Source organism: Parasteatoda tepidariorum, chromosome 7 (genome assembly GCF_043381705.1).
Source record: "Parasteatoda tepidariorum isolate YZ-2023 chromosome 7, CAS_Ptep_4.0, whole genome shotgun sequence".
Classification (NCBI taxonomy): domain Eukaryota; kingdom Metazoa; phylum Arthropoda; class Arachnida; order Araneae; family Theridiidae; genus Parasteatoda; species Parasteatoda tepidariorum.
The window spans coordinates 52,579,613-52,723,791 of NC_092210.1; the positions used below are offsets into that span (position 1 = coordinate 52,579,613).

At 29.3% G+C, this 144,179-nt stretch overlaps 3 protein-coding genes across 14 annotated transcripts in view; 2 read left to right on the forward strand and 1 right to left on the reverse strand.

Annotated features, from left to right (window-relative positions):
* Positions 1–7,362, forward strand: part of LOC107456524 (nucleolin) — a gene marked incomplete at its 5' end in the record, with an annotated part of 22,893 nt that extends 15,531 nt beyond the window's left edge. The window contains 3 exon segments of the mRNA XM_071183437.1: positions 1,906–2,163; positions 4,310–4,437; positions 7,164–7,362. Coding sequence (XP_071039538.1) covers positions 1,906–2,163; positions 4,310–4,437; positions 7,164–7,255 — 478 coding nt within the window.
* An 11,972-nt stretch (positions 7,363–19,334) lies between these two features.
* Positions 19,335–78,646, forward strand: LOC107456523 (uncharacterized). Of its 11 annotated transcripts, none has more exons than XM_071183439.1 (7): positions 19,335–19,531; positions 55,722–55,919; positions 56,901–58,624; positions 67,809–67,993; positions 71,659–71,784; positions 75,421–75,568; positions 78,196–78,646. In XM_071183439.1, the coding sequence occupies exons 2-7, from the start codon at positions 55,891–55,893 to the stop codon at positions 78,555–78,557; spliced, it is 2,574 nt and encodes an 857-aa protein (XP_071039540.1). In that variant the 5' UTR covers positions 19,335–19,531; positions 55,722–55,890; the 3' UTR covers positions 78,558–78,646. The 11 variants fall into 11 exon arrangements, 7 of the variants coding, with proteins under 7 accessions (XP_071039540.1, XP_071039543.1, XP_042901571.1 ...); XM_071183442.1 differs by having other exon boundaries at positions 19,349–19,531; positions 78,199–78,646; XR_011637283.1 differs by having other exon boundaries at positions 19,359–19,531; positions 71,663–71,784.
* Positions 78,647–79,890: 1,244 nt separating this feature from the next.
* LOC107456521 (ephrin-A4) overlaps positions 79,891–144,179 on the reverse strand; it is a 394,958-nt gene continuing 330,669 nt past the window's right edge. For both annotated transcript variants that reach the window (XM_071183445.1, XM_016074397.4), the window contains exons 2-6: positions 92,339–92,480; positions 91,386–91,554; positions 89,615–89,710; positions 88,326–88,553; positions 79,891–85,225 (exon numbers count right to left, since the gene is read on the reverse strand). In XM_071183445.1, coding sequence (XP_071039546.1) covers positions 85,080–85,225; positions 88,326–88,553; positions 89,615–89,710; positions 91,386–91,554; positions 92,339–92,480 — 781 coding nt within the window. In that variant the 3' untranslated portion in view covers positions 79,891–85,079. The remainder of the gene's footprint in view (positions 85,226–88,325; positions 88,554–89,614; positions 89,711–91,385; positions 91,555–92,338; positions 92,481–144,179) is intronic.

Consider the following 144,179-nt stretch of genomic DNA (forward strand, 5'->3'; position numbering starts at 1 on the left):
TTAAAATCCAATATCGTGATTCGTTTTTGTGGTTGTAATATCGCGCGATTTAAAAATTATGCATCGTGATCAAAAAATTAAAAAATCATGATTTGTATTTTCGCATTTTTTAAATTCGATGTAGAGTTTCATATTTACGTGATTTAAAAGTCTCATATCGGGATTTATATTCACATGGTTTACAAGTTTAAAAATCGCACTTTTTTGTCAAATTTTTGTTTATATATATAATTTTTTTTTGTTTTTTGGTTTTCCTCTTTTTTACTTTCTGACTACTCTCATCCCTGACATCAGCCCCATGTTTTGAAATGAAAGAAATGCTCAAAAGCTGACTACCTACAGTTTCCCCAGATGGTCAACTCACAAAAGAGTTTAGATTAGCTTTTTACACTATTTCACCCAACAAGTGAAATTTTAACATACATTGCAAAATGACAAAATTTTCTGAAATTTTTTTCTGGTCAACTTATGAGGGGTTTATAATAGAATTTCATAATATAGAATTTCCTAGACAAAATTTACTAATGATCTTCTTCCCCTGATGGGGGCCCCTGCAAGGGTGGTCAACTTGGCAGGTTTCACTGTAGTAGTTATGTTATGCTATACCTTTTAAAAAGCAAGCAAAAATAGTCAAATACTTGCAAAATTTAGTTTTTAGTTGTTTACTGTTTTTTTTGTGGAGTGTCCAGAGCAAGTGATAACACAAGTGCCTTGAAAATGGTAAAATGGGTTTATTTTATTCCACTTTCAATAATGACACAATTTTATCCCGTTTTTCAAGTTTTAATTCGCTCTGGCTTTTACACCACCCTAGTTTTTAATAAATTATAAGCTATAAGGGAATTGTGAAATTTTAATTGTTTTGTGGTGTGTAATAAATGTGATTTAAAATTAGAATGTAATGTAATAAATGTGATATATTTCTTATTAATGTCTCTACCCAATCGCTTTCAAACTTTCTATTTTTAACTTATGTTAGTCCTATGTCTGTTTAAAGTTAAATATTACAAGGGCTTTTTTATTTCTGAAATCGTCATTTGTTGAATTTTTTATTGACAGTGCGTCTCAGATTTTAAATAAATGAGATTTTAGCATTCTCTGGAAATACAATTTAACTATGCAATATTAGTTGTTAAATTGCTCTGCAAAAGTCCATGCATGAATTTGTCTTAATTCTGCCAATGTCAGTTTTTGGTCTTGTGTCAGAATTGCGGGGACAGAATGTTAGAGTTTTTGTAGAGAAATTTTTATTCGAAGAGAATTTGATTTTCCTTTCTGCATAAATGTTTGGAAGATTTTTTCTTTTCTCTGCATTATTTTTTTCTAAGTTGTCTTTCTTGCACATCAGTGAAGGAAAAAATAGTCGTGATTTTTCTATTTTTGTTTGGTATATTAAAAGTACAAAAACGACTGGCTTCAACTAGAATTTAAGGTTAATAGTATAAAATGAGAAATTCAGAAAACGCAAAAGTTTAAGAGATAGTTCGTTCTAAAAAAGTAGTTCGTTCTAAAAAAGGTTTAATACATTTTTCAGCCTACAAAAGGCGAGAGAGTGCATATAATATTAGAATTAAAGAAATATTACTTTTACAATTAAAATTTTTTGTAATTTATTATTCTATATTTTCTTTTGTAAACACGTTTCTGTTACTTTAACTTAGTATTTGTTATAATTAAAAGTGACTTAAAGAAAAATATTAATGCTTGGGAAGTTTGGCTCAGGAAGCCAGAAAAAAAAAACTGTCACAGGTGTTTTGGGTTGCATTATATTCTAGAATTATTCTACAATAGTATCAATTAGATAGTAAATAGTGTCTAAAATTGTGCCTATGTAATTGGAATTTTTTGTTGCCTTTTCTGTTTTTGTCATTTTATACTCTGCTAAAGGCTATTTCTTAATTTTAGTTTTGCATTCCTTCAATTTGCTTCAGAAGAAAAAGCAGAAGAGAATTTAAAGACCCTTAAATCTAAACTCTTCAAAGGTGCGACTCTGAATGTTGATTATGCTGGGCATAAGAGCTCTAAACCGTCTCCTCAGCAGCTTACATACGATCTTAAGAGACTATTTGTGCCTGGATTACCCCTTGATGTTACAGTTCACCAAGTCTCTAAATTTTTTCCAAAATCCCATACAGTTTCACTGGGTCATGGCAATTCATTTAGGTAAGAAAAACTTCTAATTTTTTCGATTTTCAATTAAGATGTTATGTTTTCTGTTTATAATTGTAATAGCTTGTACAGCAGGTTGACCTATAACTAGCCGCACGTTCGTGTATTTAAACAGAATAATGTGTTGGATACTTGTTTTTCAGTCACCTAAGTAGTATATTTACAAAAAATTAAATGCATTTAAATATTAAACTTTATTCAAACCTGAAGAATTCTAAACTGATTTTAAAAAAAAGTCATATCGAAAATAAAGGTAAAGTAGTGATTATTTTCTATTTTTGTAGGATCTAAACATTATATATGCTAATTAAATATTTAAAAATTAGAATGAGAAGCATAGCTCAAAATAAGCACTTTGATTAACAATTTTGGAAAAATAACTTTAGGACATTTATATTTAGAGAATTATTAAAGATTTTATGAATGTTAAATTTTAGACTACAAAAAATCAGACATGGTTTTAAGAATTTTTTTTCTTCACAGTTACGTTGGTTTTTTACTTACGTTATAATTATAATGTAATATTGCAGAGTTTTTCAAAAAACCATGTGTAGATGAGTATTAATAATTGATAAACATTTTACGTTAGATTGTCGAAATCCACACGAGTAAAGCAAGTACTATTAAGAGTATTTATTAAATTGTGCTGTTCGAGACACAAAAGTTTAATTAAAGAAGTTGGGATTTTCAGAACAACTTAGAAAATTAACTACCAAAAAAAAATAAAAAATCCAAGGTTAAATAACTAGGTTTAACGTTGGAATATACGTTATACCACTTCCAAGTGATAATAAAAATGTACGATTTGAAACTGAAAAGTGATTTGAAGTCATGAAAACTAGTTTTAAAAATATCAGTGTTTTAAAATTTTTATTTGAACTAAAGTTTGGAACTGACGAAAAACCATGTTTTGAAGTACATGATTCTAAAATTTGTATTTCAGACCAATATATTAGTAAAATTGAAAATCTGCAGCAATAAAAAAAAAAATTATTTTTATTATGTTTAAGTGCTGCTGCAGGCTCACTTCAAACTTTTTGGCCGCAGGTTTTGTACCTCTGCATTTGTTTTTTTATTTGATTGATTTGGCTAAGTTCACTAATCTTTCTTGACATTTTAAGTACAAAAATGCAATATTGGGATATTTTGCTATTAGTTAATGCTATTTCTTTTTCTAAAGCATTTATCTTGTTTAAATAGTTGTTTATTGTTTAAATTTTATTGCTTAAATAGTTGATCAGGCCTAATTAAAATGTACAGAGCTAAGAGAACAGATGATTTCTTTTTTCATTCATGCTAAGATAGCTTTATGCATTTCGTTCATGATTGGCCAATACATTGGTTCAGTTGTTGGCCAGCAGTGCAACCTGTTAAAGAAAGTTGCATTTAAGAGGGGGGTTTTATGATTGTTTTGCTTATTGCGCTAAGTAGTTGTCACCATTAGTGTCAAATTTCTGAAGTTGGCATGTTTGCAGTAAGAGTGTGTTGCATGTCTGCTAGAATAAAAATTTTAAATAGTTATTTTTATTAAAATTAAGTAATGCAAGATCAAGTAGTTACTAAATTTTTCATTGACACTTGTCATTTTCGGAAGGTTAGATGTAGGAGTTCAAAAGTACGAAGATTTTGTGCATGAAATTTTTCATGCTTCTAGGACTTAAACTTTAAAAAGTGCTTTGAGTATAAATTCTTCGATCATCTTCATTAGTTTTTTGCCTGTTATGTAACTTAATCCCAAATTTATTGCTATGTCCTCCTTATGAGGATGGTAGTTATGCATTTGGGCAAAATAATGCTTGCTGTTTGACGATAAGATGTAAATATTAGTCTTATCAAGAATATAAGCAACAATTGATGTTTAATTTTTTTTTCATCTTCGTTATTTTGTATAAAATACATTATGTAATTTAAATGAATTATAAGAGTATAGAAATTAACATTTGATGCTAGAGGCGTAAATGCTTTTATGTGAGGATATAATTTTGTAAAGATTGCAAGAATGTACTTTTGTGTATGAAGACGTGCATATAATCTTTTTTTTTCTAAACTGTGTTTACTTATGTTAAAAAATATAAAGTTGTAAATAATATAAAGTAACTAAGGTATGTTTTAGTTAATCTTGTTAATAAATTTTCTTTAGGGCAGCAACTATTTCTTTCTCTACTGAAGAAGATGCAACTGCAGCATTTAATGAGTCTAAGGATTTAAAGATAAATGGTGTTAAAGTGTCCGTATTGCATTCCACTAATTCAAGACTGTCCAACAAGAGTAAGTTTAGTATTTATTGGAGAAATATTGAAAAGTTAGGCATGGACAGTTATGCTTCAGAAAGAATTGTAAATTCAGAATTTTTGGCATTTTCAAAAGTTATAGAGCAAACAGTGATCATTAATGCTAATAAAGTGACTAGTATTGACCTCACTTATATCCTTAATTACCTCAAGTATGTGTTTAATTTAGTTTTTGATTCTTGAGTTTGTTTTAAAACCAGGTAAAATATGTGTAGCAACGTAAAATTTTGTTTGTAATTTATTGTTCGTTAAATTTATTAACCATCAGTTTCTAGTTTTGCTACTTATTTTGACCATATTTTGTGGCAGTGGAGGTGTAACTTCACATTAAAGTTAGGAGGGTATAGAGTCTGAAATCTTTGAAGGCCACTGTCCTAGTGTGTTGACAACTTTTTAAGCCTGAGAATGTATAAGACTACGAAAGTTTCATGATCTAGGACTGTCCATTTCGTGGAATATAAGATATTTCTTAAGAAGTATCAATCAACTATGTACTGTTTTCATCTTGTAAACATGCAAACAGTATAGTTTTAGGATTATCTCTTTATCGTGAATTATTTCTCCTCAGTGAGAGGAAATTTGAAGATGAATTTAAAAAATGTTGGATTTTGCAGTTGAAAATGGTTTTTGTTCATTTTAAAGAATTCCTAAATTTGGGTTTTTTCCCAAATAAGAAAAGAAAAATAAGGTTGAAATAGAATTTTTGCTAAATGCATAATGAGCAGAGCTTCATTTAGAGAAGTTGGTTTAAAGCCTTTTCTCACCTCTAAGGATATTAGTGATGTAACGAATAGTGATGGGGCCGAATACCCGGCCAAATTTTAGGCCGAATACCGAATATTCGGTGGCCGAATACTTACTTTTTAAAAATTTCTCTTTTGATTGTAATTAAAGTAATTTTCAAATTTTAAATTAAAAATGAAATAAATATTAACAAAATTGCTTTTTTAATCTTTGTATATTTAAAAAAATTTTAACAACTTGATTTATTTTTTGTAATAATTTAAATATCTTGATGCCAATAACAAGGCAATATGGCTTTTATAAATCTAAATAATTAATAATAGCATATTTTAGTTATAGTTATACTTGTAATTTATATGCTATTTTATTTAAAATAAGAACTCATTACTACTGTTAAATGTATTCTTAACTTTCTTTTTTGTCAGAAAAATTATTAAAACTCAGAAAATTAAGAACTTTTTAAAAAGTTTCACTTTTGAAATTTTAATTTTGTAATTAAAAAAAATTCAAATTTTAAATTAAAAATGAAATAAATATTAACAAATTTGTTTTTTAAACTTTCTATATTTTGAAAAAAATTTCACAACTTGATGTATTTTTTGTAATATTTTAAATATCTTGATGCCAACCATAAGGCTTTTACAAATCTAAATAATAATTGATAGCATATTTTAACTAATTATACTTGCAATTTATATATTTTATTTCAAATAAGAACTCATTACTACTGTTAAATATATTTTTTAATTTATTTTTTTTCTGCAAGAAAAATTATTAAAACCCAGAAAACTAAAAACTTATATGCCAATTTTTTAAAATCATTTAACAGATTAATTTTCTTTAATTCAGGATGTTAAGTTATTTACATTAAAATATAAATATTCAGTATTCGGCCGAATAACTTCAGTATTCGGCTAGGCCGAAAACATTGACTAAATAAAAAAACATTGATCCTATCATAATTAATGACATTGATGTCTATCATAAATGGAAAATGTTGCTGGCCATTTATAGCTATTAGTTTCATCTAGTAGTTTTTGTATTTTTCTGACTACGAAATTCGTCTGTGTGTGGGGTAATTATGAAACAGTTTTCGTGAAATTAATATTTCGGGACGATTAGTATGCCTTTGTTTTTGCTTTAAAAAAATAAAATTGAAAGGCAGCTTGGATTAATTTACTGTAGCGTATCAAGCTATATTAAAGGACTGTTCAGTTTTTTTTTTATAAACTTTTATTTACAAACAACACAAACAGTAACAAATATGAATTACCTGTAACGGGATAGTGAAAAGATCATAAAACAGCAAGAAAAACCTGTAACGTGATATTAGGAAACTCACCCGTAACAGGATAGATAAAATATTAAATTAATTTCTATACTTCGAAGCATCTTAAGATTTCATTAATTTTGTTATAAGACTAAGAAACTTCAAGGATTTGTAATTAAAAAATATTATATCATTAAACTTTTTTAATATATTTTCCTCTTTCATGTTAAGAAAACATAAAACAACTAGATAAAGTGCCCGTAACGGGATAATATATGAAAACTCAAATTCCACACAAAACTAATTCAAAAAAATCAACTTTCTGGTGTTCTAATTTTATCGTCTGCTTTTATTATTTAAATTTATCTTTCTTATATTTTTAGACTTTGTAATACTAACACTGAGTATTTGAATCTTTCTTATTAGTTGTTACTTTTAATTCGAGTGTAGCTTAGTAATAACTTAATACTTAGAGGTTTCGATTCTAAGAGGTCAGGACCAACAGAATTGTACCTTATTTATTTTTTGCTCTGGGGACAGTAGAATTTTCGATTTTTGCTGCTGGGTTTAGTCCTTATCATCTTATACATTCACTTTTATGTATTTATGTGTTTTAACGTAAATAAAATGTGTTCATCTGTTTATAGTGTTGTGGATTTAATTTTTATTAATGTATCTCAATTTATCAGGAAAAAGAGGTTCCAACAAGAGGAAAAGGAATGATGGCAATCCTGGCAAGAAAATGAAGGTTATGAAACAGGAAGACAGTGATGAAGAATAAAAATGGTTCTAAGCAATTATGATCGCGTCTATCCATGTTAGCAGTTATGATCATTCTGAGTTTGTATGTAAAAAGTCCATAATGCATTAAAGTGTTTTGTTTTATTCTTTTTTGTGTGGTTATTGACCTATAGGTGTGTAGTTCACAGATAAAGAGTTCCTGTTTTATTGATGCTAAATTTCTCGGAAAGGTTTTTTTTTGGGAGGGAGGGATTAGGACAAATTGGGGAACAAATTTTAGTAGGAGGTACTTGCTTAAATTATGTAGAAGTGGGTTTCCAACTTACATGAGGCTGGGGGCCACAATTAAAAACACAAATCAAATGGCAGGGCTGCTACTTTATCAAAATTTTATGTTTGAAGGAACATTAAATATTACTGTCAGATTTTTACCAAGTTGTTCAAAACAAAAGGATTAAATTACAAATTAAAATAAGTAGATTTTTAAAAGTATTTGATTGCCTATTCAGGCTGCAATAACATTAATGTGCACCTATGCATTAAACGATTAATGTGCAACAGATACCCAATTGTTAAGATATAAAACTATAAAAAGATTGGTATTAAAACTTACATAGTAGCACACAAAATGTTTAATGAGGAAATTGAGGTTTGTCTGCTGCAACCACCGGAGAAAAGATATTTACATTTAAAATTAACAAATGTGTGTGTGTAGATATTTTCGCCCAAAATAAGTGGTTTCAAAAAGTTAGATCGGAGAATTTCTTCGAAGATTTTTGATGCACACGTGCTACATTATATTCACAAAACACACACACAAAAAAATTAAATAGCAACATACACAATTATTTTGTATTTGAGTGAATATTTTCTTGGATGCAAAACCTAAGGAATAATTTTTTCATTTTGACCTTTTATAACATTCTATTTATAAGAAAAAGGTTCTTATACGAACAAACTAGATATTAACATTAAATTTTACTGTTTTGAACTTAATGTTAAGTAAACTAGCTATTTACAAGGTGAAACTTATAAATATCAGTTGAATGAAGGGCCGTGGCATTTGAATTTTTTACCCTGGTAAGTGAATCTCCAACAAAGTACAGTTTTTTGGGACAAATACAAAAGAAAAATAAAGTGAACTGTAACATAATAGGTTATGTACAGTGCTGCCACTCCCCAAGGAAAACCTGGAGAATACAAGGAATTAAAAAATCACCTGAAATGGCAGGGAAGTTTGAATTTTTTTTTTCTTTACAAACTGGGAAAATACAGGGAATTATGTTACTTATTTTTGTCTTTTCAAAATGCTGACCACTCAAAGCGTAATCTATGAGATATTTAACCATGATATTTCAGCTATACTATATTTAATTTACTTAACCATTATTTAAATATGTTCAGCTATTTTTCCAGCAATTAAAACTAACGATCTCATCGTAAGCGGTGGAGCTTACAATCTGCTAGCATTTTAAAACTTTATGCGACTATCGCTTTATAACGAAAAGAAACTATTGCTGTTAGGAAAGCTTTTAATATAATTTCGTTTGGAACGAAATTATTATTACATGATACTAATATTACTTGTAGATATGATAATTACTTTGTACGAATGTACTTCTATGTAAAACTATAAATTTTTGTCAAGAAAAAAAAATTAAATAGTTAACTTTTTGTATATTTAATAAAAGTATTCTATTATCATAAAGTTTTATGAGCTTGCAGATACCTTACTATGCTTGCGACATCAAAATACATAATTGTACTGTGCCCCTAGGATTTATCTTTTTTTTATTTCATTGATCACATTTATGTATAAAAATTCTTGTATATTTTATTTCAAAATATAACTAGAAATTTATACTTGCAGGGGTCGCATTCCCCCTAAAATTCCTAAAACTATGTGCAGACCCTAAAAATCTGATAAAATTTTGTTGGTGTTCCTAAGAGTTACAGGCTAAATATAAATAAAAAAGCAATAATCTAAAATATAAGAATTTAACTACATTAATTAAAACTGTTTTAATTTTGCCACATGGGAATTCTGATCCTGAGAGAGGTTTTTCGATAAATAAAGCAATGCTTAATGTGAGTCACCATGAGAATACTATTATGTCTCTTAGACTAATCAAAGATACCATTCGAAATTATGGAGGAGTGTTGAAGATCACCACAACACTATTGAGGGCAGTAAAAGAATCTCACAAATCATATCAAGAATATATTAGAAAAATGATCATGATTAATTTGTTTTTCTCTAACTTCTAATATAAATTGCTGATTTGAAATCTAATAATATCACACAATAGTTTTTCTTAATAAAGTAAGGTAAAGGGTAATAATAAAGTTTTGATTAAGAAGGTAAAAATTAAATAAAAATCCAAGTTGGTGTTAATTTATTTTTTCTCTTGATTTATTCTCACTTTTGCCTGTTCCTGAATTATGCACTTAATTTCTGATAGGTAATATGTAAAGTTGAAATTTCATTTTTACACTTTAGAGATTTCATTCTTGACTTAATAAATTTCAGAGCTTTATTTTATGGCTTGCAATTATTTATGATATGTGTGGATGAATTGTAATAATCTTCTGTTATGTAATAAACTACCGTGTGATCTGTTTTTATCCTAGCAAAATCATATATTACCCCTAAAATTTACCTAAAATTTTTTGAAAAAAGTTCCTAAAATTTTAAGAAACTTTGCTGCTATGGCATCACTTTTATTTGAAAATATTTTTCTGGTAGAATAATAAATATGATTAGAGATAAAAGTACATAATTATTAATTTAAATTATGCTGCGTATAATTAATTTAGAATTTCTAAAAATATAAATTATTTAAATTTATAAAGGAATTAATATTTTGAAATACGTCATTAATGATTTTATTCGAGCAATTTTTAGGATTTTGACTCACAATCACCCCTAGTAACTAGTAAAATTATGCTGTGTTTTAAGTTATTTTTTTAATTGAGATAGGCAACTCAGTTTTAATTTTATAAGATTTTTGTGCATCACTAATGCTACAACCAGGGACATATACTCTTTCTTTTTCATTGCTTGCTATGCCACTAAATACAAGTAAAAGGTATATCAGTGAAAACGTCAAATGCATTTAAAATTAGTTATGCTTCGAAACATCAAATACAATAGATTGTAAGAACTGTACGAAACGATTCCTTAATTTTATGCAGACAATAAATAAAGCTATTGAATTATCCTTTTTCCCAGAAAATTCTTTTTTCTTTTCTTTTAATTTAAAGTGAAATTTTTTTTTCAATAGATTTTTTTTTTATTGTACATAAGAATGATGAAACTTTTCAAAAACATTTTCCCGTATATTCGAAAATAGTATAATAAGAGACAGTTTTTTTACACCAGGATTTTTAAAATAATTAAATTTATGGAATTATTGCTTTGTTATGAGTAAAGTAATTTTGAGTCTTAATGATTATTAAATTTATATTCAACTTAACTTATTATTTTAACTTAATTTTATATTAATTTCAAGATTCTATATCATATTTTATAAGTTAAGAACTGCATAGAATTTTATTTCAAATGTCAGCTTCATAATTAATTCAAGTTTACATTTAAATTACAAACTCGCTGTGTTAGCTGTATTTTTTGCTTCCTGATTTGCATCAGATGCCAACAATTTAATTTGAATAAATTATCAGTTTTTATAAAACAAATTGTTGTAAAGAATTTTATCTAGAATATGCAACAAGAAATCTGCATTTGCAATTACTGAATATCTCTTAAAATAGTGCTTATTCCAAACAAACATTTATTTTAACATTTGATATTAGTTTGAAGCAAATTATATTAATGATTTTTATAAAGAGCACTATTTGAATAAAATACAGTATGAAATGGCTATATTGATATGTCCATGTCTATTTTGAAATTTTTTTTTGAAGGCCTCTTTCTCGAATTTCTAATAATCGAGTTGCAAATGCCCAAAAAACTTAACAAACAATGAAGGTAAGTCGTCAAAAATCTAAAAAAATTTTTTAATGATTTTCAGTGTTAAAGGTATGTTAAATTTTTTTAAAAAATCTAAATAGATATATGTGGTATAGTTAATTTACGGAAATGCCTGTATTTTTTTTAATAAAAAATATTAAAGCACTTTTAATCGAATTTCTTAATTAAATTTAATTTTTAAAGTACTTGTGCTACTCGAAACTTCTTCATCTCAAATTTTTCGCATTTCCCATGAGATTCGAGATAAACAGGTTCGACTGTATTAAAAATATAACATTTTAAATAAAATACTTTATAATATTGACACTTTTTTTGTACCTACCTATACTTCATGAAAAAAAAGACTCAGACCCGGAAGGGCACTCCACAGGGAAAACCTGGAAAGTTCAGGGAATTTAAAAATCACCTAAAATAACAGTGAAAATGCAGGGAATTTTGATTGTTTTTTTCTTTACAAACTGAGAAAATACAGGGAATTTTATTTCTTATTTTTGTCTTTTAAAAAATGTTGACCACTCAAAGCGTAATCTATGGGATATTTGACCATGATATTTCATGGTCAAATATCCCATAGATTACGCTAAACTGTGTCATTTATTATAGCATTACTAATTACTTACATATTACTTAAGTATGTTCAACTGTTTTTCCAGCATTTAAAACTAATATATATTGTTAGCCCAATATAGCACAGTAATTGTTGTTTCCTCTTAATATATTGTGTATAATATGTACAGGAAATTTTTTTTTTCTCCAGATTTGAGTGGCCACTTCGTTAATTTGACGTGTATTGATTGTTAGCTTGATAAGAAAACACTGTTTTGCTGTTAAGAGCTCTTTAAAGGCTTATTTTTTACTTAACCTTACTCAGACATGACAGAACAGCTGTCTTTTAGATATTAATTATATTATACCATAGATCTGCTTTCGCAATGGAAGAATATAAACTGCTGTCTTATTAGTTATTAAATATTTCATTTATGCAATAAAAAAGAATTTTAATTTTTAAAATCTTAATTGTAAAGATAAAATTAGTCTTAAGAAAAAGTCTTTAATGAGGAAATAATTGAATCATATTCCATTTATATCTCAATTTTGTCAATGGGATTTTATTTTTACTTCAATATATTTTCAATATTAAAAAGTCTCACAGTGCAACTGATTGTAAAGTCAAGGTTCCCAATAGAACCCCGAAGTCAAGCATCACTGACTGCGGTTGGGTGCCCACTTTGATCAGCCTGCGTAGGGACAGAGGGTGCGCTGCTCAGTTGACCAATAGATTTCCTCATTCCTATCAAAACACATTTTTGTGAAATATTGTATAAACCATCTAAGAAAAATTATAAATGGTTCTTTCGATATAAATAGTTGGTATATTGAATAAATTTTTTTTTGAACTATACGTAAATATTGTATTACTTATACCCCCCCCACACACACTTTCTTCCTGCGCAATTGTGATGTATNATATTGTATAAACCATCTAAGAAAAAGTATAAATGGTTCTTTCGATATAAATAGTTGGAATATTGAATTAATTTTTTTTTGAACTATACGTAAATATTGTATTACTTATACCCCCCCCACACACACTTTCTTCCTGCGCAATTGTGATGTATTAAACACCCTTTTACTGCTTTAAATGTGTTACTAACGTAAAAATCTTAATATTCCGCTTTTACATCTATCTGAACTAACCCCCTTCTCGTTACGTTAAATATATTTCGTAAGTGAAGCAGAAAATTTTTTACATTTTGTTATTAAGTGACTGAAAAATGCTTTTTTTATGATCTGAAACAAAGTCTTAATCCTTCAAAAAAAAAATTTGTGTTCGAAAACATGTTTTTTGTTCTTGAAAACCCTTATATTAGTGTATGAAAGTCCATTCATTTAGACCAGAGGTCGCCAAAGTGGTCTATATAGACCCCCAGGGGTCTATTTAACAAAAGCGAGGGTCGATCTGAGACAGGGGGGCGAATGGGGGTCGATCCGAATCGGAAGGGTCGATTGTGGGTCGAAAAAAAAACAGATCTCAATACGCAAATCACACATACCTAATTAAGTATGTAAAATTTGTGAATTTTTTTTTATAATTGACTCAATATCAGTTTCTTTATAAAACATAAATTAATAAACATATATTTATTGGGGTGAAACAAGTATTTACGTACCACCGCGCAGTGGCACGAACTCAGCGCAGTCATGCATATTTGCGCTTGTCCAAATGTCACGTGTGACGAGCATCGACGTTACAAATGCAAATATCATACGCAGTTTCAGCTATCTTTGCAAACTGTGTTGAATATTTGCAGTGTCATTATTATAACTTTTATAGTTTTGGATAATTAGTTATTGTTTCGATAAAACCATTCGTTTGGTTTGGATATCAATTTTAATTATCAATGCACAAAAGAGAAGGTAAGCATTAGTAATATGGATAAGTACAGCCCGCGACAAAACTAGAGCACACTTTGTATTTTTTTACGAAAATTACAAAATTGACCAATTTTGACGAAAATTAAAATTGACCAATTTTGAACCTTGCAAAAAAAAACACCAGGCACACCCATCTCATTGATCAAGAAGCAGTAAATCTTTAGTTACTTTACTTATTATATCTACTTATGCATAATTACTTATTATTTAATAATAAGGTATTTAAATTTCAATATTAATATATTTTTCATAAAACTATTGTTACACAATGTACTATTACTTTAATAAATGTTTAAAATCATAAAATAAATGCACAAACACAGTATCTAATAGAGTTTTATTTTAATTAGCAGAAAATTACTTTTGTGGGGGTCGATGGAGATTTCGAAAAATTATATAGGGGTCGATGATCAAAAAAGTTTGGCGACCCCTGATTTAGACAAATGTAATATAGAGTGTTCAATGTTTTCTCTTCGCATTTTACTTGAGACTTTTTCTACAATTAGTACCAAAAATGATATAAAGCAATATAAGAAGGAGTCAATTCACCATGAGCACAATTTCTTTAAACTTGAGCATTGATCTGCAAATGCTATCTAAATGTTTAATTAGTGGCAGTTCAAATAATACGAATGCACCTGAGGGAGAAGGATTCGCTCATTGCAAGAGGAAGGTGTGGTATGAGCAATGCGTGTGTGAGATACTGGAATTCCCATGCTTTTTTCTTTTCTTTTTTAAATACGAAAAATAACAAAATATTTGGAGGAAGTAAAAGCTGAAAAAATAAGTTTTAGAGGTAAAGACTTTTTACCACCGAAGGGAGAAAAAAATTAAATAAAGACCTAGAAAGTGTTCTCTCAATTAATAAAAATTATAAAATAAATTAAAATTTTGTATAATAAATTAAAACGTAAATTTAGTTCTATGCAAAATTCTTTTTTATTTCTAATATTAAGTTACAGCAAAAAACAAGGAGAGGGTATTTAATTTTAATTTATAGCCGCCTACCCAATTTTAGGGTTTACGACTACCAATATTCAACTATGTAGTCTTGTAATTTTGATCCCAATCCAGAAGACAAGGGAACTCCTGGATCAAGTATTGGGAGAAATTTGCTTTCATGGTGAACTTTTTGATGGAACTAAACCGCATTTGAGTTACATGTAACTACTACGAGGGTTGCTATTTATATTTCTGGCCTAATAATGAAAAAACAGGCATGTAGGATCGAAATTGGTTTTATTGTTTTTCAAAATATTCTCCATGATGATCAATACACTTTTGCATGCGTTTGAACCAATTTTTAAAGCACTTTTTCCAGTCCGATTGAGGTAACTCCAAAACATGCGTTTTGAATGCATCAACCGCTTCTTCGGGGGACGAAAATCGTTGTCCACGTAATTTATTTTTGATGTGTGGGAATAAGAAAAAGTCATCGGGTGCCAAATCAGGGCTGTACGGCGGATGACCGTCCTGCGTTGCTCTAACGCCACTGTTGCCACATGACCGTTAATGCCGAAGAAACAGGCAATCATTTGTTTCGATGTGCTTCTTCCTCGAACAACTTTTGTTGGTTTTGCCTCGTCTTAGAAGACCGATACAGTTGATTGCTGTTTTGTTGTTTCCGGCTCATATGCATAGATCCATGATTCGTCACCTGTGTGGATGTTATACAATAATAAAGACACCAGTTGAACGTATTTTTCCAACATTTCCTTGCACCAATCGACACGAGCCTTTTTTTGAGCGTTTGTCAGATTATGCGGGATCCAACGCGAACAAATTTTTTTTACGCTCAAATGTTCATGCAATATTTTATTGATGCTAGTCATACTAATGTCCAAAGACGCCTCTATCTCACGGTATGTCACATGACGATCTTGCTTTATCAGTTCACGCACAGCATCGATCTTTTCCGGCACAACAATGGATTTTGGACGACCTGCACGGGATTCGTGTTGGATCGAACATCGATCACGATTAAATTCGTTATACCAATTTTTTACAATGCTGTAGGATGGCGCTTTATCGCTGAATAAAGAATTAAGTTCATCGAAGCACTCTTGTCTTGACAATCCACGTCGAAAGTNTGTGAGATACTGGAATTCCCATGCTTTTTTCTTTTCTTTTTTAAATACGAAAAATAACAAAATATTTGGAGGAAGTAAAAGCTGAAAAAATAAGTTTTAGAGGTAAAGACTTTTTACCACCGAAGGGAGAAAAAATTAAATAAAGACCTAGAAAGTGTTCTCTCAATTAATAAAAATTATAAAATAAATTAAAATTTTGTATAATAAATTAAGACGTAAATTTAGTTCTATGCAAAGTTCTTTTTTATTTCTAAAATTAAGTTAATTACAATTAGAATTATTACAATTTAATTTTATTTTATAGCCGTCTACCCAATTTTTGGGTTTACGACTACCAATATTCAACTATGAAGTCTTGTAATTTTGAACCCAATCCAGAAGACAAGGGAACTCCTGGATCAAGTATTGGGAGAAATTTGCCTTCATGGTGAACTTTTTGATGGAACTAAACCACATTTGAGTTACATGTACTAGAGGATGTACTAGAGGAAGACCACGAGAACCTCCCACGATTAGCACTGTGGTCGGTGCATACTGGATGCGGAATTCGTATTGACCAAGCATCGCTGGGATTTGAATCAAAGAACCATGCAATAATAATTTTTGAAAATATTTATTATTTTATTCAAAAAAATTTTGAATTGTAAGGTATACAAATTTTTGCATCATTTTAAAGAATATAATTTTATATGGCAAAATACAAAATTTGAGCAAAATTGGTCGAATATTTCTTGAGAAATTGAATTCCCAAAAGGTCAGATATTTGAAATTAAATTTCTCAGGAACTATTCGACGGATTTTGCTCAAATTTTGTATCTTGCCTTGTAAAATTATATTCTTTAAAACGAGGCAACATTTTATAGACTTTACGACTCAAAATATTTTAGATCTTTATTAGGTAAAATAATAAATATTTACTAAAAATTATTTTTTCCAGGGAATGATCTTAGGATAAATGAATTTTATAATTGTGTGCTGAAATTTCTCAATCGCTTAAAAAATTCTCGAGCTATCGAGAAATACTCAAGAAGTAAAATTAACATTAAGGGGTCGAAACTTTGGAGCGCCCTCCTTCCCATCATATTTTCCAGCTGGCGGTATTTTGGGGATCAAAAATCCGAATCCGTCACAAAAAAAAGGAGAAAAAGGTATGTTTATTAGGAGAAAATACGTTTTTGTATCTGAATTCGTAATATAAAATATAGTCTGCACTTATTAATTAGTATATTTAAGATCACCCCATCGAAGATTGCGTTCTAGAATGTGACGATCCAATCATTAGATCAAAAGATACTTAGTGTGGTCCGTTTTTTTTTGTTTCTTTTTTGCTTATTGTACTGTATATTAAGGATGAACGAAATAAATTAAGTTTGATTAAATTAATTTAATACTTAATTAATAACTGGTATCTTCAAAAGTGTAGTAATGTTGTGAATTAGAAATATTTAAGCATAGTTGACAACTCTTATGCAGTCGGCAAATTTTTTTATTTACACTCCATTTTCTAATGTCTCTCAAATCTTCTGCATTTTGAAAATGTAAATTTTATTTTTTTTATAACCGGCGTTGAACAGCCCATCCAATTCTGAGTTAACATCTTTCAACAACTCCATAACCTTGTAATTTTGAACTCAACCTAGAAGACAAGGGAACTCCTCGATCAAGCAGTGGAGAAACTTGCCTTCGTAGTGAAGTTTTTGATGGAACTAATTCGCATTTGCGTTATATGGGAGAGAAGAACCTTCCACAGGGTTTCTGACCCATGATTCTTCTACCATTGTCTACTCTATTTTACGTCAGTACAGTGGCCGAGTGCAGAATTTGTATCGAATCTTAGTCACCTCATTGGGATGCAAGCGCTCTATTCCCTGAGCCACCACGGCTCAAATAGAAATTACAATTTTGTACCTACTTAGAACGACGTGCGTAAGAATAGGCTCTCCTGTCTTGCACGGACAATGACGTCTTGAACTTTCGCTGGGTTTCAGCCTGATTAGCATTGTAGGTTATTAAGTAATGCAAAATAAAAGATGTTAAATATTAGATAGTACAAAGAAGACCAATTTTCCATTGAGTTCAGTTTTATTTGAGGTGATTGTGTAAAAACGCTAAATTCTACTTGTGAACACTATATTCCAGTGATGATTTTTTGAATAAGGAATAAAAATTGAAAACGCGTAAAACATTTTGCGTAATAAGTAATTTCTTCTGCAATTTTTTATTTGAATCTTCTGCATTTTTTTTTTTTTTAAATGAGGGTTGTCAGTAAACCTGAATTTTTTTATTTTCAGTTAGTAGTAAGGCCCGGATTTTGATGACATTTGCATTTTTTGCATTTTTCGAAATTTTTTGTCCTTTAGAGCCTTTTTTTAGATTTATAGGGCATTTTTCTTTAAATTTTGGTGCGTATTTTGCATTTTAAAGCAGTTTTTAAGTTTTTTGTAAATTTTTTCCAATTTTTATTATTTTTTTTATCAATTTTTATTATTACACTGGCTTCCAAACAATGAAGAAAATCTCTAGGATTTTAACAGGGAAAGCAACATCTTTTCAAATTTAAGAAGAATTGTCAGTAAGTGAGACCGTCTTTTTCAAGTACGCACCAATAACATCAGTAGACGTTGAAAGAAGCTTCTGCAGGAATGAAAATTTACTTTCAGACAAGAGACGCTCGTTTACATTTCAAATTATCAAAAAACATTTAATAAGCCAATGTAATTCTGACATTTAGAAATATTAGGAGGTGGAAGTTATTATATTCATTAAAGTTTCTATACAAAATGAAAATGCTTTGGTGTCAATATATTTTCCTTTTTTTGTTATTTTAGGATATAAGACACATTTTTCAAACTTTAATGAAAGCAGAATAAGTATTGCATTGCTTTATATTTTTTAAATGACTCGCAATAATTTTAAAGAGTAAAACATTGTTTTAGTTCAATATTTTTACTTTATTTAAGGCATTTTAAGCACAATTTTCGCATTTTTAGAGTATTTTTAAGGGCATTTTTTGCACTTTTTAAAGGCATTTTTTGCACTTTTTAGGGGCATTAGTTGAGATTTTTTAGGTCATCAAATTCCGGGCTCTAGTTAGTAGCCAGTGGCTGGTAGACTCTAATAGCTCAGTAGCCACTTTTTTTGCCCGGTTTAAATTATATATATAAATATATTTCTACGGTTATAAAAAGTTAATTCAACAATAAAAATAGTGTTAATATGTGACAAAATTTAGTTAAGTATACTGATTTGACGTCACCGTGCAAGAAAATTAGTTGCACATTAGAAAGAAAAAAAAGCGTGGTGAAAATGTGACCGGTTGTTTATTTAACTCTCGCCGCTTCTTCTTGTTGACTTGCCACGTGGCGAGTGGTTATTTTCATGTCTAGTTAACAGTTATGTCTTTGCAATTAAACATAATTATTAAAAAAGTAATTTCAGTCTGTTCATGTAAGAAAGCGGATATTTCATCTGCGCCGACTTCCTCACTCGCTGCATCCGTAGTATTTTCTTCCCTCGATCAATTTTCTAAATTTCTAACTGATTAATAATTTTGTGAGAGAAAGGAAGAAAAAAAAAGTAAATAGAAACAGTCCAAGACTTTCGAACTTTGAACTGTGTAGTCCAGCAAAGAGAAGTTCTGTTCTACTTGGTGCGTTGCAGAAAGCGACAGAGGAAGTCGATTTTGGGAAGCGGAAACAAAATGCCTCCTCCAGAAAGTTTAGGCTGAGTGTGCTGGTCATTTTGTTCTTCCGCAATCATACTTAAACCATTCGAGAACGCAAAAAACATCTTCTCATAGGTGAGGATGCATTTTCTTTTAATCCATTATAACGTTCTTATTTGTTTTTTTAAAAATATTGTATGTATATTGTGAGGAAGAAACCGCTATGCTTCTTGTTTTGTTTACTTAACGTGCATACTTTTGAATGTAAACAATAATCTTTGGCAGTGTCTGGCAACAATCACACTTCGAAAGTGTTGTGCAAAATTAACGGTCCTCATCGGTGACAAAATATAACAAATGGCAATTAAAACATTACCGGCCGCTCGCCAATTTTTTCTTCGAAAATGAAATCCATGAGTATTTCATTATTATTTAATAAATGTTGAATTTTTATGAATATATTACTTTATTTATGATAGAATGAAAATTATTTCACGCTTATTTCTTGAAATTTTTCTTAATTTTACGAATGAACTTAGTAATGTATACTACATTTTGAGAAATGCATTACCTTATTAATATCAACATTTATTTTATTTAGATATTAAAATTTTCTTTTTTTTTAATGTGTCTACATATTAAAACAATCAGCACAAGGAATACCGGGAAAGTGTATGCCAGGTAATGGCTCGTTACCTTAAATAAAAATAGTAAATAAATTAAAAACGGTGTGAGAAATACCGAGCAAGTGTGCACATTTCTTTCTGATTATTAACCTGATCGATCCAGTTATTTTTAATTATAAACAGATCTTCTGGTGATGCGATCACATTCCTTTCACTAATTTTGTAAGTTGAAGGGCTATTGACCGGTATTCCTTACACTAGTATTTTTTTTCCAAGTTAAGGGAAATCGCCACATCGCTTGATATTCATTTCCCGTCTCCTGGAACTATTTGCCCATTTTCATATAGCCTTGCTCTCTTTTTAGCATCAGTCTCGTTTAAGAAAGATTTTAAAGTTTATACGTATTTCTTTTGTACTTTTAAAATATAAAGGCTAAGCACCTACTCGTTAACCGTCATAGCTGATGCTTGAGCAGTTTTTTTCAGATCTGTGCTTGTCTTCTTGCTCGCTCATTTCTCCTTTCTCGCTTATTTAGGCCATCTCGGCCTCAGGCACCCCGACCAACCGACAAGACCAGACCTTTCTCGCTCATTTCTTGCGCAAACCACGGATAAAGCGGGAAAAAAATATTTTCATTGGAGCAAATTTATATTCATTGCTTGTGCACAAATTTAAAAGTTTTAAATTGAAAATCCTTAAATATTCAGTTACTAATGTCAGCTTATGTGGTTTGATTTTTATATATTAAATAACAAATGTACTTTTGAGAAGAAATTGGCATTTTGCAAAACAGAAAAATACTTTACAATTATTAGTATATTTTTGGTATAATATTTATTGCTCTTAATGTAAAATCATAATATTTAAATTATAATAACTTCAATGATTTTAAGACGGATAATTGGAAGGCTTTAATGGTTTAAAAAAGGGGGGGAAATCAAAAATAAATTGAATGAAAAAAAAATGGAAAGATTTCTATAGAATAATCCACATGCTATGCTTCATTAAATAATATTTATATATGATGAGCACTTAGCAGTTATAGGTAAAAACGGTTTTAGTTGTAATAGGGATTAACTTTTAAAATCGTTTTCTACTTTTTTAATTTTAAGCTTTTGTTTTGAATGCATACATTAAAAAATAACATGCATTACATGGATAAATTAAAGAAATGTTCATACATTAAAAAGTTCGTAAATTGTGCTGAATTTTAAGAAAATTTTAGTACGTTTGTGTCCATATAGAATTTGATAGATTTTAATTTTAAAACATACCCTTTTTTCCTAATTGCATGAAACTGTATATGAAAATTGTTTCAAAATATTTGAAATTGTTAATTTTCACGTCAAGAAATCGTAAATATAAAAATAGTTTACCTTTTTTGTACCTATTTTTTACTCAGCATTCATGTTTTCTTTAAAAAAAATTTTTTTTTTAATTTTTCTTTTAACTATTTATTTTAAATATCTAATTATTTTAAATTTTTTAGAAAGTAAAAAAATATCGATTAGAAAATTTTTATTAAAAAAAGAATTTTATAACAAAATATAAACAAAATTTAACATATTTTTTCGATAAGAAGTGTATAAATTTTTTTAAAAAAAAAAGAGTACCTTGTATAAAATTTTTTAAAAAATTTTTTAATAAAAACTTTAAGACATGTACTTCAAAAATTTTTTTTTGAAAAAATTAAATATCTGCTGAGAAATCTTTTTTCTTCATATGGCTATATTCATTAAAAATAAATTTTGAAATGAGAAAAAACATTTCCATAAATAACAAAATTTTAAGATCGTTTTCTAAACAGAAATAGCAAAAATTTGAAAATAAGTTTCAATACATTTCTTACCGAAAATATGCATGCTAAGTCTGCATTTTCTGTACACTAGAAATTGAAAATCTTGAGGACTTACAAATGAAGTTAAACTTAATAATAAAATAAAATAAATAATAGCAACGTTTCTTATGTAAATTAAAACGGAAAAAAAAGTTCGATTTTTGTTACAACTAAAGCAAAGAATTTTCGCTTTCGAAGTGGGGGTAATTTTCTGGTGGTGATAGAAGTTTGTTACGAAAGCTATGCGCCCTACGTTATATGTTTTAGGTCTGATAAAATCAGAGTATTTTCTTCTTTTTAAACTACTGAAGAAACATAGCTTTGACATTTTTATTTTGTATTATTATTTTTTTATTTTTGTCTTTGTTAATTTAATTTGCCTGAAAAAGTCATTGGTGATGAATTTTGATTAGAAATAAATTAAAGGGAGATAAAATTTGCTAGCAATATTTCGGAAACAGTTTTGGAGAGGACACAACTTGAAAAATTCACTTAGGAGTGAAACATAGTTGTATAACTTTAAAGTTTGCTCGCCTCAAAATGACAAAGCACACCAGAAGGCCGATTTCGAGAAAAAAGTGTTTGAAAATTTAGACATACTTTACATACTACTAGTTAAATCTTCTCCGATAACAGCTCAGTGGTCTAATTCCTGGAAACCTGACTAACAATGAGACGGAGCCGGCAGTCTTAGGGGATAGAGCATTCACCTTCCATTGAGGTGAACCGGGTTCGAATCCCAGAGATGGCTGGTCGATACGAATTTTGTACCCTGCTTGCACCGACTAAAATATCTTTAAAAGTAGAGGGATCATGAGTTAGAGTCCCCTTGTTGTCAGGCTAACCGTGGGAGGATTTTGTGCTTTTCCTCTCTATGTAACGTAAATGCCGGTTAGTTTCATCAAAAAGTCCTCCACGAAGGCAATTTTCTCACAATATTTGATCAAGAAATTCCCTGGCCTTCGGGATCGGGTTTAAAATTACTATATACACTGAAGAGCCATTACATTATGACCACCCTCCATCTATAACAATGGGCTCTCCCTGGTTTTCATGGTTTCTCACGCAGGAACAATGTTTTCACGGGACACATTATGACCCATAATCCTCATCGAACAATCCCTGACGTCTGTAAGCTACTTGAACATAGTTGCAGACCAGGTTCACCCATTCATGGCAACAGTTTTTCCTGCGGGGGATGGTGTTTACCAACAGGATAATGCACCATGTCCTAAGGGTCGAATCGTCATNAACAACGAGACGCTTAGGATTTCAATCAAGCACTTGACTGTGTTTTCTATAGAATTTTTTTATAATTAAATTTTTACTCTTTACAAATAGTATTAATTTTATTTTATTTTGTTTACTGAATTTTTAATTCTTAAATATTACTTGACATTTAAATTACAGTAGTTTTCTTTTGCTTTTTTTAAATGAATATCTTTATGTTCACAAATGGTAATAAATTGTTTTATTATTATTATTTTTTTGTTATTAGATATTACTTGACATTTAAATTCCAGTTATTGTTAAATCCGTTGATGAAAATAATGCAAACAGTGGTTATAATACTTAAAAAGTTAGGTTTTCCTCCTCCAAAATGTACTAATATGGTGTAACTTTGTGGCTTTTTTTTTTTTCGTAAGCAGTTAAACATATCTAATGCAGTGTTTACGGAACTCTGCATAGTCAATTGAGCAAAATAGAGAAATAATCCTTGTGATGACTATTTTAAAATAAAAACTACAACTCGTCAATTTTTATTAAATTGATAAGATATGATTTGTGCAGATCTAAACTCTTAAAATATCGAGAAATATTTTTGAATGTTAATGAAGTATGTTTTTAAGTAGATCTACTTCAAAAACATTCTTCAAGTTATTTTTTATCAACTGCGTAAGGTGCCAAATAATTTTTTGTTTTCAATTGTTTCATGATGATTACAATTCAGGTTATAGTAACAAAATACATAGTATTGACAGAGCTCATTCTAGACAGAAAAAAGGGCAGGGTGCAAAAGTTTAAAAAAAGGGCATTATTATTCTAAAAAGGCAATAATTTCTTTCTATGGGCTTTACACGTTCTATTAAAAAACATTGTCAGTTAGTAAAAGAAAAAATAATATTTTTATTTTACAAAAAGTAGCAAAGCAATCATATTAATTACTAATTTTTATTAATAAATTAACATATATATCGAGTTAATGAGCTAATTTGATTAGTAATTTGCTTAAAATTCATGCATATATTAATAAAATAATAAATGTATGTTTTTAAGTGTCTCTAGTTATGATTTAATAATTAAAAGATTAATAATAATTATGATTTAATGATAGTGGAAGTAACTGCAAACTTTCAAAGACAAGTGCAACAATGGGGTGTGATTGCTATTTTTCCTTTCCCATATAAATCTATGTATTGACAGCAATGACAAACTAAATAAAAAGAGTTGAAAATAACAAAAGTATAAGAAATCCATTGTAGAGTTTGGGGGACAAATAAAGAAAGGTTGAGGAAAGAAAGGGCAAAAAGGGTATGGAGTGTATTACATCAGGGCACTAATTTACATTAGGGGCAACAGGGTGGATTCTTTTGACTAAAAGGGCAGCAGAATGCTGCGCCCTGTTTACCCTGCCTAGAAAGAGCTCTGGTATTAGTTAATAAAAAATTAACTATTTAATTATTGCAAACACTATAACTATATAAATATTATTACCTGAATCAATATTATTAAATCGAAAGATTAGATCATTTCTGCAGTGTATACATCAAGCAATGTGTAATGATTTGAAAAGTACAATAAATAAAACAAAAATAAAATTTTTACTATTTGTTAACAACAACAAAAAATGGAAAGAAAAACAGTCCACCGCATGGTTCGAACCCCAGTCGACTCCTTCACACTGACATTATCAAGGTGAATATTTAATAGTATAAGTATGCTTGATATTTCGAATGTATTTCTCTTAAAATTAGCTGGATAATGCACTACAATATTTTAAGGGGTTAACACCCTTCATGAATACTAAAGGAAGAAAACAACGTGGATAAAGAACAAATAAAGTACAGAAATAGAAATAGTATAGTTTTGGTTATTTAAACTAGAACCTTCCTCAGTGCTTAAGAACCAAATGATGATCATCACATGGTAATTATCATTTTGTGTTTAGACACTGCGTCCATGCAGCACAAGGAATATCCTATTTTTTTTCTTGAGGCTTTACTGCTGTAGAAACTTTTCGTGACAAATTTTGTTTTTCCTCCAGTGATATTTAAAATTAAAAGTTCAGAGAAGAGACAAACCTAGTGCGCGAACCGTAAAGCTTAAGATTCTGAATATATTTTTTTTAATGAAAACAAATTATTGCTCGATTACTTCTTCTCTGTGTAATCTTGAGTTATATTGGTATTTCGAAACTCCCCCCCCCGTATTTGAAACTTCATGGTTTACCTGAATTCACTTTTTATATTCTTTAAATTCTATGTTCTTTATTGTAGACGAAAAAGAATTTGCTATGAAGGTATTCGCCTGCGTCCTCTTAATGTAAACTACTCATTAAAAAGTGCTATGTCCTTAGGCGTACTCTCTCCCTCTCAGTTACAAGCGCTCCGGAAGAAATATGAGTAGTTTGCCTGGTTATAAAATAGAAAATAAAATTATATTTGGCGAAGTAAATTCTGCTTGTGGCAGTCTGGAAAATATTGAAATTGCAATCCAGCACAAAGCTGCAATTAAATTTCAAGTTCTCTAATCATTCAGAAATAGGACAAAATTTCTATTGGCGATAAATGTTTTGTGATAATGTCCCGATAAATTCTGCGTGTGGAGTTAAAAAAACATTCATAACTTATATTGTCGACTCCCGGTGGCTGAGTGGTAACGCTTCGCGCTTCCGTGCCACAGGTCCTGACTTCCATCCTCGGGCCGGGCAAGGTTGACTTAGCCTTTCATCCCTTCAGTGGATCGATAAATGAGTACCAAGCATGCTTGGGAACTAAACACTGGGAGTTCCACGTTCGGCTGACCACCTAACCAGAACATCTGCTTTTACACCCCAGAGCCCACGGTCAAGAAAATTGAGATGCGCAGAGTAGACCTTGGCCCTCTATGGGCTGTCGCGCCACTGAGTTTAGTTTAACTTATATTGTCATCCAAGGCAAATCTCGAAATAAGATAAATAAGAGTGCTCTAACTACTTGGAAGGTTACATGAATTCTAGTTGACGATAAATTTCTTTTTGACGATAATATCGTGATAAATTTTACTCCGGAAACGATCGAAATTTACAATATCTTTTAGTCAGAAGTTTCCAGAATTCCCATAGAGATTTGAGCTTTCAAGCTAGTCGGAAAGTGATCGAAATTTCGATTACAAGATTCCATCGTTGCAGACATGAAAGCAAGTTATTGAAAACGCATTAATAACAAAGTGGGCAAATTTTTTTTAAACAAAAGGAATCTACTTGAAATTTAAATAATTTATTGATGGATTCCATATATTCCTTAGAAAGTGAGAAAGATAAATAAACTAATTATAAAATAAATCCTTTGTATATTCAGGAAACTTTACATTCACATATTCCGTTTTCATAACTTTGTGAGTTATGTTAAAACATTGAAAGATAGCTATCTTAGCCGATTTTAACATTCTTCATTTTCAGTTTAAATATTTGAATAAAATATTAAAAGAAATATCTGAAGTATGAATGGAAGGGAAATAACTTTTAAAAAGTAAAAGTAACTTTTAAAAAGTAATACCTTGAATTTAGAAAAACAAGAACTGCCTGAAGGGTGTCGAAAAATTCATGCAAAATAGGCAGCCTAGGATTATTAAAAATGGAATGCTATAAGAAAGTACAGCTGATTTTTATTGTTGAGAAAATATTTTGAGCATTGCTGTGTTATTTCACGTTTTGCTGATCAAAATTGACGGTCCAGTTCATATGATTTAACACTGTTTAGACTTGTGGATTTTTCAAAGTCTAAGACTAAAAATCCCAACGTCACCTACGCTTTAACCCCTTAACGATCAGTTAATTTTCAAGAAAACGTTTATAACAGTGCCTATTTTTTTAAATTTGGATTTGTATTACATATTTGATTAGTTCTAACATCTGGTTTAAAATACTCTATCTACAATTACCTTAAAAATATCCTGGTACTGCCATCTGGTTTGTAAAAGGAGAAATGAAATGTTTTCCGGACAAAAGAAATGAATTAGTTTAATTCTTATTGGCGCGTTACTACTGAACACTCCAGCCCGTCAATATCAGGGGAGTGAGAAATAGAGGGCGAAACCTCACCCAGTCATTTTCACGGGAGCGAGAAGGAAGGAGTTAAAGAATGATATTGAGTATTGTATTAATAAAACTGAACCACATTTAATTAAAATCGCATTATGTTTCACATTATTCAGCCACATTTATGTAAAACTACATTGCCTTTTATTATTCAGCCACATTTATTTAAAACCATATTATGCCTCATATTATTCAGTCACATTTATGAAAATCAAAATTATGTTTCATATTATTTAGCCACATTAATGTAAAACTACATAATGTCTCATTGAGAAATGCGAAAAGATTTTAAATTCCAGAGTCCTTGTTTAGTACCCCTTTGTTGCCCTTCTGCTTTTTCTCAAAAAAGTATCTAAAACTTTATTCCTGTAATGAAACGTCAAAAATGTGTCAAAATTTTTCAAAAGCTTTTCATTTAGTACCAAAATGATTTCCAAAGATTTTTCTGTCCGCATTAACACTTATTACCGTTCATAACTTATATTTTTCGGGGTTTGAAAAAGTCCTTGAAAGAGGATATTTTGCACTCCGTGTGTTAGAATGTACTAATATTAACTAAAATACAAAGCGTGTTATCTTCAAGTAAACATATATTATTTTTTTTTTATCAATGGAATTGGATATTTGACTGTCAAGAAATAGATAATTGTTGCAATCTGAAAAATGTGTCCCCAAGAGTTTCGTTAGGAAAATGGACAAAAATGTGAATCATTTACTCTTATTAATATTTATTTTGTGTTTTCGCTCCATTTCTGGATGTAAACTGTAAACTTTTTGTACAGTTATTCTAGAGAAATCACTTAGGCTACAGAAATCAGTTAATCTATAAATTATTTAGCTAATTTGCAGATTAACTAGGGTGATCCGGGAAAATGATAATTTTCTTTTCCTTTTTGAAATTACTTAGGTAACCCGCAAACTACCTAGATAATCTGCACATTACCAATTAGAAACTAATTATTAATTAGGGTGTTCCTTTGAAATGCCATTTTTTTTCCTTTTTGAAATTACTTAGGTAACCTGCAAACTACCTAAATAATATGCACATTACCTATTAGAAACTAATTATTAATTAGGGTGTTCCTTTGAAATGCCATTTTTTTTCCTTTTTGAAATTACTTAGGTAACCAGCAAACTACCTAAATAATCTGCAAATTACCTATTAGAAACTAATTATTATTTAGGGTGTTCATTTGAAATGCCATTTTTTTTCCTTTTTGAAATTACTTAGGTAACCAGGAAACTACCTAGATAATCTGAACATTACCTATTAGAAACTAATTATTAAGTAAAGTGATCAGTTGAAATGCCATTTTTTTCCTTTTGAAATTTCTTAGGTAACCTGAAAACTACTCAGATAATCAGCACATTACCTATTAGAAACTAATTATTAACTAGGGTGATCCGTGAAAATGTCAATTTTTTTCTTTCTTTTTGAAATGACTTAGGTAACCTGCAAACTACCTAGATAATCTGCACATTACCTACTCGAAACTAATTATTAATTAGGGTGTTCCTTTGAAATGCCATTTTTTCCCCCTTTTTGAAATTACTAAGGTAACCTGCAAACTACCTAGATGAACTGCACATTACCTATTCGAAACTAATTATGAGTAAGCATAAGATCTATGTTCGAACATCAGCAACGTTTCTGCATCCCTAAATCAACATAACTTTATTTATTTTATGCTTTTTTAGAAAATCAGTTACTACAACAAAACAATCATTACAATTGATGGAATCAGTCATCAAACACTTTAAAAATATATAACAACGAATCAAGAGTATAAAATCTTATTACAATTAAGGAAATTAATATAAGATCATTTATTTATTTTATGTACTGTGGCGTAACTACCACTAAGAAAGTTTAACATCATTCACTAGTATATAAAGCATGCTAACTTGATTCTATCATGGGGTACCTTTTCATAGATGACGGTTGACATGGTCGCCAGAATGAGAGAAACAAGACTTTGATCTTTAACGATTCGAGGACCATTAGGAGCATATTACACAGGTAAATTGCAAAAAACTCGTGATTTTCCTCAATTTACTTAGGTAATGTGCTGGTTAATGCACTATACTTTACAGCGCTTACCGTATGTTCTAGATTAATGCACTATACGATATTTTAATCCACATTATTCTTCAAGTTTCAATTTTAAATTTCGAAGCATTAAATGATATATTTATATTTTGCCAAGAATGGTACAATCTAAAAAAATTATTATTTAGCATGAACACAATACAAGTTATCAATATTTTTTGATAGATATTAGCCTGAAAAAGATTTTCATAGTCTTCGACATTTAAGTTCATAATTTTTTTTTTGCTTGTCACATTCTGGATAATCAGAGTTAAAATTTCCTTTGACAGTAATTATAACGAAATATGGAATAAACTTGGAGGTCCCGTTCCCAGCTCACTGCCGCCCACCAACTTCCATGATTACTTCATATTAATTTTTGTTTTTTGGCCATAGAAAAATTAAACTACAAATAAAGCGTATTTATTTCAGAGATCTCAAAATGTTATATTCTATTAACACAGATTTAGTTCTCAATTCTGTTGGAATCATGGGCGTATCGTCGGAGGGGGGGAGGGGGCACGTGCCCTCTCAATAATTTTGTAAACAATTTTTTCTGAATTTGCTTATTACTTTAAAAAAAACACAGAAAAAATATTTTTCATTTAATAAAAAAATTAGAGTTTTTGACAGTTTAGATAGTTTGTTAATAATTTAACGAAATATTAACGTTTCATAGCGTTAAACAACTTTGTGGACTTTTATATTCCTATAAAGTATAATTTTTTAGATAAAATGTGATAATATACATATGATCAAATTTTAGTAAAAACTACTGGCAATTAGGGTGCCGGTACTTTTTACCAGAACATGTTACTGAAAAAAAAACTGATATATCGTAATTTTTACTGTAAATATTACCATAAAATCACTGCATCAATCTTCATTAAATAAATATTGCTATACAAATTATGACATAAATTATTTATGTAAAAATTGATTTTACGGATGATACACCCAAAGCGCCGGTACTTTACATCGCAATTTTTTACCGTGCAGGGAAAAACCGTTATAGCTTATATAGATTTTAAGCTGATGACAGCAAAATTTCTGGATCTTCCTTGTTAACTACCATATGATTTATCTGACCAATAAGAATGCACCGACTATAATTAGACATGGTTTTAGACTATTTTTGTTTTATGTCACATAAACTCGAAAAAATGCTTTTATAGATAGCACTCACTTACCCGGCATATGGATAGTAACGATTAGGATATTGATTCCTTTATAGTAATTCAAACTTAAATAAGGAGTTGTTACTGCGAATTCGTAATTTCCTTGGGAAATTCTACTAACATTTTAAGACGCATTCTATCAACAGGAATTCGCAGTATCTGTATTAAAGTTTGATTGATATTGCTACAAAAATTGAATTATTTTAGTTTGATAACACGATTTATCTTTCGACTTCAAAGACCAGGTTGGGTTTCTTATCATGCCAAAGCTATAGGCTCACTATATATTCAGCATTTAACTTAGTACTAGTTAGAATATTTCACCTAGTTAGTTGTTTTTGGAATGCGATAAGTTTTAGAATTTTAAACTAAGGGCATTTGAATGCTAGTGAAAGAGAAGCACTCGCGCAGCAAAATTATTAACTTTAATGTGTCATCAAATTAGACCTGGATTTTTATGACATATACATTTTGTTTTTTAATTTCACAGCATTTTTGTGGGTTTTAATAATATTTTTTTTTTCATTTTAGGCTTTTTTTTTAAGTTCTAGGATATGGGTTATATTTTAAGAGTTTTTCTACATTGAGTAAATGTCGGTTTTATAAAATGTTTATGATATTTTTTCCTTTTATCATGAAATCCTCAAAATCCCCTACGATCTTGATTACTCTATGTGTTGTTTTTCACCCCACTTAACATTTATATCTATACATGCTGCCACTGATAACATTGGATATAATTTATACAAACTTTATATCAAAAAATAGTTTCTGATTTTTATCGTGCCAGTTCGTAAATAAAATTCAAGGGTTTTATTTTAGGCATTTCTTTCACCAAGTTCCAAGTAAACGGACTTACAGTTATAATTGAAATAGACTTAAAGCTTGAAAGTCCTTTTTTTTAAAATAATTAAAAAATAGAGGAAAAAACGGCTGTATTGTAAAACGCATGTTTTTTCTTTTACAAGAATATTTTTTTTCTAAAGTTTCAGACGGTCAAAACTAAAGCTCATCACATATCAATTTAAATATGGCAATTATTTTTGCGTCAAGCGAGAACCACGGCTTTAACCATATTTTTTATTCTTCCTCCATGTAAGCTATTTAGAGATCACTTATGGTTGACCTTTTCATACAAAGCCAAAATTTCTTTACGATGTAAATTAATAAGTTACAGCTTTAGTATGGGGAAAAACTAATAATAGATTTAGAATTTTTTTTAAAATTTGATTAAAAAAAAATAATACAAAAATTTTTACATTATGAAATTTTCTTTTTTTTTTTTACTACATTCAAGCACGTGCTTATAAAGTAAACAACTCGAAAGAAATCAATACATTTTTCAACAATAATGAATAAATAGTTAATATTTAAAGCAAAATAAGTGAGAAAAGTGGCATTGCAATAGCTTTAGAACAAATTGGAATTTTGGAAAAAAGATTTGTGTTAAATTGCCATCTCCAGCACATCGAATTTCAACTTTGCAGTTGCTTTTCTGCAGGCTGAAGTAAAGATACGCATGCTATTTTTTGTTACAAGTTCAGCAGCTAAAAACTCTCGAAATAACTAAAAAAAATTTATTCCATCGTATTTTTCTATTTCCCATCATAATTTTAAGCTCATACTTCTAATAGTTTTTTCTCAGAAAAATAAAATGTAATGTAAAGTTAAGTAAAACGAAAAAAGAATTTGTGAAAAAGAAGTCTTAATTGCAATAACTTTCGAACAAATTATAATTTTTTTTAAAAAGAAAAACCTCATGTTAATTTCATAAATAAATATGGATTTTTCAGAGCGTTTAAGTTTTTAATTAAAGTTTAACAGTTTTTATTCCAACTTAAAGTTGCAACCCTTTAATGATTTTTTAAATTACTATAACATTTTTGTTACATATCATTAAAAAAGAATTCTCATTGTCAGAAAAATCATATGATGTAACTAAAGTGATAGACAAACAAGATCCAAATATCAGCCTAAAATTTTTGACTGTTTCCAGCTGCCACGACATTTAAATTTAAGTCCATTTTAATTGCAACTAATGAACTAGTAATTTTTTTAAAAATTATTATTATTTAAATCTGGTTTTTAGACCGTCTGATATCTTGTGAGATTCAATTGTTTTTTGCTTCTTCTTCCTCTTGTAAAAATTAAGGCTGGGTAATGAATTTGGACACGAGTAGTTTAATTTCAGACTAATATTGCAGTAAATGTTTCACGATTCCCAGAGTCTTACTCAAAATTTTCAGTTAAAGTTACAGTGAGAAGTCGTGAAATAGAGAGTTAGATTGAGATGGTGAGCAAACTAGTCTTAATATCAATTAATATTATGTCCTACAAAATAATATTTGAATTGTGAGTATGTGTGTATCAAGCTCGTCTGTGTCAAATGTGAAAAAGTTCCCTATATCTTTAAAGAATTTCAGGCATGTAGATAGCTGTCTCTCCTTTGGGTCAAATGTGAAAAGAATTCCCTAAATCTTTACAGAATTTTCGACATGTAGATAGCTGTCTCACCTTTGGGTCAAATGTGAGAAGAATTCCCTAAATCTTTACAGAATTTTCGGCATGTAGATAGCTGTCTCTCCTTTGGGTCAAATGTGAAAAGAATTTCCTAAATCTTTACAGAATTTCAGGCATGTAGATAGCTGTCTTTCCTTTGGGTCAAATGTGAAAAGAATTCCCTAAATCTTTACAGAATTTTAGGCATGTAAATAGCTGTCCCTAGTCTGGGTCAAATGTGAAAAGAATTTCCTAAATCTTTATAGAATTTTAGGCATGTAGATAGCTGTCCCTCCTTTGGGTCAAATGTGAAAAAGTTCCCTAAATCTTTACAGAATTTCAGGCATGTAGATAGCTGTCCCTAGTCTGGGTCAAACGTGAAAAAGTTCACTAAATCTTTAAAAATTGCAGCCATGTAAATAGCTGTCCCTCCTCTGAATCAATTGTGAAAAAAATCCCTAAACTTTTAAAATTATGATATAACTTAAATACTGTTAACGGATCCGCTAATTTTATGTGAAATTCAAAAGTGATGTTATAGAAAAGAAAATTTGACCATGCAAGACATGACCAGTTAATCTGTTTAACGTTTTGTTTATTCATCAAGTTCAGTATAACCCAATTAAATGTTAGTCTAATAAACAAAGTTCAGCAGGCAAAGTTGCTTGTTCAAACGCTTTAGTTTGGATTAAGATAAGAGCTCAGTCAAATGATGGCATCTTTTTGCAAAACTAAAATTATTTCCACCCCTCTTGACCTTATCGGAATTCTTATCTGTTCCCAGGGAATCTAATTTCATATCGCAAACACATCGAGCAATATCGTCACATTACTCGTCGTGAGAGATCGTTAAAAGAGAGTTGTTTCGATTTAAGAGTAAATTTTTTTATTCAGTATAAGAGATGGACTTTTTAAAAGAGGATGAAAAGAGGGAATTTGTAAACTTAGCGCAAACTGTTTTATGATCTAAAAAGAAAAATAATAATAAAAAGCTATGTGTAGACTCCCTTTAATATTGTTGTATTTTTTAAAAATAAAATACGAGTAGCACATATTGAAAAAATAGTTGAAAATGAAATTTCAAATGATAAAAAAGCATCGAAAAATGGAACTGTAACTGAGGGGAAAAAACGGGACAAAATTAATTTCGAAAATGCATTAAAAAATAAATCCGAAAAGAATTGAAAAAAGGCAAAAAATTTAAGTCACATAAAAAAAATTAGCATTGGCAAATTTAACATAAAATTAGGTTGAATAACTGAAAGAATAAAAAAAAGCGTTGAAAAATTGAAGTAAAAAAATGTCAAAAACTTGAAATTCTTATCGTTGAAAAATTGAAGTAAAAAAATGTCAAAAACTTGAAATTCTTATCTAAAAATATATTTCTCTTATGTGGCCCCATAAACTCGGATATTTCTCTATCTATTGGCACCACTGTAGTTATTATTTAGTTTAGGTTATCTTAAATAATAATTTAAGTAGTGTTAAAAAATTAGTTATACGTTAAGCATTTATTTAGATTAATTTTATTAGGCTGTTTTTAAGCATTAGTTTAAATAGTGTTAAATATTTAATTTTACGTTAAATATTTGTTTAGAATAATTGTGAATTTTTATAGAAATAAAAACTCAGTTGCGAAATAATTATTTAGATTTATTTGTGATTTTTTTTAAAAATGGATGTAAAAATTCTAAACATGAACGTTGCTATGGCGTACTAATATGCTCATAATAATTATTGGTGATGAAGCTTGCCATTTTCGAGCAATAGCATACATATATTATTCTATACTCAAGTTATGACTGGATATTTAAGAGAGGAAGTAGTACGGCACGTAATAAAGCATTGGGATCAGTTTTCTATCTTATCTCACGGCAGATAGGGAATAATTTTAATACTTCTGTACTGTAAAAACTGAATACTCAAATATTACGAAACTTTCTTCGTTTTTGACGAAATCGTTTCCTGGTATAAGCTCCAAGCGAATATTTCGTCAAAGTGATGAAACAACTATCGTCACTTCTTCAAGGAAACGAATTCCGTCAAAATTAAAGAAATATATCGTCATTCTATTTTTAAAAAAAAATTCAAAGTGCATAATTTATTTACCTTCAAATAATTACTGTATCATGGACATTATACAGATGATACAACACAACAAGGGCAGATAGAACAGAGATATAAATTACTCTCGTGCTGGAAGAGGGTTGCGAACCTCGTGTCTTCCTGGCACGAGGTCAACTTCTTGACCACCATATAGTCGACCTGCTCAATTAGCCACTTTACTTTCGATTGTCTAGTCTTTATTCTAGTTTCATCGCTCTAGTTAACAATCCCCTCAATGCCATGCATTCAAGTTAAGTAAACATTTTCGTCATATATCTGAGAGTCCGCGTTTCGTCCCAAATTATGTGATTTTGTGACGAAATAATTCCAGAATTAACGAAATACTACTCAACGATTGCTGAATTGTCAAAAGTGAGAGTTTCATATCTGAAAGTGTGCTGCTTATATATATATGTAGGCAGCACACTTCCATATTGGGATGACGGTGGTTCATGATGGTTCCAACATTTGATTTCTAAGAAAATATGATGGAAATTTCTGATGGGTCCAACATGAACAAACCATCAAAACAAGTTGCTGATCTTATGTTGGACCATCATAAATCTGTCCGAATTCCTACCTTGGGGTGATGGTTACGTATGTTGGTTACTACCAAAGATTATTTTGGTCTATCAATGGAAAACCGTCAAAAATTTTGACTTCGGATGTCCCCGAACTCATGCTTACGGCAATTTACGTGGTCTAATGGCTGCCAGACAGATTTTAAATTGTTACTAAAATTCAATACATACTTTTAAGAAATGCGTACATCTCTTGAAAATAGTTAAAATTGAAATATCAAAGTACTTCTCCGCGGGCAACAGCTAGACCAGAGGTCACCAAAGTGGTCTATATAGACCCCCAGGGGTCTATTTAACATAAGTAGGGGTTGATCTGAGTCAGGGGGTCGACCCGAACCGGAAGGGTCGATTGGTCGAAGGATTATCAGTATTTTTCAGATATGTGACAATTAGAAATAAAAGAAGAAGACTTGGAAATATATACAGGTAATTTTCAAAAATTGGGTGACGATTTTAAACTGCGTTTTGTTGATTTGGAAAACAGTGACATCCCTGATTGGATTATTGTGCCATTTTCTGCTCAAATTGAAAACGTGGACATCATCCTGCAAGATGAGCTTACTGAATTACTAAGGGGATTTGAAGCAAAGACGCTTTTTAAAAATTTAACAATAAGCAAATTTTGGACAAATATAAATATAATGCAAAAATATGTAAGACTTTACGAAATAGCTCAGCCATTTATGATAGCATTTCCAAGTTCCTATATGGTTGAAGCCGGTTTCAGTCACGTAAATTCAATCTTAACTAAGAACAGAAATAAATTAAATGTGGAGTTTCGAGGGGATTTAAGATTAAAATTGACCAATTTTGAACCCAATATAACGAACCTTGCAGAAAAAAAAACACCAGGCACACCCATGTCATTGATTAAGAAGCAATAAATCCGTAGTTACTTTACTTATTATTTCTACTTACTTATAATTACTTATTATTTCATAAATATTAAGGTATTTATATTTCAACATTAATATATTTTTCATAAAACTATTGTTACACTATGTACTATTACTTTAATAAATGTTCAAAATCATAAAATAAATGTACAAACACAGTATCTAATAGAGTTTTATTTTAATTAACAGAAAATTACTTTTATGGGGATCGATGGAGATATCGAAAAATTATGTAGGGGTCGATGATCAAAAAAGTTTGGCAACCCTTGAGCTAGACGGTGAAATAGTTTGGTTAATAAATTGAGTGAAACTAATTAAGGTGTTAGGATTAGAGGAGGGGTTGAAAAATTGTAACATTTAAATACAGTTGTGATATGCATCAGGTTTGGACATCATTAAAGTTTATATATTGTACAAGATAATTTCGCTGGTTATGAAAAGCAGCAAGTTTAAAATAAATATCGTATCTCGAGTGAATCAGCTCGTAGGAAAAAGAAAATATGAACTATTATTGAGTGTTTAAATTTAGAAATAATATTAAATAAAGTTCAGAAGCAATGTGCTCCTAGGAATGATTGCTAACGATTTCACGTTAAGATTCATAAAAAAATATTAAAATACAAATACATGCTTAGATAGGATTACAAATTTTTAATTTTGTATTTTGTCTTCTTCTTTACTCTATTACAGCAACGATGAGCTTTGTTTGCGTCTTCGCGATCTTCTCCACGTGATGGACTGAATGGTAAAAAATAATAAGCTAAGCAAAAAGAAAAACATCCCCACTTTTAATATGTGAATTTTTTGATCCTTCTGTTGCGATGACAGCAGGAAATCGCTCTCTCAACAAAATACTCTGAGAAATGAAGGGTCAAATTTTGCAGGCAACGGCTACTCTCTATTTCATAAACATTAACACCCAACAGTTCCTCATCTGTTCAAGAACTGGGCTTTTAAGTGCCTCTTTGTGAAAACTATTAAGTGGTTTTTTATTTTTTAATGTATGTTACGTGACTGAAATCAGGAAGCAGAGTATTGGTCAATGTCAATTAGCACTTAATAAATTTTTTTTGAATATGAAACACATTTTGTTTGTAGTTATTGCATATTACTTGCATTGCATGAACGTCTACGGCATGCAATGCATGGACGCATCATTAACATCCTTTTTCATTCGAACACTAACTAGAAATTGTTTTTCAGGCAATCAATTTTTAATCTTCTAAAAATATTTGACCTTTTCAATAATGTGCATTTATTTAATTTCACAAAACCAGAAACTAAAGGTTAGTTTTAATTCTTCAGGAACTCATTTAAAATTTTTAAAAATTATTAAATCTTTAAAAATAGCATAAAGAGCAATACTAATAATAGAATTAAGAACAATTTTACACTTAAGTAATTATGAGAAAATTTGATATAAAAATTTTTTCACATCAAAACGTACAATTTAGATTAGATTCAAATTTACGTATGGAAAAAAAAAACTCTATAGGAAAAATTTTGAGTAATTTATGATATTCTTTTGCATTACTTATTTCTATTCAAAAATTTAACATGTTACGTATGATAATATTTAGCGTAATTTGATTCACTATATGCAGAGTTATTTAGTTAGTTAATGATCTTTTTTATTGGACTGCTATATTGATTTTTATTACATAACCTGTTATTATCATTTTCAAAATAGTGCCTCACTTTTGAAACTAATAATAACGTTGAATTATGCTATATGCTGTAGCCTTAATACTAAACCAAGTTCATATTATCGCGCAAATTAACTATTCTTGAATTTGACCACACGATAATGGGGATCAAGAAGAACGAAAAATTAATTAAATGTCTTAATGACATTATGGCAATTTTGCACGGCATTAAATGTGATATTACGATTTAACATTAAATCAAATTAACTGGAAGTATTTATTAAATGATATAAAATATTTTGCATTTGTTACAAAAAAAAAGATAACAATGATGATAAATACAATATATTTAGTATAATTTTTATCTGAAAGCGTATAAAAGGATTAAGGAAAATAGTTAACAAATTTAAAATGTAAATCTTAAAGATTAGATTTATTCTTTATTGTTTCTTTAACGCCTCCTGTTCTAAAGGATCAGATTAAACTATACACTGTATGTAAAAAATTTTACTCTGTAACTGTCACCTTTTTTACTATTGAGGTAACTAAATGCATTTTAAAGAACAGAATTGTAGTTATCTAGCAAAACATTTTGTAAAATTTACAAAATAACAATTGGTTGAAAGAATTAAGGCGAATATATTTCAAAATATTTACTCATTTTTTAAACGGAATGATTTTGCAATGAAGTCACAAACTAATTCTTATGGGTATGAAAATATGTGTTGTCAGTAAACAAACAAACGTAAAATGAATAAATAGATAAATAAACCTGCAACAGTAAAATATAAGAATCGTGACTACATGCACTGTGCAAATTTTAGTTTAGCTTAACACCAAAATATGGGGGCAACTATAGACCAAAAATTTTCACGTATATATACAATATAAGTTATTTTCTGTTTCTTAAATGGTCTCTGTAAACTGTTTAATGTATACCTTGGAAATCAGATTTAATTTTCTTTTTGCGTTTTCTTAGCAATCTCTGTATCTTGATTAATTTTTAAAGCTAGCAGTGATAACTTCTGCCTATATTCGACAAGATACCATAATCGAATACAAATCTGCCCGAGTATCATCAAAATGATCTCAAACAAACACCAGAAAACAGCTGATCCACCGTTCAGGTTGTGTTGTGTGTCAATTTTTAAAGAAAAAAAAAAAGATTTCCCGGTCAATACAGAGATAGTAGTGGGACCGGAGGCCACAACGATAGGATATCGAGCATTCATCAGGATACAGTGATAATTTTCGAAAGCGCTTCCAACATCTTGTGTGAAACGTTATCATATTGCATAAAATTTATTCTTTGAGTTTTGATATTAAATGCAGCGTACTAAGTTGTTTTACCGCTTTTTGGAACATGAATTGGATTTAAAAGTATTGTTGGTGCGTTCAGATTGAATTTTTCTGGTGAAATATTATCGGCTCTAGGTCTCGATTTCCCTGACTTTCTCCGGCTAGTCACTTATCTCTCACAAGCTTGGAATAATATTTTAAAATCTTCAGAGTGTTGGAGTTTTGTTCGGATTAATTTTTTTTAATGGAATATTATATTTTCTTATCATTGGTATGTTTCTTCGGCTTATCCATTATCTAGTATAGGCATGGAATAACATTTGAAGATTTTATTAGTATCGGTGATGTGTTGGATTAAATTTTACTGAACAAATATTACTGGCTCTCTGGAAAATGGTTTGCCATGTTCCTTGATTAGCCACGCTACCCAGACACTGATCAATTACATATTTTTGGAACAGTAACTTATAATCTTATTAAAAAAAGACAGCGTTTATCCAGATTAAATTTCGGCATTGAATATTATTTACTACGAAAAATGGTGGCATGATTTCTCCGATGGGTGAGATCTGCTTTCTGACTGGCCAAATTCATCCCATGCTTTTGGAACAGTAACTTATTACCTTCGTATTATCGGTGATGCTGCCGGACAGAATTCTAATGAATAAATATTATTGGCTCTGGACAATGGTGTGACATGATTTGTCCGATTGGTGGGCTCCATTCTCCGACTGGTTACCAATTTATCCCATGTTTTTTTAGCAGTAACTTAGTATCTTCGCATTGTCAGTGGATTGAATATTATTGACTCTGGACAATGGTATGGCAGGAGTTTGGAGACTGGTGAGATCCATTCTCTAACTAGCCACGCAATCTAGTCACTAATTTATCCCATGCTTTTAGAATATCTTAGTATCCTCTAGTTTATAAGTAATGTATTCGGATTTTATTTAAGTAACTGAATATACTGTTACTGTTGGACAACGGTTTGAAATGATTTCCTCTACCGGTGGAGTTCATTCTTCCATTTATTCACACAATTCAGCCACTAATCTAATCTAGAACAATAGTTTAACATTTTATTATTGGAGATGTGTTCGGATTAAATTTTAGTGAATGAACTGCCTCTGGACAATGATAGTTCTACTGGCTGTAGACAATGAAGTGGCACGATTTTCCCGACTGGCCGGCTAGCCAAACTATCTAGTTTAAGTTTTATCATTTTCTTCAATTACTAAAGAAAATGTGTTTTCTCTCATTAAATCAAAAAATTTCTCTCAATGGCGTGCATACATTTCATTAATGGCTAAAAATGCTTGACTATACTTACTTCCGAATATTTCAGAGTCCCAAAACTTATTAATGATCATTTTTCTCTGAACTACTTTGGTTCAAGTGACTATGGCGCTCATCGATTCGGCGATGAAGTTGATGCAATGATTATAAGGTTGCTACATAAAAAAAATAATAAAAAAAATGAAAATTGAAAAAGATGAATGTTGAGTCTTTATTGACATTTGGAAATCGGGGAAATGTAAGTTGAAAAGCTTCATTTTTGTTACTTAATTTATAATATATTATGGTCTAACAGAATAAAACAAATCTGTTATTCAATCACTAATTTTATAGTTAATGCCCAAAAATAGTTTAAAAGGGTTTTGGTTAATCAGTTTATTTTAACAATTGTAGCCAAAACACTGCATGCGATATAGTCTTGGGAAATTCAATACAATATGGTAAAACATTAAGCAAAAGTTTAGTTATTTACAAGACATTGTTTCGATTTTTTCTCCTGAAATTAAGAAGCTTTTGTTCAGTTTTCTATCAAAATTAAATTGTTTACTAAACATATATTGTACTTTTTTTCTCCATTTTTTAGAAATTTTTGTTAGGCTTTCAGCAACATTTGAACTTTTTATCATAAGCAAATTCGTTGGATTTTCTTTGAGTTTTAGAGGTAATCATTTAATTTAAAACTGTTCGCTAAACATTCAATGGATTTATTATTATTATTGAATTTTAAGGGATTTTGGTTTGGTTTTCAAAGTTTCATAGTTATTATTAGTTTTTTTTTTTTTAATGGAGCTTCAGTTTTCTTGTTTGGAACTAGTTCTCATTTTATATTTGTTAAACTTGTTGTATTGGATGCTATATTTCCAAAGTAAATCATTGTTTGGAGTAAACCTCAATTATTTAGAACTAGATTATTCTTTTAAACAAATGTTTTGTAAGAAATGCCGTTGCAGGAGGGTCCGCCGGAGGTAGAGAAACAGTGCGGATATAAGAAACTTAGTCTTATGTCCGGTTAACGGAAATAGTGGAGACCCGTCAATCAAGGACATGTTTAGATCTTAAAATATGTTTTGCCTTATTGAGTTTTAGCTTTGAAAAAGTGGCTTTGTGAGCGGAGGAACAACATTCTGGTTAATGAAATCAAAATTATACGATATATAAATCATTCATATGGTAACGTCTGACCAGAAATTTTTTTTTTTCTTCAAAATAGTTTAAAAGTTAATTATAATACATTTAGTAAAAAATATAAAACTTAAATAAAAATTTAACTAAATAAATGGCTTTTATGGTATGCTCTATTAAGTATCATTATGAAATTACTAAATTTTACCATATTTACCAATTTTTATCGCATATCATAAAACCATATTTTACTTTTTAACTACCTCAAGTTCATTACCAAAACACTTTGGGAAAAATTACAGTTCTTTTTTGGTGTTGCCACACTCTCAGAAATAAAACTCTCACTTTTGACGATTCAGAATCCTTGAACAGTATTTCGTTAATTTTGAGAATTATTTCATCGAGAAATTACTTATGATTTGTGACGAAACGTGAACTTTCAGATGTATGACGAAAATATTCCCTCAATTACAAATTTCTTCGTAGTGCTTTGTGGGAGACTGTTAACTGGAATAAAGACTAGACAATCGAAAATAAACTGACGAATTCATTAATTTATCAATGTTTATAACTTGGTATCACTGAGTGGTTGTATGGTGGTGAACAAATTGGCCGTGTACCATCAGGAAGATCAGGAGTTCGAATCCCTCTTCGGGCATAGGTGCAAGTTACCTATTTGTCTTTGTTGAGTCGTGATGTCTAATGTGGTGCCTACGTTAAAGTGATTAATAATAAATTAGAGACTATAAGTTTTTTTATTTGTTGAAAAAAATAGAATGACGAAATATTTCTTTAATTTTGACGAAATTCGTTTCCTCGAAGAAGTGACGATAGCTATTTCGTCACTTAGATGAAATTTTTGCCCGGAGCATATACCAAGAAACGGTTTCATCAAAAAAAAAAATAAATAAAAAACAATTTTAAAAAAAAACGAAGAATGTTTTGTGATAATCGAGTATAAATTTTTTACAGAGCATAGAGCCAGAAACACGATAACTGTTACGATATTCTGGAAGTTTTGACTATACTTTTTTTCTCAGTGCAATATGTTTTGTTTTAATAAGGTTTAAATCTACCCTTTTTTACGTAATTTTCTAATATTTACTAATTAGATACAAGGCGAAACTATATTTATTCCAGAAATTTCGTCATTTTGCAGTTAAAGCATTGTATAAATCTGTATAAATTACAAAGAAACACAAGTTTCAATGCTTACATAAATTAAAAACAAACTAGAATTGAACTAACAACAAACAAAAAGACTAGAAAACAAACTACAGAACTTTACATGAGCTATCAATACAAAGTTTTTGTAACAGATTCTGTCTTATTTCAGTTCTGGCATTTTTTGTCAGGTTAAGTTTTATCATTTTGTTTGATATGGTAATGTGAAAGAAAATTTTTATAAGAATTTATCAAATACGAATAAAATCGTTTTTTTTCCAATTAATTAAACCGTTATATACAGATAAAAGGTCACCAATAATGATAAAGCTGATATACAGAGCACAAAAAAAAAAAAAAAAAATTACATCTTCAATAATTTTTGACCCTGTTATTTGTATATATTATAATGTATGCTTGTTTATTCTGTAAATTTAAAGAAATAAATAAAGAGCAAACATTTTTAGATATTTTTATATTTTGAAGAAAAAAAATTCAGCACAAACATTGATTTAGTCAGGTACATTCTCTAAAAAATCAATCATAATATAGGTACCATAACCCCTAATACTGTGATAATTTGCTGTAAGCTAAGTAAAGGTGTTAAATTTGACGATTTTTCCATTCAAATTAAACTATGATACAATAATATGGTTCAACTTGGTTGCAACTATGTTGCTATAAATTTGAAATATTTTAAGGTACAACATACTCCAAAATTTCTAACAATGTATCATTAACCTTTCTTTCAAAAATTAACAAACCAAAATATAATTATGGGATTGATCTTTATCAAAAAACTTTTTTTTTAGTTTAAATGATAACTTTAATGTTCATTACAATGCAAATTATATTAAAAAAGTCATTAAATTGGTAATTATTTAATTATTACTACAAATATTAAATATTCATTGGCTTAGTTCTTTCTAAAATCAAATGCTCCGAATTAACTATTCAAATTATTTAATCCTTAATAATTTAGGTTTAATAAAATTGAATAATTATGATATGATTGATAAATTCGTAACTTAAGAATTAATATGTATAATACACGAAAAAAAAAATCCTGGTACACACATTTACCACACATTTAGTAAAATATACAAAACTTAAGAGTAAATTTAGTCGACTTAATGGTTTTCATGACAATTCTGAGGTTATCATGGTAAAATTACCAAATTTTACCTCATTTACCAAATTTTATCACACAGTATAAAACAATATTTTTTTGTTAATTTTATCAAAGTCATTACCAAAAAGCTTCAAAGCGGTAAAAATTATCGATCTTTTTGGTGTTCCTATAGAACCAAAAACACGTTAAATTTTACTATATTCTGGCATTTTTAACCAAATTTTTTTTTCTCAGTGCAGTAATGGGTTATTTTGCATACTTAAAAAAATTTAGCAAAATTTAGTTTTTAAGAATTTAGAAAATTTGTTAATGGAATACTTTGATGGAAGAAATGAAAATATAGCTGAGTTAGGAAAATTACTTAAAAAATTAATTATTTCACTTTATTATAATTAAGTATAAAACTAATTAATTAAGTATAGACCATAATTTAGTATTTCACTTTTAGTTAAATACCGAATTATGATGCACTAAATAAATAAATCTAAAAACAGATAAAATAATAGATAATCGAAGAATGTGTTTTCTGTACAATGCAAGTAATCATATAATTATACAGTAGATATTTTTTAAAATGAGTCTAATTTTGTTTATTTTGTGAATATTTTAGTTCCTTTGGAAATGGTATATATATCATTGCAAACAAAGCCTATCATATAATTTAATAAACAATGCAGTTTATTAGACGATAAAATACTATTAACTTAAAGTGACTTTAAAGAAGAGTAAATATAATTGCGTAATCTTGTATTTAACTCGAATTTCGACGTTTAAATCGATTAAGTAGTTAAACAATTCCGTGTAAAAGAGGATAAGAAAATTCTTTCGATAATTTTATCGGCTCGTTGCAGGCCATTGATTTCGCGAAATTGAATTTCAGTGCATAATAGTAACAAAACTATTATTTATTTTACAAGTCAAATCAATTTGTTCGATACAAATAAAGACGCGTAGAAAATTTTATTTATGATAATGAGCAAGTAAATAGAATGAAAAATTTAATAAATTACCGATCTTGCTAGATAACAGTGTGTTCTTAATTGACAGCCTCTAGTATATAGTTTAAAAATACACTTTCAAAAATGAAATAAAAGATTAAACAAAAAAAAAATCTAAAGAATCACTATAGCGGAAAGTGATATTTTTAAAATAAAAACCTGTTTGATTTCCTGAGAATAGTTGGAAGTCAATAATTTGAAACGATTTCAAGTTTTAATAGGCAATCAAAGTTTCGATATTTCAAATTTAACTCACTTCAATAACGATTCAACAGATTTTGTCATGTAAGAACTGAAATTAAAAATGATGCTTTGGAAATTTCTCTGCTGTTTTCGCTTATTAGAGAAATAGTATAATTCTTTAAATTTATCCCTTTTTAATCGCTTTATTTTTAAAAAAAATTGCAAAAATTAAATTCTGCAGATTTGCAGTGCCCATCTTTTAGAGCACATGAGACCATATCATTTTATAGATATTATAACTAATTAATGTTACAAGTTGTACATCCCTTAATGTTAATATAAAAGTATTATATGTCATGATACTCTTTGTCTGATTTATGGTGCTCTTTATTTAGCTATTAGGTAAGCTGTAAATAAGTTAGGGGGGTACTAGCTTCAAAATAAGGTAAAAGGGACTTGTTTGAACATGAAAATGAGGCTAATCCCATTTTTACTAAGTTTAAATAGAAAGTATTTAATTTATTGATTGACATTGATAACTATGATCTATAATTTTGCAGATTCCTTTTTACAATTAAGTACAAATAATGATAGTTTGAAGATAATTTGGTTCTATTTTAGTTATTTTTTAAGAGGTGGTCCATTTTCGTAACTTGATGGAATTTGTTCCCGTTTATATGATGGAGGTAATTTCATTACAGTTTTTGTGAAGATTTTCACTGTTGTAGTAATGATTTTTAGTATATTTTCGTCTCTTACGACAAAGGAGGATAATTTCAGAGAATTGAACAAAATTATTTTAAAGAAAGAATTGCTGCTTTATTTTTTTCTCCAGAAATATCATTATAAGTTCTCCTTGGCCGTCATATATCAAAAATAAAAATAAGATCCCTTATCGAGATAAAGATATGCATATATTTCTAAAAGGAAGATTTTCGTAAAGTTTTATTAACGGTTGAACTGATGGGTGAAACCGCTTCAGTCCTAACGCCAAGATTTCAAAATTAAAAGTAATTGAATTGTTCCCAACGGAGAGTTAGGAGCATGGGAAGAAATCCATAGTTGGCAATTTATCGAAAGATAAAATAGGTGCCCCAGGTTCCAATCCCAGCGATGTCTGGTCGATACGAAATCCGCACCCGGCTCGCACCAACCACAGTGCTGACTTAAAATATCCTCACTGGCAGACGGATCATGGGTTAGAGTCCCTTTGCCATCAAGCTAACTATAAGAGGCTTTCGTGATTTACTTCACCATGTATCGCAAATGCGAATTAGTTCCATCAATAAGTCCTCCGGCAAATTTCTCCTAATCCAGGAGTTTTCTTGTCTTCTGGATTAGGTTCAAAATTACTAGGCTACGGAATCGAACATTGGTAGTCGTATACTCAAAATTAAGTCTGCTGTCCAACGAAGGTTATGAAATAAAATCTCTAATATTCAGAATTTACCCCAATTTTCCCATGGCTTGGTAACTTCAAATTTAATTTATTAGTTCTTGTTCAGGTTCCATTACTTAAGTTTATAGAAATACTCTCTAAGAGCGATTGTGAAACAGGTGATTTCATATGCCTTCTAAGATGTGAATCCGGCGAGGTCATCATAATGCGTAGTGGAATTATTAACATTGATTTTAATTGAGATAGCTTAACAAGAGAAACTAAAAATAAATCCTTCATAAAAACGTGTGATAAAACTTATTTTTTATTGACTAGAGCTGCAAACTAGAAAAGCACTCATGTTATGAAATATTTATTAAATCCTACGGAAAACTTTCTTTTCGGCATGTAGCACGCTAAATGTTGGTTGGAGGGAGTTTGAAAGTTAGATCCTCCGTGTAGACACCAAGTATTTTCCAAATTGGCTAGGAATTGTGGGTTTGTATAAGGTATATACAGATATATCACGAACATATATACATTCTGTTTTATTTATATAGATTTGTCTGAAAATCATGCTTTACTGTGAATTTGTCTGAAAATCGAGTAGTTTTAATTATTATAATTCAGTTAAATTAAACCTTGTTTTTGTCCAATTTGTACTAAAATATCATATAATTAGGTATAAGAAGAGAAATAATATTGTCAAGTTGTTAAATTAAACCATGTTTCAGCTCAAGTTGAACTATGGTAACTAGTAGAATTATAGTATATAATGTAATTAGGTTAAAAAAGAGCAATTATATTGCTAAGTTAAATATTTCCTTTGAAGTTAATCGATCGTATCGTGTAATTAGATTTGAGAAGAGCCTTAATATTAAGTGTTAAATTGTTAAATTGAATGTTTCCGTTTAAGTTAATTAATGGAAATGAGTAATTATGCTTAAGAATAGCAATAATATTGCTCAGGTGTTAAATTAAATCACGTTTCCTTTCAAGTTGAACTATAATATCAAAGTATCAGGTTTAAGAAGAGCTATAATATCGAGGAATTGGGTTTAAGAAGAGCAATAGCATTGCTTAAGTGTTAAATTGAATCGTGTTTTTGTCCAAATTGAACTATAGTAGCGTATAATTAGGCTTAAGATGAGCAACACTATTTCTAAGGTGTTTAATTAAATCACGTTTCCTTTCAAGTTCTATAATATTTAAAAAGAGCAATAATTTGGTTCAACTTATCACCATATTCCTTTCAAGTTGAACTATAATATTGAGGAATTAGGTTTGAGAAGAGCAATAATATTGCAATTATGGCTCAACTAACTCCAAAATTTCTATCAATAAATGGATTTTTTCTCTCCAAATTTTAAATACTTTTTTCTTTCAGTTATTTTTGTTTGGTGAGGTTAAAGTCCTAGATCACATTTCCTTCTGAATACGATGCTACCTTAAATGTCATACCCCTAATGTATTTGAAGCAGGCAATCTTGATTTGTTATCAGTACTGTATGAACACAGTTCTGTTGGGGGTTGACTAAGAGAACAATCAGTGATGCACAAATATTTTTTTTCCCTTTCGGAATGTCCACACGTCGTTTAAATGACAAATTCTTCTTCATGTTCACGAATTTTCTATATGTTATCAGTTAATGAACACTATATAAACTAAACATCTGAATACATCGGTTTACTAGTTTTGAGCTTTTTAAACGTGCGCAGCGTGTGTTCATTGAGCTAACCAGAAACTATCCTGCATGAATTGGATTATGCAAAAACAGTTTGGTGAATGGAGGAAATGCAGAATTTACTGTTGGAATCATAAAAATAAAAAAGTACGTCTTTACTTTTTTTTAATTTTTAAAAGTAATTTTTTGAATTCAAAATTACTTGTTTTACGTGGCAAAACAAAATTGATGATTTTTCATATTGATTTTATAGCTCTAACTATTAAAAGCATTGTTCTAGTTCACAAAAAAATTATTTCGCGTGCATTTAGTATATTATAAATAGTGTAAATTTTTTAAAGACTATTTATATTCTTCTTCATATTTTATTTTATTTCTTCTTCTTTATATTTTATTTTATTTCATACGTTTTCGCTGGAAATAACAGTTGGTATAATTAAAATAAAGTCAGTAAGAACTTCGTTTTATTTTTTAAAGTAATATTTCGAGTTTAAAATTAATAGCCTTACCAATGTTAAATGAGATTAAAATGCTTTATCAATGTAACGGATTTTCCGGTAAAAAGTACCGACATCCTGATTACCAGTACTTTCACTATAATATGTTCCGGAATTTTTTACTGTGTACATTGTTAAGTATGAACTGATCGTCTCCTCTAAATGCACAGTACACACTTTTGATTAGTTTTATTTTAAGTAGCACATCACTCTATGATGTTTAATTAAGAGTATAAGCAGAAATGATATTTAAAGATTATTAAGGGTATTTTCAAGAACGCCAAGATATTAAACTTCTTCTTAATCAAAACCGCAATCTTCTGAGTTGTTTATAATAAACCACCTAGCTAGAAATTGGACAGAAAGGAGCATGCACACTACCAGCATGCGTGGGGACGTCATTTCCCAACTAATAAAACACTATTTATCTGGTGGTGGCCCATAACTATAAATGTCGACGATTATCGGCAAAAGGGGGGGGGGCAGGCAGATAGATTGCCGAAGAAAGCTTGTAGATTGCGAAGTAAAAAATTCGAATGATTGTTTATATTCATCTTTTACCATGTTGACCTCCTCAAGAGTGACTCGATGTATTGGGATGAGTTGGTAGCGTAAACTACGACCACGATTTTATGAAGTGCGTCAAGAAAAAGTGAAGTAAAAAAAAAGAATATTCTGAAGATCATCCACAAATTGTCGAGAATTCGATTCAGTATTTGTTCAAAAGGGATGTTGCTGAGTCGCGTGTTAATCGTCGCGGGACTTAACCTCGACGATGACCTTTTCCTCTTTTCCCAACTCCACTATTTTCAGAGTTTTAACCTTTGGCTGTGACGTTGCGAATGTTGGAAGAAAAGTTTGAAGTTCGATTTCAGCAAGGTGGTCAAAAAACACTTATGTGTGTAATTAGCTAGTACCCAAAGGAATATTCCAGAGATAAACTAATTTACTTATCAGTAAAGCTGCCGTTGATGTGAGTATAATTTATCCTTGAATTTCTTTTCAGTTCAATGTTAAAGAACAGTAATGAATTTCAAGTAAAAAATAACGGATACAATATGATTTAACAGTTTGAAGTCTGAAAATATTTAGATAACTTTTGTGATCTAAAATTTTTATTATCGCAATTAATTTCAATAATATTTCGTTAGATTTATAAAATGAGGAATATAATAAATTCTTTTTCCATCTATCCATTCATGTCAAATAAAGAAGAACACAAAATTTCCTTTATAGTATAAAAAATATGGTACAATATAAAAAATCTAATCTAAATTAATCTATAAAAATCTAATCGGATCTAATTACGGTATAAATTACTGGCAATTTTGGTACATCATCAGTAAAATCCATTTTTACCTAAAATTATTATACCGTAATTTTTGCAGTAATATTTATTTAATTTAAATGATTCTGTGATTTTACGGTAATTATTACAGCATACAGTATATCAGATCTTTTACTCTGTATCATGGTCCAGTAAACATGAATTTTATGTAAAAATTACCAGCACTCTGGGTGTATTTCAACGTACTTTTATCCGGAATTTTTTACAGTGCGAGCGTAAGAGTTGGAAAATTTTAAATTTTTAAAATATTAAATTTTCAATAACATGATCTAAACATTTCTAAAGTTAAAAAATGATATATAGAATATTAAGTATGAGTGAGATAAAAAAAATAATTAGTATAGAAGTGTTTTCGTTATTTGGCCTACCTCCTGCAATTGTGCTATACATAAAATGTATAACATTTATGCGAAAAAGTCTAATTTGTTTAAGTTTTTAAAATTTAATTTTTAAAGACAATTTAAGAAAGATCCTCGATTTAGGCAACTGATATTTTTATAAAAATTGTGGTTACTATTGTGTGCTACTTGTGTTGTATTGTGTGTAATTGTGTGTTACTATTGTGGTTTTTATACCTTAGTCAATTTGTAATCACATTTCAATGTTTTTGTAATTTAAATACTAATTATAATATTTTGTTAAAACTTTGAATTTTTTGAAATAATCAAATTTAATTGTAGAATCACAATTTCTTTTTAAAGAAATTATATATACCTACAACTGTTACATTTTTTAAAGTAAATTTCAAAGTATGCATTTAACACCTTCTTTTAATTTTTAATATGAAAAATTTATGTAAAAGTTTTTTGAAATACCTAAACTTAATTTTAAAATGCCCATTCAGGAAAAAACATCATATTTACAACTGATATTTGTAAAAATAAACTAAACAGAAAATGAAAACAATGTGCTAGTTTGATTCATTGATAAACTAACTAAACGCAGTAAACCGAAATGATTACGTGGTAATCTATCTATTCATGGTCGCATGCATAATCACTAAACTTCTCTGTTAAGACAAATATGAATTCTTATCATATCTTAGACAAACTCTTATCACTTAAATGATACTTTGGACAGATATTGTTATCAATTTTTTTTTGTTCCCCTACAATTGTTGCTTTTTAAATAAGTCATATTATAGAAGATTTTTTAAATATTGAATGAGATTTTATGATTCAATCAAAAAAAAACTGAAATAAGGAATAACTTCAAAGTTAAAAATGATATTTTAACTGTTTCGAAAATTTATATTAAAATTAATTATATTTTAATATTTTTTGAGTTCTAATTAACAATAATAATTTAGATAATTTTAGATAGTTTTTTTAGACTTAAATTATATATACCTTTAAGGTCGTTATATATTTCTAAAAATATTGATTTTGGGGCCTTTCTGATGATTATATATTTTATACACCACGACAAACACATAATAATTATGTATGTCTAGGTATATATGTAATATTGCTCTTTGCAAACAGCCGCTATCATTTTGCAATGCTCAAAGCTATTTAAAAAAGTCTCTTATTTTCTAATTAGTCTGACATTTTACAGGCTTTTAGCAGTGAGCTCATTTATCTTTTAGGCTAATTATGAAACATCTCATTCATTTCTCAATTAAACTTATTTATTACAAGCAATTTTAGAATAAAAAACCAGACCTAGTGAAGTCTTATTTAAAATAGCTATATTAAAGTTTTGTTGAAATAAGCCTAAACAAATTTAGTACGATTAAATAATTTTTCTCACATTATATTATTAACCTAAAAACATATAAGTTGATTGTATTAAATCGAAATATAAGTTACACTTCGCAAAATGTTTACAACGAGTTGTATATTTCAATTAGCGTACGATACATAAATCATTCTTACATTGTCATACATAATCATTGGGCACCGTATTGCATTAATTCCATATTTTAAATAGATAATTATGTCATGTCGAAATTTATTCTGAACGAATCACTCAAACAAATCGCTGTGATGTAAAATTTCAAAAGCAATTTTAAATAGGTTTAAAAATGCTTTTAAAAATATCTTTATACCTAAAACTTTAAAGTTGGGCTAACATTTTTGAATGTTATTATTAATTTAAATTCTACTTTTGCAATAATAAATGGCATGACAATATTTTTCTTTTGCTTGGATTTACTTTAAATCAATCAGTGTAATGTCAACAACATTTTTTCGTCGTTTTCATTCTTCTAATTTCTATTCAAGAAATTACTTAAACTTACAGGAAGTGTTCTTCGAGTATTATGAGCAAATCACGATAAAATTTGATACATAAAATACTTATATGAGTAATTTTACATAGAAATTGAAGAAGTCTGATTTATTAATAGTTTTTATAAATAAAATTAAAGAAATTTTGTTTGATTTGTTTTATTTATGAAAATAAATCATTATTAAAAAATATATATTTCAGTAAGATTACTTTGAATGCCAATATCGCTTTTATTTTTATGCCAATATCGCTTTTTACAATTTTTTAAATCCCATCATCCCACAAAAATTATATTTTCGCAATTATTGCAATTCGTAAGAAATATATCTCAATTATTATTTGCAAATCATGAAACAGTTTGGTGCAAAGATAAATAATCCCTTTCATTGAATAGTCATGGATTATTTTACAATAAATTATTTCTTATTGAAATGAAAATTTTAAAAAAAATGCCTAATGCTCCCCAATTAGGAAAATTTTTTGCTAAAACATAATAATAATAATCATTATAATTTAAAGCCAACAATATGTAGATTGATTAATTTGAAGCCAAAAATATGTAGATTGATTAATTTGAAGCCAAAAAATGAGCTTCAGTGTAATAATGTTTTAAAAATTGAGTTAACATTAAAGCCCATTATTTTAAAAGCAGATTTTTCAAATTTATGCTCACTAAAAAATAAAAATAATAATAACAGCAATTTCGTTGATGAGTGCATTTTGGAACAATTTGTCAGTTCTTAATTTTTAAAATAGTTTTCCTGTATATCTACCCTAATTCTTCATATTGTTGGCTTTAAATTATGAACTAACGTAAACTTGTTTCAAACCTTTGTATACTTACACTAAGTTAGAGTTACGATAGTTAATTTATCACTAAGCAAAGTTAAGTTTATTATTATTTTTCTTATATTTTTGTAAAGATTTATCCTAATTAGGGGCCTCGAATTATTTTCTACGATATAAGTTTCGAGCGATTAATATTAATCAAATATTTAAATGCCTTATCAATAATTCATCATTATGATAATCATTATTTTTACAATAAGTAAATGCAATTTTAAAAGCGTCTTGTTGATTTCTTTCCTTTGATTTCCCTAAGCACCAAGGTACGTTTCACCTATTTCTCTAATTTTAACGTAATTTTATTATTAAAACAATTTGTCTTTTAAAATGTTAAAAAAAAATTTTTTTCTATTTTTAGTGTTAAAGTACCATTTTTGAAAAAATATTTTAAAAAAAAAAATTTGAATTTTTTCTTATTACCACTTATCAAATTAAGTTATTGCCTTCCACAAAGTATTTGTAGAAGTGAACAAGTGTGGGACAAATAATGTGGTAAGCACACAGGGGAACAAATTTTTTGTTGCATTTGTATATGTACTTAATCTTTGCCTAATTCTGGGAGGATTTCAAATCTGAAATTAGTTTTGCGCCTAAAGCTATAGGCATTTTTTTAAATGATATTTTTAGTCTATTTTCAAACGAAATGTGCAAGTTTAAGAATATTATCCATCACTTGATATCCAGTAAATATTGCAATAAACTTCAAGAGGAGTTCGGGCACGTCATCAAGATTAAAATTTCATAGGAACCTATGGTCGGAAATATCGTCGTATGCGGCTGTCGGCGTTTCCCTATTATGACCTGTTCAGAAGCACACGTAGAAACAGTTGATAATACGGTTAGTGCCTCTAGCGGCGTATGGTGACATTTCTGAGCAAATAGGTTCGGCAGCAGGACAATTTTAATCCTGATGATGTCGAAATATTTAGGTGAGCCTCTGTTATATATAACATTTTTAAACTTGTACATTTCGACAAAAAAATTGTATCTTGGAGATGGAAACCGATAACAGATTTGAAATCAACAATATGAAAATATCTAAAATCTGTAGCAAAAATCTAATGCAACAGAGAAAAAATGACTTCCAGTGTGATAAGTCAAAGAATTACATAGTTTTTTTTTTCGTTTAAAACTAAAATAAAAATTTCGCCCCCGGTCACGATTACTTTCATCAGTTAATATTTCGTCGAAATGGTATAACTTGAAGGAATTTGACTTTGTTTTATTGAAAAGTATATTTGTAAAACGTATCGCGAGGTTTAAATATTAAACTGTGATTATTTTTTACCTAAAAAAAAAAAAAATAGAGTTTGAAAGCTCCATAGTTTGTAAGAGTTAGTAAGCTTCTTTATCCATAAAATTCATATTCTCGTTGTATTTGCAAAGTTATTTTTTTACTACATTATCGACTTTAACTTTTATACTTGTAAAAATTTTTGCTTAAATATTGCTGGTCAAAATATCTGTGTGTGCGAAAGAAAATAATTTTTTTTTAAATAAAAACTTAAATAATGTGACTAATTATTGAAATCGCAACCAAGTTTGAATTTAATTTAGTACTTGTCAAGTAAATTTGAAACCAAGGCGTGCGTTTTCACGCAGCACAAAACTAAATTGGTAGATTTTTTATTTTACCTTATTTTAACAAAACGGTTAATTTTGATGGCAAATAAACCAACCCTTGTGTATAAAAAAAAAGTTTTTTTTCCTTACCAGTTATTATACTATAAGATTCTTATGCACAAGAAAAATTAAAATTCGATTAGATTTTTTACTACTTTGATGGCAAATAATTACAGCAGATATGGGATAAATAATTGGTAAAATAGTAGTATTAAATAAAAATGTAACATNTAAATAACTGGTAAAATAGTAGTATAAATAAAAATCTAACATAAAAACAATAAAATAATAATAATTAAATTATGAAAAAATATTTAACTAAATAAGCATATAAATTCTGAAAATATTAAATAAATACTAGAATAAACTAATTAATTTTCCAAGTATTAATATAATAAAATAATTAAAAACAACTATTTTATAAGCATATAGTTTCTATCTTAATAAGCATATAGTTTCTATTTATATTTAAATACAGTTTTAAAATATCTAAATTATGTACGAAAACAACATTTCTTAGCGCGTTTTTTTTAATATTTAATCTTCAAAAAAAAAAAAAAAAATTACTAATCGGTTATTCTTTAACGGAAAAAACCCCTTTAAATTCACTTTAATGACCTATTTTTTTTCTTTTGAAGATTTCTATTTTAAGGTTTTTAATTTTTTTGTTATCTAACCCCAAAAGCTTAGATAAAAATTCATTATCGTTTTTGTGCGAGGAACACCTGCAAGAAATTGATAAATTTCTTCTTTTTTTTCTTCCAGGTGCATCATGGGAAGACAACACCCCTTCTGCCACTCAATAAAACAAAAATTACAGCTTCCATGCACCAAAACTTACTCTTGAAAAAAGGAATCATTAGTTTACTTATTGTTCTGTGATGTTAGTGTTTACGGGGAAGAAGTATTGGACAAAAAAAATTTTAAACGTGGAATGATTGACTTGCCAACTTTATACGGCCGGTAATTAATTTACATCTTTAAAATGCAGGGCCTAATTTGGATTGTACATTAATATTATCAAACATACAAATAATTTCATGAGAAAAATTTATATGGATATTAAATATTTAAAAAATTTTATATTTGATGTTTTACAGTAATTCAAAAATTACATGAGTAATGCTTTTCTTTTGTTAATAACTTACCAATTAAAAAAACTCTAAAGGAATGGAATGATATTTAGCATAAATAATCTCCCAGATTGCTTTAAAATAATTTTAAAGTAAAATTTGAGTATTAATATTGTCGTCACAAAAACACCCAGTTACAATTTTAAATTTTTCGAATTGTTATTGTATGTGGAAAAATTTTCCCGACCAGCCCTTATTTAGGGCATACGGGTAAATGCTTATTAAAATCAAAATAAATTGACAATAATTAGTATTTCAATATACAATACCAATTTCAATATAAATTGGTATTGTATATTGAAATCATAAATAAGATCAGCAGTAAAATATGATATTATATTACTACTTTACTATAACTCATGAAAAATGACTTTTATAATAATAACAATAATGCAATAAAAATATTTTAATAATAATACTTTAAATCTACATACCAACAAATCAATTGACTTGTAATTTAAAGGAAGAGTTCTTATGTTTGCTCATACAATTAAGCATAGAAATTATTTCTTAAATTATTATTTTTAAAACTGAAGTGTTTCTAAGCGTAGAAAAAAGTATTTAATAAATTTGACCAAAAGTGTTTACAACTTAAAATTAATTTTTATACTTTTATTTATTTTGTTTATTAATGAATGAAAACAAATATTTTGTTGGCATTTATTTAAACAAAACGGTTGAAGAACGAGTATTTATTGACAGTATTATTTATAATTAAATTACAGACATCTGATAAGTTCAGTGAACATGTTCCTTTCAAAATTTCCTACCCTTTAATTAATATACAACTTTTTAATTAATATAATTTTAGGTCCAATGAAAATAGAATGGCTCATTCTCAACATGATCAAGATACTTTGTCTTCAGACAAAAAAGACGACGATTCAGACGCAGATGATCATTATAACAATATTAAAGAGCAATCCAAAGATCATGGATTGCAAAAGGAAGCTTCTTCGGAAGTGGACAATAATGGAAGCACTTCTGAAAATGATACCAGCCAAAGACACCCATTTTGGGTCAATTCCGATCATTACAAAACTGCTTCTGACATAGAGGACCATATGTATATAGGAAAATATTTAGGGGGTAGCAAGTCATATGATCAGCATACAAACTTTCATGATCAGCAACCGCACATTCATCATCATACATTTCATACGTCACAGCATATACATTTTCGTCATGCTGAGTACAGTTATTCTCCCGCAATCTCAGAGAACGACGATGGGGATTCCCACTGTCGAGTTTCGCCAATGGGCTGTGTTATTGGCGAAAATCGAGGGGACAGTAACGCACAAGAGGAAATTCACCATCCTCTTGGACCTCAAAGTTCATTACACGAGGATTTACCAAAAATTCAGAGTAAAAACAATCACGAGGTTAATGAATTAAACAGCATACATCAGTTTCCAATCACTGATAATGAGAATGTGAATCATATGGTTAATATACATGCACATCGAACTTCTATACTACATAATGATATGCATACCCTAAATAATGAACAAAAAAGTCATCATGGATCGGAAAATCATGAAATTGTGCGCAATTCCCCAACTAGTGATAATGAAAATATGCAAAACTGTTCTGAAAATTTCAATTCAACGCTCTCGAACAATTTAGAGGCACGTCTACCTCATAATCATGAATACCATCGAGTGGAACACACTGAGTGTAGCGATGATTTAAATGTTGAGGCACACATCACCCATCTTCATCAAGCCGAAGATCTGCATGATAATGCAGATGTGCATACAAACGTGTCTTTTCAACAGCACCGTCAACTATTGCAAACAGGTAGCGTTCTCGACAATGATGAAAATAACCACAAAGAGGAAGTTCAACGTGATAAGAACGCGCAGGCACACATAATTCAACATGGTGGTGATCTTTCTCAACGGCTTAATTTAGATCTTTCGGATGCCCCTCATAGTTCGTCTTTTCCTCACATACGGAGTCCAACTTCTCCGCGAGAATTCATGTCAGAACGTTTAGGCAATTATTTAAATGCTTCATTGCATCCAGAGTTCGGAAGAACACTTTCAACCATGGCTGAAGCAGGGGATTCATCTGTTGATACTTTACCTCTTAGAAGTATATTAGCATCGTCAAACCTGAGCTACTTGAATTCTGCACCAATCCCAGCAGGAATGGAGTCTAGCAACCTACATGTAGTGCCTTCGCCCTCTATAACCTACCATCATCTGCCAGATATATGTGATAATGGATCAACAACAAATACAGGCACGCTACTAGGTGGAGCTGCTAATGCATCAACTTCGACAACAAAACTGTTGAGCATGTCTCCTTATGTGAGGAATCACGATGCTAGTGTTAATTCTCTAATGTGGAGTCAAGTCACTGATGACTTGGTCTCAAAGACATCCCCTTTACCTCCTATATCATCTTCAAGTCTTTTGTCAAGGGTGAGTGCTTCAGGTCACGTGTCATCCTACGTGGATCTTGGTACTTGGAGTGGATATGAGAACTTACCACAGAACATAGCAGTGCAGCTTCCTCATCCATCTGGGGGTAAATATACTTATTTTCGTAATCAATACTATGTTCAACGAGAACTGACAGCGAAAGTAAACAAAGCAATCTGACACTTGGCAATACTTTTGGGAGCCTATGTTACGACAACTAGCATTTGTTTGGCTAACAATCAATATGATAAGAATCGCCGACTCAGTGCGAAATCATTAGTAGTAGGCAATGTTGGTGTAAAATATCAAAACGTTGTGTTCACTTGCGCTATCACCTCTCTATAGAGTTTTGATTTAGGGATGATATTAAATATTAACAGTGATATTATTAAAAAAGTTATTTTTAAACAATTTTAAAAATAACAAATTATTATGTGAAATGAAAAAAAGGTCACATTTAGAAAATCTTCTTTTCTATTTCCTTCGCATTAGACACTTTTATTATTATTACTATTAAAGGAGTGTTACTCATAAATAATATGCTTTCAGGATATCATTTTAAATATAGGAAATTCTGAACTAGATTATGTTCTCTCCTTTTTTATTTTCCTAAAATTTTCTAATTTCACTTAATATTTATTTTTACTGAAAAACCGAATAGTGAATGAGAACTATTTGACGAATAATAATTTTTTGAAAATTATACATAAAAATTTTACGTGTCACAGCAAGGCATGAAGTTTTATTATGTAAGTAATTATAACTCTTACAGTAACGATTTCATCGCAACAAAAAAACTTGTACCCTTATATTTCCTTAAAAAAGAAAAAAAAACAATGCTGAAAGAATGATGACTTGATAATTGAGATGAATTTATTCAGCAATGTTTTTTAAAAATTATAGACCTTAATTTTAAATTGAGAAATACATTTGTAATTTTATTTTTTTAGTTTTTAGTAAAATTAAAAAGTTTTTTTGAGCTTATTTAGGTTGAAAATACAAGTTCTGTATACTAGTACAATTCAGAAAGTTTTTTTTATCTCCATTCTACTCATTCTAGTAACGAGCTACAATGAAACCAGATAAATCATTTTTATAATCAAATGAAAACATAGAAAGGTTCTTTTAGATATTTAAATGAACTATTTAACATTCTAGATATTTAAATGAACTATTTCATATTTTAGATATTCAAATGAACTACTTTAAACTACTTCACATGCTGAAAACCTGAAGTAGCGTTGATATAGTGCAAAACAGCATGAACACCCAAATAAAAATTTTTAAACGGCCGACAGTCGTTTCGGTATTATAAATATGTACCATTGTCAGTGCAGAGAGTCGAACTTAAGAGATATAAAGAATCAATCGAATATACAACTAGCCAAATTTTTATTTTGTGAGGTAGCAAAGTTAACTGTTAAGCGAACTTAAAGCTGGAACGTAAATATTTTACTCATAATGCTGCTTCATCATTGCTCTGAGCATAAACAAAAACCAGTTCCAAAGAGGGCGAAGAGGTTTTCGCTTTTCAAATTTTCACATAAGAGGTTACAAGAGTTTTTTAAATTTTTTATAATTATTACGAAAAAATTCTTCATTGCGCGGGGTCAATTAGGGTCTTTAAAATGTGAAGCATAGGGTAAGTGCTGCATTTGCTTTTACCCTTACAACAGCTCTGAAGATAATTATCTCTAAACTCAGGATAAGTAGTAAGTTGAAATTTTACCCGTATTAAAATTCGACATAAATTTATATATATTTTAACACTTTTACCAACTCAGTACCTCACAAGAATGTAGTTTTATTTCAAATAATCTAAACTAAATTTATCAAAGATAGAAAGAGCTAACTATATAGTACATTTTTTTGTTAATTTTAATCAATTCCTTATTAACTTAAAAAAAATTCTCATAAAATTTTAGTTATAACCTTCAAAATTACGTTATTTCTATGAAACTAGCAACAAGTGGAAACGGAGAATATGTTTCAAAGCAGATAAAAAACAAAAATTATAATTACTCGTCCTCTATATCAGTAGGAAATATCTTGCGTATGATTATTTTAGGACTTGTTAAGGCCATCAGTAACTTCTTTTATAAGACATCACTATCTTTGATATTTTTTTTCTTCGTCTTTACTGTAAACATACCATAGTCGATGAAAGCAAAAATTGACTTTTATATGTAAACGTCAAATCTTGTAAACATTCCGATAAGGCTAGAAGTAGATTGAAATATAGTAAATAGCGCTTATAATACTCGGATCTAAATGAAGATATTAATATTTGTATATGTTTGTTTACTTCATTTTTTTTATGAATCCGTTGAACTGAAAAATAATTATGAATTTATTTATTTATTTTTAAAACAAGATCCAGCTTTGAACTGGTTTATAAAATTATTAAGAAACAAAAAACAATTCGATTTTATGGTTCTTAATATATTCAATAGCTGGCTGATGAGGGCGCAATATATACTTCTACCCATTTTCAATATTTTATTTTAAATCCGACATTGAACAGCCGACACAATTTTGAATTTAAGATTATCGATGTTCAAACTCTGTTGTATAACAGTTCTGATTATTAGATCAAAAGTTATTCAGATTATATACTTTTTATTTTGCACCCTGTATATCTTATGTGATTTTATGAAACTGATTACAATTTTGTTCGATCTTTACAATTTTGTTTAAAAAAGAAAGTTTCTGTAAAATATACTATACCCGTCGTTGAACAGCCGACCCAATTTTGGGTTTACGACTACTTATGTTCAACTCAGAAGCCTTGTAATTTTGAACCTAATCCAGAAGACAAGGGAACTCCTAGATCAAGTATTGGGACAAATTTGCCTTCGTGGAGGACTTTTTGATGAAACTAATTCGCAATCTGCGATACATGGTGAGGAAAATCACGAAAGTCTCTTGCACTTAGCTTGACGGCAAGGAGACTCTAACGCTTGATCCGTCTGCCAATGAGGATATTTTAAGTTAGCACTGTGGTCGGTGCAAGCCGGGTGCGGAATTCGTATCGACCAGACCTTTGTGACTCGACAGATTTAACGTGCATCAGTCTCCATTTACTACAGGGGAAGTTTTCGGCAGGCGGGGATTGAACCCACGAACTATTTGACATGGGCCCAGTGCCCTACCAACCAGGCTATCCCGACCCTTCTGTAAAATATAATAATTTTTCTTTCCTACAAAATTTTCAAAAATGTCCTACCTGTTTTATCTCAAAGTAAAAAATTGCTCATACATCATCATAAAACGCACTGCTTCAGTTAATTTTCAAAACATATTCATATAATTTAAGCTATTTCCTGTTTCTTTTTCATGTAAAAGCTTACCGACAAATACTTAAATATTTACTTAAATATTAAGCAAACGCCGATATTCGTAAAAAAATCCTTAAACATTTGAAATAAGATTTGACTTTTATTGAACGATATACGTTTTTACTTTTTCTAAATACAATACTAAAAATATTGAAATTCTTGTTGAAGAAATTCTCAGTTCCTGCTTGCTTTTCTTCCCAGCTCTTCCGATTTTTAAGAAATTATTTGAGTTTCTCAACGATAAACATCAAAATTATCACGAATATCTCACGCTACATCAAAATTAAATATTACTCCATTAAAAGATCCAAAAATGTTTTTTATTGTATTAACATAAGATTTTTTATTAGATAACATATATTAACATAGGTTTGATTCCACAAATTTAAAACCTATTGGGCTAAAATTCAGATTTATTCATTTTTCTCAAGTTATCATTGCAATCTCATCTACAATTTTGTTTTTTAAATATTTATTTAGTTGTCAGTAACTAAAAAGTTTTTTTAAACGTTTTCCGAAAAAAATATTAGTTAGTAAAAAAAAAAATTCCTAATAACATTTATACGATACATTAATCACGTTAATTGGATAGAGTTTTACCCAAAGCTAAAAATAAAAGTAAATATAAATTATTTACTATTGAATAAATGTAAAACGGTTAATAATTTATGTATTTTGTTTTTAATATGTTGATAAGAGAATATTGCAGGATTACTTTATAAAAAAAGAAACGCTGCTTCCCGTTTTAAGCCTTTAGTTTGAATAATGATCAAAATCAAAGACCTTGGCCTATTCTGCTATATAGTTCCGAGTAAAAGGAAAAGTAAAATAAAAATAAATAAATAAAATATTTTTAATAATGGCAGAGAATAATACTAAGAAGGGATAACAAATAAATATTTATTTACATACAAATACGGGCAAAATACGGGATAGGAAAAAAGCGTAAAGTAAAGGAAAGAATAAATATTTACTAGTAAATAATAACCTTTAACGTTTGTTAATTTGATATGGATGATAACCAAAGAAATATGGATCTCCTGTATTAATTATCGAATGTGACTTAGTAGCCAATAAGAATACACTGACAACAATGAGAAACGTTTTTAGACAAGTATGTATTTTATGTTTACTCTGTAAAAATCTAGTTTGTGAACTAGTTTGTAAGTCAAAGATACACGCGTAGCACAGAAAGAATATAATAGAGGATGTCGAAATAGGCCTAACAGTACAGAAGAGGATATAAATCATACATGATAAAACCACTAAATACAGTTCTTGGGAGCCGCGATGGCTCAGGGGAAAGAGCGTTCACCTTCCCATGGGGCGAACCGAGTTCGAATCCCAGTCGATACGAATTCCGCATCCGGCTTGCACCGACCACAGTGCTGACGTAAAATATCCTCAGTGGTAGACGGATCATGGGTTAGAGTCCCCTTGCCGCCAGGCTAACCGTGGGAGCCTCTCGTGGTCTTCCTCTCCATGTAACGCAAATGTGGATTAGCTCCATCAAAAAGTCCTCCGCGAAGGTAAATTTCTCCCAATACTCAATCCAGAAGTTCCCTTGTCTTCTGGATTGGGTTCAAAATTACAAGGCTACGGAGTTGAACATTAGTAGTCGTAAACCCATAAAATTGGGTCTGCTGTTCAACGACGGTTATAAAATAAAATAAAATACAGTTCTCAGAGATTTAAAAATTAAAATATAATTATCCTTATTACACGACTAAAAATATGCATACTTATTTTATATACATCTAGATTGTAAACAATTTGTTGGCGATATTCTACTAACTCACGCGAACTGAACCTCGATTATAAACAATATCTGACGATATTCAAAGCTCGCCAATATCGGTGTTCTCGGAAATAATTCTTGTTTAGTGAGAATAAAGGAGATTTTGAGATAAGCTTACTCCATTATAAGTGTTTAAATTTAAATTCCTCCTTTTAAAGTGTTTACGAGAAATGAACTCTTTCTTCGCACAATTTTTTTTTGGATTGGACAACATTATATTCGGATAGATATTACACCACAGTTATTACGGCGGAGTTCTGGAATACAAAAGCTGGTACCCCGACTTGATTATTGTTTCAATGTTAATGAAAAGAGAATAAATGTTCATATTTTAGTTTGCGATACAATTTGCGCTCATAAATAAAGTTTCCTTTATTTATGAGCGTAAGAATGCTAAGCTAATGCGAAGCGTAAAATATGCTAAATTACAAAACTGTTCTTACTTAAAAAATGATTCTCGTAGATATTTACTAGTGAATCATAGAGATATTAGTTCCTGAAGAAAAAGTACTCTAGAGAAAGCCTTACTTTTTTCACAACTATTTTATATATTTTTTATTTTGTGTTGGTTCGTTTCTTTTTCTTTCTTTTCCTCTTTGCCTTTTAAAAATTTACTAAAGTGATGTGCTTAAAAAAAATTTTTCATCGTTCTTTTTTTTCTTTAGGTTTAAGATGTAAGCATTGAAAAAAATTTTCACGTTTATGCAGGAAAGGAAAAAAAATTGCCCAACTGACCCTAACACCTAAAAATTAAATGTCTTAATAGTAAATCAAAAATCGCTTATTAAATGTTATTAATAATTCGTAAAACAAAAATATCAAAAATTGTTTTGAGAATCAAATTCATTTAGAGATAAAAAAAATTTGTAACTATATCTTTATGATGTAAATATTATTAAACCTATCTCGTAATTCAGTTAATTTTTTCGTGTTGTTTGAATTAATAAGTAAAAAATAAATACAAAAAATAAATGAAGAAAGTTTATTCATAAAAGTGATTATATAGTTTATTAACTTTTAGGTATGTAATGTGCATTTTAAACCTCAATTAGAAAAAAATGGAAAAAAGGAATTACATAAGAGATTTTCTTATTGAAATAATTTTTTTCCGCATTCAAACTTAAGAGGAAGCTATGCCAGAGAAGAAATCCTTCAGGGCAAATTCTCTTTTGCCATCATAAATAATGAAAAATTTAAAGTATAGAAAAACTGAATTCGGATAAACCTTGGGTAATGCTGAAATTTTTTTTTCTACAAAATGTCAAAAAACAAGCAATTATAGCTAAAATTTGCTTATATTCATTTGTCATTATTTCGTCACACAACATTTGTAATTATTTACATTTGGAAAAAAAAAATTTCAGCACTCGAAGTTTCATGGTTTATACTAGGTTTCCCTGAATTCACTTTCCTCTAACCTAATTAGTTATTAACTATCTAATCAGTCAACATGATGATTAAATTTGAAATAATTTTGTAAGCAGATATCGATGCTTCACGCTTTAAAAAAAAAAAAAAAATCAACGAAATCGGATTGACTTTTTTCTTTGATAAAAAATTTTTATTCGCTAAATACTGCTCCCCTCCCCCTTCACGAACGACGTGCTGTACGCGTCTACAGGAAATTATCACAGAAAAAAGGAGCTTTTCGTCGTTCGTATCCGATAATCGAAAATACTTTTACAAAGCCCCGAACATTTAAAACCTTAAAATGAGGCTCGCAATCGACTATTTCGGTAAAGCGCAACTGAAAATTTATTTCTAGAGTAAATGGTTTAATCATTTGCGACTCCTTATGACTCCCTTTTTAGCAAAAATTCTAAAAAAAAAGTTCAAGGGATGTGATTTTAAAAACAAGAGCATTTCCTAATGTTTTGCCATATCAGTGAGGTGATAGCTCAGGGTGGGTCCTGGCCTTCTTGAGAATTCTCTTTCATCCTGACCTGTTCTCAGTAACGTTCTTCGGTTTTTTACGATTGCTCAGGGAATAGAGCGTTCGTCTCCCAATGAGGTGGAATTCCAATATCCTAATCTGAGTTCGAATCCCAGTGTTGACTGGTCGATACCCGGCTCGCTCTGACCACAGTGCTGACGTAAAAATATCCTCAGCAGTAGATGGATCATTGGCTAGAGTACCCTTGCCATCAGACTTACCGTAAGAGGTTTTCCACTCCATGTGACGCAAATGTGGGTTAGTTCCATCAAAAAGTCCTCCTCAAAGACAACATTTCTCCCAATACTTGATCCAAGATTTCCTTTTGTTTCTGGATTAGATTCAAAATTACAAGGCCACGAAATTGAACATTGGTAGTCGTAAACTCAAAATTGAGTCGATTGTTCAACGGCGGTTATAAAATAAAATATAATTCAGTACGAAAGTAATAAAATATCCTCAGTGGTAGACAGATCATGCGTTAGAATCACCATGCCATCGTGGGAAGTTTTCATGGTTTTCCTCTCAGTGTAACGCAAGAGCGAATTAGTTTCATTAATAAGTCCTCCGCGAAGACTAGTTTATTCCAATGCTAGATCCAAGAGTTTCCTTGTCTTCTGAGTTGGGTTCAACATTACAAGGATACGAAGTTGAACATTGACTGTCTTAATTACATAATTGGGTCGACTGTTCAAGTCCGGTTATAAAATACAAAATTTTTTCGAGGAAATCCTTATCTACAGAATAGAACCATCTGAGTTAGGGTCTTCCCCTAGGTCGATATCCTTTCAGATGTACATTCATTCAGTGACGGCATTAAATGGCTAACCCATTTCATCCTTTTGAATTTTGATCTATTTGGTAATGTCATGTTCTTTATAAAGGCAATAAAGTTCGAGGTTGAATCCATACTGCGATTATCTTAAAACCACCGAAATACTTTGAAGGATTTTTCTTTCACATGCACATTCGTCTTTTGAGGTCCATGTAAGGTATATGTAAGTACAGATATTATAAGTACTTTACATAGTAATGTCTTGGTACTAAATCTAAGGACACAGCTAGACCTCAGGAATCTATGCAGCCCTCAATAATTCTTCTTTGGCGCAATAATAGCGGTTGGCTGCAAAAATTCTTCTTTAGACCTCTGGGCCAATATAATTTTTTTGTGTTTATCTCTGAACTCAGGTACAGTGTCTCCTTAAAAAATTTATTCATCAGCAAATTCAATACCATTTTATAAAAAAAAAAAGTTTTTTTTCTTCTTATGACAATGTTCATCTCATAAGATATGTACCATTTGGAGCTATATGAATTATTTTGTTGCAGTTTCACCAGCAGTGGGAGATGAAGTTTACTCAACTTTGGAGAGCAGAGAATGTGTTAACTGTGGTGCTATATCTACACCATTATGGAGAAGAGACGGAACTGGGCATTATTTATGCAACGCATGCGGCCTTTATCATCGTATGAACGGTATGAACAGGCCGGTAGTTAAAAATCAGAAAAGACTGGTGAGATTTATTTTACAAAGTATAAGACGCTTTTATATTTAATTTAAAAAAAAAAACAGAATTATGGTTTCATTTACCAGAAATGCCATTACAAATGTCAAAGTATAGTAATTTTTCTCAGAATTTTTTTCCTCCGTATAGTCTTCTCCGTAAAAATAACTTAACTGACTCTTATTAGCATCATAATTTACTGTAATTTTAAACTAATGTATTACTGAATAATAAAAATGGTGGCAAACACTTTACACCGAATAGTGCAGGGATTGCGAACCAATGGCACGCGTGCCATTTATGGCACCCGGCACAATATCTTGGGCACGCGACCGAACACATTTGTTATTACACTATTTTTTGTTATTACTCAAATGCTATTACACTATGAAGCATATGTAACAATTAAATTAAAATTCACAAAAAACACGAAAAATAATAAACAATTATTGATGAAAAAAATTAACAATTAATGCTAAAAAAGCAATTAATAACCATAAAAAACAAGCTAACAATAAATAAAAAAAAATAAACAGTCCTGCTTAAACTAACATCTTACAACCTAATATAAGTTACTTGTCATCTAATCTGCAACAACAGAAGTCACACTGATGTTACTTTAAATTGAATTACGCGCATAACTGAAACATAGCAAAATATTTTTTTTCTCAATGTAATTAAAGAGTTTTGAGTTGATAGTNATTATTTTGTTGCAGTTTCACCAGCAGTGGGAGATGAAGTTTACTCAACTTTGGAGAGCAGAGAGTGTGTTAACTGTGGTGCTATATCTACACCATTATGGAGAAGAGACGGAACTGGGCATTATTTATGCAACGCATGCGGCCTTTATCATCGTATGAACGGTATGAACAGGCCGGTAGTTAAAAATCAGAAAAGACTGGTGAGATTTATTTTACAAAGTATAAAACCGATAAAACGCTTTTATATTTAATTGAAAAAAAAAAAAAAACAGGATTTTGGTTTTATTTACCAGAAATGCCATTACAAATGTCAAAGTATGGTAATTTTCCCCAGAATTTTTTTTTCCGTATAGTATTCCTTAAAAATAACTTAACTGACTCTTATTAGCATCATAATTTACTGTTATTTTAAATTTAGGTATTTCTGAATAATAAAAATGGTGGCAGCTACTTTTCACCGAATAGTGCAAAAGAACATACTTGGTGCTTCACTTACACCAGAAACAATCCTTGGTTCCTGGAATGGCGAAATACTTAGTGAAACATAACTTTAATGAAAAGCAGTTGCCATCATTTTTGCTATTGAGATATACCAATTTTTTTTTACAGTCTTGTAATTCATATATTGATTTACCTCATATGTAGCACACTAATTATTATATTTTCACTCTATAAACGTTAATTAAAATGCAAATCGATTGCAGTTTTAAAACGTATTTCCCTTTTGAAATTTGAAAACTAGAGATGTAGAAATATAAAATATTCGAAGAATATTTGTTTTTTAAAATTAAAAGCAGTTGTTACCGTTTTAACCTATTTTAAACTCATAATAAAAATCTCCTTTGTCAATACACAGGCAATAAAAGATACTCAATCAAATAATATGTTAACAAAATTAGAATTGACATCATTTCTTAACATAATGATGCTCATGAGATCACAATATTACTGCAGCCAGTAATGTTTCCAAACTTCCCAAACAGTTTCGAAACATTAAAAACTGCTTCTAGTTAGTAGAACTACTAGCAATCTAAAATTTGAGCTGTTATTGATGCTTATCCTCAAAGACTATCAGAACTTTTAAATTTTATTTTATCTTTTAAATTTTATTGTTAAAATATTCTGCGCATTTATTTCAAGCCCAACAAGGCATTCCAACTTAAACGGATTTTAAGAATTAATAAATAGAATTTAAAGTCTAGAATTCAGTTTTTTATTTTCAATTATTTTAATTGTGGCTACTCATATTTATAGCTGAAATATGATAAGTAGCTTACTAGAGCATCACTAAACATTATGATTCTGAATAGAAATAAGAAATTGTAAAAAATGCTAATAAATTTTAACAAGAAATCGGCATTTATAAAACGCTACCATATTTTACTTTCTAAAAACTGCTTGTAAAATTTCAAACATTTATTTGTGTTTATATGGATAGACAGGCTTACAACATTTAAAAATTATGTATAAGGTATAGATTTGAATATCATACTAATGAGCCAAGTTCAATTTAAAAAATCAGTAATGATAATGCTATAAATTATTTATTTATTATAATAGTAGTAAATAAATTATTGTGTTCGGTGAGAATTGTAAATAGAACCATTGAAATAATTTTGGAAGGACACAGTATACATTTGTTACTAAAAAAACAAAGATTTTGAATTAAAATATTTTAATTTCTTAACTGTTCAAAACTTTGTGCATTTAATGAAAAAAAAAGTCTAAAATATTAAAAATGTGCAAAAAACTTAATTTCTTCACAAAATCAATCAATCTAAATTAAAAATCGCAAAAAAAATATTATTGTGCATTATAAATGAAGAAAAAAACTAAAAATAATGTGATCAACATGAAATAACATTGACATAGCAGTCTAAAACAAACACCCAAAAATTATTAGAAAACGAGATAACCTTGAAACAAAGAAATTAAATAAATAGAAAGTGAACAACGAAAGCGAACTCAAAACATAAGAATTTTCTTTAATCATCAATCTTAAAACACTAACTTATTCAACTTAACCTTAAATTTTTCATTTACTCTCAATATAAGAACTAATATGCAAGAAAACTAAATTAGAAAGACTCACCTCTTTCATGATTTTTCTTTATTTGTTGCATGATCGAACAAAACGGAACTTACGAAGTTGAGAAATCACTTTCTTTTTTAGAAATAATCACTACGAAAGCTCGAAACTTTTTAAAATCATAAGAATACAATGGCTATTAACCAAACCATAAAATGATTAAAACTTCGGCGAGTTTAAATGCAACATTCAACAAAAGTGATCTCTTTTATTGAAATATTCAATTTTTGGTCACATCATCATACGAATTTTTGGTCACATCATCATATCTTCGGTTATAGATACAAACGAACCATTTTTAACAACCATTTTCAAACAACCATTTTTAAAACTCAGGCATTAATAGTTATTCGTTCTTTTTTTACCAAATAATGCATGACAAACAAGTAACTAAACGTCATCAAAATTCAACAGCAAACAAATAGCATTTCTTGTAAGTATTACAAAGCTTTTATGAAGCAAAAGACTATAAGATCGTTTTCAACGAATTGGTCACAAATCAATGAATTTAATCTTGTAAAATATCTTTTACGAACGATTATAGATTCAATTTTAAGTGAGAACATCAATTCCTAAATATAAACCACTCCTTGGAAGAGAAAAAAAAAAAAAACATGCGCGGACGATTAAAAGATGACGGCTGCTGTGGTTCAAGTTTGATTTAAAAATCGTTTGCTTTTTTCAAACAAATATCAATTAGATGTTTATTCTTTTAAATGATTTTCATCGATTGACAATCTCTTCATTTACATTTTTATAAGTTGTAAAATTAAATTTAAAGCTTTACACGAATTATTATAATTTTTTTTTTGCATTTAGAATTTTATGAATTATTTTTTGCGTTATCACAGTAATAGTAATAGAGACTTTTAAGTGATATCACAAGACAGAGTAACATCAAAGTCACATTATGATTTCCTTTGAACGAATTCAGATTTGATCACTTTTGACTTTTTTATGAATAAGGTGTATTATGGAATAAAAAAACTAACATTCGATAATTAGTTGCGATAATTCGAAATATTGACAAATAAACTTGTGGAGAAAATGACCATGCACGCCGTTTTATAGGCAGTAGGACTGCAGAGTTGAAATTTGATACGCTGAAAAGGGACAGTTTTGTTGATGAAAATGAGTTTTGAAATTCTAATTTCTTCCTAGGTAAATGAATTTTGAAATATTTTTTACGAGAATTTTTTTCACTTTCCCCCCCCCCCTTTTTTTCAAACTTTAAATGGAATATATCCATTGTTGTCGAAAACTTATTTATTTTACTTTTTTCTGAGATTTTCATTTTAACAGCTCCCGTTTGACTTCATATCAAATGTAACAAAAAAAAAAAAAAATTATAAGATATAAATCGTATCATTTCATTCACATCGAAATTTTTCAAAAATATAAGTCTCAAGAAAAGTAAGAACCATTTCTAATTTGGACTGTTATACAATATAAGATTAACGTTATAGATAGTAAACAAGTAAAATTACTTCTCATCCATTACTTCTTAAAATTGCTCTTTTTTTTTTCTTCAAATGTAGGTAATTGTTCATTTCCTTACGACTGACATATTAACAATTTTTTTTTAATTACAATTATGATAACTTTATATTGTATAAACAAAATGAACTTTCACTTAAAAAAAATATAAAATTTTAAGAGAAAAAAAAAACAGAGATGAATTAGAGGTCAATGAGTGAAACAAGCAGGGGGCGAAGTCTCGTAATTTTATATTAAAGTACTGTTTCCGTATAATTTATACCTTTTGTTTTGTTCCAGTCAGCCTCACGCCGTGTTGGCTTGTATTGCTCAAACTGCCAAACGTCGAATACCTCTTTGTGGCGAAGAAACAACCAAGGCGAACCAGTTTGCAATGCTTGCGGATTGTACTACAAACTACATAAGGTATGAAAAACATCAAATATATTTTTCAATTTGTTTTTCTTTCTGATGTCTATTAGATTAATCGATTCTGTATTGGCTAACGTAAAACACAAATGATTTAATGTTCATCCTACCCTTTGGGAAAAATTTGTACTAGGTCAAAACATAAGTATAATTGTGGAAATTTGCTGCAGTTTAATATTAAGTTGAATTAATCCTAATCTTAAGTTGAACCATGTTTCCGTTGAACAGCATATAGTGTCCTGTAGTTCAGTATCCTGTTAGGGTTTTTTAGGTAGCACGGTAATCTGGCTAAATTTAACAATCTACTAAGCATAAAATAACTTCGTACGATATCATGATTCAATCGATTAGAGCTGCGTTCCCCAACCCCCGGTCCATGGATCAAATGGTACCAGGTCGCCCATTTCATTGAAACTGAATTTAAATTCCTAGGTTTATATCACAAATTAAAAATAAATCCCAAATTAAAAATAGTTCCATTAAAATTGTATTTATTTAAAAAAAAAAGGGGTCCGAAGATAGTGACATAAATTTTTTAATGTTTTAAAAAGAAAGAAAGAAAACCACTGCAACTATTTTCTCTTTCAATTAGTTTTAATAAAAAAAAATCAATCATCATAACTAAGTAGTATCACAAATAAAACACGAAAGCGCGGCGCGAAAATTTACATTGGAACTATTGAAGAACTTCGTCTTCTCTCTCGATCGTGGTTAAAATGTTAAATCACTTTATATTTATTTTTTGGTGTAACTGTATTTTATTTTTAAGGCATGTTTAATTACAATTAAATTAAAATTAATAAATCTAAAATATAATATATTATATAATATAAATATAATATATAATTAGAATATATAAATAGAATATATATAAATAAAATATAATCTAAAATATAAACAATCAACGTGCGTCCTCCCAGCGGGCTGCGGTAAAATTATCAAAAACCATAGTACAAATTAGCTGAAATCTCAATAAGATGCTAACCTTAACAAATTGAACCATATTTATGTTGAAGTTGAGCCATAATATGGTGTAATCACACTGAGAGATGGATTAATTTGGGCGATAATAAGGTTCAATTAAGCAGCTTATTTAGATTACAGAAGGTTTCAATATGTACTACATCAGTGATTCTCAACCTGTGGGGCGCGCCCCCCTAGGGGGGCGCGAGCACACTAGAGGGGTGGCGCGAGAATATTCAAGAGAAAATATTATTTAAAAAAATTGATTAACTGTATAAAAGGAAAGCGCACATACACATAGAAAGCAAAATACATTTCGACATATTTAATAACTTATTAAAGTGAAACAACTTATTGAATCAAAACTTAAGGTAGGGAGCCAAAAATGGCTTTACTTTGAGGATTTTTCCTAATTTTCTGGTTAAGTCTGTGTGGCTGAAATTTTTTTTGTAACATCTGACACCTATCTGTAATATATATCACGCATACCTTTAATTGTAAAATAAAATTTCATTTATTTTGTAATACAATTTCGAAATTGTAGCTTCTGCGCCTTAGGTTTCCCACAGGTTCCAAAGGTGAGCCATATATTGAAATCACTTTTTCACTTACTCAAATTATCCTTAGAAAAAACATTTAGACTGGCAAACGTCTTTTAAAAAGGCACTTTAAGTGTCTTGTTGGTAGGAACAAGTTTCCCGATTTTGAAAAAGATATTTGTTTTTTCAGAGTGTATAATTTGTTTATTGATTTTACATTGATAGTTCTTGTGTGAAGTCACTAGCGATTCTTTTAATCTTTATTACTGAGTNCCACGGCAACGAGTTGGCTGACACTCTTGCAAAGAAGGGACTAGACCATCCAGTCCCCTCCACCTCAGAGCTTACATACCTTGAACTTTTTGCAAGGCAAAAGGCCCAGAACAAACAAAAGTGGCTGCTTCCACCTATTCACTACTGGTATAAAGCAAAAAGACCAGAACTCTCTCTATCTCTCCCTGGTGACAGGCAAACCAACACCTGCCTATCCCGACTGGCCAGTGGACACCTGAAAAGTCTCACATTTTCTGCAAATCAAAAGATCTTTCCTCTTTGCCCTAAATGCCAAGAAAACCAGGCATCACCTGAGCATATCTTGATCTGTTTAGGGCTGGACTGGAACGATATTCATTCCTCTCCCATTCTGGTCTCGGATTTTCTCAATATCAACGGATTCATTGATCTGGCCTGACCCCGTCAGACAAGATGGGAATTAGCAACAACAACAACAACAGTTATATATATATATAACTAAAGTAGTTAATGTAGATATAGCGTACATTAACTACTTTTGTCCTATAACTTTCTTTCGTCTGTGAAAAACATCACTTCACTGTTAATGTTGCTGTCTTCCTTACAAAAAACAATACATTATATTTATGGGGAAGACAAAATAAAAAGTTCTTCGCATTGTTTTTTGATTGTTGCCCAAATATTGACAAATATCTGTTGACCATCCTTAGGCAATGCAGTTGTCGCAAAAACCTATTGTTATTTTTCTCTTAAATTTAGATTCTTAGAATGAAACTAATTTTATTGTCATCATTTTACTGTAAAAAAAATATTTATGCATTAAAAATATATTAATTATAATCACTCTCTCAAAGTTTAAGACTGATCTAGGGCTGTTAAGGTGATAACTTTAATGCAACACTTACTTAAATTTCTCAGTTTTCCATTTTTAAAAATTTTTTATTTTTGCATACAAAAAAAAGTGAAAAAATGCAGCGTTCTTAAAAATGATTATATCCAAATTCGTTTAGGAAATAATTTAATTTGCTTTTTTATATCTCTCGTCAGCAAAGTACGAATAACAAAGCATTATTTTTCTTAAAAACATTATTTTTGTTAAAAACAAAATTAAAACTATTATTAAATATAATAAATTATTAATTAATAAACTATTAATTAATAAACTATTAATTAATAATTTATTAATTGATATTTTATTAATTAATAATTTATTAATTGATAATTTATTAATTAATAATTTATTAATTAATAATTTAAATAATTAAAACTATTATTAAATGTTTTACTAGTAAATATTTTTTGCTAGTAAAATATTTCTTGACAGCAGTTCCTCAAAACACTAACCGATAATTATTTAATTCTGTATATTAATTTATTATCACCGAGGGCAACTTTTGTTTTCTTGATTATCATTTAATGTTATTGATTTAGTGTTTTGATATGTAATAAATGATGATACATTATTTAATGCTTTTCATTAATTCCTCGAAAGATTTGCTTAAATTTAAAAACGCATTTAATTATAAATATCTTTTACGACAATGAGTTTTATAAAATTTCCTGAAACTTATTCTTTTTGAGTTTTCGAAAGCTTTGTAGATCATTAATAATACATTTTCAGAAAAAAATATCGGGTCAGGTTTGAAGTATTACATAATTACAAAAAACCATAGTACAAATTAGCTGAAATCTCAATAAGATGCTACCTCAACAAATTGAACCATATTTATGTTGAAGATGAGCCATAATATGGTGTAATCACACTGAGAGATGGATTAATTTGGGTGATAATAAGGTTCAATTAAGCAGCTTATTTAGGTTACAGAAGGTTTCAATGTGTACATCATAATTAAAAGTTGAACATTTCTTTTTTTTTTAGATGAACCGCCCATTGACCATGAAGAAAGACAACATTCAAAGGAGGAAGAGAAAACCGAAAGCATCTGAAATGAGGAACGAACACGATCAGAACACAAAATCAGCGTGGCAAGGAATCAAACAAGAAATGGTCAAGCAAGAAGTTTTGGGTACGATAACACTTAAATCGATCATTAATATGTTTACAAATTCAGTTGAGATTCTTATTAAATGCACTCAAGACATAAATATGTTTACAAATTCAATTGAGATTCTTGCTAAATGCACTCAAGACATAAATATGTTTACAAAATCAATTGAGATTCTTATTAAATGCACTCAAGACATAAATTCTCCACTATTAATGCTGAAAAATGTTGACAAAACGCGTTTCGATTATGGAATCTTTTTTTAAAATTTAAAAAAATATAATTTGCCGTTTTAATGATCCCAATTGGCTGTTGTTCGTTGCTGTTTTACTTTTTCCTTTTGCGTATTTTGAAGATTGTGCTGACAAGCCCAAGCTATGGTTTAAGTTGAGAGCTGTATCAACTAAATTTAAAATTTAGCCACACTTATGCAAAACCTTCATTGAAAATTTCGACTAAAGAACGCGTATTGGGTATTGGAAGAATAGGAAAGGCCTTTCCATTAATCGATATGCTTTTTTATGAAGATACCTAGCTATACCGTATACTTTACGAATCAATAAAAAACTCGCAATTTTTAACTGAAAACTAGAAGTTTTTTTTCTCAAAATTTCTTCTGGCATTGATTTTAAGAATCCAAAATTACCGTTGAAGAATCCAAAATTACGAATTTAAAAAAGTATTTCTAGTTTTAAGATACTCAGTGTATGTTAATTAATTTAAAGAAACAAATCATGAGTCAGAAATTATGGTAGGTGTAAAATTGATAGGAATGTATATTAGTAAAGTGAAATATGGCGATAAAAAAAGAGAGAAAAATACGACCGTATACAACGAATTTGGTGATTACAAACTTGGGAATACCATATTTGGAATAAAATTTGACTAATTGCAATTAAAGAAAGAATTTTCTTTGAAAAACATATTTATTTATTTGTTAAGTGATGTATGGTTAAGAGAATAATTTTAAATTAACAAATGGAGTTCCGTAACCAGAACAATTAAACTTTCATTTTGTTTTTAATTTAAATGTTTCTGCAACGTTGTAAATTGTCAATTGTAGTCTCACTGCATTTTGTTCAAATCATGATTAACATACTAAAAAAAGTCTTTTAGATAAATTGTAGCTAAAGCATGTCGATATTTATGTTTCTATGATCATGTGAGGCGGCATTGAGGAAAGCAAAGGGGAAAAAATTGTCACTTATTTTTTACTTAATCAATTGAGTCGTTTTATTGTAAATTGTGTTTTCTTTTAATTTAATATAACTTTTATAATCGAAGTTATTTTCACTTTCCGTAAAAATCACATAACAAAACATAAGTTAATTCTGTTACTGTAGTTAATATAGTTGATATTTCTATACAATTCTACTGGGTTATGAATGGCAATTCCTTTATTATCAACAGAAAATTTTTTAAGTTGTCATTTATTTAAAATTTAAGTCAGAAATTTTTATATTAGTGAAAATAAAAAAAAAAACTTAGAAAGTATTCACTTGAAAGTTCCCGTGTCTAAAAATTTAAAATAAATAAAGAAGCCTTAAAATATAGTGAATACAAACAGTGATTTCGTTCAATCATTTTGCGATTATCCGCGATTTTACCCCCCCCCCCCNCCCCCCCCCCGATTCCATGAATAATCAAGATTTCACTGCATTTCAATAACCGGAACAATAATAACATTCTAAAATTGATCTTCCAATTTCTCGTTTTCATTTCCGCTTAAATAGTGAAAAGTAAGATTTAGTGCCCCCAAAACTGAAAGCGGCTATACTGCGCACAAGCTAAAAAGAGTGTTTTAAAACTAAATTTGAAAGAAAGATAAAATGAATAAAATAAGAGGAAGAGATATTACCTATGAGATGGAACCTATATTTAACCAAAAATATAATTTTAAAAAATTAAGCGTTTACAAGGATACAAATCGAACCACCCCAATAAATTACAACCAATTCAGTGTATCATTCTTAAACTCGTTTAACGTTACAATAATACAATGTTAATTATATATTTTTAAAAAAAATACGGTGCAATTTATGTGCACCACCACTTATCTCATTGTTTAGGAAAATACTTCAAAATATTTAACATCTCATTATGGTTCCTTGCAGTAAAACAAATCATTTCAGCGCACAATTTCTCTCATAGGATTTAAATATGAGTAATTTGTATTCACCAAAATTTTTTTTTATCGTAAGGTTGGATGGTGCAAGCGACAAAATATTCAAAACTGATTCATCGAAAATTCAAGATTTTATTTGTTTGGCATTTTTGTATAAGCTACATATTATATATTTATTTTTTTTCTCAAAATTCAATTCTAAAAATTTATTTTAGAGTTCAAAACATAATGAAAAGAAAAAGAAACAGTTGCCAAGTGCTGTGATAGCTTTTTCGAAATCTACCACAAGTCACTTATATTGTTTTTTTCAATTTTATGGCAGAATAGCTCATGCATTTTATAGGGGTATGAATATGATTTTGACAGCGTATTAAAACTTTTCAGACATAAATAATTTTCTTTGAATTTTTTTGTTTATTGATCTGCATCGTTACTTAAAATTTGAATAGTTTTCACTAACGGAGTTATTGTAAATAAAAATATATAACAATGGCATTCATTTTACCATTTGTTTTTCTTTCAGAAGACAATGGATTCACTTTATCACCAAAGCCGAGTGAAGCGAGTTTACTTGCTCAGAACATTTACTATTATCAAAGCACTGCAACTTCCACTCCCAGATCTTTACCAATGTTTGTGAGTGCCAAAGATTTCTCCAAGAACCAAATCCTGCACCAGTCTTTAAGTCAACCCATTCTGCACAGTAGCCTGCCATTTCTTTTGCATCACAGTCAAACAGGAGACACGCCAGAAACCGAACTACCCTCACCCAGACCAGATTCGAACCCAAATTATCCAGTATCTTCCCCGCATGGCGGAGTGTCGTTGCATAATCAGACACTCGAAAGTCCTGGAGACTTCGAAAATGAAACTATGCTTCAATGACTAATGCTCAATTCCCGACTAAGGGAAATTTTTGTTAAATCGTTTATGTTAAAGTTGTTATGGAATATTAAAAATAGTTTTAACAGTCATGCACGTTTAATTAATAATTGAAAAGCTTGGTGGAACAAGTAATATTTTTGAAGAAAAAAAAAGTGATTTATCTGGGAAAAAATCTCACTTAACTATACGCAACTATAATTTATTTTGTACAGACTAACTTTTGCAGATCTCAATAAATGGAGGCACTTTGGGGGGGGGGGNGGGGGGGTTGCAGTTGAAAAATGTTCTATCTGTATCTTGGGAAAAAAAAAAAGAAGAAAAAAACAGTTTTTTGACAGCACATTAAAACGCTATGAGAATGTGAATTCAAATTACGTGTAAACAGTTTAAATGAGTGCGGAGGATTTATAAATTTAGCCAATCAGATAAGAAATAAAAGCAAGGCATCTTTAAAATTCTCATTGCTCAATCCATAAACTTTAAGAGGCATCCATCTTTTCGGATCGAACTTAGCTGTCGAAAGGGTAGAGATGGGGAGGGGGAGAATTTCTAAATAAGCATTTGATATTCTTTATTTAATTTTCACAAATAAACTGATAGTGGCTAAGATACATTATATTGGTGGGAGCTAATTTTTGCTAGACAAATACAATAGGGAAAAAAGTGATTATTTTTTCAAGGGAAACATTAGTTATCAAATAATCTTTATAAAAACATCTATTTATTACATTTAAACACAATTTTCCGAAATGCTATTTTGAATTGGAATCAATCTTAAAGGACACTATACTACAGGACGAACCATTTTCAAAGCAAATTAATTAAAGGTATTAATTTAAAATTTCTAGAAAAGCGAGTTTAGGTAAACCATGAAGTTTAGTGCTAAAAGTTATTTTTCAAAATATAAAAGCGCTAACAAATTATTTCAAGATTATGCAGTGAGTGAGTAATCCTGCAATAATTTGAATGATATATTTTTTCAGCATTTGAAACCCTCTGGTATATTCTACGGATTACCTGAACTCACTTTCCTCTAAACTTTAAAATAATTTGAATGATATATTTTATTAGCACTTGAAACCTGGTATACTCCAGGATTACCTGAACTCATTTTCCTCTTAACTTTAAAATAACAAATAAGATGAAACAAAATGAAAAGTTTCTCCCACGATAGAGCGTCCTCTTAAATGAACAGTATGGTTCAATACTTGAAGATGTATTTCTTTGCTGCGGTGAGGAAGAGAAGATTATACAACCATAAAGGGTTAATGTTTTAAAATATTAATCAGAAAAGGGAAAAACAGAGCACAAAAGACGAAGTGAGGAGAAAATGTACATTGAAAACATTTTTTATTTGTTCTGAGAAATACAAAACATACACAATGTTTCAGCAACTGCAATAGTTGTTACAAACAGCAAGAAATATGGCATGAGATAATGGACACTTTCATCTTCACACAGCATAAATTATCCTTACAAATTGTAAAATATATACAACTAAACATTATTATACAAGTAAAAATTTTATTTACCAAGCTCGAAAAATCTAAGTAGAATATTCACATTTCCTTTCAAGCATAGGTTCAACCCAATGCATCATTAACATTTAAACACTACAACAATTGTCAACACTGTAAAAGACATCTAGGTAACGCCATCCTTTCATAGATGACATTTTACAAAATTTTTTTTTTCTTCTTCTTTAAAATACAACTGTAATTTACATTTTGAATCATGACACAAGAATGCAAATAATTGATCGAAATTTCTTATTTTATCGAATTTATTCGTCCACTACAACTCAAATTTACGTCCACTCAAATTTACAATTTAGGAAATTAAAATAGAAAAGGGTAGAATTTAGAGAGAAAAAATAAGAATAATAGGATAAAAATAACATTTAAAATTAGAACTGTGAAATAATAGGATTCTGATTTCAAAAACGGTTCATGAATTCACGGTTATATGTTACAAAATAATACAATGAAAGTAAGTGTGAAGAATAAAACATTTTGAAGGTAAAAAAATGTGTAGTAATACAAATACAAGGATGTAAAATCCTGTCGACCAGGGAAGTTTATGTAAATTCAGTCAAACTGTCACTTAATCATTTCATATTGTAAGTGCAAATTCAATGAGAATTCAAACAAAAAGTTATTTAAAATTTTTTTTTTAATTAATTTGTTAGAATGCAAAATTAAAAAAAAATTGTGGTAGTTTTTTTTTTTTTAACTAGGAGTATTCAAATTCTTATTTTAGGTGAAAATGGTAGGCAGGACTTTACACAAGTACAAATTTAAAATAACTTGATCATGGCTTTGTATTAATTAAAAACTTTCATCTTAATGATTGCAAACTTATAATTTACAAAATAATAACACAAAAATGCACATTTATAAAAATAAATTCTCACCGAGCTTTTATATGATGAATCTTTTCATTATTGTCAAATGAAGCACACAACATGTGAATTTTTTTAATTAAAGAATTGTTGTTGAAAAAAAAAATTTGGAGATCAAAAATTTATGAAATCTTAGTATACTAATAGAGCACATGCATTTTCATATAAATATTTCATCAAAACTTGCAATTGCGTTTGGCACCATTCCATTAAAATAGTTTGAAATGCTACATTTCACTTATATCTTATAAAAAGGAAATTTACACTACAAAGTGAAAAATTTAAATATCTGGCCATAAAAATTTTGGAATAAATCCCAAAATTACTAAAAAATATTAGCAAAACTTGTAATTTCTTCTTACTCAGGATAGTATGAAGTAAAACAAAATTTAAATTTAGTACCCAAGACAAAATATATTTACTTCAATCCATGTAAAGCAGCTGTGTTTAATAAATACTTAATTGGTGTGTATAAAAAAAACCCCATGATTTTAAACTTTATACATATTTAATAATGCCCAACATATTTGAAGAGATAAGTTTGTATGTTACGATATGAATTTTGAAAAAATGCACAAGATAGAAAGAAAAATGAGATAAATCAGATGGGATAATCTGATATCAGGAAAAAGAGATTGCTAATTTTTAAATAAAAATTTTTTTTTAATACTTATAAAGTAGTGAGGATCATATATAACACATGTGTTACTAAAAAAATTGCCAATATAATTTTTAAACAATAAACAAAGTTAAAAAAAATAAAAATACAGGATCTGAAAAAAAACCCACCTAAATTGTAGTTAACAAACATTGAATAAGATAAAAAAAAATAATTGGGATGGGATAAATAATAAAAAAATAAAGTATATATATGATTATTTTGTTCTTTGACAACTGCATATGATCTTAATTAATACTCAAACGAGTAAACGGTATTTTTCTTAAAAATAACTATAAGTAATAATAATTAAAAAAAAAGAATTTCAGTTTCTCAAATCTCCAACATATTTAGTATAAAACAGCAGCTTAAAACTAAAATGTTTTGTAAATTTTAAAAAATACATAAAAAATAACTAGATTTTGTAGGTTTTTTTTGAAATAAATAGAAGAAAAATTTAATTTCATAAATTTCAGTACAATTTCTTCTTTGGCTACTCTATATAATTATTTTGCATTATAGAGGGAAAATTATATCATCCCCACCCAAATTGCTAACCAAAGATTCAGCGATCATTTAAATAAATAAAAGTTTAATTTAGACACTGAGAAGAGGAAATTTTATTAATCAATTCCCAATTATTAATTTCTAAAAATTTTTTGTGTTATGTCTTTTAGAGTAAGAAAAAAAAACTAACAATAAAAATTACAATGGATTAAATTACTATTCACAAAAAGAATATTTTTATACATTATATACATAAAGATAATTTGAGTAACATAATGATTAACAAATCATTAGATGAGTGTAACAACACGAAAATAATCTACATCCTAAAAGAAGACTTTAAGCGGAGAATTATCTTAAATCTTCTGCAATAATATCTTCTCACAATTATTGCTGAAAAATGATTCCATAGAAATTTTTATGATTGTTAATTTAAAATTTATTTTATTAAATATTAATTAAAAATTAATTTTTTAAAAATTTTAAATGCAATTTGCTGTTTTTAAAACAAAACAAGCAAAAATTGCACTTTACTAAATGATAACTGATGCACTAGTTTAAAAAAAAAAGTCAATACGATTTATGTATTTAAGTATTATACAACTGCTACTGAAAAAAAAATCAACACCTTAATTTTCAAAATTTAAAATTATTTTTAACAGAAATTCCTTGAAATTTAAAGGATAACTTGGCACAGCATAGGCAATATTAATTTTAAGTTTTTATATTCTAACACAAATAGATCCATTTAAAAGAGCTAGAATATACTATTTGTAATAAAATGTTATGCCAATGTATTACAAAATTTTATTCTTTGAAACTATTTATCAATCTACTGCTCTAATTTAAGGCACTTACTTCCCAAATAACTAAATTAAGTGAGGGTGGAAAAATTTGGCACATATTCAATCATGTAATTACTATTTTCTTAAATTTAAATTTTCTACAACCAGCATAGAAATTGTTCTTGAATACATATTTGTTTGACTTTTATTATGATTTCAATTATATAACATCATATTTTGCATGGGCAAGCTAGAATATAACAATTTCTAATTTTTATTTACAATAATTATGAATGGTTAAATATTAAAGTTAAAAAAAAAAAATAATATTTAAGTCAGTTTTTATTGTTTAATTTTTTTACTTCAAATTATTATTGGATTACTAATTTAGAAAACAAGTAATTAGTAAAATTTTTAATTGACTGAATTAAATCGTTAGTCATTTGAGAAGTATCAATAAGAACTTATTTCTTAGCCACATAATTATAATAAACACTTAAAGATAATAAGAATTTCTGGTTTGTGTTTTACATAGTAACTAAAATCTATAAAAAATTATTAATATAAATTTCATAAAATGAAATTTTTTAAAAATTAAAAAATTTGCAATGGAAGACATATTGAACATTTTTATTTTACTCGATAATTAATTTCTTAACTTCAAAAAAAACTTTAATAGAAGATATTAACAACCAGAGTGATATTTATAAATTATTCATCACTTCTTCAGCAAAATTTTTGCAATTTAAAAGCAATTTTTATTGATTATAAGGATTAAGTAATAAATAATGTTACCAAAAATGTATAATATTAATATGTAGTGTAATTTAATGACAAAAACGCTTTAACTATTTTTAAATAAAAAATTCCGAAAATTTAATGCCTAAATACAATTGAAATATTTCTTGCAAATATTACAATTGGAAGCAAATGCTATACAAAATAAGAACAATTTCTTTTAAAACAAGAAATATTTTAAATATTAATGTTATAAGAATTAATTATCACCGTAAAATACATATTTTTCAAAATAGAAAATAGATGTTATTAAGAACAATAGTTGCACGACAAACAATTTAATGCATCAATACTTCTATTTGCAACATTTAGAAATAAATGTGACAGATTTTAGTTTATATATTAATGCAATTTTCATTAATACATATTTATACAATAAACAAGATCACATAATATCATTCTTTTTTTACAATAAACTCCCAATAAAAATGTCTAGAATTGAATACTTTTTGCAAGTCTTACAAAATCCAATTAATATTAAACCTGAATAAGTAATAGATATTTAATTACATTTATAAACACTAAGATATGTGATATAATGAATATCATTCCTTAACAACACAAATCGGAAAAATTATAAGAGTCCATATTTTTAATGACTTAGCATATTACGCATTGTAAAGTTATGTGAAGAACCACACACAAAATGATGACTTCACAAAAGGAAAGCAATACCACTATATAAATATGTCCCATTTTTATACACATTGGTCATTTACAAATAAATAATTTTGTCTCTTTTTTTTTCTTCGGAACTGAAATCCGAGCCGCTTAATTCTTAGCGAACTATTAATAAATCACAGATGAACTTGATTTAGACACAAATATGACTGGACGTTGGAAAATCAAAGTACAGCAGCCTTGGGCAGCACAGTACTTTCCATACAACTTTGAGTCGCATAGTATTTCCTGTGCAACTTTAAGCTGCATAGCATTTCCTGTGCAACTTTGAGTCACATGGTATTTCCCATGCAACTTTGAGCCACATCGTATTTCCCATGCAACTTTGAGCCACATCGTATTTCCCATGCAACTATAAGCTGCATAGTATTTCCGGTGCAACTTTGAGCCACAAGGTATTTCTTATACAACTTTGAGCCACATTGTATTTACTAGCACGCAATGTGCATTCAGGTAGTCTAAATCCAAAGAATCATTTCAAGATTTGCCTTGAAATGAAAAGTGTAGGTTTTACAATAAACATTCAGTGTCCACCAAACACTTAAGTTCATGACCAGATGAAAAATTTCACATTTAAAAGAAAGTTCTGTCGACAATTCCCAGCAGCTATCACAGCCAAGGAATTATAAAATAGCAGACTTCATATGCTCCTTTTTTTACAAGATAATTTACATTTAATTATATAAAGTTATTCACCTGCTTAGTAACTGATATAAAATTAGCATTAGTAATGCTACAGTTGTAACACAGTTTTGTTGTAATTTTGAATAATTGGCTGCACTCTTGACCAATTCTTCATTTTTAGCTCTAGTTTCATTTGGCAGCTTATCTCTGTCTTCTGCAATAAACAAAATAAATAAATAAAAATTTGACAAAAAGAGATTTTTTTTATTGAAATCAGAATTAACATTTTAAACAGACATAAATACAAAAGCCTCCCTTCTACTTTTAGATTTAATTTATGATTAACAATTTATTGCTGGAAACATATTTAACAATATTAAATAAAAATAGAAAACCAATGTTGCAAGCATCAAAGAGATTTACTAATCGCAAATAGAGAGAAATAAAATCAGCATTTTAAACAGATATACAAAAGTCTTCCTTCTTTTTTTGATATCACTAATGGTCTAAAATTTATAGCTGGAAACAATTCAACATTATTAAATAAAAAAAAAAAATGTTTCAAGTATCAAAGAAATTTATTAATAAGTAATTAGAGAATAAAAGCTGAATATTTGAAGAACAAAAAGAAAACACTAATAATGTCTTTATTTAAAAAAAATATATATATAATTTACATTTAATATAAAAAGATATTTAATTAAGTCTTTTTTATGATAGTTATACTATCAGAAGTGGAGAGATCAACAATTAAAGATCAAATTTGTTCACTTTGCTTGAAGTATTTACTATATTGACCAAGAAAATAAAGGAATAAATAACCCATCCTTTTTCCAAAAAATAAAATATATCTATGGACTAATTTTAGTTACATAATGGTCTTGCACTTAGCCGAATTATGATCTACACATTGTCTGTCATTTAGATAAGAAAATGGCAAACAATAAAATAAAAAAACATTGTCTGTCATTTAGATAAAAAAAATGGCAAACAATAAGAGGCAAAAATAGCAAATAAGTTTCTTACATATTAAAGAAATATTCATCATTAGCCACAAAATGAACCAGTTTTAACTTATTAAGATGTGAATTTTTCTTCAAATTAAAAATAAAGATTTTGAAAATATTTTTTAAGAAATATGGAGGATAGTTATTTTCAATAAACTGTTTGACTGTTGTTTAAAAAAAGGAATCAATTAAAAAAAAATATTTTGATCTGTAACTCCTTAAAAAATTTAATAGCAGATGTATAGATAATTTTATAACAAAGAGCAAATAGACACTTAAATTTATTAAACTTTGGAGAATAAATTTTAAAGAATATAGGTCAGAAAATTCTTTAATAAATAATTTGTAGTGCAAAATCAATAAATATATTTCAGCTGACTTGCAAACATATCAATCTTCATATAAGAAATCAGAAAAATCAAGAACTTAGTCTTTACTTGCTACACAGAACACAGCATTCATTAACAATATTTTAAACATAAATTTAAAAAAAAAAAAAAAAAAAANTGTGTCCGCAAATTTAAATAAAAATAAACAGGCATGAGATTGGGAAAAGAACAAAAAGTGTAAAAACTTTATCAACTTGAAATATAATAAAAGAGTATGTGCAACCACTTTGCCCAAAGAGAAACAATTAAATCATTTACATATTTATTTAAGATTTTTCGTTTTTAACTATAGTATAACTAGGAGAGAGTGGGTAAGACCAGATACCACGATGGTGTGAAAATAAGTTCAGTTTTCCAAAGGGCAAACTCTGAATTACACTTTAGTAGTTAAGAAGAAGGACCTACCATATTGGCATCTTGTTGATGATTAATTCACAGTGACTGTGTAGATAAGTTTGCTTTGCTGTAACAACTCTCGAATGTTCTCTCGTTTTCAAGCTTGCCTTATTTATTTCGTCACAACAGTTATAATAATTATTTTTTATAACTGTAACAATCAGCTCATGATACAGTAATTTAAGATTCATAGTCAAACAAATAAAAGAGATTTAGCCGGATTATAGCATTATTTTGCTTTGATAACATTTGCTTTCGGGTTAAGACTCAGTATCCCTTTGGTGTGTCTATGCATGGCCTATGAAAGCTGCAGAGCAAGGAGGAAGAAGATAACTACATCCAAGGCTGAAGAAAGGTTTAATAGGTTCTGGAGAAAAATTTACCGCAGGCTTCAAAGAACAAAAAACTTTTTTTTTTCCATATTTGGAAGAATTTTTAAAGCCTCCTGCAGAAATTTTTAAATCAAAGAATTTTTAAACACAAAATTGCAGTTATTATATACATAAAGAAATTCTCGGCAATTCATTTCTTTTAAAAAATCAATTAATAAACACTATATTTTTTGTAAGGAATTTTGGTAGGACCAGGACTCAGGGCAAATTGTCTGTTTTTTTTCCTCTCCTTGAGTGCAGCCTTGACTACATCCCATGTAAATTATATGCATGATTTTCTTAAGTTGTCACATAAAATAGAAATGATTGCTATTTTTTCACTGAAATTCTAGCATTTCTGGATTTCCAATAGAACTAACATGTGAGCCTGGTTTTACCTCACAAGACTTTTTTTAAAAATAAAATCATTTACAAGGAAGAGCTGTACAGTAATGATTTTTCAGTAATGATATAATGTACGCAACTAAGCAATGAATATCTTCATTAAATCTGCCAGTTTCTGGGTCGAACAGTTTAGCTTCAACATGCCTTTAAATCTTAGCTACCTGGTCTTACCCTACTTTCCCCTATACACTGACAGACCAACAAACTATTAATATATAAATAATAATTAAAGAGAAAATAATAATAAAGTAAAGTAACAAAATAATGTAGAAATATTAAGAAAAAATAAATAGACATTCAGCATAGCATTTTCTTATATTATTTTCTCTCTTTAAAGTTTAAAAAATCAGAAATTCTGTCAAAAGTCAGCAGAATCTCATGCCTGAATAAAGAATGAAATTGCCAAAATTAAATCAATCTGCAGATTAGGACAAAACAAATATATTAAAAAGCAGATCATAATAATAATAATAAATGAAAATACAATTAATTTTATGACCTTTGTTATTGTATTTCATATCAAGATAACATTTTATGTTATAATTTATTAAAACTGAAAAAGCATTAAATTTCACATTTCAATGATTGTATTGTACAAAAAAAAGTGAAGGGAAAAAAAAAAAAAAAAGAAAAAAAAACCGGCTTAGTGAGAATGCTATAAATAAAAAGAAGACTAGCTGCAATAAAAATTATTGCACATTTTTTTCTAAAAAGAAGGGGTGAGTATAATTTTATTCCAGTTTTACCTGTCTTTTTGGAAGGCATTTTCCCTCTTTCTTCCTCTCTAGGAAAATCATATGACTTTGAAGGAGGATATTTACTAGTATAAATACTGGGGGGTATCCTAAAAGGAGGCAGGGTGGGCCTGTTAAAGCGGTAAACAGGATAAGGTTTTGTTGATAATACAGCAGTTGTTGTGGAAACAGTAGTTGTTGTAGTTGTGGTTGTTGAACTAGGTAATCCAGGTGTGGATGCTGAAAAAAAAGTTTAATATTATTGAACAAAAATTACACAGAAAGAAGCAATTACAAAAATTTTATTTATGAAAATATATATGTTTTCAAAAAATTTTTTCTTGAAAATATAGATATTTTAATTAAATCTAAAAAAAATTAACAGTGTATGTTAAAATTTACTGCATTTATAATTTTATAAAAATGTTCCTTAGTAAATAAAAATTACAATTACTTGAAAAAATAAAACAAATATTAAAATGATTTACTTTTGTAAAACATTTTCTCAAGTAATATGTGAAGTAATTTTAAAATTCTTTAAATACTTTTTTCATATACTAATGTTCAACCTAGAGAAATAAATAATAAAGTTTGCACAGCCTTAAAAGATAGAACTAATGTAAAAAAAAGATAATTTAAAATTACGAAAATATTAACACAAATTTCAATACACATTGTGAATGTTTGAAAATATCGATTCAATTATTTTTCTATTAGACTGGCAAATATGCACTGTTTTCAGGATTTCAAGAGAAAATATGAAATTAATTTTTATTATCCAACATTCATTCAAGGCTTAATGCCAACATTCTCTGAGTTCAGGAATGAAATAATGTTTCAATTTTGGATATTCATCAAAGCAACTATGTCAATGTCAAAATCCACTGGAGGCTGTTGAAGCTGGCAGGTACTGAATTTCAGATGAATACATCAATATTATAAAATTTGTTATTGTACATATTATAAAATGTGTTAAGTAGTTAAGTGAAGCGCAAAGTAAATATTACAAATAATGAATTAGGCATAAGAATACTAATAAAAAATATCCTAATATGCCTGTGATGGGATTTAAATCATTCAGAAGCTTGCATACTTCATTATGTACAGTTAATTTTAATATTTACCCAGTTTAACTATATGAAAGGCAATCTTTTTAATAATTCACGCATTTTAAATTCAGGGAACTCAAAGAACTGAAACTAAGAGGTTAAGACTTAAAAAACAACTTTTTTATTTACAAGGTGAATATCAGTGTTCAATTGATAATTGTATAAATAGTGAAAAAATGTAGAATAACTTACATTTAGTAGGTCCACAGCATACTTTAAAAATAACCTTCATGTTGTGAGTGGCACATCTTCCGCCAATTCTTTGATCTAACGCTCCACCAGATGTAGCTACATCATAAACACAAATTATTTTAGAACACAATTTTAATCAATATTTAGAGCTTAAAAAATGCATAATTTAAATTATGTATCATTAAGAGATAAGATTCTTTTACATTAAAAAATTCTTACTTTTTAACATTATATTAGATAACTAATAAGCATTAATAAAACCAAACAGGGGGAAAATAACAATTATTAAAGAAGTTAGTATGAGATAAAATGTAAAAAAAAAAAAGTTAAATGATAGTTAAATGTTTAGATTTAGTAGTTTTAGAACTTGTTTGTTTTATGTATGTTTTATGTAACATTTTAGAGAATTTAGAATCTTCAGGCTTAGAAAACTTCAGGAAGCAGCTTACAAAACACATAAGACAACATTGTTTTGAATAAAGTACGGATAAAATTAAGTTCTATTTAACTAATAATTAGAGGAATATAAATTGAGGATTTAAGGAACTTTTTTTTTTTTGCATGCATGCACAAAAAAAAAAAAAANAAAAAAAAAAAAAAAAATCTTTTTATTGAAGCCATATTTTGTCAACATATAAAAATACACAGCTAAAATATATGCATGAATTGATTTTTCATTGACAAAATTTACACAAATTGTACATAGAATAATAATTTTCAGGAAAAATAATTTTAATTCATTTGAAGAAATAGGTTTTAACTCATTAGAAATAGGTAAAATTATAATTTTGAAAATAATTTACTATCCGGTACTCAAATTTAAATTAAGTGAATATTCTTCTTTTACTTGTTTTTACAAGTTTGTGGTATTTTTTGCAAACTATAATCATTTACAATTTGTGGATAAGTAGCTAGAACAATTAAAATTATGAGTAGAATCTCAGTTCAGAATAAATGCTTCAAGATTATTAATTCTCTAAATATAAATAATTCAAGTGTAACTAGTACCAATATATATACAAGAATTAACCTATTACCATTTTGCCATAATGTATTTTTTCGTATTTTACTCTATTTACACAACAATAAATTAATATGCAAATTAAAAACTAATGTGTCTGAAAGGAGACCAACTGAAATGTATGAGATTCCCCTCTTTACAAAAGAAATTTCAAGAAAACAGTTTTTTTACTTAGCACCTAAATATATAATAAATTACCAATTCAGTTGCAAAACATCAAAATATATTCTTCTTTTAAGCGTGCTTTATTTCAATTTGTGATGAACATTGACGATATAGATCTCTATTTTTCACTTTAAAGGAAGCATTTGATTTTTTATACCAGTCTTGTGCCAATCCAAATGAATTTCTTATGTTACCTTTGTTATTTTTTTTTATTTATTTATTTATTATTTTTTTTATCTATAGTTTCATGCATTTTTTTTTTTTTGTTTTCTATTATTACAGCGTTCAACAATATATGACGTCGTATGATGAGCAAAATAATTTATGATTGTAATACCCCCTTTTCTTTTTTTTAAAATTTCTATTTTAAATTTATTGTATTACTTTTCTTTGTCGCCTGGACAGGATTTTCCTCTTGACGACGAATATATATTCTTTGTATTTATGTATTTTTGTTCTCAATAAAGTTATATTTGTTTGTTTGTTTGAATCCACTTCCATAACCTTTATTTCTTTAAACTCTTATATACAAAATTAAAATGTTCAATATAAAAAATAAATAATTTTAATCAATGTAGTACTTACATATGAAGTAGTAGTCTTGTCCCGGTCTAAATTCTAAACCACCTGGTTGTGGTGTGAATGACCTGAATGTTATGGTGAAATACATATATTGATGAGGTTTATCACAGAGGGCAATGATACGAGATTCTGGATTAGTTATCCTACACGAATCGTACTCTTCCTTGGAAACCTGAAAAATTGCATAAAATGTGTGAATTTTTTCATTCCTATTTCTGTATGAATCAGTAATGCAGATGTGACCCAATAAGAATAAAACATACTGAATTAGGAAATGTCTATTTTGTCAGCATGTTATGAGATATTAATGTACAATTACACAAAAATATACTGAAAGCACTGCTAAAAAATACTGAATTCAGTAGAAATACTGAAAAATTGAAAGTCTGGCAATGCTAATTTAAGGTTATATTAAAAACTAATACAGACTTCTTCAGTTCAAGTGCTTATAATGTTTTTTTTCCCCCTCCAATCAGTGTAAAAAAAATCATTTCTATTTCAAAATAATTGGAATTTATACTAGTTAACTAATACTTTGGTAGGTTAGTAACATGTTATACAGTATCCATCTATAACATATACATATCATAATAATTAAAAACAAGTGACAATTAATATAACATGTTACACGAAAGGGACATAGATGTGAACCCCTTTTTAGCCTATCATAGGATATAATTTCTGTCTAGGAAGCTGTTGGAATAATGCACATGGATAATTGCAATCATAAAAAATAATTTTTCTTGAAAGAACCATAAAAATTATATAACTAATAAATTACAAATTCTAATAAGAATCATAAAAATTGATTTGTATACATTTCATTAACTGAACTATAATTATCTCTCTTTAAAAAAAATTTATAACATTTCAGGTCACAGAAAATTTAAGGAGCTAAGAATATAAAAATTTTATTCTGTTGAAATCATTAAAAATAAAAATATAGTAAAACTTACATTATATATTATGTATCTCTCTGCTTCCTCCTCTTTTGTACCAGGTTGGTAAACAGGACAAATGATATTGACTTGGTCATATTCAAATGGAATGTTTCCTTTGTTTACATCAATTATATGGTCTGTGTTATCTATTCGAAACCTGGAAATAATGAAAAGAGTACATTATTAACCAAGAATATTTTTTAAAGCTTTTAACTTTATAGAATAATAAAATTTAGCAATATAATAAACTAATCAGGTTCAAAATCAGCTCAATGCACATTAAGGAGAATTAAACCAAACATTTCACCAACCATACTGTATAAGTTACATTTTTGTTTTCCCTGCTCTGATTTTTGTTTTAAACAAACTATTTAAATAAGATAATCATCCAATAAAAGAAATAGAAATAATGGTTTTTCATTATTTCATAGGGAAAAAAAATAGCTGGTTAACTAATTGAGCTTCTATTGACTTACACTACGAAAAATAAAGCAATAAAATTAGTAATTTTGGGTACATAATTTAATATTGTACATTTGTCTGCTTTTTAGAATTTGTTCTGCTTTTGTTTTACTTGTTGAACACCGTTTTGAATAAAGCTGAAAAATTCTTTTTAACTTACATTACACAATGAAACAAAGATATCTTTAAGAAACCTGAAAACAAAGATACTCTTCTAAACTACAATTTTAAACATGTATTTTTTATCTAGATTTTGTCAAAAAATTGAATTGAAATTCAAAAACACCACACGCTATTTTTGATAATTCGGACTACATTTTACAAGTCACGAAAGAAAACTGCCAAGTTTAGTAAATTAACCATTATTAATTTGTTTATTGAGATTAGATATACTATGACTATAAGTTTTTATAACTCACTCCTCCATTCACAGCATAGGGACACTATGCTGCAGGCAAAACTTCATTAATAGTTTAAAATTGTAACTATAGAAAAAATTGAATTCGAATTCGGACAAACTAATTACAAACAAATTATGGTAGTTTTGGATATCATAGATATGGCAAGTGCAAATGTCATATATTGTTTGCAATGTGACATTCAGAAGAAAAAAAAATTAGTATTTGAAACTTCGTTTTTTTTTTTTCCCTTTCTTTTTTACTACTTTTGGTTTGAGTTATTTTTTACTTTACTTTGAAATAGAAAAATGATTTGCGAAAGCGATATTGCCATATTCTTAATATTAATATTATATTATTCTTAATATAATATTAATTAATATTAAGTTCAGTCCCCTCAAGTTTTCTGGAATACGATTCTTATAGGCAGATCAAAAAATAAATCCTATTAAAAAAAACATTTATACTACTTTTAAATTGAAGTAGAAATTTAAAAAAAAAATTAAAATAAATATAAATTAACTTTTGAAAAATGGAAAAATACTTTAAAAATATGTATTAGTTAGATAATCGACAAGTAGATGGCGCTACAGATCTAAAAGACAAAATAGAAATAGCTTTTGATAGCAGAACAAAAAGGGACGCATGCGTGGCTACATAGTTTCATGCTTGAATCAAAATAGCAAGATGAAAAAACAATTGGATAAAAGAGACCGAAAGAGGCGGAGTTAAGAAAAGTTTAGAAGGCGGTATCACACAAGTTAGCAAATGACGTCATTTAAAGATGCGCTGCTCCGCCCAAAGAAGCCGCACATGAAATGGCTTTCCCTATCTGATTGATTGCTTGGCACGAATCCTAATAAATGTTGCAACTTTGAAAGTGACATTTGCAGACGAAGCATGAAATTTTGGCGGCTAGAAAGCACATTGACACGAATTTTCTTAGAAATGAAGCGAAGGGATTGTAATTTTCAATGAATTCGAAACAATGATAAAGCATGAAATATTTTGAAATTGTCTTGAAAGGATGATGCGGTCAAATTGACAGAAATATAAATAGATATATAAGAATAGATAATTGTAGATAGCTATCCAAACAGATAATATATTCGACTGAGAAATGCAAATGGATAAAAAGAAATATAAATATTTATTAAGAATAAAAGCATTATATTCACGAACGAGAATTATGTCTTTATAACTGACTACAAATTAAGTTATACTGGAATAATAACTATAATAAAAAAAAATTCATTTAATAACTACCTATATTTATTGAGCTCTGCTTATATAAATGCAACACATTTTGAAAATTTTTAATAGTGCGAATGTTTTCTAAGTGAAAAATGCGTTGATTCATTAAAATCTTGAAAATGATGTCTATTCATTTTTGAGGTTCTCATCAAAACTAAAATTAAGAAATTCTAAAGGGCAACTGTAAATCAAAGGTGCTTTTAAATATATTGTAGCTAAAAGTTTAAGGATTATACGGACAGAGATAAACTTAAAAAATACTATACACTACTCTGCTTATTAAAATTTAAAAACAATTATGATTTATGTTACGTCTGATAACATTTACCTAAAAAAATCTTTTTTAATAAATTAAATGTAAGACTTGTTACACTCGACAGAAAATTAACTGATATAATCAAAAATTTGTTACTGAATCTTTGTTGAGATTTTTAATGAAGGAATAAAATAAGCGGCGAAAAAATCTGTTTTTTCAAAAGTTTTGGAGGGGGAGATAGAAAGATGATTATTAGACTAAATTAATCTTTAGTCTATAAGTTAAATCGCATCATATTTTTTTAAATTTAATAATGAAATTTTAACTGATATAAAATATCAAGATATGAAACCAAATTAGAATTTAAAAAAAATTCTAAATTTGAATAGTAATATGGAATTGGTTAGAAAGTTTTAAGTTAACACACGAGTTTAAACCTGAACTGTGACTTTTGAAAGCTAAGTACGTCCACTTTGTAAAAAAAATATATTTCATAAAAGCCCAGTTATTAGTTTTTTTTAAAAAGATTATTAGTTTTTTTCTCTCTAAAAATCATTGATAACTTGTTTTTCGGCATCGATTCAGTTTTTTACTTCCTCTTGCGTGAAATAATTTCGTATAATTTTTTTTTTTTTTTTTTTAAATGAACATAATTCACAAGCATGTTGCCAGTTTTATTTTTACATACATTTCCCCCCCGAAAGAATTCGCAATGTCACGGCTTGTCTTGGGCACTACTCTGTATTTAACTCGGTAACTTTTTCTTGATATTAACTATATTTTAGTATCTCACTCCTTTTTTAATATTCTACCATGACGAAAATAATAATATTTATTATTTTATCAGCACATAACAGCCCAATAGACTTGAAAATAATAGTGGCGAGTCAACAAAATAAAGTAGCGACTTAAATTAAATAAACAACCCATCCCTTTTTCCTCTATCTCTTTTTTTCATTTTTTTTTAATTGAACATATAAGTCAAGTCAGTAAGTTTAAGCACGTTTTGTCACATATTTACAATATTTTAATCGTTCAATTAATTTTTCATAGTCGTTGATTATTTCTAATATGAATTTTTTTCTAATAAGATATAATTGCGAGGAAAAAAGTGGCTTTAAATGAAAAGCACCTATCGGTATTGATCACCGACTCATTAGGTTTGAGGAAAAAGTGGTTTATAAGTTATTAAGTCTACCGGCTGCTGGCTGGTAGACTTAACTGGAACATTTAAATTTTCAGGTCTGACATTATTTACGTTCCCATCGGCTAAATATACGAATATTTCTTATAATTTATAAATAACATTATACAAATAACTAATTTCCGTCATGCTGGCAGATATATGTGTTAACCAAATAGTACCATATAAATGGTTATTGATGATAGTGAATGAATGAAGGAATAAATGGAACGAGGATATAAAAGGAAGCATAATAATAAATCAAATTTTAGAATTGAATGAATGAAGACCAAGAATGTTTCTTCAATTTTTTTAAATTTAATTTATGGAAAACAAAAACTGCTGACCTCAGTAAAACCACATATCTGTGATCATTAATTAAAATCCTAAACAAATGAATCACGAAACAAAACAATGCTGCGATATTACCTTTAATTTAATTTCTATTACAAAAGCAAAGCTAAACAAATAGAATTGAAAATCGCGATTTCATCAACATGATTCGAGAGGGGGTAGCAGTAACCCACCCACCACCAGGAACTATTTACTGTCTATCTTCCTAAATAGATAACAGCACGAGATCGAAAAATAAATACGAATGCAAAATCAGAAAGAAAAATAATAAGAAGGACGCGATTGTTTTTGGGCGTTAACTAGAATTCGAAATAGCCAAAGACCACCAACAGAGGATGCTTAAAAGACTGATTCGCTACACCAACACCCTTCCTTGTCACTGCTCGACCTCCAACTGACCACGGACTGTAACTTTGTTTTTGAGGGACTTTTATTTATCCATTCCAGCAATTCCAACAGATGGATCTCACGATAGGGTTAAAATAACAGATTGATGAACTAAAACAACAAAACCTAACTCGACCCCACACGAATCAGCATTAATGTGATTCTAATTGGGTTGATGGTTTCATATTACTTTTATCAATATGGTATCAATAAGTAATAGGTCTCAGAGAAGATCATCATTTTCCACTAAGCTAAATTGTTGCGCACAAGATTTCGGAGTTGCTTACAATTTTTCAAAATCCACGCACACTTATTTTTTTAATGGTAAGATTTAAAGTTCACTGTTTCTTAAGACATTTACGAATTCGAAACCGTTTCAGGATTTTACTGCATAAAAATATTTCAGTATAATAAACTGGGTTTTCAGATGCCAAGCTTGGGTTGGTTGTAAAAATTAAGTTCTTCGACTATTAAATTTGAAGATGTTCCGATACAAATTTACTAGATAGATATGAAGTACTTATGATAGAAAAGTTCTCGTTAGCTACACATTAAATTTATACAAAAGGTATAACATATTTCTTTTTCTCTCGTAACATGCATTTAAAAAAAAAAAAATCTAAATATCTGTTAAACAAATTTTGAGTTAATTATTGACATTTGAACTTAATTTATTTGAATCAAAGTGTATGGCAAAATTTATTTATGTCTAACTGTCATTTTAGTTAAGCTAAAATTACAATTTATAAACGAAGTTCAGTGGTTTTATTTTAATAATAAAACAAATAATAATGTATCTTGCTACAAAATAAAATTAAAAAAAAAACAACTGATTTTAGATATAAAAAGTTCTACACACAATTGACTGTTACTCGATACATTTGACAAACACGATAAATTTTAAAAACAATAAAATAAAAGTGCCTATTAACCTTTCATCCAGGTGACTACGGTGTCATTTATAACCATTTTTCACACCTTAGCCAACAAGTCAACAGATTAACAAATAAGATAAAAAAGCGTTTGTTTCTTTTAGCGTTTGTATTATTTTGCTGCACAGCTTACAATTTGACTCTTCGATAATAGGCAAAACAAGCTATCCACAACATCTGCTTCTTATTTAAATACAGGTTTCCGCGAAGGAAAAAGGTGGTGGGTCAATAATTCGAAAAAACACTCGCATACTTATAGAATATATATATTTTTTTCACCAATAATAACTTTACCGCTAAGCTTTTTAAAAAAATTTTTTTTTCATTGCAAAATATAGTGTTTCAAAGCGTACGTCTGTAAAAAATATTTAAGAGTTTGGGGACAAAGAAAATTGCAAGACACGGTATTCAATTTAAAGGTTTTTGACGTCATAAAAAGGAATGTTTTTTAATTTTAAAAAAATAATAATTTTCAAATAATCTAGTTGAGAACTTGGCTGCTATGATAAATTCAAAAAAAAATTTATTTTTTTTTTAAAAATTTATACCGTTTTTCGAGGACAGCTGAAAAAACAAGAGGATAATGGTCACTAATGCTTTAAAAAATAACTCTTTCCATATAGAAATTATATAGTTTATATTTAATGTGCCGGCCACACACTAACTTTTATCAGATCGTTCCAAGAATTTTTCATCAATATTTCATACTTCTCCGAAACATTTTTCATAACACCCTTAAGTTTAAAGGAGTGCATAATTTTTAAAAAAAGAAAAGAAAAAAAAAAGCTAAATACGCTTTTATACATACATAAAAAAAAAAATAATAATCGAGGCTTAATATCGTTTCTTATATTAACTTTTTATTTTTTAATTTCTTTGCCACCCATGTAGGATTGACAGGTCAAGATAGATAGGAAATTAGGAGTAACTGCTTACTATTCAGAATATATGTTCGATTATTATTATTTTTTTACCCGATTTGTTTCGTCAAATGAATAATTAAAGAGGCGAAAGATTGCCCAGAAAGTTATTATCAATTTCATTTTTATAATAAAGATTGATTCATATGAAATTCATTCATTTCATTTCATTTTATTTGACAGTCAAAATTTCATTTATCGGATCTGCCGGATAAAGCATAATTTACCCTATTAATATTTATTCATTTATTCTAATAAACGCAAACTCATTATATTCAATAAATTCATGTTAATCTTTTAACATCCAATTCGAAGCTAATATGTCTAAGATGTAGTCATTGATAAAACTTACTGTCTGTTTATAAAATCAGTAATTTTTAGTTAGTTACAAGCGTCAAAATCTGCATGCTGAAAAACGCAATTTTATTAATAATAAAGGCGAATTTTACGTTCATTTTATAATTGTCGCCATAGTTTACAATTAATTGGTCTAAGAACATTTATACCACCACAAAGGTCATCTAAGTAAAGACTAACTTTAATTTAAAAAATACGAAATGTTGTTAAACGCTCCATTTTTCAATATGGAATATTTTCGAAGTCATTTTATCGGTCATTTATTTAAATAATCTGCTTAATCATCCATTCGAACACATAAAAGTAATCTCACCAAATAGCTTAGTTAATACACCGGCTTTGACTTCAAGCAATTGTCCAGATACTGGAAGATGGCGTCTCTTTCAATGCTGAATCAACTCAATAATGCTATTGAATAAAGAAGCAAACCAGAAAAATGCTTATTGCTACATTCCATGCTGTTGGTGGTTTTAAAAATTGGTGCATGTATTTATTTTGAAGTAGAAATTTCAAAATTATTACAAAAAAATGAAGAAATTAAATCAGTCGAAGACAGAAAAAAGTTAATAATATCCAACTTCCTCTCTTAAACATAATATTATACGTGTGTAGCAAGGCACGGGAGCGAACATTTCGTTCACTATATCCGGGAGTTCACTATAAACCGTGTTCACTATAGCGGGGTTTGACTGTGCTAACATTTTAAAGCGTTAAGACATCTAAAATTAAATAAAATAAGACGAGAAAGAGGGTAACGCTAGAAATTGCTTGTTAACTTACGACAAAATAAAGATTCCCACCTAAAACTCTCGTTTTGTAAATTGAAAGGCATTCCCTTTACCCCTGAATGTTAAAAGAAATAAAAACGGTGCGAATATCGACACCCAAGTACCGCATCCCTCTTAGCTGGGCTACCCATCAAAACTTTTCTTTAGATATCGACAATCCGTTTTCTACTATAAAGACACCTCCTTGTATGCAAAATCTCCCCACGTTTCATGTATACAATAGAAAAGTTAGGGTAGGGGGTTGAAATTGAAAGGGGGTTAAAATTTCTTTTTGCTCTGAAAAACATATTGGATTTCTGTGGAGTAGCAGTTAGGGGTTTTGGCAAAAGAGAAACTACGTTTCCCGAAATATCTGTACGGTATTGTAGTATGAGTGGCAGTGATTATGGGAGAAAATTTTTACTGATTTCACAAATAAAAGTTAGACTTATAATGGTGAATACGTTCATTTTTGAAAATAATTAATTTACCTTTGAAGCTGCTGTCCTTGTCGATAAAAGAAAAAAAAACATAGTAGAAGAGAGATGCGATTAAAATGAACGGAGAAAAGTAATAATAGATCAAAATTAATTGTATCGTAGTTGTCCATGATGCATCATGTAAAATCTCATACCTGTACGTTACTACTTGAACAGAAACATTGCAGAAACATGGAAAAAATTACTTTTCTTTTATCTAAACAATTGAAAAGAAATAAATTTAACCTACATTAAAATAAAAAAATCAATTTACCAACAAACAAATAAGAACCTTTTATTACAAAAAAAAAAATAATAATAATAATAATAAATAATTAATTAAATGGGGTGGGGAGAAAAAATGTATAAAAAATAAATCGTGAAAATTGAATTTAAGAAAAATTTCAAGGTTTCATAAATGTTAGCATCTTAAAATTCGGTGTTCTTAAATTCTTTAATCTTTTACTGGGTTGCTGGTGTTAAAAAGGTTCTTAAGGTTCAATAGCGTTAACTAAATTAAAACATGCATTTAGGGGCAAAAAAAAAAAAATAATAATGATGACGAAATGTTGAGAAAACATTACCTTCAACTTATTAAGCGAAAAATATTTCATAAATGTATCAAAATTAAAGAGCTTAGTAAAAGTATGTTTTGACTTTGGAAAAATTGAAATTTCTGGGGGGACAGATGTTAATTTACTCGTATTTCAGCATACAACATGGGTTTATTTTAATACATTTCGGAGATCTCAGTAGATGAAGGTACTAAGTGGCAAATATTTTCGTATTTTAGAATGGAAGAAGATTCCAAGTTCATCTGGCAACAAACAATCGACGAGTAACCCAATAAAGCTTCTCTAATGGAAGCAAATGAAAACGCAGATAATACGAACGCATTTATTTGCTCTGTCGGAAGCTTGCGTGCAAGAAATAAAAGGCAAGACTAACATAAAAACTAGGTTAAGGCTAACATAAAAACTGTTAAGCTATTTTTCTCAAATTCACCAAAATATAATTAAGAACCTTCTTCCATCTCAATTGTACATTTAAATAACAAATAATCCCGCAAAACGAAAATTTTTACCGAATTATTAAAATCCAAATTAATGGAAAATTAAAATGCCTAATTTAGAAACTTAATTGCGTCGTTTGCGAACTTCATTTCTAGCAATACGGAAATACATTGAAAACCACAAGGGTAGCAGCAATTTAGTCTGTTGATTCTTATCAAACCAATTAAACGAATTTTAATGAAAATTCTCCGCTGCTTTAAGTCAATCTCACAACGAAAACCGGAATCGGCTTAAAAATAGAATTTTAATTACCAAGTTCGTATCTTGAGGATTAGAATGGGAAATGTTAAAATAATTTTTTCCCCTTCCTCTCAGTAAACCGCTACAAATTTTCTTCCATTTTTTTCTTTGTTTTTTTTTGGAATGTAAGGCAGAGGGATAATTTGTTGAAATATACATTTAAAACTCATTATTTTAAACCCAGAAGGACATCCTAATGAAGCTATTTAATAATATCGTTTTTAATTAACACAGTTACTTTTGAACTAATCCATCTAATTAGAGGTTAATACTTCGCTATTTGCTAGGTTTTTATTTTGTTAAGATATATGCAGATACAGAACATGCAGATACAGTCGGTGTTTAAAATGCAAAGAACTGTTGAAACAAACGAGAAGTTTAAACATTTAATGTAAACATTTAAAAAGTAACCGAAATTCGTTTTTAACCGTTATCTATAATAATAAACTAAAGAGTTTATACGTGTGTCTCTCTTCATACATGCAGAACCATTTGTTCGATCATTCTGAAATTTGCACGGCGGCTGCAAGGGACAAATTCAAATCCGGATCTTGAAATTCGTTCGAAATTTTCAATTAGTTTCTAAGGTAGAGTCGTATGAAAAATGAGGCTGCAGACGATTTTCTTTTTTCAAATATATTGCAGACGATTTTCTTATTTCAAATATTTTGCAGACGATTTTCTTTTTTCAAATATTTTAAAGATTACATCATTGATATTTTATAGCTCATTATCTCGTTTACAAAAATTTAGTAAACGTGAAAATCGATGAAACAGTTAATCGATGAACGATCGAATCAACAAATTATTTCGACGAATGAGGGAAGTAACAGGTCTCAACGGACCAACGAATATGTGAATGAATGAATCAGTCAAATCAATAAACGAACGAAAAAGTTTATCAAAAAGTTATCTAATCTAGAAATCAGCGCCTCAATAAATAGTGCGTGCTTACATATCTGCAAAGCATTGAATGACAGAATCAATGTGTTAGCGCAACAATATTAGAGAATAAGCGTGTTGACGAATCCATGAATGAACGAATCAGCAAATCAATGATTTGGCGAATTAATCTGTGAATGAGTAAATCATGGAAACAAACCAACGACTCTTTGATCTGTTATTTGCTTATTCATTGGTTCGCAGATTCATTTGTGCTTCCCCTTTATTAGTTCACTTATTTATTTATAGATTTGAAAAATATTTTATTCTACACCCGACAATCAGTTTTATACGTAATTTGCTCACTGTTTTTCGTTGTAGTAAGAACATGTTTTCAGTGAATGTTGCGCTAAATAACCGAAGTTGAATTTAATTCGGATTTCTCAAAAGAGAACGTGAAAAAGCGTAAAATTACGTATGCAGGGGTGATTGTGAGCCCAACTCAAAAATCCTGAAAATTTCTCCAATAAAATCATTAATTACACATTGCAAAAAATTAACGTCTTTATAAATTTAAATCATTGATATTTTCAAAACACGAAATTCTAAATAAACTATATGCAGCATAATTTAAATGAATAAATATGCATAAGTTTACTTTTATCTCTAATCACATTTATTACTTTTATCTCTAATCACTACTAGAAAAAATATTTACAAATGAAAGAGATGCCAAGTAAATTCAAGTTCTAATATTTCTAAATAAAACATAATTTTTTTTTTAATACATAAATGTGTTCAATAATTTCTTGACACTTTTGGACCTCGGATTTCCGTAAAATTCCGAATCGCGTTAACCGAAAAATCCGGATTTTTTCCGGAGCACAATGATCTCTGCATATTCCCTTAGAAACTTAGCATTATAAAAATGTAATTACAGTTAACTATTTTTAATTTACGTCTTTTAGAAATAACAATCATAATAAACATTTATAAATAGCCTCATTTATTTATTTAATTTTTTTTTATAAATAAGAGCGGTAAGAAGTTCACTATCAGTAAAGATCTTCGGAAACATAATTAAGAGAAAAGGGGAAGCAACAAATACGGGGGGGGGGAGACTATCAGCTGGTTACGAAATGTTTCTAACGAAATACGAATACCATTTTAATGAGAGAAATTTTAGTACACTCTCTCCCACTAAGCTTTTGCCTGGCGCTTTAAAAAATCTTCTAGAAATAATTATTCCCCGAATCCGGAAAATTTTAAAATTGAGGACTTCGGTAATTTGATGCTCATTTCTGAGAAAGGGGGCATTAAAGGAAAGGAAGGGAACTCCTGCTTTTCTAGTTCAGTGTTCACGCGAAAGCGGAAAAAGGTTGAAGTTTGATCATTATTTTTTGTTTTTTTAGATGTAATGCAAAAAAAGTTACAAAACAATTTTAGTGGTATAAACAAGTGTTGTTATTCAGAGAAATTAATTTTCAATATAGTAAAAATTTTCTATGAAATAAGAGAAAGAAAGAAATGAACGAGCTTTTAAGACAAGCGTTAATGAAGATTTATAAACAATGATAAAATATTTAAAAAAGAAAATAATAATTTGAGCTTTCACAATAAAAAAAAAACTCTAATTTTAATTAGAAGCGCAAAAATCTGTCATAAAATTATATAACAAACATATTTAAGAGTTCATGTTGTATAAATGAACAAGAATTGGATTTGCAATTTAATAACGATAAATAAAATATAACAAAATCTGCAATATGACAAAGTTAAACAAAAATTTTATGGCTCGTTTTCTCTTTCAAAATTTTTTTTAACTTTTTCAATAATTCTTTAACCTTTTCAAAAAATTACCTCTTCTTTAACCTCTTTAAAGGGCTGTGGTTTTCAACACCAATCACAAAGTAAACAAAATAATGTAAAAATTAATTTAAAAATAGTTCTACAAAAGCCAAACAAAAATAATTTTAACAATTCTGATGTTATATGTTGTAAAAAAAAAAACTCCTGCCTTTCAAACAGTTGAGGGAGGACTCTTTTTTTACGCCAAACTTAGTTCATAGCATCGTTTGTTTTCTCTTACTTTGAACATTTATATTCACAGACTTGTGTCTGTGGGCTTCTGGCCCCTAAACTCAACACTTAATGAAAAATTATTATTAGATTTAAGAATTATCTCTTTCTTATTTTCCATTTCGCCTTCAAATTCGATTGTTCTTCATGACTTAACAATAAAGAGTACGTATTTTTCGGTAGTAAAAAGGGTGTAGAGATAGACATCCTGTAGTTCTTTTGCTCAGTGAGGGGTCTCCGAAAATAAAATCTCTTGAAATAAAGGAGAAAGTTGAAATAAAGAAGCAATAAAACAGCTTTTTACTTCAACAGTAATAATAAGTCACAGCACAGGGAGCCCGAGAAAATCAATAGGGAGTACAGCTTCCAAGAACACATTTCAGCATAAGATATGCACTAAGTAAAAGAAAATTATCTCTCCTAAATGTAATACACCTTTCTTTAGTGTTTATTAGCTGCAAGCTCGTTCGAACTGTTAATATTACTAAACCTAGATATTTATCCAAGTGGAAAATCACAACATTTAAGTATAAATGATATGTAAAATAGGAAGGTCAAAATCTGTAACAGGATAATTCGCGAATGAAAATACAGAACGTCATAATACACGTAACACAAAACTTATAGTTAAAAATAACTAAATAATAAATTAAAAGAAATAGTTTTATGGTCCGACCGCATTGTATTGAATACCAGTAATGAAATGGATTATTCATATTAATTTGTGGTCAGACCAAATAAACGAGAGAAAAAATGGATGAGTCACCCTTTCGATGGTGATGTTCCCAGAGGAGAATTCGATTATAATAATAGCAATATGAACTATTTTAATGGATTGCAAATTTCGTAAGTGCAACATGAAAAATATTTTATAAATAAATCATAAATGCTGATCAGTTGCGTTTTGTAAGCCAAACGTTAAAATAACTTAACAATTTTTTTTTTTTTTTTTCATATTTCGGAGCACAAACAGACATAATTTTATTTCAACCCACAGATTATGAAATGAACCGAGTCGTAGCTTGTGTAAAATCTCATCGGCAATTTCCTCTTACGCCAAAAAAAAGAGGATATTTCGCCAACAACGGAAAACTATATACCAAATATAGGGTCGGTACTTTGATAAACCATCAAAGTAACAGACATCTTCAACCAAAGTAACTACAAATCATGACAAACCGTATGTTCTAATACAAAAATTTCAAAATTTTTTAAATTTTTTTTAAAATTCTTATTAAATATGTAATTATTAAAATATGAAACTACAGTTGAACTCGTTTATAACGAGCTCGGATTTACCGAGGGAAACGAGAATATTTGGTTGGACGAATGTTAAGTCTATGGAACAGAAGTCGCTTTTAACGACCAAGACCCGGTTTTAGCGAGCAATATTTTTCTGTCTTGCAATATTTTTTTCAAAATGATATGAAATGCGCGCGAAATAAAAAAAAACCGCGAACTGAAACTTCAAAGTAAGCTAACAAACTACTATTTTAAATATGCAGATTAATGAAAAAAATAAATGTTTTGGTAAGAACCTTTTCATTTATTTTTCTTTCCGTTTATTGCTTCTTTCCTTTAAGACTATAGCTCGACTAGAAATTTTTTGCTGGTTGGGAGGGGGAGGGGATAGTTGTCATTAAATTAAGAAAAGTATTTAATTAAATTAATTAACGTAAGTAAGTATTATTTAAATTTTATATAAACTCAATAATTTGACCTCCCAACCCCCCCCCCTCTTCTGGTTGCACGCCTGCCTTAAGGACCCGTTTATTACGAGCACTCGGATTTAACGAGTACATGTTACGGTCCCTTTGTGCTCGTTATATACGAGTTCGACTGTATTTAGTGTCCATTTGGCGGACATGCTAAGAAAGATATCCATTTTATATTGACTTTAAACAATCATTTTCAGAATATAATGCTGGTTCCATATCTTAAATTCATCAAAATGTTCAAAATCATTGATCTAAAAATATACAGATTATCAGAAACTTGCACAATAATAAGAATTTAAGAAGAAACACACGAATCTATAGTTCAGCTTGCAAGTTGTTAAGTATGCTATTTATAAAGGAAGCATTTTCAAAACAGACAGTTAATTCCAAGTCTACTTGGAGGGGGTATCTCAATCTCAGTAAAAAATATCACCTTTGTCTACAGGTCAGAGAACGGAAACCACCCATAGTTAGGTATGGGTGCCTCTCTGGGAGGGGTGCAGACAGTTGCAAATCTCTGGTTTGTGGAGCGTTGCAAGCAGCCATCAGATATGAAAAGGGGGACTGAATACGGGGAGCCAAGAAATAGTTCGGCAAACTACAAAAGCTCTGCCAGGAAAGAGGGAGTTAAGAATGAATGGAACTGAAGCCAGAGCAAACAAATAGAGATAATTTTCAAAGCACCACAGAAACCCTACATTAGCACGCAGCAAGAGTTTTATCAATCAACGAGTTAAGTGGAATACGAACTAGAAGAGCGTAAGTGATTGGTTTTAAATGGATATAATTAAGGTACTAGCATGCAGGTGAGCGAGGCTATATCATTAAGCTGATTATTATTAATAAGATATAATTTGAAATACATGCAAGAAAAATCAAAAGTGAGATTTATGAATTATTTTTCTACGAATTCTTTTAAAAAGGCTTGTGTAATTTTATGGTTAAGACGAATTTGTTTGTAAACACTAATATTTTAAATTGGTTCAGTAAAAAGTCGTCATGAAGCTATTAAAAATAATGTAGTGTAATAGATTTTCTCAGATAGATATTCTGACAAAAAAAAAAAAATGCTATTCAGTTTAAAAAAAAAAAAAATTAAGAAAATGTTTATATGCTGTGTTAAAATTTTTCTTACGTTTTTTTTTACATAGACTATACATTTTTTTATTATAAAGTGAGAGCTTTCCATTAGTTTTTATAGACAACAAATTAAGAATTTTTAAAAAATAAAATGTTTTATCTTATATTAATATGATCTAGCTATTTTTCATATAGCTATTTTTCATATATATATAAAGTAAAGTATAAAATTTAAACTTTCGATATTTTACAATGAAATCAAACGTGTAAAAAAAAATATTTTTAAATATCAAAACAAAAAATAACAGCATAATTTGCGTAATTCCGAATTATTATATAATTATGAAATCACACTAATCTTTACATTCATTAATAAGTTTTACTATTTGAATCTTATTTAATCCAAGTTATAAAAGACATAATTCAGATATAATTTTAAAGTCATAAGTAAAACCATAACTTTCATACAACCGGATATAGAACAGTACCTATTTCTATATATGAATTGTGAGATTCACCAACAAATTTCTGTTATTGTTGAAAATAAAATGCAACCGAAGCATAGGATCAAAAGGTTTCATTTTTCCAATTGAAAATTCTACTTCATTAAACGAAACTAGTCTTGAGTTTCTAATTTGCGACATTAAAATGAGGAAGTGAATATTGCTAAGAAGCATTTCAAGTCATCTAAGCGAAGAATTATCGCCGATTACTTTTAAGAGCCCACTTCTGTGAAATGATCTCACAAATTTCCGATTCTTCTTAAAACTTGAAACCTTGTTTCCTATGAGCATAACTACCGATGTATAAAATTAAGCACCGGAAATTTCACGGCGACAAAGAGGAAAGAAAAGTACTACGCCAAGTGACAAATGGTCGCATTGTTGCACTCACCAAACATCGACAATTCGCGACGTGCACGCACAAGTCACTGTCTCGGAAAAAGAGAGCTACGCATCACGAGTTCGCAGTCATTTCGAAGCGAGCTGGGCTTGGTCGAACATGCCATTTCGGAGGAAACTTACCAGAACTTACACGATCAATTGCTCTCAAATTTCTTTCACATTAAGAAAACAAAAGAAATGGCGTCAAAAATTGCCGTACTACGATTCCTGTTCAGATTTCTGTCTATTTTCCGGAATGTGTCAAAGAAAGCAACGACTAGAGATTCAACAGGGGTTTACTATGAAAATCACAGTAAATCGAAGATTTATGAATCACAGTTGTAGCAGGCAACAAAGTGAATAAGGTAACATGTAGGTGCATACGAATTTATATCAAGCCATTGCATCAGAATAAAGAAGTTATTGATTCAACAAAATTATTTTCTGTAAAGAACACCTAATAGAATGAAGAAGATAAAAAAAATTACAATAATAAAAAAAAAAATAATAATAATATTCTTAAAAACCACGTTTTATTAGTGGAGAATAATAATTAAAAAACAAAAATTTGAAAAACGAAAAGCGTGGGGCGCATGAAATACATAACAGTAATGTTATATTAGTGTGTGTATGTGTGCTCATGAGAATATGTGTATGCATACCTGTCATTGTAATTGTATCTGAATGTGGATGTGGAATATGTTTGTGTATGAGGATGTATATGTGGCTGTGCATGTGTATGAGTAAGAAAATTTTTATGTGTATATGCACTGTTATGCATGTCATGCGCCCCACGTTTTTCGCTATTCAAATTTTTGTTTTTTAATTATTATTCTCCACTACAAAAACGTGGTTTTTAAAAATATTACTTTTTATTTTGATTTTTTTTTAAACTCACTTCCAAAATCTCAATTTTTTCACTCACTGTACACAAAACTTTTCAACTGACATGTGACACTAATTTGCAATAATTGAATCGACAGCAAAAGGCAATCGCGAAAATATACATTTTTCTTCAATATTAATTTTATTTTACTTTGTATGTCTTTTTTCTCTTCATTTTCATGCATTGTCATCCAATTCTGCCAAATTTGAAGTCTGTAGCTAGTCGGGAAGTTAGTTTAAAATCGATTACAAAATTCCACCCGAACAGACATACACGAAGGCAAGTTGGTATAAACGTGGTAAAAACAAAACATAACTGCATGATACTAGCGTTTTGCAATTTAACGTTTAGATACTATAAACATTTCATAAAATGCATTTTAAAAAGCCTAATACCAAGTTCTTTTTCTAAACGTTCTCTTATTTACACGAGATATTAACACTCGAAATGGCATTCAAGAATGAAACACAACNAATTTGAAAAACGAAAAACGTGGGGCGCATGAAATACATAACAGTTATGTTATATTAGTGTGTGTATGTGCGCTCATGAGAATATGTGTATGCATATCTGTCATTGTAATTGTATCTGAATGTGGATGTGTATGTGGAATATGCTTGTGTGCATGTGTATGAGGATGTATATGTGGCTGTGCATGTGTATGAGTAAGAAAATGTGTATGTGTACTGTTATGTATGTCATGCGCCCCACGTTTTTCAAATTTTTGTTTCTTAATTATTATTCTCCACTACAAAAACGTGGTTTTTAAAAATATTACTTTTTATTTTGATTTTTTTTTAATTCACTTCCAAAATCTCAATTTTTTCACTCACTGTACACAAAACTTTTCAACTGACATGAGACACTAATTTGCAATAATCAAATCGACAGCAAAAGGCAATCGCGAAAATATAAATGTTTCTTTAATTTTATTTGACTTTGTATGTCTTTTTTCTCCTCATTTTCATGCATTGTCATCCAATTCTGAACTATGTGCCAAAAGTCTGTAGCTAGTCGGAAAGTTAGTTTAAAATCGATTACAAAATTCCACCCGAACAGACATACACGAAGGCAAGTTGGTATAAACGTGGTAAAAACAAAACATAACTGCATGATACTAGCGTTTTGCAATTTAACGTTTAGATACTATAAACATTTCATAAAATGCATTTTAAAAAGCCTAATACCAAGTTCTTTTTCTAAACGTTCTCTTATTTACACGAGATATTAACACTCGAAATGGCATTCAAGAATGAAACACAACATATAACGGAAGCCAATTCCTAGAAAGAAGAGGGGGAAAAAAAAGTAGTCAAACACTATTTAAAATGCAACTTTCCGGGAAATCTCTTTTCTTCACAAGCATTTAGAGAAATGGGAGGGGTCTGCCTTAGCCCATCGTCCATTATAATATTTTTTCTTTTAAATAAGAAAGAAAACTTTTCTTTTCCGCTGCAAAAGATAGAGAAACTAAGCATAAATAGAGCCTCTTTTCCTTTACAATGGGAATCAGCTCACCCATCTGTAAATCTGTCATCTCTTTTGCTATGCATGGGGTGTCTTCCTAGATTACTACAGACAACTTTGTCTTTTTAAGTTTTATATTGATCCAACATACATATAAATTTCATTTTTACTTCTTTTTAGTCAGAAACTTGCTTTTAAAAATTGAAAGGGAGAATTTCAGCAAAAGCCAAATGAGTTTTTCGGTACCATCATTGCCTCTTAGTATCTTTCTTCCTACTCCCAATCCTTCCATTTGTATTCGATTTTATTTCATTTTTCTTTTCTAGAATAGTATTGTTATCAGAAACGGCTATGCTTTATTTGTAGTATATTTGCGGGGTTTGATATAGCAAAACAAATAAAAGTAAAGCAGCATTGACCGAAGGAATTGAACATTTAAAATACAAAGTGACGAGGAAACACCGGAGAATGTTTTTAGAAAGAATTTGATTCGAGAAAACTATGATCATTTATTTTAACTTACGCTCAGATTATAAATTTTTAATTTTTGCATAATAATGATAATCGGTTTAAAATTCCTCGGGAAAATGCTGTTCTTCCTTCGCCTAAACCGGTTTAATAACGTAAATGTACAAAATAAAAAATATATATATCGCAATTTAAATTCTTTACTTTCCAAAATATTTGATAGTTAATAGATTACTGTATAATTAAACAAATCCCATTTTTTAAAATACCGGGAGAAAGCCAAGCTCGAATATGCTTAGAAAATTAAATTAAAAAAGAAAAAAAATAAAGCGCAATAATAAATAAATAATTGAAATCATTTTATCTTTATTAGTTTTGTCAATATATGTTTTCCAGTTTCGTGCAAGATTTCGAAGCATTGATCAGGCCTGATTTATTGATTCTTTTTTTATTTTTTTTATTCGCAGGTATTTAGCTAGTCAGATAAATACAATTGAGTGTGAAATTGTTTCCAACATGATGAAAGTTTGCAGTCGTTTTTGATTTAAAAAAAGAAGTTTGTAAAATGTTTATTTCTAACATACAACTTNTTAAATTCAGGGGGGGGGGATTTACTTTCCAAAATATTTGATAGTTAATAGATTACTGTATAATTAAACAAATCCTATTTTTAAAAATACCGGGAGAAAGCCAAGCTCGAATATGCTTCGAAAATTAAATAAAAAAAGAAAAAAATAAATAAATAAAGCGCAATAATAAATAGATAATTGAAATCATTTTATCTTTATTAGTTTTGTCAATATATGTTTTTCAGTTTCGTGCAAGATTTCGAAGCATTGATCAGTGCTGATTTATTGATTCTTTTTTTATTTTTTTTATTCACAGGTATATAGCTAGTCAGATAAATACAATTGAGTGTGAAATTGTTTCCAACATGATGAAAGTTTGCAGTCGTTTTTGATTTAAAAAAAGAAGTTTGTAAAATGTTTATTTCTAACATACAACTTAAATAACTAGATATTATAAAAATAGAAACCAATATCAACATCGCACAAAAAGAAAAAAAGAATCATCATGTACTCAAAAACCGGAAAAATTAAATAATTATCCTGGAAATCCCACAGCTAGTTTTCAAAGAAAAGAGCCTCTCGCATAAAAGGGTTTAATGAATGTAATAAATTAACTCCTTTTAGAGTTGAAAAACGTAAGCAATTAAAGATGAAGTAAAAAATGAAGCAAGTTCTTGGTCGCCAAGAGCGCCAGGATGGAACATTAAATTACCCTTTGCTTTGCCAGAGTAAATAACAATGCCCAGTGAAACAAAGACTCGGCCATTTCTCTCATCATTAGAAGTGGAGTCGTTAAATTAATATCACTAAATAATTACGATCATTAGCTTAATGTATTTATAATAAGTGAAAGACCTTCAGTCGAATAAGGTAAAAAATATTTTCGACAAGATTTGATAAGAAAAAGAATAATATAATGAAACATATTTTTCTTTTTTAAAAACAGGACAATAATGAAATTGGAAGAATTTTTTTTTTACCCATCGGCGCGAACAAAAATAGCATTTGTAAGTTGTCATTGTGTTGCCAATATAAATCATAAAAATGCCATGGAATTTTAAAAGATGGCCGGAAACACGATGCTAAGCCGTATAAAAAATAGTCAATGCAACTGAACGACACAATTTTTTTCTTCCTTTCACCATAATAAAAAAAATAAAAAATTAATATATTTCAACGGTTAGGACACGTGTTTCTCCCCTCTTCACCCACTCCTGCAGAGTTGGATTCTTTTGTTCAAGAAATCAGCAATGATTTACAATTTCCGAAACCTTTCACCCTTACATTTAAAAAAAAAAAAAAAAAAAAAAAAAAAAAAAAAAAAAAAAAAAAAAAAAAANAAAAAAAAAAAGATAGATAAAAAAAAACTTGCTTTAGAGTTTACGAATATTAATTGGAGTAAAATAAAAAAAAAAGGAAAAATTTTATAACTCATTCTACAATAATATACGCTTAAAAATAAATTGCGTAACACTTTTTTTCCCCCCTGTATTTTTCAAGCATTCCCATACATTTTGAGAATGGCAGGAAAAAGATTTTTTTAATAATAATAATGTCATTAAAATATCGTCTGGTCTTCCAAGCTCGTTCAAGTACACGAAATAATAATTTACTATCACAAGCATAACTTTCTCAAATTTTAAAATTAATAAAACTTGCAAATATTCAAGAGAAAAATTAAGTATGAATTTCCGTTTCAATTGTTAGTTTTAAATTTTAAAACAACTTAAAACAAACAATAAAAAATATAATTTTAAAAAAGTAAGACGTTTAAAATTAAGAGATTTACTATTCGAATTATTCAACAACAATAATCAACAATGATGACAATAAATAAACAAATAAATAAAAATAATAAAAAAATAAGCTAAGCCATATCATAACTTTCTTTTAACTAGGATAAGATACTTTTTTTTTCGAAAATAAATAAATAAACAATGGTAAGAAGAATAATAGTGAATGAAAAAAAAGGTTCGCAAATAATATACAAGAACGGCCGTCACAGTAACGGTAAATGATAGTAATGGTAAATGACTAGTAGACGACAATTGCAAAACTCAGATTTTTCTTCCCAGACTAATATAGGTCTATAGATTTACAAAAACAAAAAGCGGTTACAGCAACGGAAAATATTGAATAACTTGCACATACCATCACAAGCTAATAAAACTAACCCTACAATATAAGCGCTCCAATATTTAAGGGAAAAGTTAGACTAAGATTGTTTTTGCACAATGGAAAGTGGTATCAAAATGATCTTTAATCTAAAATTTAAAAAACGATCGGAGTATTTTAAGGTTTAAAAAGTAATCTTAATTACTTTATAAAAACGAGTAAATTAAATTATAAATAAAATCGAAACACAATTGGAAAAAAAAGCATGAAAAAACGCAGGACAAAAAGAAAATCTCAAATAAATAAATTAACAACCGAATTCCAATTCATCTACAAAGGACAGAGGAATTAAATACGGTAACTTTTAACTTCCGCACCATTTAAAAAAAAAAGTCATTCCGTCAAATTGCGAATTCGTCCTACGGACATACCAACCAATCCAATCACAAAATAAACAAATACTGGGACAGGATGCGGATCTTGACCTTGTAGATTCGAAGAAGACGAAAAACATTCAAACACCGCTAGACCTGTAGACAATAGTAGATTGAAGATTGAAAAAAAAAATTATAGGTGCAGAGAAGTTGAAAAAGCACAATAAAAAAAGCATCTGACCCCCCATTCTTTCTTTTAATTATATTCCAAGAGATTGAATAGAAGTAAAATGTGCGGAAGGGAAGAAATACAGTGGCTAATGTAACCAAGAAGATCGTTTAGAAAATGTCTTAAATACCTAGCGGTTTGAGGTACTAATAACTGTTCCATGTCTGGCGAAATTGGCGTCTTTTGATGGTTGAGGTACGTGTTTATGGAATTCTGCGACTTTTCTTTTGATTGTTCAAGCTGGCCGTCGATAAGACACGGAAATGCTCCAGGCCAAATTCTGCACAATTCCCGAGGAGAGCTCCTTGATGACAAGACAGTTTAGAATAGAGAGGGTCTCTCTCTTCTTTTCTAATGGTCCGAGAGAGCACGATGATTGAATATAATAACACAGTCTGCATCTTGTGAATTCAGGGCAGTTGCCAGAGAAGTATTAAAAAATTACGATTAGGAATTATCGCAAAGATGGACACGAACTTACGTTAATGAGGATTCTGCGGAAAGGAAGAAGGGACAGATTGGGGGAATCATTAAACTTGATCTGAGTGAGTCTTTTATTCGATTTTTGTTCAAATCACGCAAATTGTGAAGATCATACTATAATTAAACAACTGCTTATTTTCTCGCACAATTAAAGCTTTATCAGTGAATGAACTCGGGTTAAGCTTGAGTAGAAGAAGATGTTCAAGAATTTCAAGCGACATGTTTCAATGGCACTTCATAAAAAGAGATGCTAACAACGTAACTACTTTTATTTAAACAATTTTGTAAATTCACAGAAATCAAACAAGAGAAATAAATGTAAAAAAATATATTTTGAATCAATGCGACTGGAATCACAAGAGTATAATTAATCATTTCATAACAATCCTTATAAGCAGTAACTATTCTTAAAAGTACATTTACCCTTGCACTTGAAAGCTTTATAAGTACTTAGGGAGTTTTTATAAATTAACGCCCAGCCATTTTTAGAAGCCAACTAGAACTTTAAAAGAAAACTATATATTCTTATAAAAATAGGAGTTCTTTAAAAACGATGTTTTAATGCCGCATTTTTTATATTTCCAGTGCATTACACACTCCAGATGAATTTTTTTTTTTTAGATGAAAGAAAAATATTGTTCCCATTGCATGTAGGCCTCAAAAACTGGTTACTGGTTGATGTTAAAATTTCATGAATATTAATTCATGCATTTATATACAGTTCTATAACTTTTATAAGCCAAAGTCAGCATTGTCTAACAAACATAAAACAAAGTAAAACCATTTTTATTGATGAGGAAGTTTTATAGTTTTAAAACATTTCACACTGAAACGGCAATTGTTTATTTCTTTTACCATCGTTCTTTAAAGTGCCAACACTAGATTTAATTTTCCCCCAAACAAACCACGAAATTCAGAGCAATTTTAGAAAAACAGTCCTAAGACACGGAGACGGCGTTCCATTTACAGAAAAGTGATAAAATACTGAGGATCTTGATTTATAAAGAACACACATTACTAATCTATAAGCCGGAACTTGTTGCCTACTGTTCCAAGCATACTTACTCCAACTATGAGGGTAAATAAAATAAGTCAAAATATTCAACAAATACAGCTGTAAGATCTTGAGGCAGGATCAAGTGGACTGGTCGTCCTCTCCGCAGCTGAAGCACACTCAAATCTGTGACCACCAACCATGTAAAAGGCGGAGTCGACAGGACTCAATACGGTCTTATGATCCACTGTTTTTCAGGGAAAATTACTATATTATTATTGCTGCTGCAGGCAGAATAGACTAGAGAGGAAATCACTTTGCAGGATAATAGTAGGTAGCACTAGAACTAGAAGAATGAAATCCCAAAATGGTTTTTTTTTTTTTTCGTTTATTAAAAATAATGAAGAAAAGAGACCGGACTAGGGTAAAATATAAATATCATAGTTTCTTAGATGCATTTAGTCAGGGGTCTGTTTAGAAGAAATTTGGGTCCTTTAACGGACCCTTCACAAAATATCTTTTCATAAAAACGGACCCTTCACAAAATAATTTATCTTTTAATCAGACCCTTCACAAATTTGTTTATCTTCATTATTATGGTTTTGTTAATCGAATAAAACCTTCCCAGGAAGGGTGGGGGGAAGACAAATGTAAATGAACTAAGTTTTGTCTTTCACAGACGCTTCTTCCTTTATTCGTCCGAAATGAATATTCTGCGTTCAGCAGTATAGGCAAAATACCAAATATTTGTATGCTGCATCTCTAATTTAGTAGCTCAATTGTTATTTATTTTTTAAAATTTTATTTTTCTTACTTATAATTTTACAGTGCTGAGCATAATCTTGTATGTCTTTACAATTTAAAAACTTGTTTTTTGCACTAACAGGACCTTATTTGCACAAATTCACAAAAACAGGACCCTGGTTGAAAGAATGTGACTTAACGTTTATTTTATATTCACAAATTACGAGTAATTTTTTTACAATTTTACAAAAACGGACCTTTCACAAAATGTCTGGACAGACCCCTGTAATGCATCCAGCCTTTACCGAGGTTGGGTTATAAAACAATAGTAAAATATAATTTTGGTGGAATCTCCAAGATTTTATTACACTAAGTTAATCAGATAACAACATAAATGGCAATAGCTAATGAAAACAACAGCGATGTAGCAGTGCAAAATAACTAAATTAAGACTGATACTAAATAAATGTAATGAGAAACCAGATAACAATTTCTTCTTAAAAAAATAAAATTCTGCATTAAAATATTTTTAAATAAAATGTTGAAATAAGGCTAAAAATAAGGGACTCTTTTGCTGAGATCAGAAAATAAAATTAGACAGTTTTTTTTTAATGGTAATTGATCTACACAATCAATTAACGTTATTCATGAGACTTTCAAATCAAGTCAATAAATCTTCCATGTTTTGCACCATGTCTCAAAAAATAATCAATAAAAAAAAAGTCAATTTTGAATGGTGTAAAGGCAAGCAAACAAATGTTAATTCTAGTGTTTGTCCTCATCAATTTATCCGCCGTCAAGTTGTTTCTAGTCACGCCAAAAGCTAATCGGATGCTTATTCCGCTAGAAAATGATCACAAGATTGATTTTTGAAAACTATTCTTACACCCCAACGTCAATGACACGAAACATAGGCGAGGAGGACATGGTACAGGCTTGAACCATAATCTATTACTTCACTGTTTCGATAATAACCCATGAATAGAAAACACACACGAGTGATTGGTAATAGGAAACTAGTTTTGAAATGAACAACAGAGATGAGCTATAATCGTGATTAATTATTATTTTGATGTGCAGCGATTTCTAGAAAACCTAGACGACTCAAATATTAGTTAGAAACCAGCTTGTGTTATTAGACAATGCAAATAAATTTTTAAGGATTATTATTTTTTTTAGCTAGCTCAGAATTCTTTTAGCATCCTTTTTTGTTATAAAAATAATAAAGCAATTTTATTTACCATGGGTCTGTCCAGACATTTTGTGACAGGTCCGTAATTGTGAAAAAATTACTCGTAATTTGTGAATATAAAATAAACTTTAAGTCACATTCCTTCAACCAGGGTCCGCTTTTGTGAATTTGTGCAAATGGGGTCCGTTATTGCAAAAGTTTCAAGTTTTTAAATTGTAAAGACATACAAGATTATGCTCAACACTGTAAAATTATAATTAAAAAAATTAACAGCAATTGCAGCTACTAAATTAGCAATGCAAATTACAAATATTTGGTATTTAGCCTATACTGCTGAACACAGAATATTCATTTCGGACGAATAAAGGAAGAAGCGTCTGCGGAAGACAAAATTTAGTTCGTTTACATGTGTCATCCTCCCCNTCTGTCCAGACATTTTGTGAAAGGTCCGTTTTTGTAAAATTGTGAAAAAATTACTCGTAATTTGTGAATATAAACTTTAAGTCACATTCTTTCAACCAGGGTTCGCATCTGTGAATTTGTGCAAATAGGGTCCGTTAATGCAAAAAAACTTTTTCAAGGAGTTTTTAAATTGTAAAGACAATACAAGATTATGCTCAACACAGTAAAATTATAATTAAAAAAATTAACAGCAATTGCAGTTATTAAATTAGCAATGCAAATTACAAATATTTGGTATTTTGCCTATACTGCTGAACACAGAATATTCATTTCGGACGAATAAAGGAAGAAGCGTCTGCGGAAGACAAAATTTAGTTCGTTTACATGTGTCTTTCTCCCCCCCCCCCTTCTTGAGAAGGGTTTATTCGATTAACTAAACAATAATGAAGATAAACAAATTTGTGAAGGGTCCCATTAAAAGATAAATTATTTTGTGAAGGGTCCATTTTTATGAAAATATATTTTGTGAAGGGTCCGTTAACGGACTCAAATTTCTTCTACATAGACCCCTGTTCACAGATTATTGAAAGAAAAAAAAACTTCTAATTTCTTTTAGAATTTAGTATAGAAATACTTGTCTTACACAATGAATGCAAATCTCAATTTTTTTCATTCTTACATAAACACTATCTAACTTTTTTAAAAAAATTGTAAAATTGTAAAATTATTATGAATGGTTCTAATATCTCTTAAAATATTTAGTTGCCACATTTTTCTTTCTTTCTATATAATTATCCAAACATAGATTCTTGCTCGGAAGACCCAACTATCCACAATAAAATGACCTTGAAACAACAATCAATGTTAGCTAAAATTGTATAGATTTGTCAGTAAAAAACTGCACGATTATAAGGTCTTGTTTATTTATATATAGCGCTGGTCAAATTCTAATCCACAAGAAATTGTTAATTAGTTCATTAAATCTAAAAATTAAATGGTAAAGCACAGACTTAGTCTTTTTCGGTAACTGTCTCTAGCCGGATTCATCTGATATAAACAAAACAGCGTGATGCAGTAAGTGCCGGGCTATAAATAGAATAGTAAAACACAAAATTCGCTAACTGAAAGAAAAATTACCTGTTAAAACTTCATAAAATATTTACATTATCTTTTTTCTCTATCATAAAAAGCAATTAATCTATCATAAAAAAATTAACGGATTTTAATTTTTGCTAAAATGGTCAAAAAATTTATTCGACGATTTCTTATTTTTAAAGTGGCGGTTTTCTACAAAGAATAGTAGCTAATTTTCATAAAAAATTTTTTTTTCACCAAATATAAAATTATTTTGTACCTTGATTTAAAAAAAAAAAAAAATTGCAATCGTCTCAATTTACAAAATAAATGTATTAATTGAAAAGATTTTAAGTTCGAGAAAACGAAAAGGAACCATGTACATTTTTTGTCGAGCTGGCATTTAACTAAAATAAGACGATGAACATAGCAATACAATAAAATAGCAGGAATTGATAAATACGTAATGAATAACAATTTTCAAATAAGAAAATTACTATTTTTCAGAGTAATAACATAATTAATACTTAATGCTATCTTTCCTTTTTAAGAACAAAGTCTATGTAATAAAAAAACAACAACAACAACCAAAAAATGTCTTAGGGTCATTATTCTTTCCCCAAACAAGTAACCAAAACAACATTGTAAATAGGACAGTACAGTATGCACGCAAGCAGGTGATGTTTTACTTCATTATATGTTTCAGAAATTGGGCAGCTGAAACTACGGAGGGGGAGTCAATACTTTTTTTTCCTCAAATATGGGGTATCGAACACTAGAATTTAGTCCGGCATCCTTTAAGTTTTTTTCGCTTAAATTACACGTTCGAAATAGTATGGGATATTGTAGCGAGTAAGGTGAATGCATAGCATAGGCCAAGCTATATTCGATTTTTCTAACGATGAGTTAAAATAATAGCCATCAAAAAATTGGAATTCTCGAATATTTTTTTGAATTTTTCGGGGATATATTATAAAATGGGATCTTTTTTGGATAAATTAGATATGAAAAATCAAGAAACAGCTACCAAAATTCTTAAATTTTCATTCGTTTTTTTTAAATTAAGATTCAACTATTAAAAAAAAAATAATAATACCAAGAAACTGAAGTGGTCAAGCGCTAACAACAGGAAGTGGTATTACTAGATTCATTCGTTTCATCAATATACAAATTAGGAATAACAGTGGAGATGCTTCAAGCGCTAACAACAGGCACCCATTTTCTAGACTTGCTAGACTTGAATGAATGGCGATTCTCGTGTAAGAACATTATTAGTTTCTCACCACCGTTCCATAGCGAGTGAATTTTCTTCTGATTTGCCCCTCTCGGTCACGGTGGTTTTTCTGGGTTTTTTTTTCTCCATCTTTTTTTTCTCTCTCGACCACTGTGATTTTTCTAGCTTTGTTTCACACCTATATTTTTCCATTTTTTTCTGGCAATCTTAAGTGATTTTATATTTCGAATAACTTTTGTTTTTCTGATTCACGTCTGGCAAGTCTTGAAAGTGGGCGCCTGTTTTTGAGTGCTTGAAACATGTCTACTGTTACTTTTTTTTTATGCGAATGAAGTTTTTAATCTAGTAATAAGCTTCTATTCTTACTTATTCCCAAAACAACGTTGCAAGAGAACTCAACAACTTACAGCCCCCATTTTCTTATTAAGGTTTGTAAACAGCAACATAATTAAAAACGCGTTTTTAAATTGGGGGGGGGGACTAGATATATGCATTTAGTTGGTCATCAGGGGTCTGTCCAGACATTTTGTGAAAGGTCAGTTTTTGTAAAATTGCGAAAAAATTACTCGTAATTTGTGAATATAAAATAAACGTTAAGTCACATTCTTTCAACCAGGGTTCGCTTTTGTGAATTTGTGCAATTAGTGTCCGTTATTGCAAAAAAACTTTCTCAAGGAGTTTTTTAATTGAAAAGACATACCAAGATTATGCTCAACACTGTAAAATTATAATTAAAAAAATTAAATTTTAAAAAATAAACAGCAATTGCAGCTACTAAATTAGTGATGCAACTTATAAATATTTGGTATTTAGCCTATACTGCTGAAAGCAGAATATTCATTTCGGACGAATGAAGGAATAAGCGTCTGCCGAAGGCGAAATTTAGTTCGTTTACATCTGTCTTTCTTCCCCCCCCCCCCTTCCTGGGAAGGGTTTATTCGATTAACAAAACATTAATGAAGATAAACAAATTTGTGAAGGGTCCGATTAAAAGATAAACTTTTAGTGAAGGGTCCGTTTTTAAGCTAAAATATTTCGTGAAGGGTCCGTTTTTATGAAAAAATATTTTGTGAAGGGTCCGTTAACGAACCCAAATTTCTTCTAAACAGACCCCTGATCATAGAACAAAATTTTTTGAAATTTTTAATAAAAGATATACGAGTGCTCTAAAACTAAAAAAATATGCTACGAAAAAGAAGAACATCAACTCACGTTCTTCAATTACCTGCTTCATGTCAGTAAAATGAAATTTATAGAAAAAATAATATAGAAAACGCGTTTTACTTATGCAGAGTCTTAACCTAGTAGCTTTTATAAAAACGCTTCCCCATGCGGCAGAAAATATTAAATCCCAACAGGCTTTAAATCTTCCACTCTATTTGTTTTTACACTTTCAATCAGTGTCATTTTTTCCAAGCTCAGCTGTCAGATTCCTGGCTCGAATTAATGAGAAACACGCGTTTCAAAGAAAGGAAAGAGAAGGAAAAAAAATGAAGAGGATACGGTAAAAGAGAAACAGGGGGTTTCGACCGGAAATATCTCGTTTTCAGTATCTGAACAAACACCATAGGCTGTGTCTTTAACATTTGATAAAAAGGATCCCATCGTTTAAAGATGTGTTTTCAAGGAAAAGGAGATATCACTGAAAGCAAGAACCCCAATCTTCTCATTACGATCCACACTCATTAAAAGATGTCAGTTTCTTTTACCTTACATGGGGTCCATAGTAAACTGACACCATGTCAAGAAGATGTAAACTTGTACTCATGTCAGCTTTAAATAAGGAAGATGTCACATGTTGCGCATTAGATTCGGTATCTTGTACTAAAACGTTAAGTAAACGCTTATCTTCAGATTCATTGTGAGATCTCTACAGAAAATCCATTCAGGTGAAACGAATTCAAAAGAAATTTGCTTGAAAAGCGTTGTAACTTTTTCGAGTTAGCAAGCCTCTCTCACTTAAATACTTCTAAGCATTGAGCAATAAAATGTCAATAAATTTTTTTTTCTCAAGATAATAGAATTTGTAAAAATAGAAGTATTTATAAAAACATACGAAATGATTTAAAAGGCAGGAACTGAGTCAAAAGTCACAAATATTTCAATCGATGCAATATCTGTCATGTCGTCAGTTCATTTTTTAAAGTTAAAACAGGGTTTCTACTTCATTTTTGAAAATTAAATTTTCAGTTTAGAACGGGAGTTTCTTAAAAATTTTTCTAAGGAAAGCTCTTATAAATTCTTGAAATTAAACAGGAATTCAGTTTTGATCAATAAGAGAGTCACTAAAATTTACAATTAAATAAATAATACTGAACATAATTATTTAATGTAGTATATTTTCTTTTTAGCAATACATAAATTAATAAGAAGAATTAAAAGTTTATTTTTTAAAATTCATAGCACATAGCAGCGGTTTTCAAATAGTTTTCCGAGACTATTTTTAAAGCTTTTTTTTTAACTTTTTTAGAAATCTACTATTATATTTAGATCCAAAAAAAAATAATTCGTTATTTCGATTTCTTGAACAAACTACTTAAAATAAAATGTTCAAATAAAATGAATAAACTATTCATAATTAGACTAGATTCAGCTCCAAGACTGCGCGTTCATCTGTTGAACATAAAAACCTAGTATAAGATAATTAGTGATATAACGATCAAAAAATATCATTCCCCTTTAAATTTGATGAAAAAAATATAATTTCCATTAAGTCTAAAAGTAATTTTTTAATGGTTAATGCGGACACAATTCTCTTCGCATACTTTGTTCTTAAGTCGGACGAAAGTTAATTATTTAGGGTTCCACTGCCGAAAAAAAAAATTTGGGTAAAATGTGTCATAAAATATGTAGGTAAAATAGCGTGGAAGTACTTTCACCTGAAGTGTTTTATTATTGCGACAGGTAGAAGAAAACTGCTTTTTTCCGCATTAATATTTATCTCATTCAACAATAAATTGAAAATAAACTTGAAATTATTAAATTAAGATCATTGTTACGAAACGGCTACAACATGCTATTTTCGTGTTAGGATGTTGTTTATTCATAAAAACAAGCGCCAAAATAAATTTACCTTCAAACAAACGAACACTAAATGGTTAAAAAATAAATAAAAACGTTTGCACATATTACCAAAAGTACTCCCTTTCACTAAAGCCATTAGTAAGGTATTTTAGAACACTTCGGCAGACGTTACAGAAGAGGGAGGAAAGGCAGCGTAAACAAATTCCAGTTATCTTTAAAGCGGGGATTCTTCTTGGTAGTCCCCGTGTCCAGCTAATTACTGGGGTCCACTGGAACAGATAATCGAGTTTGGGGCCTTCTTCCCACGATTAGCCGGCGAGAAGCGAGAAACCCTATAATCAAAGCAGACGGAATGTTTTTTCGGATTTGAAGGGTCTTCGTGGTGCTTCATGTCTGTCAGAAGAGGAGAGATGCACAAGTAATGGAATTGAAACAACTTGAGTATGATTGGGTATATATATATATCACGCATACTTATGAAGATACCATACTATACGCTTAGAAACAGAATATTGCTGAAAGCGCTGCAAAATGATAAGGAAAATGTTGTAATTGGGAAATATATACTATTCATTACAAATTTAATTTATACATTTTGAATCGGCATTACTAAACGATGCATCCTATTCGATGTAATGTTTTGGATTAGATGTGCAGTTTCAAGACACAACAGTCGCAATCATTTATATTTTTGTGCTTAACTAAAACAATAAGCTTGTTTTAATAATTACAGTACCATTTTTTTAATACCCATGAATCACCTGCAAATTAAAATCTGTTTATCGACAAAACGACAAAAACGTAGGTCGAAGGGACGTGTTTGTCTATTAGTAATTTTATTTTACCTCACAAAGAGGCAATGTAGTTGGATTACAACAAATATTTAACTAATATATACTGAATTGTGTTTACATCGTGGTTCTAAGGAAAAACAAACTATTTTTCTTCCAGTTTATAGTCATAGTTTCTAAAATAATCAGAATTTGGAATCACTGCCAGAAATTTAGAATCGCATTGAACCCTAGCCTGGTACACTACTAACTTAATGCCGCCTCAAGTTACACCATAGTATTGTGCAAATTAATCCTTGTTAATTAGTTCGATCTGAACAGAAGCAGGGTACAGTTCATCATCTTTTCTTAGTTGCAGCGAAATCGCACGAAATTATGAATCAACGTTGAAGGCATTATTTTAAAAGTTAATTTGTTTTATTAAGTTACTTTGTTTGATGACTACACGCATCAAATTAAGATTGACAACCGAAATGCAAAAAAGTTTTATACAGTCAACTTCGAAGCATATGGCAGCAACTCCGAATACAGATGAAATGTCACACGGCACAGGAAAGAGTTCTAAATTGCTAACATGACATTTAAAAACTGTGTCTCAGCACAAGATTAATAGTTTCAAATTACTGACATGACTTTAAGAGTGTGTTTTTAGCCTCAGCAAGCTTGCAAATAGTCAAAATGGTACTCAAGATCACATCGCACGGAAGGCACAAATAAAGATACCCTTTAAATCAAACTTGAACATCCACGGTGGCACATAACACCATCCGTTTGTGCTTCTAACAGTGAAAAATCTAAAACATGTCCTAACAGTTATGATTAAACGAAATTTAATGGAGTTTTTTAAAACGAAAATAGACAACTCAAACGATTTATTTTTCTATTTCATTTGATGCGTAAAACCAAACCTATTCATGCCAGGGCCAAACGATATGGATAGGAAATTAAAATATCTTTTTCACAAATCCAAAATACGAGAGGTGGGGAATAAATGGGGAAGAAACAAGATTTTCCCACGTTGCTGCACTAAATTGAGGAAACGTGTCCAGCGGAGCGTCGAAACTTATAAAATGAACAGATTTGACAGTCAGAGATGAAGAAGTGTCACAAGAACATTAATAATTGATAACTTCAGCTATACACCTTCCTTGGGGCGTTATTTTTGAATTTGTCGGCCAGAAGAAAGTGTAGAAATAGCACTCAAAAAGAGTCAAAAACAGGTTCTTCGCCACTCCAGGCTTGATAATACGAAATAGCTTCCAAAACAAAATTGCTCACATCGAATTTTTGTAGGAGAAAATTTAGAATGCATCAATGAAATTTTTTAACGCATCCGGTTGCAATTCTAAAACATTTATTACAGTGTTAACCAAGCCAGCGATTCCTAAAAGGTGTTCCGCAGAGCTTCAGGGTTCCTTGGAAGAAAGACAGGGGTTCGGAGAGTTCCGAGATATGAGATATTTATTTTCAACCAATTATTAATAATTTACTTCACATGAACTTCTTTAAGTAAAATGCTAATAAAAAAGCAGCAAAATTTATAAAAATATATAGATTTTTTCCATCATAATAATTTTGAATTCTGAAAAGAATATGCATTTATAAAATTTTATAAATATTTCTTATAAGTTTTTCAATTAAAAATAAAAATAAATAAATTCAATAATAAACAATTGCGTTTTTCGGATAATATTTTAATCGTTTATAACAGTTCTTATTTAAAAACCATTATTCAGCTTGTTTTATTTATTTTCAGCGTATGCACATGCTAAGAAAAAATTTATAATATTAAATATTTCATTCTACACATTAAACAGTTAAACAATATTCAGTGGAGGTTTTTTGTTTAATTATTTGTTAGTAAATTCACAGCTGCTAATGCTTTTTTTTTTTAGCCAAAAGAAGTTCGATCACTTAGGGTTCCATAGCCGAAAAAAACCAGAAAACGCTGATCTAAGCAATGATTTTGAATCACAATAGCCTATATATACTGCCAAGTATGACTTTCACTATAAATTTATATTCGCTTAAGATTGAAAAAATAAATAAATAAATAAAAATAATCAATTGAAGCTAAACTAAATGTAAAAACTAGAGCGAAATATTTCCCAAAAAATCAAATTGAAAATATAAACAAAGGCGGAAAGTACACACGGCATTAAATTCATCAAACATGATAATTAATTAATTAGTCAAACGTCATGCATTAAATTCATCAAAAATGAGGTTGTGAAGGTGGAAAAAAATGGGACAATCAAAAACATTTTAAAAATAAACTAAACGTCATATTTATTATTTTTTTTAACAAGACATCATTGCAGCAAATTTTAATCAATAACCAATACTGTATGAACAATTAACTGATCTTATTAACATGTAAAATTGTAACATTAAAAGAAATAAATTTGTAATTGATAAATTCAACAAGACTAATTGAAATAACGTGATTTATTTGGTTGCATAAAAACATAAATTAACGAAACTATTAACTATTATTATAATATTAATTATTAACACGTAAAATTGTAGCCTTAAAAGTTGTAATTGATAAATTCAACAAGATAATTGAAATAACGTGTTTTATTTGGTTGCATAAAAATATAAATTAACGAAACTTGAGTACTTCATAAAGTTTAGGGATTAAGACCAGCGAAATGTAAAAAATAAAGGATATCATCCTTTATTTCTGATCTCGACTCAACAAAGAAATAAGCGCACAGCTTAAAAACAAGAACTGAATCTACACGTGACCCTAGATAAAAAAGAAATAGATTTATATAAAACGATAAGTAACGCCAAGTAATCGCACATTAAGAACTGGAAACGATATAGCTGATGAAAAATATTAAACACAAGAATATTGAAGTGCTGGTTTAAGCGGAGGACACTGTGTGATCAACTTATATTCGTGAAATATATTACAAAAGAATTTAATACCATTATCTCTGACCAAGCACAATCCATTTCGGAAAATGTTCTAAAAAAGAATTACCTGAAATGGAACCTTCTTCAATGCAGGTACCATTTCGGAATAGGGGTTGAGGAAGGCGGGAAGGAAGTTTTTACGTTTGGCAACAAGCAATGTGCCTTAGGGTTATTTAGCTGAATCTAGATCTACTAGAAGAAAGTGACTTTCCAAAGCAAGGTGAAGGCAAATCGAGAGTTTCTTTTTCATTTCAAGATACACCTCCCCATTTTTTTTATTTTTTTATTCTTCTTATCTAAGGAGAGCAATGACTCCAATTCGGATATTATCACGAGATAAGCTATGGTGGTCTGGCTAAGTTAAAAGTGTGAGTTGACTTATTTTTTATTTCTAATGAGTTATAAATATGAAAAATGGCACATAAATACTGAAAATAAAAAAATTCAGAAGCTAAGGTCGTTTCAGAATACTACTACGCGGAATTGCGTTAGAGTTAAATGTAGGCATTTAAAAAAAACGAAAGGAAAAAAAAGAAGGAAAATAAGAATCAATTTAATGGAGTAAGTACTGATTTTTTTAAAAACGAATTATAATGTAATAAATAAAATTTTTGCTAGAAATATATGATATCGATGTGATGTTGTTTATAACACATCTCTCCTTTGAACCATTAAGTCCCGCAGTGGACTGATCGTTAAGACACGGTTCCCAGCAGATCACCGAAGTCAAGCATCACTGGCTACGGTCAGTGTGCGGGTGGGTGACCACTTGGATCAGTCTGCGTAGGGACCGATGGTGTGCGGTATTAGTCCTCGTTAAACTGTGCTACCGTAAAGTGCTGAACTTCGCACGCAGGTCGTCGGGCTACCGAAGTGGGGGTGCCATCCCCTCCGGAATGTTTCCCAGACCGTCGCCAATAGCCCATTGTGCAGCTTTAGTGCGACGCAAATTAACAACAACAACAACTTGAACCATTAGATTTATTTATTTTTGTCTATGTAAGCTATAAGTAAATCTTCTGACTTTGATAACTTCCAGTAGTAAGCTCTAAACTCTTCTAGAAACTTCCAGATGTAAACAAAACAAAATGTACGTTACTTAATGCTCTAGTTAGTTTATTTTATTTATTTATTTTTAAGATTTTTTAAAGTTAATCAATAAATAAGAGTAAGTTGTAGGGATACGGATAGATGTATAGATAGATGAGATATTTAGTCTCCCATCGCAAGTTGGCGTGAGCTAAGTAAAAGAAAGCGAACCGGTAGTTTATTCCAATGATTTAAGGGAAAAAGTAAAGTAAGTCGAAGCGAACGTAAAACGGAGAATCAGGGGAAAATGAATTTAGACAATCCTTATTTGGAGTATCATATAAAAGAAAAGAATAAAAAGCTAACTTAACTTATTTAAAAAGCTTTGTATTGTAGTGAACAGAAAAATTGGAGTAGTATGCTAGTTTGGAATTTGCACCAAAAGAAATACACTCATATTGCACTTAAATTCTACCCACCTAGCTTTCTCGTCATCGGCCAACTTGTCGTGGTTGAATAACAACATGTTTTATGAAATAACGCGCATTTGAAGTGATATTAATTAATTGGATTCGGAATGATATGAAGAATCGATGGTTTCTTTTGATTTAAGATTCTACAGTTCAGAAACTCAGTTATTTTTATTTATTGTCTATTCAATATATACCATGTCTTTAAATGTGACCCTGGGGAAAAACTATGTGGTTGCGACAGTGTCCACTCCGCAACGTTAACGTATTTAGGGGAAAGTGGGATACTTCAATTTTGGCGAAATTAGTTCTGTTTTCTAACACACAAACTCTCAACTACACTTCACTAGTTAAGAAAGATTTGCCATATTGGCGTTGATTAATTCACGCCGTCAGTGTAGATAATTTTGTCGGTGTGCATAACTAAGTCAACTCTCTAATATTCTCCTATCCTTATTTATTGGTCATTGCAGTTAAATTATTTTTAGTCAAGTTTATTATACGCTTACTACAGATTCATACCCTAACAAGCAATAAAAATTTAGCCCAAAAAGTAGCAGTGTTCTGCTCGTTTCGAATAGCTCTCTCGTGGTTAAAACCGGGTACTTCCTTGATGCGCGTCTATGCTGGGCCCACGAAAGCTGCAGTGCAGAAGAGGAAGAAGACAACTAGATCCAAGGCTGAATTAAGGTTTTCAGGACAAAATGTATCACAGTCATCTTCTTCAAAGCACAAAGAGCCTTATTTGTATACATTGTAGAATTTTTGAAGACCTTCGATACAAATTTGTAGTTTTTAGATAGGTATAAAGAAATTTTCTGCTATTTTCTTGTGGGAAAAAAAAACATTAATAAGCGCTATATTTTTTGGAAAAAAATTTGTGTTGGCCCTCAGCCGTGCCAAACATCGGGACAATTGTCCCTCTCTTTCCACTCCCCCTGAGAACGGCCTTGACTACATGTTAATTACATACTCTTCTTAAATTGTCATAAAATAGAAGTGCCTGCTACTTTTCCTCTGAAATTCTAGTATTTCGAAATTTTTCGAAGAGTTAAAATGTGTACCCGATTTTACCCCACACAAACGGTAATAAAAAAAAAATTTGAAAAATGGTAAAAAAAAAAAAAAAAAATATTTAAAGTTATTTAATGGAATCTTTTCCTAATATAGAAAAAATTGAAATAACACCAAATTAGTGATTTTACAACGAGTTTTATTTGATTTGTAGAAGGAAAAAAAAAACATTAAATATATATTAAAATTACAGCATTTCGCCGCAAATTACAAACATTTCCCATTGTTAAATCTACCGGCCTTGTAAGCTCCAGTTATGAAGACACCAGACTTTAACAAACACGGAACCAACTATGAATTTACAACTGATCACAGAATGACATTTTGACATATTTACGTGGAGAAAAAAAAAACTTTGTTACCTACTGACAGAATGCAAAAAGTAATTTCAATATTCATGGATAAAACGTCTCACAATCGCGATTTACGGCCATTCCACAAGAAAAATGATACAAGATCTGAATGGTTTCTAATAACGCGCATTCAACCGCCGATGTTATTCAAAACCAATTCCATAACTTCGCAAGATCATATTCTGTCATCATCTTAATGATAAAAATCACCTTTTTTTTACCATCACTATTTTTCTTGAAAAATGATGATGGCTCAACGCACAGAAAACGAGTGTAAAAACTTGCCAACACTTTAATAGTGCCAAATGAGTGGTTATGGTTCATAGAAGATCAAGCTAAAGAATATGATTCTTTTTTCTGTTGGCGATGTGGGCTTATAGCATTATGGATGAAAACAGCACAGTACAGAACTAAGGTCATTAAGAAACTTTATATTTGGCAATCACGACATTTCCTTTTTATAGTAAAACAATCTTATTAAGTGATTCACAGCTCTTGAACTTCATAAAATCCTTTGAGTTTGAAAGGTGAATAATCTTAAGGATTTAAAAGTTAGTTTCGAAAGATATAAGATTATCAATTTATTACCCTTCTTTAAATAGTTGATAGAAGTTAAAACACAGACAAATGCTCTTATTATTTGTTTATAGATAAATAAACGATGATATAGTCAAAAAATGAATGTAATGATGCAGAAGTACTAATTGTAATTTTAAAAAAATTCACAAATTTCAATAATTCTATAGGAAAAAAATTTTTTTTAGCCGACCTTGACGACCAGCTTAGTCATCTTTCAAAATTATCTGGTACAACATATAAATTTTAATTTTAACCAAGCTGAATGCACAACACATCTGCATTTAATAGTCTAATTCAATAACCTCTCCTCCAAACCTAACAGCTTAATTAGTTTTAAACAATATTTAAACCTAATTTTTTTACAGTCTAGCTTTTGCCTGCAGCTTTGCCAGCGCGAAAGTACATTGCTTTCCATTTTAACTATTTTCAAGAAATGCCCGGGATATTCGCTAAGTTCTTTATGTATTAAATTTTAGTAATATTTTAAAATCTTACCGGCAGCTTCAATACTTAATACTATTTAAATAATTTACACTTGAATCCAAGACTTTAAACCAGTGTTACCATGTAGTCGACAAATTAGACTACGAATTAAAAACATGCTAATTTTTGTTTTGTTTTGTATTTCAAATACATTAGCATAATTTTAAGAGAAATATTTTTTCATTTATTAAAATACTGATAAATGGTGAAACTAAAAAATTGGTAACATCTGAAAAAATTGAAGTGTCAAGATAACATCTGGATATCGTAAAACCGACACAAGTCGGTAGTGTATAAAACGAATGTTTAAATATTGTTATTTACAGTTAAAAAAGCAACTTCTTTAGTTTCTAAAAAGCTAACATTGTTAATATTTGATGTAACCTTAGAATTACACTTGTGTTTTAATCAGTTTGAACAATTAAGCGATCTACTTCAAAAAAATAAAAAATAAATAACATGGCAGAAAAATGCTTGAATAAAAACGATGATTTTTTACAAAATTAAAATACAGCATTTAAACATATAAACATAATATAATCTACAGCACTTAAACATAAGACAGTCTGTCGCGTACTTAAAAAAAAAAAAAATTCTGAATTTTTTTATTAAGTTAAAAGGTGTGTACGACAAGGAAGGAAGTGCTGCATTGCTCAGATTTTCAGAACAAAGTTTTAAGAACTTTTTCAAAATTTTAAAAAATCATAGCAAGAGAGAAAAAAAAAAGAATCAGTTACTTGAGGTATCAGAGATAGTTTAAAATAAACATGGATTCTGAACTAAATGCTATAAGAACAAGAGATAACGAAATGGTATATAAGTATTTTAGTCTTGAATGTTTTTTACAACAGTCTAAAAGGTTTGTAAGATTGTGTATTTGCAGATTGATATTCATTAATGGCAATTATTGGCGGACATATTTTTATTATTACTTAACACAGATTTAATATTGATTATTAGATTGCAAAAGTTAAATTAATATGAATTTTAAAGCTAAATTTTGCAACCATAAGATAACGAAATGCTAAATAAGTATACTAGTCTTAATGTTCTTTTACAAGAATACTAAAAGGATTGCAAAATTTTGATATATACAGCAATGAAAATAATTAGTCACCATTTTGATTCAAATGCCACCACGCGTTTTATGGAAGAGATCATTTTTCAAACAGCAAATTAGACCTCGCGGCGCACAAATCAACAGAAATTGGAGAGAAAATTTCCAGAACTATAAAATACACTGGCGACGCCATTAGTTTTAACACACAAGCAGTAACTCACAAATGTAGAGGTACCGTTATAATAAAACACTTCCCACCCAGTTACACAGTTTTTGTTTTATGATCCATACATTTTATTGCTGCATCCAGAAAAAGATAAGGAAGCACAGATCGCTCAGTCATAGGCTTGTTATTCCACGTGCCAAGTTTTCTGGCATGGTGATAATCAGCAAGAACATTCATACTACCGCTTCGGATATGTTCCCAAATTACTCTCGTTTGTCGCTTTTAGCATTGTGGATTAAAAAAAAGAAAATAATAATACAGAAGTAAGGAAAATAAAAAAGGAGAAGGATCTTTTTGCAGTAAGTCACTTCATGTTCAGATATACAGATGGAAGGAATGAGAGATGGTTTGTTATAGGGAGAAAAAAAAGTCTCTGTTTTGAGAGTTTGCCAGCATTTGCTATGCCGCTTTAAAGAAACACAGAAAGACAATTTTTTAGACAACTCTCATAACAGTAATCAACCCTGGAGATGATAAAGGAACAGTTTTTGAGCGATGAGGTATAATAGTGTCCCCAGCAAATCTCTAAGGATTTATTTGTCATAGCGAACTCGATAGCACAATAAACGGGATTATGAAGGATTATGGCCCGAGATGTAGGTATATTTAGAAGTAAAGTTTAAAATACAACTTCAAATACAACAAGATAAGGTTCATTTTCAACCAAGCAAGCGAGGGGAAATAAAATGGCGATCAAGTTCAGTTCGAGTTTTATTTTCCTGCTGTGATTACAAATAATAATGCTGATGAAAACCCCAAATTGCTTTTATCTATGAATTCTCTTAACTTTTTCTCGTTATATCTAGTCACTCTAAACCAGTGTTTCCCTAAGTGTGGTACGCGTACCCCCAGGGGTACGGGAACAGTTTAGCGGGGGTACGCGTTTTTATGCGAAATATCTTGCAACTTATTTAAAAACAAAGCTAGCCATGAAAATTTACGATTAAGTATTTTTCTATTGGCTATTTTTTGCAGAGGTAACAGTTAATAATTAGTGATGTCAACAGCTAGATGTGTTTTTTTAACTTTTGTGCCATTTTTTTCATCACAGCAAAAACAATATCATCTGATGCAAATAAACTTATTAACAAAATTAAGAACGAAAAAAAAAATATTTTTAAGAAAATATACTATCTTTTTTATCAGTGGTACACAGCATTACGAAAAATTTAGATATGGGTACACAAAACTCATAAGTTTGGGAAACACTGCTCTAATCATTTAAGTTCTTTGAGTAAACAATCCAATGCACAAAGCGGGGATGGCTGGCTGTGTATTTCTAGGATACAATTTCAATTACCACTAAAACTTAAACTTGTCCTCGGAAACGCGCATAAGTGTGTTTTTAATTACATTACAAGAAGTTCTGCATAACTTTCAGAGAAATGGAATCGAATGACAACAAAAGAGCTTCCATCAGAGAACTGAGAGCCAAGATGCTGAGCAGCAGCTGGGTGAACTGGATGAGTACTCATTTGAGTGCACCCATCTTAGGCGTTCAGTTAGGCAGCGCCAAAAGCTTAGTGAAAAAGGGCTATGGCTGTAGAATATTACCCACAATAGACGATTCATTTTCCTATTCAAAGCGATCAGTACGATACCATTTTTTTCAAGCCAAACACCTCTCGAGTATCCATGGGGAAATGGACCGTAACACGTACCACAAAAGCTCCGAAGAACAGCAAGCATAACACTGTGTGCAAGTAAAATTATTCAGTAAAAGGTTCTTGGCGCTATAGAAGAATGAGTTTTCATTCGTTTGATTTCCATTGCAGCACATATTTTATTCAAACTTGATGAACACAATAGGGGTGAGAGAGCCTTTGTAGCAAGCGACAAAGATCCCAGGGACCACAGAAGCCAAAAAAAATGAAAATAAAGGAAGTATTTTTAAACTTGAAGGGAAGACGCTGAGGGAACTCCCCATTCAAGATTCTTCCAGATTCCCCCAAATCCCCACCTTAGCAGCACAGTAATTTTAAATGGGGAAGCGACATGCTGACAAATCTGTCATCTAAGCACAATGGGTCACCTAAGGATTGTAAATTACATGTTCAAAAAATGGTGAACAATATCATACAAATTGAATAAGATTGTTAAGAAGTTCATGTACTTGAGATTTTCAAAATAAGGGCTGGTCAAATCTATGTAGTTGTGGAAGATTACAGCAGATTATAGAGGATATAGTCTATATTAAACAATTTCAAAAATAAAATGGCAAAATGGAACGTCTAGTTTGACTCTTAATATTGGATGTTGGATTGCATACAATAAATAAGAAGTGCTTTGCGAAACCGGCTTTATCAAACATCATAACTTACCAAACAATTTTCTATTAAAAATTGAATGAAAAAAGACTTAAAATATGTTTACTCATAAATTATATAAAAGATACTGCTATAAACGAAAATATCTTATACCAGAAGGAAAATTAACAACCAAAACTCGTTAAGTAGGAAAATTTTAAAGAAAAAACAAAATCTTTTTCTGTAATGATAGATGAAGATCAAATGTGTAAAATTGTTGGATTCATGCATCACTAACGTCAAGTTAAAAATTTTAAGGTTATTTGATAGCGCCAAACATTAAAAAATTTTTTTTTAGGTTTTTAGCTTGCATTTCTTTCAATCTGAAGAAAAAATGAGTAAAGCACTGTTTACAAGTTCGTTAAAGTAAAATTAAACTTTTTTTTTTTTTAGTGTTTCACTCACAATACAAAAAATTAATCGAAGTTCACCCATTGGAACTTACAGAACGGGTAATAGACAAGCATTAGAATGAAATTTATAATCAGAAAAATATACATACAGTCAGCTTTTATCCAAAGTAAATTCAATTTTATAAATTACTCACCTAAAAGAAAAAAGAATAAACAAATTAGCTTTAGAATAAACATAAGTAAGCACATACAAAAAAAGACAAAAAACAAATAATACTACAAGAGCAAATAATATGCATTAAAGCCAATAGCACAATTACTATATTTCTTATAAACATTTCACTATGTTGACACGCAATGGAAAGAGGTTTAGAGCTACCATAAAACGCAAAGTTTCAATTTAAGTAACAGGTCATGCACAGGGCGAATAAACATTTCAATGCTTATTTTTTCGTAAATAATATTTAGAGAGATTTTAAATATGAATTTTTGTGCCATTAAATCTTTCGCGAAAGTGATAACTAGAGCCCGGACTTCGATGACCTAAAATTTCAACTAATACCCTTGAAAAGTTTCAAAAAATGCCCTTAAAAATGCGAAAATTGTGCTAAAAATGCCTTATGACATGACTTAAATAAAGTAAAAATATTGAACTAAAACAATGTTTTACTCTTTAAAATTATTATGAGTCATTCCAAAAAATATAAAGCAACGCACTACTTGTTCTACGTTCATTAAAGTTTGAAAAATATGTTTTATATCCTAAAATAACAACAAAAAATGGAAAACAGTAACAAAGAATTACTTCTAAAGATTTTATATCAATCAATAACATAATGGCATGCAGGTGGTATTGAGAGTTACAATATGAAATGTAAAATTATAAGACAAATCTTCCATTTCATGTAATAAAAATAATAAAAATTGGAAAAAATTGACAAAAAACTTAAAAAATGCAAAATACGCCCCAAAATTTAAGAAAAATGCCCCATAAATCTAAATAAATGCTCTAAAGGACAAAAAATGTCTAAAAATGCAAAACATTGCAAATGTCATCAAAATCCGGGCCTTAGTGATAACTAATTTCGGATCGCACGAATAATGAATGTTACAAAAAATTATCAGAATATACAAACTAACAAATTCGTCAATATTTCCATCTCAACTGTTATCAAGGTTCAATTTCGCAAAATGACAAGGTGACAAAAGCTTTCATATAAAGAATTGCCAGAATCAAAAACAAATTGATTATTTTTAATAGTATGTCCATCTCGAATGTTATCTAGCTCATTTTCTAATGACAAGACGACAAAAGCTCGGAAACGTTCCCAAGTTCCAATGTCAGTAGGCAAAACAAATCATATTTCTTTCAATTAATCCAAAAAAACAGCAGTCTAAAAAGTAAACATATGAGCATTAATGCGACTTTATGAAAAATATATTTCCTCCCTAACTCTCATGAGATCACCATGGTGTGAAGGAAACATGTCAACGGATCATTTGTTAAGTAGAGGAACATAAGGACAGTTTTTTTTATTTTTTATATATAAACACTTCGCGTTCAAGGGCTCCATTGATGACTTCATTTGCTGATTAGAGCATATTACGGCTTAATTAAACATATAAACAGAATTTATCACAAGTTATGTTTATGAAAAGTTGTTTAAAGATGAAATTGCCAAGTCATTATCCAAGAAAGTTATCAAGCTTTATAGTAAGAAGGAAAAAAAAAAAAACGGATTTTTATTTGCTTTAAGAAAATAAGTTTTAATCAAAAGAAAATATGTCAGTCAGGTCTTTCGACGTAAAAAACGTAATTTTAATCAAAAGAAAGTTCTCTCTACGTAATTTTAATCAAAAGAAAATATGTCAGTCAGGTCTTTCGAGGTAAAAAACGTAATTTTAATCAAAAGAAAATATGTCAGTCAGGTCTTTCTGCGTAAAAAACGTAATTTTAATCAAAAGAAAATATACCAGTCAGGTCTTTCTACATACTTTTAATCAAAAGAAAATATGTCAGTCAGGTCTTTCGACGTAAATAAACGTAATGGAAGGAAACAATTACACACATAAAAAATTTGAATGGGAGGATTTCGGACAATTTACTAGTAAAGGATAAATTTTGCATAATTTCAAAATTTTTTAGAAAATCATTTTGGGGTGAAAACACGATTTCCCAACAGGCAATAAAATATTGTATAGTCAATTCAATATTGTTAAAGTATTTAAATGTCATTAAATGTCGAAATTAAATTAAGTATCTACCTGGAAACGTAAAAAGGTACAGTTTGACGCAAAAATGTCACTATTGGGAAAAGCGTGGTTCGTCACTGGATTGCAACAAAATCCTCAATTACTGATAGTATTTCTTTTCCTATAACTTTACTAGTTAACATAATAGATAAATTACGTATTAACTAAATGTAAGAACCATTTACGTAGCCAGAAACTTTAAAATAAAAAATAGCACTAAAATTAAAATTAATAAATTTTTTTAAAATGCAACACAATCAAGTCAAGAAAACAATGCTGTTACGAACAAAGAAACAAATTAAAAGAATTTTTTTTTAACGGCTTTATTAATTTTTCTCACGTTGATTATATATTGAATATGTAACCATCTTCCTCATATTGCATAATATGCATACATATTCAGTGATTAAAAACAATTAAACAAGATATTATTTGATAAGCCGGGGAAATTACAAGTAATTATAAGTTATAACATTAATCAGGGTGATGCAAAAATCATGGGACAAACCTGTAGGAAAGGCAGGTCATATCGTGAGGATTAAGAACTGCACAGTAACGCATGACCAGAAATGTCATTACACGCCGCTAGGGGCTCTTTCCTATAATGAGCTGTTTCTACGAGCGTCTTTGAGCAGGTACTCTTATTTATTTAAATTACCTTAATTTCTTGTTTTCTATTAAATATTGTTCAAAATTGCATTCAAATCGGATCAGAAATAACTGTTTTTACAGTAGTTAATTTATGGATTTGGAGTTAGTCGGAGAATCATTAAAATACGATCAATAAATCAATCCTATTCATTGCCAAGCAATTTTTTTTCTTTCTTATCATTCTGTCTTCCTTTTCTTTTAATGAAAACAAATGAAGAAAAAAAACTTTTTTTAAAAAAATACAAACAAACAAAATAAATACAAATTATTAGAAAGAAATGGGCATAAGCAGGAAATTGAAAGATCAAAATGGAAATTGCCAACTCGACTAACTACTAATACCTAAATTCCAACAACGCAATCCAACTCTTACTGCGAAACAATCACTTTTCAAACAAAGCCTTCTTGCAAACCATACAGGGCATCTTGGGCAGTTTACAAAGCCAAAGAACCATTAGACAGGCAGCCCATATCCTTACATATATTACATCCCACAAACCATGGAGATCATGTGACAGTTGAAGCTTCCTTGGAAATTGCGAGTGTTTTGAGATACGGCTTGTTCGGGAAGGGTTGAAGCTTAAATCGCGAGCAATTAGCGAGTTGTCCGAGAGGCATTATGAATTTGATGTTGCCATCAGACGGGGAATAAGATTTGACAGAAATTAATGGGAAGGCTACTGGATTGTTTCATGAGGTCATGTGGTTCCGGGTTCTGTGTAACAGATGATTTGATATCAGGGTGGAATGATAAATGATATTGTTTCTCTTAAGAGGGTTCCTTTAATCGAACAAAAAATGAGGAGCGTACAGTTTACGAGGTGTATAGCAGTAAAAAGTAGTTTATTTGAAGAGTGAATGTAACAGCTTATCAAATAAAGGATTATTTTACTTTCACTACAGCTTAATAACTTTCGAAAAAATAGAGTTAATTAAACTCAAGTTTTGACTATGAGCTAGACTTACTTTACATTGTTCGAAATTTTGGAGAGTGCTGAACATCCCCATCCAATTATACTACGGTATAATTGGATAGGGAAATGGTTCAATTTAATACCGTATTAAGGTTTCAGCAAAATTGCACTGAAATATGGTTCAAAGGTTTTTTTGCAACACAGATAAGAAAATATCTTGTTAAATGTCTCAAATAGAACTTTAGAGTTGGAAACTTTTCTTCGAGTTCGAACTATCTACGCTTAGCATCTTTTAAATGAACTTTGTGGTTGAAAATGTTAAGTGGTGTAAAAATAAAATCCTTAGCCATGAAATTTTTAGAGCTTTCGTAAAACACTTACAACTGACTATAATACGTTTTTAAAATTGGAAATTTGAATGTTTTTTTCCTCTCAAAATACCATTAAACATGTTCAAGTAAAGTACTAAGAAGTTCCTTGTACAAAAATTACATAAATGAAGTTCTATTTGTGGATTAGTTCACAATTGTGTTAAATCTTAGAAAACCTAAATCAGTGTAGCTCATAGGCAAGAATAAATTGATTCACAACTTAACAATTAATTTAGAACCTTAATATCTACCTAACTAAATAGAGTAACTGAGTTGAAAAAAAGTTTTCCTTCAAAATGATTCACTATAATGAGTTAATGAAGTAAAAGAAATGATTTGCAGGATATTGTTCTCTTCGCACCATTATTTTGGACGGTGCACACTAATCCATATCCATGATTTTCGAATTAAAAAAAAAACATTTAACAATAAAAATACTTGATATATTTTAAATAACAAAACCAGTTATTTTAAAAGTGTGTTGACATGGGGAGGTATTTAAAAGATATATTCCCGAATAATAAAGTCGAATTTCTGAAAAATCTACAAATAATAACAGAATGCAACTAACAATTATGCGGGATAACAGATATCATATCAGTAACACAAATGGAGATATCTTTCAAAAACGAATAATACGCTTCGAAATTTCCTTCTAGACCAATGGTTTCCAACTGGCGGCCCCCGGCCCGCGAAGCCTTTTTTTGTGGCCCACGAACTAAAATAATATTTGTCATTTTTCGTAAAAAAACTATATGGGTTTAAAATACTTTTCTTTCGTTAAAAAAACCCAATTTCTTCGTTTCTGTGAAATTTAACATACCAACGGCGCAAAAAAATTTATTTCTCAGGTTTTGCACCCAAGAAAATATTTATTCAAATACAAAAATAATCGTGTATATTACTTAAAACTTTTCTTCTAATTTAAATTTGTAATTCAATACGTTTCTTTTGCAAGACTTGATAAAAATCTGACAGTAATATTTAATGTTCCTTCAAACATAAGAGTCCTACATAAAATTTTGGTAAAGTTGCAAGCCGCCATTTGACTGGTGTTTTTAATTGCGGCCCCCGGCCTCATGTAAGTTGGAAACCCCTGTTCTAGACGTAAGCAACATTATAAAAAAAAAAAAAAAAAAAAAAAAAAAAAAAAAAAAAAAAAAAAAAAAAAGAGTTCCCGCGCATATCTGCCTGATGAGGAGTGAGTGACGAATGTTTCGTCAAAAGCTAGAGAATCAAAAATTAAACGCTGTCTGCGGTACGATTAAACATCCACGATCTTATTGTTTCCCGAGCAGTGACATTCAACTACGATATTTTCTTATGAGTCCGATTTATTTACTTTCATTTATAAAGATAAATTATTACCCGATTATCTAAAAGGAAGGATGAAAAGCGATCGAATATTACAAGGATTGAAATTAGTCCTCTTGTTATCGTCGAGTGATCGAAAATCCGGCGCACGAAGGTAAATTAAATTTCAATATCAATCACACCCTTCCAGCGGAGGAATTCTTTTTAATTTCGATTTTGTCGTTTTCGTGACGGAATAAAAGAAAATTCCATTTTCTGTTTCCACAGATACCACTTTTTTTCTTCTTTCCATTGTAATTCCGACTGTTGTTTATGAACAAATGAAAAAGGATACGGGGTAATCGATATGAACGGTTTAAATTATCTACATCGTATTAATACGATTTTATTCGAGTAAAATCAGAGTGCTGTTGACAAATAAATAAAAAAAAGGAGGCATTGTTATACGGATCTTGCCCTCAGCTGCAATATTTTTTTTTCTTTAAATGAAAATGCGAAGTTATGAAAATAATGATTTTCAATGCTCGCATATTAATTTTTTAGAAATAATTTAAATTACATTGAAGTTGCGGTCAAGTATAAATGAAATATAGATGAATAAAAAATTTAATAATAGATTAAATTTGATGGAAATGAACATTCAATTTAAGATGCAGAATTTTTCCGAAATTTATTAAAATGATTGTGTATTGCTTCGCTATTATTCGCTTGTTTCGTTCTTTAACTTATTATAAAATGACTAAAAAAAAAGTATTGGTTTCTTGAGAGTAAATTGATTATTATTATATAATAAAAAATTAAAGCATTATCTAATATGCGTTGCAAGAACACGCCAAAAATCAACATTTTAATGTAAATGGGGGGGGGAGCTATACATTAATTTTATTTAAATTAGAATAACTTTACACTTTCGGAGAACGGGAATCATGGAAAATGAAAACAGTAGAATAAAATCAAAATGTAATCATTAGTTTCTTGAAGAAAAAAAATGAATAAAAATAATAAGAAATAAATAAAAAAAAATTAGAATATGGCAGCTAAATTCTAATCTACAATTCCACTTAATTTCGATACTCCTGTTTTATTATATTTTTCATTTTAAAAATCTCGAACTCGATGTTTTGGTAAAATATTGCATTGTGTTTGGTAATTTGGTATAGCAACAAAACAAAAAATTACATTGAGTGCAATAATAAGAAATGCACAATTTCGAGAACAATGAATTCTCTAATAATGAATGTACACAATTCATTCATTGTAATGAAACCTACATGACTACCAACATTTAAGTTTTTTTTTTAGACCTCTTACATTTATGTATAAATTATTTATCAAATCGATTTCAAATAAAATTTTTTTAATGAAGAAAAAAGATATTTTGCAACCACTGGTGAAAAGTGTGAGGGAAAAATAAGTTAAACTTTGCAGCTATGCTAATGCAAAGTTATTATTATCTAATTTCAAGCGTAGTCAGCTACAATAGCAGAGATATCCTATAAAATGTATAAGAATTTATGTAATTTTTTTCGTGAAATAAATTTTAAAAAGAATGATAATGTTTTGTGCCAAATAAAAAAAATTGGGAAATGTTTCAGATTAAATGGGGTTACGAGTAAGAAGAGGGGGAAGCTTAGGTACAAATAACAAAATTAAATTCACTAAGAACTGGAAAAAAAAAGGGATTTTGTCTTAAAGCGTCAGTGGAAGAAAAAAAAAGAAAACATTTTAAACTATTTTTTATCTTTCCAGTACTCTCTTCAAAATGACATATCCGATGACAGACTATGACGAAATGAATTCGGAAACGGATTTTGCCAACTCCTGTCACAGATCAGCTACGTTTCAGAAAGAGAGGGGTGGGGAAACAGAAGGGGGAAAAATTATATGCGAAGAAGAGGGATTGTTTCGAGCTTAAAACAGAAGAGAGAAAAAATCCCGCCACTTTGTAGATACAAATCTGCTATTTTTATTTAACACTGAGCCATTTCCCCCATGTTTCACGGCTGTCGTAGCGCACTAAGAATTCGTACTAATTAACCCAAGATTTCAGCTAGCTACGCTGTTCGTTTCATCTTCCGTTAAAAAAAAAATTTAAAAAAATAACAGATCGAAAGAAAAGATATGTCTCATTCTGTAAAATTAACACCGCATATTCTTCTCTTTGGAGTGTCATTTTTAACTAAGAAAAATTAATCATTAGCGCGAATGAAATGAAGAATAAGAATATTTTTTGTTGTTAATTAACTTTTTTTAAAACTATTTTTTTTTTTATTTCCAAAAAAAAAAAAAAAAAAAAAAAAAATCTGTGTTATACACACAANAAAAAAAAAAAAAAAAAATTAAAAATGGAAGAAAAAAAAAGAAAGAAAAAAAAATCATTTAATATAATTAGGTTAACTTTTTTTTTCTTCGAGGAAGGCATGCATAGATATTATCGGCTCAGTAAATTAAAAAAAAAAAAAAAAAAATTATAAATTTTTGCTGCAAAAATTAAAAATTTGTTTCCATGTAAAACTGTTAGAAATTTAATGCGTTTCTATTTATAAATGCATGCGCTTTAAAAAAAAAAAAAGTACAGGGACGTAGCCATTATTTAGTCAATATAGGTTCTATATTGACCAATGTAGACCCTATATAGGCCATTCTAGGAACTATATTAAAAAATCTAGACATCCCAATATTGGTAGAGAATTTTATATCCAATAGAGAGAATTTTATACCCAAATGGGGCCATGGTAAAATTGTTGCTAGGTTAAGTTCAGTATAGCACAGTTTCATTAATGCTAAGTGAAAGTGAAAAATATCTTTATTAAGAGGTTGCTTATACCGCGGGGGAAAAATCATCCATGGCAAATTCTCTCTAAACTACACTAATTTAAAATTTAAAGTATAGGAAGTTTAACATGTTTATTTTTTTTTTTTGTTCAATATATTAAATTTCAAGGAAATTATAGCTGACTTAGCAGTAGTTACGGAGAGAGGAAATAATCAGGCATAATTTGATGTATGAAAAAAAAATCCAGCATTTGAGACTTCTTAAATTACTTTTGGTTTCCATGAACAAATTTTTTTTCTCTATCTTTTAATAAACTAATGTAGTTTGAAAGAGAATTTACCATGGATGATTTGCCGAAGTCCTTTGGACGGCACAGTTTTATTCGTTTAATTTATTTTTCGTATCAACGTCCTCTTTAATAACATATGCCTCTTGAATGCATATGCATTATGCTTTCAAAAGGAGCATCTAAAAATTTTTTTAGGAAGTAAGGTCTAACTACAGCGGTCTGTCCAAACATTTTGTGAAAGGTCCGTTTTTGTAAAATTGTGAAAAAATTACTCGTAATTTGGGAACATAAAATAAACGTTAAGTCATATTCTTTCAACCACGGTCCGCTTTTATGAATTTGAGCAAATAGGGTCCGTTATTGCAAAAAAACTTTTTCAAAGAGTTTTTAATTTGTAAAGATGTACAAGATTATGCTCAACACTGTAAAATTATAATTAAAAAAATTAAATTTTAAAAAATAAACAGCAATTGCAGCTACTAAATTAGTGATGCAACATACAAATATTTGGTATTCAGCCTCTACTGCTGAACGCAGAATATTCATTTCGGACGAATAAAGGAAGAAGCGTCTGCCTAAGACAAAATGTAGTTCCGTTTACATCTGTCTCCCCCCCCCCCTCCCTGAGAAGGGCTTATTCGATTAACAAAACAATAATGAAGATGAACAAATTTGTGAA

Bases quoted from the DNA above. Each gene is read 5' to 3' on its own strand.
- LOC107456523 (XM_071183439.1), top strand. From the start codon at position 55,891: ATGATTGACTTGCCAACTTTATACGGCCG. The intron at 67,994-71,658 runs GTGAGATTTATT...GTTTTGTTCCAG, and splicing joins TTAAAAATCAGAAAAGACTG to TCAGCCTCACGCCGTGTTGG. The intron at 71,785-75,420 runs GTATGAAAAACA...TTTTTTTTTTAG, and splicing joins TGTACTACAAACTACATAAG to ATGAACCGCCCATTGACCAT.